General features: G+C 37.8%; 1 protein-coding gene and 1 pseudogene across 1 annotated transcript; one reads left to right on the forward strand and one right to left on the reverse strand.

Annotated features, from left to right (window-relative positions):
- Window positions 1-19,797: 19,797 nt before the first annotated feature.
- On the reverse strand, window positions 19,798-20,857 carry LOC100723978 (E3 ubiquitin-protein ligase RNFT1-like; annotated as a pseudogene).
- Window positions 20,858-47,801: 26,944 nt separating this feature from the next.
- Window positions 47,802-107,808, forward strand: Rfx6 (regulatory factor X6). Its single transcript, XM_063235028.1, has 19 exons — window positions 47,802-47,975; window positions 48,023-48,228; window positions 51,591-51,714; window positions 53,152-53,213; window positions 64,302-64,379; window positions 65,454-65,481; window positions 88,331-88,438; window positions 91,781-91,858; window positions 91,961-92,074; window positions 93,985-94,034; window positions 96,204-96,363; window positions 97,330-97,471; window positions 98,660-98,769; window positions 99,691-99,808; window positions 101,249-101,371; window positions 101,976-102,182; window positions 103,505-104,014; window positions 104,820-105,008; window positions 107,029-107,808. Exons 1-19 carry the CDS (start codon window positions 47,850-47,852, stop codon window positions 107,202-107,204), a joined length of 2,709 nt encoding a protein of 902 aa, XP_063091098.1. The 5' UTR covers window positions 47,802-47,849; the 3' UTR covers window positions 107,205-107,808.
- The last annotated feature ends 36,371 nt before the right edge of the window (window positions 107,809-144,179 follow it).

Genomic DNA, 144,179 nt, shown 5'->3' on the forward strand with positions numbered 1-144,179 from the left:
TTGGAGTGAGGTGTTTCAATTCCCAAAAGAAAACAACTTTCAACCCAGGCAAATAAATTCTATAAGTTATGCTTCAAAATCAATGGAGAAATATGAACATTCTATGACAAAGAATAGTTTAAGAAATTAATGACCACCAAACCAGCACTCTAAAAATACTAAGTGATATCCTAGACAGAGACAATAAAGCCACAAAGGTAAAATGTCATATAGAATGAACACATCAAGCAGACTAATAAGTTAAACAAAAAAGGAGTCAAGAGAAAAATAACACAATGAGAGAATAAGTCAATAACTTTCAATAATAACTTCTAATGTGAATGGCCTCAATTTCCCAATCAAAATACACACATTGGTGAAATGGATCAAGAAGAAAAAAATTCAACAGTATCCAAAAAACACATTTACTCCAAAAAGAACTTTATAGACTAAAAGTCAAAGGATGGGGAAACAATATTCCATACATCAGGATTCCAAAAGCAAACTGAAGTAGCAAGCTTATTCTTCAGAAAAGTGGACATCAAACTAAAACAGATGAGAAGGGGCAAAATTATATATTATTACATATTAGTTACAGGAACATTTCAACAGGAATTGATAACAATTGTAGATACATAGATAATCACATATCCAAGTCCATCATAATCACCATAAAAGATCAAATAAACACTATTGCAATCATAGTAGGGGACTTCAATATCCCACTTGCACAAATTAGATAAATCATGTTAAAATTTGGCAAAGAAATATCAGAGCTTGTTGGGCGTGGTGGTGTATGCCTATAATCTCAGCACTTGGGAGGCTGAGGCAGGAGGATCATCATGAATTTGAGGCTAGCCTGGGCCACATACATGAGTTCAAGGCCAGCCTAAACTCTATAGTGAGATTTTGTCTAAAAAAAAATTAGAGCTGAACTACATGCTTGAACAAATGGATTTAATAGATATCTACAGAGTATTCTACCTTATTACAATAGCATACATATTCTTCTCAGAAGCATATGGAACTTTCATCAAAATAGACCACATATTAGTCAATAAAACTTGTTTAACTAAATATAAACTAATGAAAATTATCATATATATGTTATCATAGTGCACTGAAACAAAAAACTGATTGCAAAACAAACCACAAAAATTTTACAAACACTTGAACATTAAATAACATACTCTAAAAAATACTCAGAGTGTCACAGAAGCAAGGAAGAAATTAAATAATTCTTATAATCAAACAATAAAGCCAATATAACATCCCCAAACCTATGGGATATGATGAAAGCAATGCTAAGAGAAGTTTATAACTGTGAAGGCCTACAATAGGTAAATAGAATGAGTTTAAATAAATAACCTAATTATCCACTTCAAATTCCTAGATAAACAATAACCTAACACAAGGAAGGAAATACTAATGATTACAGGGGGATTTAATGAAATTGAAACTAAAAGAACAATGTGAAGAATCAATGAATGAAAAAAACTTGTTCTTCAAAAGAGTAAGGAAAATAGACAAACCATTGGCCAAACCTATCAAACAGAAGGTAAAGATACTCACCTCAATAGAGTTGGAAGTAAAAAAACAATGAAATCACAATGAACATGATGAAAATCAGAAGATCACTGGAAATTACTATGAAAAATTGTATTTCAACACATTGGAGAATGTAGAAGAAACAGACATTTCCTAGACACATACAAATTACCAAAACTGAACCAAGGGGACATAAAGTCTTAACCAACATAATAATATGCAATGAAATTGAACCAGTAATAAAAAACCTACCAACTAAGAAAAGCTCAGGATTTGAAGATTCATCGCTAAATTCTATGAAAGCTTTATGGAGGATCAATCCCAATACATGCCAAATTCTTTCACAGAATTAAAAGAGAAAGAGTACCTTAAACTCATTCCTGGATGCTTGTCTGTAGGCCACTTCTTTAATGAACATAGATAAATATCCTCAACAAGATATTGATGAACAGAATTAAAATCATCAAAAAGTTCATATATCATCAAAAAAGTTCAGACATAACTAAATAAATCATCATTCATCATGGTTAAGTAGTCTAAATTCCATGAATGCAAGGATGGTTCAGCATATGCAAATCAATAAATGTAGTATTCCACATAGCAAAGAAAAAAGTCACATGATCACCTCAATAAATGCAGAAGCTTTTGACAAAATTCTATAGCCATTTATGACAAAAACACTGAAACAAATAGGTATCCAATGACCTTATTTTCAACCCAATAAAAGCCATTTATGATAAATATACTACATGTTAAATGGAAAAGGGTTGAAAACTTTCTTTCTAAAATCAGGAACAAGACAAAGGTATCCACTATCACTTTTCCCATTCAGTATGGTACTCAAAACATGAGACAGAACAGTTGGGAAAAAGAAAGAAATAAAAGGGATGAATATATGAAAGGAAATGATCACATTATTATTTGCAAATGACATGACTCTTTCCATAGGAGACTAAAAATTTTGCCAAAAAACCAGAACCAAATTCAGTAATGTAGCAGGCTACAAATTTGATACATAAAAATCAGTAATATTACTGTATGCTAAATCAGAAAATATAAAGCTATCTTTTGTGCCTGGAAACACAGGATCAATATTGTCAAAATACCCATGCTAGCAATACTGATACATAGGCTTAACACAACCCCAGTCAAAGTACCAATGACATTCTTCATACAACTAGGAAAAAATAAAACTATTCTAAAATTTACATGGAACCAGAATAGATTAAGCATAACAAAAGCCATCCTGGGTGACAGAAACAAAGCAAGAGGTATCGTAATTCCAGAGGTCAACTTGTACTAAAGATCTACAGTTATGAATCTTGACAAAAATAAAACAAAATGAATGGAAGAAATCAGTGTTAAAAACAGTAGCACTTTACTACAAGATAAAATAGGTAACTTCTTGAAGACAAAGATACAAGAAAGGACTTTCTAAACCTAATACAAATTGCACATGAAATATCATCAAGAATCAACAAATGGGATGACATCAAATTAAAAAGCTATGGCACAGCAAAGAGAACAATCACTGGAATGAAGAGACTACCTCCAGAACGGGGAAAAATTGCTAATTACTTCTCTGAAATAGAACTAATATGTAGAATTTACAAAGAACAACAACAACAAAAACCAGATTCCCCAAAATAAAAGATCCAATCAAAACATGGGCAACTGAAATAAACAGACACTTTCCAGAAGAAGACAGAAATGGAAAATAAATAAATGAAAAAATACTCAATATTTCTGATCATGAGGAAAGTGCAAATTTTAAAAACTGAGATTTCTTTGTACTCCAGGAAAAAAATGATTATTAGCAAACAAACAAAGACACAATAGAAAATGCTGGTGAGCCTACAGGGAGAAAGAAATCCTTCTATAATTTTTGTGGGAATCTAAACTATGGAGATTCCTCAAAAATCTAAAACTAGAAATTGCACTCAATTGGCTGTTCCATAGCTAGGTATCCTCCCAAAGAGTTAGAGGCATCATACCACAGTGATACATGCATACTTATGTTTATAGTAGTGCAATGCATAAAAGCTAAATCTTGGAAACAGTTTATATATATATATTCATTAACAAATAGATGGATAAAGAAAATGCGTTTATACAGAATAGAGCGCTACTCTGTACTAAAGAAAAATAAATTTGAGTCATTTGTAGGAAAATGTATGCAACCTAGAAATATAATGTAAGTGAAATACATCTGACACACAAGCTTAAATATTGCATAATTTCTCTGAGGAACCCAAAGTACAAATAATTTAACAAAAAGAATAAAAGGTAGACAATGGCAAATGGGGAGATCAATCATTTGCAAATAGGAAGTGCATCAAGAGGGGAAGGGAGGAGACTGTGAGGGGAATAGAAATGATTAAGAGGCCCAGCACAGGCCAAGAGAACCAGGAGACCAGCTTCTGCCTGCCAAGCACTACCCTGACAGGCCCCTTCTTCCATGTGCCTAGTGTGGGTTGAGGGAGACAGATCCACCTCTGCCTGCTGTGCATTACCACCAAAATGCCACGTCTTGCAGGTGGTCAGCATGGGCAGAGAGAATCAGCAGATCCACCTCCACCCTCAGGGAGCTGCCACCAGAAGGCTCCTTCCCGTAGGCAGCTAGCAGGAGCAGGACACACAGCCAGGTAAGCCCTGTACATCTGTAGTCCACCACTGGAGGCCCTTGGTTCCCTTAGGCAGCCATCACTCACTAGCAGAATCAGACAAACACACTCTTGTGTGTCTGCCACCACCATGGGAGTCCCAGGGTAGACACACAGGCTGAGAGAAGCAGCCCCACCTCCATGTACCCCTGATCATCAGTAAAGCCACAGTGTAGCTGCATAGGTCTAGAGAAGCCTGCTCCATCCCCTGCTGTCTTGCTATAAATCTGGAATTAGAGGAACGCAAATGCCTGTCTCATCCCCCTACACTGCCTGTTGGTAGCCAACACGGGAAGTGCCTGGGGCCCCACAGCTAGCTTGTTGGGAGGAACGCAGGAGAATGTCAAGGTGACGGAGCAAAAGGCAAACAGAGACCTCCAGCCCTCACAGAATAAGTCTGGGAGATATACAATCATGGAAGAAAATGGAAGTCACAAACCTGAAATCTCTGAGAGGAGAGCAACTGAATTTAGGAGACAACTTTATGATACTGTAAAAGCAGTCAAGTCAGAAATAATGTCTCAGGTAAATGAAGAAATCACAAACATACTGAAAGAATTGTTCCGCAGGTCTAAAGAAGACAGAGACAATAAAGAGGAGCATAGGAAAATGATGGAAACCTTGAATGAATGTAGAAAGGAATTATGATGCAGGAAATTAAAAATTCAATCAAAAGCTGGAAAAAGTGCTTGAAAGACGCTGAAGACAGACTTTCAAACCTTGAAGACAGGATAGCAGCTAGTGATTGTGAAAGAAAAGATCTCTTAAAAATAACATGGAATCAGGAAGTAACAACCCAATGGCTGCAAGATGATGCAAAGAACCATAACTTAAGAGTGATAGGTTAGGTAACAAAGCAGGGGTCAACACAAATGAAATTAAAAGGATAGTCACATAAGTAATAGAAGAAAACTTTCCAAACATGGAAAATGGATCTGGCATGCAGATAAGTGAGGCATATAGGACTCCAACTAGCCATAACCAAAGTAAATATACACCCAGACATACAATAATCAAAATCCTAGAAATTCAGCACAAGAATAGAATATTAAACGCTGTTAGAGAAAAGAGACAGATCACCTATATAAAGGAAAACCAATCAAAATCCCAGCAAACTTATCAACACAAACCATCAAGCCAAGAAGAGTTTGGAGTGAAGTGTTTCAAACTCTGAAAGAAAACAACTTCCAACCTAGATTGATCCACCCTGCAAAACTATCTTTCAAAATTGATGGGAAAATATGATACTTCCATAAAAAAGAACAACCGAAGGAATTTGTGACTACCAAACCAACCCTACAGAGAGTGCTAAAGGATATTCTAGAGAGAGATAAAGCTGACCATGGTTCCAGGAACAGCAACAGAGGAGGATCACCAAATACGACAGGCAATTGAATGAAGGGGAAAAGTGGGGGACCAACAATAGGAGGAGAGCAGGACAGAGACAAACCAATGTATGCCGGTTGTAACCATTTATGTAGATGGCCCCAGGTCAGCAAATAAAAAGAACCACAGGGAGAGTGGATCAAGAAACAAGATCCATCGATACACTGTACACAAGAAACACATTTAATTGGGAAGAAAATTCATAGACTGAGAATCAAAGGAGGACAATTGTTTTGTCCTCATGTGACAGGAGACCAAAAAAAAAAAAAAAAAAGCAAGAGTGACTTGCCCATCAGCCACAGAATGGATAAGAAAGATACGGTATTTTCATGCAGTGGAAAGCTACCCAGCTATAAAGTAGAATAACCTGAAGGCTTTTGTGGGTAAATAGGTAAATGAACACAACTGGAGATCATGTTCATGGCCAAAACAGTTCGAACTCATACATGTGAACCCTGGCATAACAAACAGAAGGAGTTAATGGAATCTAAAAGCAAAATAGTTAATGTAAGAGCAAAGGGGAGGAAACACCTGGGAGGAAAGGTGGAAACTACTGTCAATTTCTTATTGTTTTATATTGAACTCTTGCATTGTTTACACAAATTTGTTAGGTTTGGCTTTGTTCTGTTTTGTTTTGTTATTCTCTGTGATGTCAGATGGTAGGGACAGCTATTTTGAATATAATGGGATAATATTATGGTAATCATGATTTCCTATTATATTGCTTGGAAGTCTTATAATGCTTTCATTCATTTATTTGATTGGTTTTATTCTGTTTTGCTTGATTTTATTATGTGTAATGGTATGAATAACTATTTTGAAGAAAACAAGACATTATGTTAGCCATTGTTGATTTACTATCATCTTGCTTTGAAGTCTTACCATGCTTTTGTTCTTCTATTTTGATTGGTGCTATCCTGTTATGGTTTATTTTATTTTATTATGTGTGATGGTATAGACAATTTTTTGAGGGAAATGAAATATTATAGTAACCATTGTTCATTTTCTGTTATTTGTTTTTGAAGTCCTGTAATGCTTTCATCCCTTTGAATGGTTTTATACTGCATTGTTGTTTTTGATATTAATGTATGTGAGGGTATGCTCAACTATTTTGAAGAAAAGAGACATTATGATAGCTACTATTGATGTCTGGTTGTCTGATTGTGAAGTGCTGTGTTGCTTTCATTGTTCTGATTTGTTTTGTTCTGTTCTCTTTTGTTTTATTCTCAAAAATGAAAAATTAAAAAATTAATTAAGATATGTTTAGCACAAGGTGAAAGTAAACACTATGTACTGCAAATATACATATACTAATAAACTTTTTTTTAAAAAAACAGATGAATGAATAAAGAAAATATGGTATTTATATATAATGGAGTACACATTACTCATGCATAAAGAAGTATACATTTCATTCATTTGCAAAAAAAATGGATAGCTCTTGAGACAATAATCCTCAGTAAAATTAATCAGAAACCAAGGAGGAAACATAACATGACTTCTTTAATATGAAAAACACAAAATAAATTTCCCAGCATAGAAAAAGGATGTGACATACAGATAAGTGAGGTTTATAGTATTACAGCTAGCAATAACCAAAATAAATCTACACCCAGACATATAATAATCAAGATCCCAGAAACTCAACATAAGAACAGAATATTAAAAGTTGTCAGAAAAAAGAAATAGATCACCTACAAAGGAAAACCCATCAGATTCATGACAGACTTCTCAACACAAACCATCAAGTCAAAAAGAGGCTGGAATGAAGTATGCAAGTCCTGAAAGAAAACAACTTCCAGATTGATATACCCTGCAAAATTTTCTCCGAAAGTTAACAGAGAAACAAGATACTTCTATAACAAAGAACAACTGAAGGAATTCATGACCACCAAACCACCACTATAAAGAAACTGAAGGACATTCTAGAGTGAGATGAAAATGGCCATGATTGCAGGAACAGTGGCACAAGGGGATCACCAACTGGGGCTGACAGTTAAATAGAGGAGGAAAGTAGGGAGCCAATGGCAGGAGAACAGTATGGCAGAGATGAGCCAGTGCATGTTGGCCATAACCATTAATGTAGATTGCCTCAATTTACCACTAAAAAGAAACACAGGCAGAGTGAATCAGGAGACAGGATCCATCAATATGCTTTATTCAAGAAACACATTTAACTTGAAAGAAAAATTATAGACTGAAAGTCAAAGGAGAAACAACAATGCTCAGAAAAAAGTAGGAGCAGCTTGTCCATAAGCTTCAGAGCAAGTAAGAAAGACATGGCATTTTTATACAATGGAAAGCTACTCAGCTATAAAGAAAGATAACCTCAAGGCTCTTGTAGGTAAATAGATACAACTTGAGATCATGTTCATGGATGAAATTGTTCAGTCACACGGGTGAACACTGTGTTGTCTCCCTAGTATAAAGCTAAAGGAGTTAGTAGGATCCAAAATGCACAATAGATATTGTGAAAGTGAAAGGGGAAGAAATGTTTGAAAAGGAAAGCAGTGGCCATCATTAATCTATTATTATGTTTTGAAACTCTGTATTGTTTTCATTGTTCTGTTTAGTTTGTTTTTATTAGATTTTGTTGGATTTTATTATATTTGATTGTATGGATAGCTAGTTCAAAGATAAAATATATTATTTTGTTAGCCATTATTGATTTCCTATTATCATGTTTTGAAGCTCTGTATTGACTTTATTGTTTTGTTTTGATTGATTTTATTCTATTTTGTTTTGTTTATATTATGTATGATGGTATAGATAGCTACTTTGAAGATAACAAGAGGCATTGTGGTAGCCATTATTGATTTGCTTTTATCTAGTTCTGAAATCCTGTACCATGTTCATCATTTTGTTTTGATTGCCTCTATTGTTTTATTTTGTTTGGTTTTATTCTCTTCAAAATAAAAGTTAAAAAAGAAAAACCCAAAATATAAACAAAGAGCAAAATAAAAGACATAGGAAAAAGGGTGGTGGACTTTGTGGAGAAGGGAGGGGACCTAGGGATGGTAAGTATAAAAGATGCAGCATTTCGAGAACAAATTTTCTAAATATAATATAATCATCATCACAGTCACTGTCAACATTATCTATTCTGTGATTACTCTGAATCCAAAGTGTAATGCAACGATAAACTTTGCCAATGTAGTTCTTTTTCTGAAACAATAGGCAATTGTCTCTACTTATGTTTGTTAATTATTTCTGTAACACTTTTTTTATAGTACCAATATGTTTTCATCTTTTCCTGCTTTTCTGACTACTTTTATATGCAAGAGTTCTAAAGTTTGATAGCTTTCTATGTCTGTTAATGCCTATGTTTGCTTATTGAGCCAGAGTTGTGAATTTGTTGGTTGATTTTTAGAAAGCTAAAACATTCTTGTTTTCCTGGAATAAACCTCCCATGGCATAATGCATTACTCTTTTAATATGTTATTAGATTCAATTTTAAGATTTTGTTTGTTTGTTTTACTAGGCCATAGCTGCCTGGATGATTAGTAGAGCACTGATCTGGGTGTCTGTGAGGATGGTTGTGGACTTTAGTCAGGACTTGAACTGGTAGGCTCTGTAAAGTGGATTGCCCGTCTGACTAGCTTTATCCAGTCTGTAGAGGTTTATGAAAAATAAAAAGGCTGAGCTGCTGAGAGTAAGAGGGGCTCTTCCTGCCTGTCTGTGGTGAGCTGGGACCTTGGCACCTTCCTTCTGTCTGAATCACATGGAAACATTGCCTCTGTCTGGGCTTTGAACCTCTGGTATTTGGACTGAGCTGCACCAGCAGCTCTCCTGTTCTTGGGGTGCAATTTAAGTTGCATTTACAGCCCTAGCGCTCCTGCGCTGCTGACTTGATAACTGCAGACCTTGAGATTTGTTAACCTTCATAATTGGTTGACTCAGTCTTTCTGTAAATCCTTTTCTCTGTTTCTATACATCCTGTTCTCTAGAGAACACTGACAAAAATAACTTTTTAACCTAGTTTTTGTATCTCATTGTCTCTACTAATTCAATCTGTATATTTTATTCTAGTTTACCTTCCAGTTCCTAATTCTATCTCTGTATTGAATTGGAAATTCAGAACTGTTTACATTCATGAATTTATTACAACTGGCTTCTCTTCTTCTGCTTTTAAAAGTTGTATTTTATTTTCTTCATGTATTTTGTTGTCTTTTTGAAGTGTCATTTATTGCTTAAGAATACTTTCTTTTAGAACTAGTCGAAGTCAGTTCTGTGTGGTGGCTCATACCTCTAATCCTAGCACTTGGAAGGCTGAGGCAAGAGGATCCCCAGAAGTTGTAGGCCTGCCTAAGCTAGGAAATAAATACAAGGCTAGTCTGTAGCAAGACCTTGTCTCAAAAAAAAAAAAAAAAAAAAAAAAACCAAAAGCAAAACAAAAATAACTAGTTGAGGCCTCAATGGGTGTTTCTGCCACTAGAAGAAAAATGAATTTTGTGTCTGGTAGTTGGATAATGATAGCAACAAGTTAATTTATTTCATTCAATTTCATGGACTGAGAGTATTTGAGATTGACTTTATGACTCTTCCATGACCACACTATTATTAGTTTATCATTATTACTTTTTAAGAGACCTTTCACTGTCCCACAGCATTCTTCTTTTTCAGGGAGCCTTTCTGTAGCAGGATTTGAACTGTACTTTGCCTACTAAGTCTTGTGAGATTGTCAGCGCAGTACCCAGGGTCTCAGTCTCCGAGACAGCTCTTACCTAACCCTTGTTCATTACCAGGAGAGAAGCGCCTCTAAGCACTGAGTTCCCTTCAATGACTTGTTTCTTCTCTGAGATCTTCTTCAAATAATTCTATCTGCATGTTATGCTCCCTGGTATCTTTAAAAGATGTTTTGTTTTGTTTTGTTTTTGTCTTTTTCGTTTTTATCGGTACCGGGGATCGAACTCACGACCGCCTGCTTGCAAGGCAGGTGCTTATGCCGCTGAGCTAAATCCCCAGCCCCTAAAAGATGTTTTAAAGTTGTTTTTAAAATAGTTTTTTAACTTTTCTTCCTGTTCTCTATGAGAAGATGTACTTGTATTACCTAGTTTATTATCACTGAAACAAGTCTTCATTCAATTTTTAGTTTCTGGTGTAATTCTGAATTTCTTCCTTTAATCTATTGTAGTCTCTTTCTTTCTCTTTCTTTCTTTCTTTCTTTCTTTCTTTCTTTCTTTCTTTCTTTCTTTCTTTCTTTCTTTCTTTGAGCTTTTACATGAAGAGGATAGTTAGAAAATGTGACACTCAGTGGAAAATCATGGGACAGCCCCCTCCTCAACTGCCTTACTCCCTGGGTCAGAACATTTTCTTCAAATGAACATTATTATACACCAGTTGCTTCTGAGCTCTGTTGTAATTCTTGGGAGTACAGGATCAAATGAACTGTGAATATTAAATAAGCTGAACAGCTTATCTGTTCATTACAGTATGAAGAAAATACTTTGGTTGCAACTGTAAATTCAGTTGCTTTTTTAACCATAACAATATGCAAAATGTAGCTGACTCTTTATGAACTATAATGAATTTTAATGGATCTGAGGGGTTATTATTCTGCAGCAATCTAACAACAAACTAGATCAGACAATCTTGCAGGCCAGATTCATTTTTTCCTGGACTTTCTAGAGAAGTAGAATATGTAAGTTTTTGAAACATTGGACTTCTATTAATTTCTTTATTAAGGAATGAGTGTCTTTTAAAAAGCCTACTTTTCTAAAGTTAAATTTCCTTACCTTATTGAATTTTTACTTGGAACTAAGAAGCTAAGCACTGTGCTAGGTGCTGCACATGATTTATATGACTTATCCAAACTAGGTATCATTATTATGGTTCTCGCTTCATGGAAGGCACAACTGAGGCTTACAGAAGCTAAACACACAACACACTTACACAACTGGCAGATTCTGGACTTAATCCAGAGATGATTGGAAAATATAGTGCATGTTTAAATTTTAAAATATTATTATAGTAAAAGACCATTAAGGCCACGAGTCTCTCTCAAGACCCTCCCTCTTGCTTTGAGTACACTTATGCCGTCATTCTTGACACTTTAGAGTAGTTTTGGAAGTCCTCTTTCTTGAGTGCCTTCAGTGACTCTGTTGTGGCTTCCTGGATGTCCTGAACTGATTCCAGACATTTACCTTTCATGATCATTTTGCCTTTGAAGGCCCAGAAATCACAAGGTGCCAGATCTGATGAATAAACTGTATGAGAGCACAACAGAGTGTTTTTATTAGGCTGTGTCTCTGTTGAATGTCGCTCAGCAGCTGTATTTATTGTTTTTGATCATACCTTGTAAAGACTCTAAAGAAGACTCCAGAACTACTGGCAAGCATGATGAAATAAGTATGTTTGATGCAAGGGAGAGTATTTTGAGTGGGTTTATGGCAATTATGGCAATATATCTTTCACTTCAATAAATGTTTTTATTTAAGCGTTTGCCACATTTTCAATCACCTCATCTCCTTTGATCCTTAACCATTTTTCACCATGTTGCCTTTACTTTAATAGATAAATATTTGCTATTTTTAACTGATAGCTTATTTTTTATCATTTCCTCTAAGGTTTTTGTTAAGTTTAAGGTATTAAAACTATCTTGTTATTAACAACCTGTGTGTCAGTCCGAGTCCCATTAGAAGAACATATGAACACATCTGAGGTATTTTAAAGAGAGGATTAATATAGGAACTAGACTGAGCGAGTTCATACCTGCTGCTCACAGCATGAAGTAGTTAGGACATCATACCTTTATCTGCCCTGAAACAGTGAGTCTTCATAAAATCAAGGAACATCATGAGTTTGCAAAAGTAATTTCATAAGTGCAATTTTTAGATTAAAACTCAGTTTTATTGCCGAAGACATGCATTTGTATTTCCACCACAAGTATCAGCTGTTGTAGCTTAAACCACTTAAGTTCATTTACATCAAAGTGGATGATGAAATAACTGGAATTATAGAATACACCTATTGTTGGCATTGTATAATTGCTTTTTCTCGCCATAGGCTTGTAATTATCAACATACCGGAACAGGGTCAGAATAGAAATCGTGCTTACCATGACACTGACTCTATTAAAGTCTTTATTTTTACCCCAATCACTTCCTGTCTCAACTATTGCAATCCCTCCCTTTTTTAATTATCTTCCTCAGACATCTAATTTTAAACACTAAGTGAAGGTTGAAGATAGCTGGTGATCCACACAGTGTTTAATGAAAACCTGCCAAAGGAGAATTTTCCATTAGCTTAATTTTCCTTATATGATCAAGCAGAAGATTGCATAATGACCTCAATCATTACCTACTGACTCTGGAGGGAGCAACTGACTTTTTTATCTTTCATGTATTCCTTCAAAATTAACTCATAGTTATAAACAGATAATCAACCACATTTTTAATGTGATTTAAGTTACAAATTAGTAGTTATAATAGCTAAATTTAAAGGATGAAGCAGTTATTTATTCACTTAATAAAATTGAAGATTGATTCACATTTACTGCAAGTTCATGAATACACAATATGGATTTTAGTTTTACATCTGCTTTTATGATGTCCATCTTGTCAGGGATTGAAGTTCCCGAAATTCCAGCAAGAGAAATCACAAATAGATCAACCAAAAACGTGTAATCACATGTAACTAATTACTTTCTATGTTAATATAAATGTTATTATAGTTTAATTTTAGTTCCAGGTGTCACTTAATTTTCTAAATGTTGACATACAACTTTCAACTTTATATTTTTGACTTTTGGGCAATATTTGGCATTTAATTGATGCTGAAAGATATGTGGCTAAAATTCAACATAGTTTGAGTTACAGTTTCAGTAGTATAGAATTTAGAAAAATGACCTTTTAATTTGAAATGTTAATAACAGTAGTTTTTAGGGCTTTGCTTTTATAAAAGTTAGTGTCACAAACATCTTTGGACTTCTCCATTCCTGTCTTTACTTCTTTTGAGTTGCATGTTTGCTTGGTTTATTTTTTTAACATACAAATATATCAATGAACAATTGTCATCTATAATAAGTCGACCTTCACCATCACTTTTCTAAATATTTTGCACTTCTATTTCACCTTAGTTTATGTGAAATAAAAATTCTCTTGTAATTTTAAATTGTTTTATATCTTCCTTACCATCACACCTCGCTGAGAAGAAAAATTCAGGTAAATTGTACTTGTACAATAAACATTTCACTAACTTGTAACTAAAATAATGAAAAACACACTACATGTAATGTCATATCCAGTTGGTAGTGCTAATTAATTGTGGAAAAACGCAAACTGTACCGCGTCCTTCCTTGAAACGAGCTGGAGACCGGCCCAGCAGCTGCCTCAGACTAAGCCTCCCGCTCTATGAATGGAGCAAGCAAACCCACCGCGGAGGCCTGGACGGCAGCAGGCGTGGAGGAGGCATTAGCAGACTGTGGCGGATACCCACCACACTCCTGGTGGTCTCGCCTGGTCTCCCCTTTGGCTGTGATACTCATTTCAGTGCGCTGGATCTGACGTTAGCGCTTTCTCCATGCCATGATCTGAAACACTGGGAAAGCACTAGGGGACTCGCGGTCTATGTTCTGAATAAAACCAATGCTGAATTGTAATCTGGTTGAAGGCATCGTTTATTACAACTCTAGGCTTCTAGACTGTGGCTCAGACTGAGACACAGACCTCTCATTTTCTGAAAGCGAATATTCCTTGTCTTGGTATGTATATTACTGTACTGGTAAAACTCATTTCGTGAGTTGATTCACTGACTCCAAGGTAAGAAGCTTGATTTCAGGTAATTCTGCTGCTAACAGTCCAACTTCAGGAAACCAAACGGTCTAATGCTTTGGTTATTCCACTGCCTCTTTTGGAGAAGTTTGACTTTTTACAATATTCTATCCCCATTTATCCTTTCCTGTCACCTAAAGCAATATATTAAAAAAGAATAGCATATACTCAGTTCTTCCATTTGATAAGTTGTTCAACAAAAGTTGTATATTGGGCTTAAAAGATTTCAAGCAGAGTGAGAGATGCCGAGTGAATACACTGCACACACGGAATTAGTAGACAGACCACACATTCTACTCAGGGACACAGTAAGAAGGAGTACTTGAAAGAAAACAAAAACTACATGGAACCTGAAAAGATTTGCTGCTTTCAAAATTATGCTTAAAAACCAATCTATTACAATTAAAACTATTAATAATTATTAGACAAGTCATGATATACCCAACGTGATTGCAACTAGCATATTCAAATATTTTTATAAAATACAAAATGTAGTTGAGAGGTTGAGAAAAAATAAAACAACAACAATTTTAAGTACTTTTGGAAGAAAAATTTGAAGTGAAGGAGCCATTCAGAGTGCACTTAGTATTATGCAGTGCCAGAGTGGTACACTGGAAAAAAAAAAGATTAGAGTTAGATACTTATTACAAAAAATAAAGGCAACTTTGTAATATATCATGTGTAGCATATTTATTTATTTAACCTATGTCTTTTTGAGATTGCCTTGTTATGATAAGAATATCAAGACTGAAAAGCATTCTAATTTGCTCATTTTTCCCACATGAACACATCAGGCACTGAGCAGTTTATTGCCTTCATTTTGTAGGCTACACATTATGTTTTGAAATTAAATGCATGATAAAATGCATATCTTATTATGTAATTCATTACCTGAAATAGGCACTTCAATCCCAGTATCACAGGAAAGCAAACAATAAATAGAGTACCTTAATTAAATATCTTGAAAGCTAAGAGAAGTTTGTTTAGTGATCAAATATGTTTATGTAAGGGATTTAGTGTTCACACTTGGAACTTTTCATTCTGTTTATATCTCATTTATGTACAGAATGTATCAACATGTCTCTGTGTGAACACTTCATTTTGAAGAAGCAACAGTTGAATTCTTTGGCTTTGGGTAGAAGAAGAGCTCAGTCAGCAAAAATTACATTGCATCTGTAGGCAAAAATTTTTAAGCCTGCAAAATTATTACATCTCACCTGTATGCAGAAATTAAGGAGCTGTTTTAAAATATACTACTGTTCCAAATTAGATCTCTTTGTATGCATGTGTATAGCCACTGTGTGAATTGTATAAGAAGTAAAATAGAAGAAAATGTACACTTAATTAACGTAGACATAGAAGATAACAATTACTTTTCATTTCATACTTTTGCTTATGTTATTGCATTAAACTTCATAGAAACCCTTTTAAGTTTTATTTTTCAAATTCTCCCCCATTTTTGAGTTCTTCCTCATCTAAAAATAAAGCAAGCACCCCATCTAAAACCAACACCAAAGCCAAGAAAGCTGTCCCACTCTACCTCTCCAAACTGCTACTTTCTTGTCCGCAGGCCAGCGGACGTCCTGTGAGAGGAAGGCTACCGCTCACTCACTGCTGCCTCATCTTTGAAGTGCAGCGAGCCACCCATCTCTCAGAGCTGAAGCAAGTGCTGCCTAGCACAGCTGGCTCAGCTGTGTACACTGAAGCTTTCTGAGGCTCGTTCTCAGGCTGGAGTGAATGGACTGTTGGCTGGAAGCTGGCTGTCTTAGGTGGCATGGGCAGTTGGTGTTGGCTGGAGATTAATTCTGGATGTTGGGTGGGATGATGTGTCTGATACATCTCCCAAAAGTTATCCTTGGCCAAGTCACTTAGTGGTGTTCCAGAGATTTCTAGCCATGGCAAGAGAAGTAAAACCCAGGGCATATGTGCCTTGCAAGTTTGTCCATCAGTGTTTACTAATAGCCAGGGGCAGGTCAGTTTGGAGTGTATGGTAAAGGCTGAGTGGAGATGCATGGACCATTGAGGACCGTACTGCAGCAGTCCTCCCCTGATCCCCTTATACATCCTCAGCACCCCCTGAGCACCCTTCCCTGTCTTCACTGCCACTGATGGCCCAAACCTTCATTTGCTAATCTTCTTGTTCTTTATGATGTTCCCTCTAAAGTCTCTGGATGATTGTCACACTCAGTTACAATAAAGTTGACAAGTGTAAGCTCTGACCTCAACTCAGATGCTTTCATATCCTCCAAGCTTCTTTTCACCAGCAGTCATCAAATCTGATCTTTCTTGTTCTTCATGCCCTTTTCTGCCTCTGCATATTCAGTTCCCTTCATTTGAATGGGTTATCTATCTTTCCACTCATGAATGTGTGCAGACCCTTGAGGACCTGCTAAAGGTCACATTCTCTGCCTGCTGTGTACCAGCTGCCTTGTGTGAGCCGCTGTCCTTGTCTGTGTGCTTCTAGAACACCTGTACATACTAACGACTATGCTGTATTTGTCATCTGATCAGCCTCTTTTTTATTGTTTTTATTTTAAAGACAATAAGACCAAGAAAAATAAAACAGAATAAAGCCAATCAGAACAAAACAGTGTAAGTGACACAGACTTGAAGACAATAGGAAATCAAAAATGGTTACCATAATGCCTCTTGCTATCTTCAAAATAGCAGCAGATACCTTAAGACATGGTAAAAATCAAACAAAACAACACAGAATAGAAGCAATACAAACAAAACAATGAATGCAGTAAAGGACTTCAAAACAAGAAAACAATAAGTCTAAAATGGCTACCATAATCTATCTTGTTATCTTCAAAATAGCTGCCCATGCCATTAGATATAATAAAATCAAACAAAACAAAACAGAATAAAACCCAACCTAACAAAACAATGAGAATGATAGGGGACTTCAAAACCAGACAATAGGGAATCAACAATGGCTACCACCTTCAGAAAGAAATACCCCAGAAATGCTGCATTGCACAATGTTATCCTCTGAATAGACGATCAGACCACTGACTTAAGACTGCAAAGTCAGTAAAACACTAAAAACTACAAGCATTAAATTGTATCTTACCTCAATAGCTATCATTGCAGCCTGTGTTTCTCCATATCAGCCAGTCGCTTATGGTGGCCAGGGGTGGTGATGGGGCTCGCTATTCTTGTTTCTCACCCTGCACACCAGAAGGGGCTGGCATCTGGCTCTTCTCCCAGTGGCCTGTGCATGGTGCTGATTTGCAGGGAGGGCTTGTTTCTTGGTGAATTCTTGTTCTATTTTCACACAGTCTTCATGCTGACTCACGGGAAAAGAATGATATCTGGCTCTTTCCACAGTGGCTGTGCCTAATCTTCTAATATAGTATGTCCTCCAATGGGCCAAGTACATTGAAGGTGAGTGATCATGTCATACTTGTTTTTTAATCATTGGTCAAGATAAATTGCTACTTTCCATTCACTTTCATAACAAGTATTTAGTAGATACCTATGATTCTTCAGTTGCTGTTTAACATGTATATGTAGGTAGTTTTTATTTTATTTTATTCTATTTTGTTTTATTTTTTTTGGTACCAGGAATCAAACTCAAAGCCTTGTGCTTGCTAGGCAGGTGCTGTGCCACTGAGCCACATTCCTGACCCTTACGTATAGTATTTAATAAATTGATTTGCAATTCAAAAAATTTTCCTATTCATTATATATTCATTACAATGTATGAGAAACAGTACATTATTTATTTTTTTGCCATGAACGAATTGAGATAGATTTTATGCTTGTTGAACATTTTACATTCATATTACACAGAATCATTCTTTTTTTTATTTTAAAGAGGGTAAACAAAACAGATCAGAAGGAAACAATGTAAGTGACACAGATTTCAAAACAAGAGAACAGGAAATCTACAGTGGCTACCATAATGTCTCTTCTTCTAAAGAGTTGTCTATATCTTCACACACAATGAATTCATGCAAAACAAAAAAGTATAAAACTGATCAGAACAGAGTAATGAAGGCATTACATGCCTTCAAAGCCAAACAATACGAAAATCAATAATGACTACTGTAATGTCTATTGTCCTCTTCAAAACAGCTGTCTATACCTTCATGCATGTTGAAATTAAACAACACGAAATAGACTAAAACCGCTCTGAACAAAGATAGAAGCAGTACTGGATTTCACAGCATGACAATACGAATCAGCAATGGTTACTATAATGTCTCTTTTTCTTCAAAGTAGCTGTTCATTTTATCATGCATAATATAATCAATTCTCATAAACTGTTTAGGAAAAGTTCTAATACATGTATAAGCCTCTACATGTACATCTATCCTCTCTGTATTAAAGGGAAAAACAAAACGAAACAAAACAGATTACTAGAAAAACAAGATACAAAAAAGATAAATAAATAACAATAACAACGAGCCCAAAACAATGATGATGTAGGCCTTCAAAACAAGGTAGTAGGAACAGAACTAAGGTTGTTATTTTACATAGTGTTCTTCAGCAGTCCCTCAGATCACCAGACACAAACATACAAAATTGTTGCAATTCTATGAATGTTAATTGTTTTGTTCCAAGAACTTACAGAATTTGTAGCACAATCATCTTAGCTATCCTAAGTGTGTTTATAAAAATTTAGATATTTTTTCTTTTTCCTTTTTCCTGAGATGCTATTCCCCCACCCCTTTAGCAGTACAGAATCGTTCTTAAGTGCCAAAAAGAATTCTGAAGAGTACTAACCCTTTTAAATTTTTAATTTTTAAAATTTTTTTATTAAAAAAAGGAGATTAAGATAAAAGAGAACATAACAACGCAGGTCAGAACAAAACAATTTAAGCAACATAGTGTTTCACCACAAGATAACCCAACGTAACAGTAGTTACCATAGTATCTCTTTCTTGAAATATTTGACTATACCTTCATATACTATAGCATCAAACATAACAAGACAGTGTAAAACCATTCAAGAGGATGAAAATATCATAGGGTATTTAGAACCAGCTAACACAAAACAAACAATGGTTTCTTTTTTTTTTCTTTTCTTCTTCTTTTTTTTTTTTTTTTTTTTTTTTTTTTGTCTTTTTCGGTACCAGGAATCGAACTCACGACCGCACACTTGCAAGGCAGGAGCTTATGCCACTGAGCTAAATCCCCAGCTCCCAAACAATGGTTTCTATATTATCTTCTTGTCTATAAAAATTTTTATTTATACTATCACATATAATAAAATCCAATAAGATACGATGTTATAAAACCGATGGAGACAGAAGAACAAAAGCTTTATGGGACTTCTAAACAAATTCATATTAAATCAGCACTAGCTATTATAATGTCTTGTTTTCTTCAAAATAACTGTTCATACCATCACAGACAATAAAACCAAACACCCCAGAATAAAAAAAATTTTTTAAAAAGAGTACTAACTCTTACATTTTACAAGTGAGAAAGTGCAGAAAGTATGACACATTTGAAAAGACAAGAGGGGCTGAGGTTGTAGCTCTGAGATAGAGTGCTTGCCTAGAATGCCCTAAGGTCGTGGGTTCAGTCCTTAGTACTGGCAGATGAGAAAGTCTGACATGTTGAACAAATTATCATCCACACCCGAAAACTGTCTCATGCTGGCAACTACTCCATAACTTGGTCTTGTAAAAAATAAACATAAAACCTGTCTAAAAGTTCCCAAATGTCCAAAAATATCCAAAAGTTTAAGGATGAGGTAGAGAAATGCCATCAATATCCCAAGACTCTACCTAGTTCCATTATCCAACTCCCTGTAGTTTATATGGTAAGAGAACCAAACCGGCAGGGGAACAAAAGTTTGGCAACACTGACATAATTCTTCTAAAAGCATACACCAGTAACTCTTTGATTTAAAAGGCACGATGAAAGAAGGCATCAATAAAATAAGGCATTTTAAGCCCATGAAGAGGAATTGCAGATTGAAGTCTATAATTCCAACAATTCAAAGTACTTCCCAGAAGCTCAAAGGATCCAGTGTAGGATTCAAGAAAACTAAGCTGTAAATAAAGTGACTCAGAATGAAAGGTACAGTACAAAAGAACAGAAGATTCTGCTAAGAATACCAACAACTAAGCACACTGAATCTTTGAGGATCATTCTCTTGGAAAAATCTGATTTACAATGCTTTCATTTGCTTATATAAAAGTTGTTGGCAGACCAATTCCAAGAGACATTTCTTTTATATGCTGCATTTAAAGTTTGACAGTATCAAAAATCTATGGAAGGCATTTTTGCAAGCACTTGAGAAGACAGCGTAATTCTGAGAAGTCTGTTCCCCAAACACCGTGGCAGTGTCATCGGACAGCCTTGCTTCACTGTGGGGGTGACTCTGTAACGACTATGTACACATCCGTAAGTACAGCTATGGACCCCTAACCTTACATTTCTGGAGCTTGGATTTTCAACATGTTCTTTAGGTAAGGCATTTATCTGGATATGAACATCTGCAAATTGAAGACAAGCCTCTCCGCCAGCCAGTGTGCTACATGCACACATGGGGAGGCTGGTGCACCCTCACCACCTGCAGTTCTCGGCTTGCGTGGCCCCGTAGTATTTTTTCTTTGATTCAGATTTCTTTACTTCAGGGGTCGGTCTCCTAAACACCCTTAAAATCGGAATATTCTGAGGGAGTCACCATGCAGTTGCTAGGTGAATGTGTCAGTCTGCAAATGGCACTGACAGTCTGCCCATTAAAAAGTCTCTCAGGGGCGCACGATGGAGGGGACAGGGTGTCAGAAAGGAGGCCGCGGCCGGAGAAGACTCCCTGCGTGGTACGGCAGGGGTCTCCCCGGAGCCTGCGAGGTCTCCCAGCTTCACACCGAGGCGCACTTACGGGGGCGACCTGGGGTCGGCTTGGTTCGCTGACGGTTTCCGCCGGCGCGCAAGCCAGGCTGCTACGTGTTTAAAGTGTCTGAACAGCGACTTCGGCAGGGCATTTTGTGTCTTTTCCATAAATAAAAACACAGAACCCATCCCCACTCCTCTGAAGATCCGGAGCAGACGGAGGCCTCTGCCCGCAGCGGGGACCGCAGCCTCCCGCCCGCGCCCTGCTGGCAACGCCCTGCCGCCCAGGCCGAGCGCTGCGCACGCGCTCCCCTCCCAGGCACTTTCCTGTGCTGACCAAACCGTTTTCTTTCTTCACTAGTGCAAACAACATGCACTTAATTTTATATTAATTTAAAAAGAGCATTAAACAATCTTTGGAAATGGAAGGAAAGGATAGTAGTTATCGTGAAGGACAAGTTATTTGAGACAGAGGAAATCAAGGTTTAGCAAAATAACTTTCAGTAAAAAACCCTGATTTTATTTTCACTCAAGAAATGAATAAAATATTTCAAATGTACTTTCTCTCTCCATTTTTAAAGTCACATTGTAATAAAAATATATTTCGCAAACTGTGACACTTATTCCGTGTAAATATGTAACCCCGGAATTATGTAAATATCATCTATTTAGAAATAACCGTTGGCCAACTTTTACTAAAGATTACAAAAGCTCTTTCAGTCTTGTATGCATTACTTTAAGAAAAATTTAACCTTAAGGAAAATGAAAAAATTATATAACGAGCACCTATATGCTTTCGGTCTTGTCATTTTTACTTTCATAAATAACATAACAAGTGTGAAATGAAGGTATTGGAGTTAGCTACTCAGTGCGGTGCTTGCTAAGGCACTTTCCGGGGAGGACGCCTTTGGGAAACGTGAGCCCGCAGGCCCTGGCGCGGCTCAGCAGCGCCCTCTACTGAGCCCTGCCTAGGGCCACTTTCAGCGCAAGTCCCTGGCCCTTGAATCATAGAAATACAGGAAAATGACAAAGTGAAAGACCAAAATGCAATCTCAAACCTCCAGCCCATCCCATCAACTCTTAGGAGCTATGTACATAGAAGAAAATATATGCCATACACCTGAAATATGTGAAATAATAGCAACTGAAATAAAGAAGCAACTCTAGGAAGCTTTAAAGGAATTCAAGCTAGAAATAATCTCCCAGGTAAAAGAAGAAATGACAAAAGCAATGAAAGAGATGCTGAACATACCTAAAGAAGACACAGTTAAAAAATTAGAGGAACTAAAGAAAAAGGTAGAATTCCTGGATTAACAATATAAGAAACAGGGGCTGGAGATTTAGCTCAGCAGCATAAGCGTCTGCCTTGCAAGCAGGCAGTCGTGAGTTCAATCCCTGGTACCGATAAAAAAAAAAAAAACAATATAAGAAACAAACAGAATACATAAAGCAAATGCAAAGAGATATACAGGAAATCAAAAATTCCATTGAAAGTTTTAAAAACCGCCTCAATGAAAGTGAACATAGAATTTCAGACCTCGAAGATAGGATTGCAGATAGTGAACAGGAAAGGAAAGATCTTTTAAAAATAACAAGGAATCAGGAAATAATTATTCAACAGCTGCAAGATGATGCAAAGAAAAATAACACACTATTGATAGGGATAAATGAAAAAGAAGGGGGCATCATAAAAGTTGTCAACAGGATATTTAGAGAAGTAATAGCTGAGAATATCCCAAACATGAGAATGGAAACTGACATCAGGATCAGTGAAGCATACAAAACTCCAAATAGTCATAACCAAAATAAAACTACACCCAGACATATAATAATCACCATCCCAAAAATCCAACATAAGAATAGAATATTAAAATCTGTCAGAGTGAAAAGATAGATCACCTATAAAGGAAAACCTATCAGAATTACAGCAGACTTCTCAGAACAAACAATAAACTCAAGAAGAGTATGGAGTGAAGTATTTCAGATCCTAAAGGAAAATGATTTTCAACCTAGAATGATGTATTCTGAAAAACTGTCCTTCAAAATTGATGTTGAAATCACATACTTCTTTGACAAAGAACAGCTGAAGAACTTCATGATAACCAAACCAACCCAGCAAAGAAGACTGAAAGACAGTTTAGATACACTTAGGAAAAAACCACTAAGCAAAGAAGACAATTAAATAAAACAAAAAGATAAAGATTCAACAGCAGAAAGATAACATGTCAATGATAAACCAACATATAACAGTTATAACCATTAATGTAAATGGTCTCAATGCACCAATTAAAAGAAACAGATTGGCAGAATGGATCAAGAAACAAAATCCAACCATATGCTGTCTACAAGAAACCCATCTAACCAAAAAGAATACTCACAGACTGAAAGTCAAAGGATGGAAAACAATACTTCATGCAATAGGAACCCAAAAAAAGCAGGGGTAGCTTTTCTGTTTGCAGACAATGTGAACTTCAAGCCAATAATGATCAGAAGAGATAAAGAAGGTCATTACAATACTGGTTAGGGGAAAACTTCAAGAGAAAGAGATAATAATCTTAAATATACATGCACCAAATTCCAGAGCACTCAGTTATATAAAGCAAGTACTAACAGAAATGAAAAATCAAATTAACAGTAACACAATCATAACAGGAGACCTTAACACACCATTGACACCAAGAGACAAATCAATCAGTTGAAGACCAGCAAAGACATAACAGAACTGAATCACATGTGAACAAATGGACTTGATAGATATATATAGAGTGTTCCACTGAACAACATCAGAATACACATTCTTCTCAGCAGTACATGGGACATTTTCTAAAACAGATCATATATTAGTCCACAGAACATATTTTAAAAAATGCAAAAGAGTTGAAATTACCCAATGTATGTTATCAGATCATAGCACCATGAAATTAGAAATTAATGATAAAAGATATTGCAAAAATCCCACAAACACATGGAAACTAAATAACACAATTTTGAGTAATCAATGGGTCACAGGGAAAATACAAATACAATTTCCGGAATCTGTGGGATGAAATGAAAGATGTCCTCAGAGGGAACTTTATTGCACTGAGTTCCCACATTAGGAAGACAGAACGAATACAAATAAATAACCTGATACCTCACCTCAAACATCTAGAAAAAGAAGAGGAAGTCAAGCCCAAAGCCAAAGAAGGGAGAACATTATAAAAATCAGAGCAGAAATTAATGCAGTAGAGACTAAGAAAACAATCAAATGAATCAATGAATCAAAGAGTTGGTTCTTTGAAAGAATAAATAAAATTGATAAGTCGCTAGCCAACCTTATTTAAGAAGGGACGAAAAAGCTCAAATCATGCAATAAGAAATGAAAAAGGCAAAATCACTACAGACTCTGTAGAAATACAGAAGATAAACACCTATTTTGAAAACCTCTACTCTCATACGTTTGACAACACAGAAGAAATAGATTCCTAGAAACATATGAAGTACCAAAGCTAGGTCAAGAAGATGTAAAACTGCTGAATAATCCAATATCTATTAATGAAATTGATATTGTAATTAAGTCCTTATCTACAAAGAAGAGCCCAGGCCTAGACGGATTCACTGCAGAATTCTACAAGAAATACAAAGAAGACCTAATGCCAACATTCCTCAAACTCTTCAATGAAATTGAAAGGGAACCAATCCTTCCTAAGTCATTCCTGGAAGCAAATATTACTCTAGTACCAAAACCTGGGAAAGAGACAACTAAAAAGGAGAAATACAGGCTAATCGTCTTAATGAACACAGATGCAAAAATCATCCATAAAATATTGGCAAATAGGATGCAGCAAATCATCAAGAAGATTATACACCATGACCAAGTGGGATTCATCCCAGGCATGCAGGAATGGTCCAACATACGTAAATCAATAAATGTAATCCACCATATCAATAAAGCCAAAAGTAAGAATCACATGATCATTGCTATAGATGCAGAAAAAGCTTTTGATAAGGTACAACACTCTTATATGATAAGAACCTTACAGAAAATTGGAGTAGATGGTCTTTACCTCAATTATAATAAAGGCCATCTATGACAAACCAACAGCCAGTATCATACTAAATGGCCAAATATTGAAGGCCTTTATGTTAAAATCAGGCACAAGACAAGGACGTCCCTTATCACCACTCCTATTTAATATAGCACTGGAAATACTAGCCAGAGCAATTAGACAAGAGAGAGAAATAAAAGGGTTAAATACAGGAAAAGAAGAAGTTAAATTATCATTATTAGTGGATGACATGATACTTTACACAGAACACCCCCAAATCTCCATTGAAAGACTCCTATATATAATAAATCAATTCAGCAAAGTAGCTGGATACAATATCAATACTCAAAAATCAATAGCATTTCTATATACTAACAACAAAATCACAGAGAGAGAAATAAGCGAAGCCACATCCTTCACACTAGCAACCAAAAAATGAAATACTTAGGAATTACTCTCATGAAAGAAGTGAAAGACCTGTACAAGGAAAATTATAATGCACTGAAAAAGAATTGGAAGAGGATCTCAAAAAGTGGAAAGACATCCCTTGTTTCTTTTTCTCCTTTTCCTCCTCCTCCTCCATCCTACTCTTCCTCTTTTCTTTTTTCAGTACTGAGGATTGAATCCAGTACATACTGAGCTACAACCTCAACCTTTTCTTATTTTTCATTTAAGACAGTGTCTCACTAAATTGTTAATTTGTTCAGGCTAATCTTGAACTTGAAACCCTAACCTCACTTCTTCCCAGAGTGCTGAGGTTAAAGGGATGATCTACCTGTCCTGGGATAATTTTTTCATTACTGAAATAAAAATTAATCATTTTAACTATTTTAAAGTAAACAACAGATTGATTCCTTGTTTGTTTCTTTGTTTTGTAGTACTAGGGCTTAAATCCAGGGATACTCTACCACTGAGCTGCATTCTTGGCCTTTTGTTTTTTATTTTATTTTTAAAAATTCTAACAGCGTCTTGCTCACTTGTCCAGGCTGGTCTTAAACTTGTGATCCTTCTGCAGCAGCCTCTCCAGTAGTTAAGCTTATAGGCACATGCCACCATGTAGGGAATTGATTGAGTTTTAGTATATTTGCAATGTTGTGCAATCATTAGCAGTATCTACTTTGAACGCACTTTCATCATTAAGAAAAGAAACTCTATTCCCACTAAAGAGATACTCTTCATTTTCTTCTATCTCCATTCCTGGCTATCCCATTAGTTCACCAAATATTTTCTATAAATGGAATTACATAATATGTGGCCTTTTATGACTTAGTTCAATTGATATAATGTCTGTAAGGTCACTGATATTTTAGACATCAGCACCTCACTCTTTTTAATGACTGTATAGTATTTTCCTACAGGGCAGAGTGGTGAACTACGGCACATGTGCCAAGGCCATTTGTGTCACTGAAAGTTCTAAAAGTACACTTATAGGGAATTCCACATGTACTTATTTTCTTTCTTGCCTTACACAGCTTTTGACTGAACTTTAGTTAACATATAGAAAGGTGAACATATCTTAGTATCACTTGAATTTTAATCTCTGTCACTAGTAGTTTAACAAGTACTCAGAATGAAAAACAATACCCTGCCCATACCACAAATCTCTGCACCTTATGTCTTGTCCTTATCATCCACCTGTACCTCTGGGATTTGTATTTCTTTGTTCCACAGTTGTTGGCATTTGAGGTATTTTAGCTTTTTGACTAACTACATATGATGTTGCAGTGGGTGTTTGTATAGTAGTGTGTGTGTGAACATTTTTTTTTCCTGAGGATAGATGTAGGAATATAATTACAGAGCCATATGTTTAATCAGTCATATGCTCAAATGACCAAAGTTTTTTCAAAGGTATTACCCCATTTTACATTTCTACCAGTGATATATTCTCCCAGTATCTCTACAATCTCATCATAGGTTGTCTTTTGCTTTTTATTTTCTTTTAATAGTAGCCATTCTAATGGGCATGAAGTGGCATTTCACCGTGGTTTTGATTTGCCTTTCCCTAATGCAAATGATCTTGAGCCGTGTATACATCTTAGAGAAATACTGATTTTAATCTTTGCCTCATTTTTAAATTGGACTTTGTCGTTTGATTATTGATTTGTAAGGTTTCTTTATATTTTCTAGGCATTGTATTCTATTATACATTTTGCCATTCTGTGCAGTCTTTTCATTTTCTTGACAATCTTTTATGCACATATTTTGGTGGATTTCAATTTATTTATTTTTCTTTCATTGTTTGCATTTTTGTGTCTTAACTAAGGAGTCCATGCCTAATCTAACATTGTGAAGATTTACACCAAAGTTTCTAAGAGCTGTACAATTTTAGCTCCTGTATTTTGATCTTTGGTCTATTCTAATTTTTGTGTATTATATGAATTAGGGTTTCAAATTTATTTTTTGCTTGTGAATATCCACATTAGCAACATTGGTTGACATAATCATTTTTTTTCATTGCGTGTTCTTCACACCCTTGTGAAAAATCAGTGTAGTGGGGAGGGTTGTGCAGAGGAATCAAACTAATAGAATACACAAAATGATGAGGAAGCTGGAAAGTCCCATGGTGGCTGGTTTAGGTTGAAGAGACAGGGAAACCAGCAGTAGCTCAGTCTAAGAAGCTGGAATCCTCAGAACCAAAGGGGTCAATGTTGCAGTCGTCTGGGGCTGAAGGCCTAGAAGATCCTTGATGTCAATCTCCATTCAAAGGCTGAAGAATCAGGAGTCTGCTGTCCATAGGCAACAGAATCATCAAAAAGTGAACATGCTAGACTTCTGAGTGGTAAGCAGCAGAGAGACAGCTTCTCTGGGATTTGGTGTCCAGATGTTGGGATAGCATGTGAAGAAGAAAAGAATGAGGGAAATGGTTTCTTGGGACCCAGGAAGGGTCTGAAGTGAAAATTGAAGTCTATGGGGAGAGAAAGAGAAAGACTTCAATGAAGAAGAAGGTGGCAGGCTACATATTCTTCCTGAGCTTGGACTCACTGCATGGGAGGGGCAGCTTGAGCCTGATGATGCAAAAGCGTTACTGGCAAGCTTGGAGGCTTCCATGGAGAAACACACCAGTCACATGGAGCAGTGTACACAGTGGACTGTGGTGGCTGGTGAGTTACTTGGGTTCAGAAGATCCCAGGAGAGGGAGACTGGCCAGTTGTCATCTTGGAGAGGAACGAAGAGAATTTAGAATTCAGATAGTTGTGGTCTGGTGCCCTCTATGGGCCCCAGTATCAGAATGAGCCTGCGGAGTTCAAATCCATAGGAGGTGAGGGAGCTGAGTTGAAACTGGAGTGTTACAAGCTGGACAAATTGGTTCCAGCCCCACAGCCAGAAACCAGCCTGAACTTCAGTGGGACTAAAGATATAGACTTGCTGAGATTATCAACTGCCCCATCATAAGGCAATGGCTGGCTTTTGGGTTAATCAAATTTGATTAATCTGCCCCATTGTCTACCAGTGACACCACAGACATGCTTGAATGAGCCTTTCTCCTGTTTTTCTTTGCATTTTTAAAATTTTATTTTTGTTTTGTTTTTTTTTTTTTTTGAGATAACATCTTACTATGTATTTCAGACTGGCCTTGAACTCATTATGTAGCCCAAACTGCTCTCAAACTTGCTGCACAGCAATCTTCCTGACTGAGCATCCCAAGTGCTAGGATTACAGGCGTGTGCTACCATGTCCAGCTGTTTTGTATTTTTCTTAATTATTTATATGTGTGTGAACATGGTTTCTAGTCTTTTGTTGTTGCTGTTGTTGTTCTGGTTCTGTTTTTATTTTTCTTTACTCTTGTGCTTTTGTGCTCTTTACAAATTTCCTGAAGTTTGCAATAATCTTCCTTTGTCTTCCAGCCTTGCTTCTAATGTTTTCCTCTTGTTCTAGTTCTCTATTTTTCCCCCTTAATTCCTTTAAAATTTTCTGCCCTAGTGGTAAAATTGCCATATTGAGGACTTATTTCCTGTATACAACTCTCTAGTTCATTTCAGGTTTTGTTATGTAGCCAAGTCTAGTTCATATGGTTTAAGGTGTTAAGTTAGGTAATGCAGTTTGTCATTTTCCGAGAAGTTTGAACCTACTGTTATTGTTGATTGTACTACTTTAACCAAGGTGACATAATTGTTATAATCAGTTGTTATTCAGTATACTAAGACTGAGATTATCTAAGGTTCAGAAACAATACTGTAGGACAATGCCAAAGAACCAGGGACTATGCCAAATAGACAGAAATTTCTCATCTGTAATAAAATGAAGAGATAGGATCCTGCAATAGACTCAAAGCCCACAAGCCAGGTACACCTGGAAGACATCTCTGGTAGTCATTTCCTAATGGTCCTCAATAGTAGCAATAAAGCTCTCTACCATAAGCAATTTATAGGCATCAACTCAAGAATTAAACTAAAAAATATTAATAGTGAGATGACATTTATTTTTTTTAATTTAAAGAGAAAGAAACAAGAAAATACATGGATATAAAAAAGGGTAGAAATAATACTGAATTACAGAAAAATAAACAGTAAGAAATCACCAGTTGACAAGTTACATATTGTCATCTTAGAAATAGCTGTTCAGGTTACAAAATTAAAGTAGGTAAAATGACATTCAAATAGTGACACTGCCAATAGTTCTTCTCAATGATCTAACAAAAACTTAGTAATATGGTTATAAGTCCCACACACTTTTTTTTATCTTAAAGAGGGTAAGATTAAACATATCAAAACAGTTCAAAGAAACAATTTAAAGAAACACAGATTTCAAAGCAAGTCCACTGGAGATCTTCACTGTTTATCTACTTGTTTCTAGTTTCTTCCAATTAGTTGTCCCCATCTTCACACACATTAAATACATACTGCATATTATATAACTAATCAAATAATTACAGGATGATGAAGACTTTTTAGGTCTTCAAGATCTGACATTGGGGAAGACAATAATAACTACCATAGTGTCTCTCTTTCTCTTCGTAGTAGCTGTCCTTATCTTTACATATGCTGAAATTAAACTTAAGAGACTAGAGTAATATCACTCTGATCAGTGAATAATAATATTGCTAGATTTTATATCATAGCATTGGGTTTCTTAGTGTCTCTTCTTCTTCAGAGTATCTGTTCATTATATCTTGCATTATGTAATCTGTTCCCATAAATAGTTTTTTAAAAAATCTTCTCATGTGTGAATTTCTACATGTATATCTATCCTCTCTGTAATATAGGGAGAAACAAATCATAGCAAGACAGCAAAACAAATTCCTAGAAAAATATGCAATGAAAAAGACACATAAGACCACAATATTAGGTGATCTACCATAGTTACTATGCTTTCTCTTGTTATTTTCAATAGACTTGTCCACATCATCGGGCTTAATATAGTTAAGCATAGTATTACATAGCTATTTTTATAAAAACACACTTTGAAAACATTGTAGGGCTTGAGAGATGTTAATAATCAATACCAGTATGGATATCTTTTACATTTTGTCATCTTCAGAGTAGTTGCCTCTACTTTTAGGGTTTATACTATCAAGCATACCAAATTCAAATAAAATCAGCCAAGGCAAAATCGCAGTCTAATGAACTGGATTCAAATAAGATCAGTAATAGTAAGGCAATGTAAGTAATACAGGGTTTCAGATTCAGTTGATAGGAAATTAAGGATAGTTTGTCCACCTTATTCCCTCATTCCACTGTCTGCCCCATTCTTTGAGGCCTCTCTGCCATTGTTGCTGGAATCCTGGTATCCCTTCCTCTCTTTCTCTGGAATGTCCTTCAGCACTCTCTGTAGGGTTGGTTGGTGGCCATGAGCTCCCACAGTTCCTATTTGACTTGAAAGCATTGTATTTCTCCATTAATTTTGAGAGAGAGTTTTGATGGGTATATGAGTCTTGGTTGCAAACTATTTTCTTTCAGAACTTGGAATATTTCTGCCTATTCTCTTCTTGATTTAAGAGTTTGTGTTGATAAGTCTGTTGTTATTTTGATAATTTTCCTATTGTAGGTAATCTGCTTCTTTTCCCTGGCTGCTTTTAATATTTTGTTCTTTTGGTGGATTTCAGGAATCTTGATTATTATATGTCTGGGTGTAGATCTGTTTTGGTTGTAGGTAGCTGGTGTTCTGCATGCCTCTTTTATCTGAATATCATTTCTTTTTTGCTATACATGGGAAATTTTAATATATCTGTGAATATTCTTTGTATTTCATTTTTGGTTGCTCCTGCTTCTTCACTCACATGCTTTATTCTTAAGTTATGTATCCTTTTGTCATCTTCTAACATTTGAATTGTTTCTTTCTGGTTCCTCATTATTTTTAAGAGGTCTTTTCTTTCACGATCATATATCATAAATCTCTCTTCAAGTTTCAAAAGGCTAACTTTAGTTTCTGTCAAGGCATTTTGCCAGTGTTCAATGGAGTTTTTAGTTTCTTGGTAATCTCTTTGGATCTGTTTCATGTATTCTAAGTTATGTTTAAATTCTTCAGAAGTTTCTCTTTCTTTTCTGATTTCCTCCGTTCTTCCATCTGTGTTCTCTTGGATGGGGCTTATCATTTCTTTTATTAATCTCTTCATATCTTGCCTCACTTGGATCAGGAGTACAGCTTTAAATTCATCTCTGAGGTCATGGAGGTATTTTTTTTTTTTTTTTTATTTCGGCTGATGCTGTGTCCAGGATTGGATGGTTACTGTGCTTGTTCTCTTCTGTGTTTACTTCTCCTGTGCTTATTTTCTCATGTTGGGCAGCTGGAGATTTTATTTCTATCTCTTGTCATGTTTCTGGTTTCTTTCTGACTGAAGTGTCCTGGGGGTCTCTGGCCCTCTCCGTATTGCTTAACACCTTTCAGAAGTGTGCTGACTTGAGTTTTTGCTGCCCTCCCCAATTTGCTGTTATCTGGGGTAGGCAGGGATGCAGGGACAGTGCAGGCTAGCCTCCATCCTCTGTGCTAGTCAATCTGCAAGTTAGGCTTACTTTGTGGATGTCACAGAGTTGTGACTATTTTGTGTCTGCTATTGGGTCCTAACCAGTGGGTTCAGCCCCAGCAGATCCTGCCAGATCTCTCTGTGCCAGAAGCAGCTGACTTATGTTACTGTGGCACAGGACTCTGCCCAAATCCCATCTGTCCTCTACCAGACCTCTCTGTGCCAGGAGTGACTATCTAATGTCACCACAGCACTGGGTCTGCCCAATTCCAGGATATCCTTCACTAGTTCTCTCTGTGTTGCTGATTCCATCACGGTGCTGGGCTCTGCCCAATTTCAAGGTGTCCTCCACCAGATCTCTCTATGCCAGGGGTGACTGTCTGATGTCACCAAGCCACGGGCTCTGCCCAACTCCAAGATGTCCTCCACCAGACTCTCTGTGTTACTGATGCTGTGTGGTGGCGGGCTCTGCCCAATTCCAAGATGTCCTCCAGCCAGCCACAGCAGCTGTGGGACCCAGTTCCTAGTACTCACCAGGACTCAGTGTAGGTCTTTCTCTTGGGTCTACTGCACACTGCGCCACTTGCCTTCACTGCGTTCTCGACACAGTGCAGAATGGTCAGAAAATTGCACGGTGTCCAGCTTTTGAGCTCCAGAACTTCTCACAGTCTCCTCTGGCACAGCTGAGCAACCCTGGTTGCTTCGCGCAGTCCCAGGTCTCAGTTTCCAGCAGTCGCCAAAAGCCAATACAGCTTTTCCTCTTGGATCCACTGGTCAGTGTCCCACATTAAAGGTGCGGGATTTGCAGACCCCTGTTATCAGCAGCCACAGTCTCAGCATGACTTTAAATCTTCCAGCCGCACTGTCTTGGTTAATAAGAATCATTATCCATTCACCTGGCCCTCTCCATGTTATCATATTCTAGCATCTAATATGATTTCTCTGCAGAGACTCTCCGCCCAATCCCCTAGCAAGCTGCCATTTTTGAAACTCACCTTTCTTACTCTTAATTTGCTTGTCTTGTTCCTAGGAATTCATTATTTGATTTGGGGACACAAATTCAACCCATCTGACACCTAGCAGGTCGGGGGTTTTCTTAATTTCTGTCTTTCTTTCTTTCTTTCTTTCTTTCTTTCTTTCTTTCTTTCTCTCTTTCTTTCTTTCTTTCTTTCTTTTTCTTTGAGGCAGGGTCTCACTGTGCAGTTCAGGCTGACCTTGAGTTCACTCTAGTGAGATGACTTTTAAACAAGATGCACACCCAGATTTCCAGCTCACCAAAGGCAAACCCAAAAGGCAGTGAGGTGGAACAACTTGAAGGCCACCCATCTGGACTCTCTGAAATGGTAATGGCAGAAGTAACAAAGCAGAAAATAAGGCTCTAGGAAAACATTCAATCAAAAATAATTTTTTAGTTAACTATGGAGTTGGCGACCATAATGAAAGAATTGATTAATGACTCTAGCACAAACATAGATTTAAAAAAAGGAGCTTAGAAAAATGATGAAAACCATGAATGCTCAACATAGGAAAGAAATGGAATCCATGAAACATTTAAACAGATATCCAAGAAATGAAAAATTCAATTGAAATTATACACAGCAGAACCAATGTAATGACAGAATTTAGGTATAAAAGACTGGATTGTCATTGGTTATTGTGAAAAAAAGTTTTCTTAAAATAGCAAGGAACCCCCAAAAAATCTACCCTACAGCTGCTAAACAATGCAAAGAAGAATAATATCAGATTGATGAAAGTCAGTAAGAAAAAGAGATAATGCAAATGACATTTTAAAAAATCTGATCACAGAAGTAATGGCAGAAAACATCCCAAGCATGGAAAAACAATTTGACAACAGATAAGTGAGGCATATGGAACTCAAATTAGCCATGATTAAAAAAAATTTACAATGAAGCATACAATAGTCAAGATTCCAGAAACTTAACATAAGAACAAATATTAAAAGCTGTTGCAGGAAAGTGTAGGGAGCTGTGCGACTACCCCGCTGCTGTCTCCCCACCTCTCCCTCATATGGGCACATAATGCGCCTGCATTAACCATAATCCTCTCCTGTGGGAAGCCGCCTATGAATGGCACCCATTTCCTGCTTCCGGGTTCTTCCCGGCCTGAACAAGCCCGCCAAATTGTCATATCTGCCCAGTTACCCGTGACGCTAGCCTATCAGCTTGTTAGGCGCGCTTCTCTGTGATTGGATACTGCTTCCCCTTATAAGAGGTTGTTCCTGCCCCCAACGGCGGAAGAGGAAGCAACACTGAGGGTGGCGGACCTTGTCAGGTCCGGTTCGCTGTACGTAATAAAGTTTGAGAGCTGATCCTGCTCGAGTTTGGTCTCCTGTCTCCCGTGGCTCCGGTCATCTGGTGGCCCGCACGGGGAAGGTTCAGCGACGCGCGGGCGCGACTGCTGTCACCTGCGGTACGACGGAGAACCCGGCTCAATAACAACGGAAGGCCCCGAGCACCTCTTCTCTTCACCCTGATCAGCTACGTGAGATACAGCGGTTCCCGGGACAGGTGAGTACTGAATCGCCTGGGTTGGGTGGACGCACCTAACAGATTTTGAGCGCCACACGGGTGGACGCCGGTCTTTTTATTTTTTTTTTTCTCTTTCCCCTTGCATTTGTTTCGCTTTCGCTTCGCCATTGTGGGCAACGCTGCTCGCAAACCCCTCGCTGACTCCCTAAGAGTCCTGCTGCGGACCCGAGGCATCTACATAAACCGGGTCACCCTTTCGAGGTTTCTGGATAGTGTTAATGAGATTGCCCCCTGGTTTTGGCCCACGGGCTCTCTAACCCTCCCGTCATGGGAGAAGTTAGGAGGGGATCTTAGATGCGCCCGAGAAGAGGGACGCTTGGATCCCATGGTTTTACCCCTGTGGGAACTGATTAGGGCTTGTCTGACGGATAAACAAACCCCCGGGCTTTGCTCAGCCCGACAGGCTCTTGACAAAGCTCGATCCGAGTGCTCGGAGGAGCCCGAAGTCACACCTGACTTTGGGCCTCCAGAGAAACACAAGGGCTCCGATTCTGATTTGGATTCGGAAGGCTCAGAAGAGGAGGTCGTCTTTGCTAAGCATGACCCTCCTACACCGTTAAAAAAGGAACTTAGGGCTTGGGAAGATAAAAAGGGGAACCAAACACCACCCTGCCCGAGCTACTCTGCTTCGCGGGAGGAACTTAGGCCCTTCCGCTCCTTGGCAAGCTCGCGACCCATGGTCGCCCCCTTTAGGACACCAGGCCCTACTGCACCGCCGTGGCCGGAAGAGGAGTTGCTCCCTGGGCTGCCACCTCCACCCGTGGCCGCTGGAGGGCGCCCACAATCCATGGCACCGCCCTGGTTAGAGGGAGAGCTATTTCCTGGGTTACCTCCTGCGCCCCCTTCTGGGGGAGGAGGAGGACGTTCCTTCCACCAGAGGGTATGGTCGCGGCTTCCCTTTGAGTGTCCCGGTCTCCATGCATTCCCGGTACAAGTAGGAGGCAGGGGAGGAGGAGGATATTATGAGCCCTTAGAAATTAAACAACTTAAAGCTATCAAGGATGCAGTTTCAGCTTATGGGCCCAATGCACCATTTACCATGGCGCTTTTAGAGGCATTGGCTGGCCTGTATTTAACTCCGGGAGATTGGACCCAGCTGGCGCGTGCCTGCCTTTCCCCCGGACAGTATTTAGATTGGAAGTCTTGGAATGAGGAATTCTGCGTAGAGCAGGTGGCGGCTAACCGGGAACATGGCCAAAGAGATTGGAACAGAGACATGTTATTAGGGCGAGGAGCTTTCGAGGAAGATCAGACCCAGTACCCTCGCCAGGTTTATGAACAAATCAGTCGCTGTGGCCTTCAGGCCTGGAGACGGCTGGCTGGAAAGGGAGAGCATACGGGCCACCTCACAAAAATTTTACAACAGCAGGGGGAGCCCTTCTCCGATTTCGTGGCCCGCATGCTTGAGGCCGCTAACAGAATTTTTCCAGACGCCGAGGCGGCTCACCCTCTCATAAAACAACTGATTTTCGAACAGTGCACTAAAGAGTGTCGTGATGTCCTAAGGTCCAACAAAAATAGGTCTTTAGAAGAGTGGACACGCCTGTGCCGTGAACTGGGCGGCCCGGTAACTAATCACGGGCTCGTTGCCGCCATGGTCGCTGCCCTTCAAGGCGCTGCCAACGGAGGCAAGCCTCGGGTAGGGGGCAATAGAAATAAAAATAAAAACAACACTTCTTGCTTTGGCTGTGGCCAACTAGGACACATTAAGCGTAATTGCCCCAACAAACAGATCGGGCAGGGAGGAGCCCCTGGCCCTGGATTATGCCCAAGATGCCAAAAAGGTAATCATTCAGCAGCCGAGTGCCGGTCGATATTCGATAAAGATGGCAATAGGCTTTCAGGACGTCCAGACAATCAGCCAAAAAACGGCCGAAGGGGGCCCCTCCTGCAGGCGGGGCCCCCTCTGGCCCAAACCTTCCTTCAGTTCCAGCCCCAGCAACCACAAACACCCCAGGTCCCTTTAGGCGGGCAACCCCAGGCTCAGCAGGGCTGGACCTCAGTGCCACCTCCGACCTCCTATTAACACCCGAGATGGGAGTACAATTAGTTGAAACCTCCCTGCCAAATCCCCTTCCGCCAGACATGGTCGGACTTCTATTGGGGAGGTCCTCGGTGGCACTCAGGGGCCTTACAATCATCCCAGGTGTAATTGACTCAGATTTCACTGGCACCATCAAAATTATGGTTCAAGCCCTACAAGGCACGATTATCATTAATAAAGGAGATAAAATAGCCCAGCTGTTGGTTCTACCAAGCCTTCATAAAAACTTCCCCGCGAGAAACCTGACCCGAGGCGCTCAGGGCTTCGGCTCTTCCGGGGATACCTTTGAAGGCTTACATTTGACGTTGCAAGAACGTCCTATGCTAACCATTGACATCAATGGCAGACCCATTAAAGGCTTGCTTGACACAGGAGCAGATCGCTCAATCATTTCACAAAAAGATTGGCCTAGCTCTTGGCCCACAGATGTGGCATCCCAGAGCCTACAGGGGCTTGGGTTTGTCCACGCCCCTAAGGTGAGTGCTTCGCTCCTGACATGGCGCGACAAGGAAGGTCATTCTGGTCACTTCCGTCCCTTCGTACTCCAGCTTCCCGTATCTCTATGGGGAAGAGATATTTTGACAGACATGGGCATCACCTTAACTAACATCTACTCCCAAAAAGCTCACTCCATGTTGCTAAAACAAGGGTATATCCCTGGAAAGGGCCTAGGCGTTCACCTACAAGGCCGAACCTCGCCTATTCAAGGCAGCCCCAAACAAGACAAAAAAGGACTGGGTTTTTCCTAGGGGTCACTGAAAGCCTTCTCACACCTGAACCCATAAAAATTACTTGGAAAACTGACACCCCTGTGTGGGTTCAACAGTGGCCCCTACCAAAGGAGAAGGCAGAAGCCGCTCTGGAGCTAATTCAGGACCAACTCCAGGCGGGACATATCAGACCATCAACCTCCCCCTGGAATACCCCTATTTTTGTCATTAAAAAGCGCTCGGGAAAATGGCGGCTCCTCCATGACCTGAGGGCAGTCAATGCTCAGATGCAACCCCTGGGTGCAGTTCAGAGAGGCATGCCTGCACTATCAGCGCTCCCACAAAATTGGCCGGTCTATGTCATCGATCTTAAAGATTGCTTTTTCTCCATCCCTCTTCACCCAGATGATTCACCTCGCTTCGCTTTTACCTTGCCCACTATCAATCAGGAAAAGCCAGACCTTAGATATGAGTGGATAATGTTACCCCAAGGGATGACCAACAGTCCCACTATGTGCCAATTGTTTGTCGACGCTGTCATAGAGCCCATAAGACATAAATTCCCAAAAAATAGATGCCTCCATTATATGGACGACATCCTAATATCAGGAAAGGACCTCCCGAGCTTAGAGCAAATGCTTAGACAGCTGGTCTCTACTCTTAGAGCCGCTAATCTGCACATTGCCCCAGACAAGATCCAGCGGTCAGAGATAGCCCAATATTTAGGGACAAAAATTACTTCCTCTCAGGTATCACCATTAAAATTGGTTATCCGGCGTGATACAATCCTAAGTTTACATGACATGCAAAAATTAGTTGGGGATATCAATTGGATCAGGCCGTACTTGGCCTTACCTAACAGCAAATTAAAACCCCTGTTTGACTTACTTAAGGGAGACCCTGACTTAAATTCATCCCGAGAACTTACGCCGGAGGCAGAAGTGGCACTACAAGCAGTAGAGCGGGCCCTGACCACGGCCGCATTAAGGCGTATTAATCCAGAAAAGACCTTCGCCTTGTGCGTTCTCAAAACAGCTAGACAACCTACGGCTGTCATTTGGCAGCAAGGACCCTTGCTTTGGGTCCACCCAAAAATGTCTCCTGCTAAGGCTATTTACCATTATCCAGACGCGGTCGCTTCCCTTTCTCTAGAGGGCATCTCACGAGCCATACAACACTTTGGGGTGCCTCCTTCCTCCCTACATGTACCATACACAAGAGAACAAATTGAGACCTTAACAACATGTCTAGATTCCTGGGCGATTCTCCGGTGTACATTTCAAGGGACCATAGATAATCAATTCCCAAAAGACCCACTACTTCAGTTTATTACAGTACACCCTGTGATTTTTCCCAAGGTTACATCCGCATACCCCATAACTGGAGCTCCAATAATCTTCACGGATGGCTCCAAATCAGGCATAGGCGCATATGTGGTTATGGGTCAAGAGCCAAAAACTATCCAATTCACTCCAGACCAACCCCAGGTGGTCGAGCTCCAGATAATACAGGAAGTCTTACGTCGCTTCCCAGGCGACGTTAACCTCCTGTCAGACTCCAAGTATGTGGTAAATGCTCTCCAAGTTCTGGAGACGGCGGGTCCCATTAAACCCTCTTCAACGGTAGCCTCCATATTCCTAGGTATTCAACATCAGCTATGGAATAGAACCTCAAAAGTGTTCATCTCACATATCAGAGCCCATACTAATTTACCTGGGCCCTTGGCGGAGGGCAATGCCTTGGCAGACTCGGCCACGCGCCCGATATGGGTCTTCACCTTTCCCAACCCTCTGGAAGCAGCCCAAAAATTCCACTCTCAGTTCCATGTTAATGCCCGCACCCTCATGGCGCGCTTCAACATCACGAGAGCACAAGCACGAGAGATTGTACGGTATTGCCCAGCTTGTGTGATCTCTTCACCCCAACAATCTATTGGCATTAACCCAAGAGGACTTCGCCCAAATCATATTTGGCAAATGGATGTTACACACATCCCAGAATTCGGAAAACTTAAATATGTTCATGTTTCGGTAGATACCGCCTCCCAGGTTATGTTTGCCTCGGCAGAACCCGGAGAAAGGGCCACCCACGTTATTAATCATTGCCTGGCAGCCTGGGCTGCTTGGGGAAAGCCCAATATACTAAAAACAGACAATGGTCCTGCCTATACCAGCAAAATTTTTATGACATTTTGTCAACAAATGGAAGTCACTCTTAAACATGGCATTCCTTACAACCCCCAAGGACAAGGCATCATTGAGCGATCCCATCGGACACTCAAGGATGTCTTACAAAAACAAAAGGAGGGAATAGGCCATGGCCTAACGCCCAAAGGAAGAATATCATTGGCACTCTTTACCATAAATTTTTAAAATCTTAATCACAATAATCATTCCCCTGCCATGGAGCACAATAACCCGTCCCCGGCCGACAAAGGGCTGGTGAGATGGAAAGATGTCCTTACAGGACAATGGATGGGCCCGGATCCAGTGATTAGCTGGACCCGAGGTGCGGTTTGTGTCTTCCCACAGGAACCAGGCTGCGAACCGCTGTGGGTCCCGGAAAGATTGACACGAGCAGTAAACTCCCCACCAGTTCCTGATAAAGCACAGGAGGATAAGCCCGCGGACACAAGTCAACTCGACCCTTCTGGGACCGACGCTCAGCGCCCGAGACCATCTACAAACTAAAATGTCTGGTTTGGAGCTTTTTCTATTCTGTGGGTTCCTATTAATCACCCCTGTTCGCACAAATTTGACCAACACTGTTAAAAATATGACAGCTTGGCTGCAAGACACCTACCTACCTAAGTTTCACAATTTGTCCCTCATAGTCGGTCAGGAACTTGACAATATGGACGGTATCCAACTAGGTCCAGTCAGGTTCGATTTATCAACTTTAGGCAGTGTTATAGCCAGTTTGTGGGAACGCGTCACCTCCTGGTTCTCCTGGCCCAACCTGACTACTTGGATCCTGATTGCCATGGCCTTCCTAGTGGGGCTTGTGGTTATTAAATGCTTGTTAGATCGCCTCATACAAACTCAGCAGCAGGTTAAGATCACAGCTATGGCAGCCATGCAAATGGCAGCAGGTGGCCCATCAGGCCAGCAGGCCGCCGCATATCTCCTTCACATTGCAGAACATCAGCTATAAGAGCTGAGTGGGCAAGCCAATGACGGGTAAGACGGGAAAAGCCCTCCCGGTCGACCTAAGACAGGCTCCACTCAGATATACATGGCCTATAAGGCCAGGGGTCCCTTCTGGAGTCAAATTATTGGCATTGAGATGCGAGACCAAGGGTACTGCAGTGCCATCCGCCTCAAAGGTTGGGGGGAAGGCAGGAATGAATGTCTATATGCATCCAGGTTCGGTTCGCATATGCCTGGCCCTGCGAAAAAATGAACCACTCACCTTGAGCATGGTCCTGGCACAAGGATATGCACAAAACAAGGTGATGCACAGCAGGGTATAGACCTCTACATTCTCTCATGCCTCGGCCTACAAGGTAGGCCCACTCCTAGGTGTCTAACAGCAACAACGTCATAGACACCTTGGAGGGACCCACAGACCATCCTATTTTAATAAATAAAATAGGGGGAGATGTGGGAAGCCGCCTATGAATGGCGCCCATTTCCTGTTTCCGGGTTCTTCCCGGCCTGAACAAGCCCGCCAAATTGTCATATCTGCCCAGTTACCCGTGACGCTAGCCTATCAGCTTGTTAGGCGCGCTTCTCTGTGATTGGATACTGCTTCCCCTTATAAGAGGTTGTTCCTGCCCCCAACGGCGGAAGAGGAAGCAACACTGAGGGTGGCGGACCTTGTCAGGTCCGGTTCGCTGTACGTAATAAAGTTTGAGAGCTGATCCTGCTCGAGTTTGGTCTCCTGTCTCCCGCGGCTCCGGTCACTCTCCTACTCACGTCATGTACACGGACGTGACGATGACCCATCAGAGATCACCCCGAAGCCTCTTCCTGTTCCACAGGTCCATCTTTGCCCTATAAAAGCTGCGAGCACTTCCTCAATAAACGAGACTTGATTGGACTTCCTCGACTTGTCTCTGTCTCTCTGTCTCCTGCCCTGTCTCTGTTAATTTCTGTTCCTTTTCCAGGAAACTGCCCCACGGATCCAAATTGACCCGCAGGCCAGGTCATGGAAGCAAATCATATATGAAGGAAAGCCTATTAGAATTACAGACTACTTCTCAACACAAACCCTCAAGGCCTGGGAGCTTGCAATATTCAAGCTTGAAGTATTTTAAGCCCTAAAAGAAAACAATATGCAACCCAGACTGATGTACCTTGCAAAAGTATCTTTCAAAATTGATGGAGAAATCTATGACAAAGAACACCTAAGGAAATTCATGCCCCCACATAGGCACTCCAAAGTGGCTGAAGGACATTCTAGAAACAGATAACAAGGACTACAACTTCATGAACCCCAACAGAATGAATCCACCAGGCAAGGCAAATAATTAAAAAAAAGCAGGGAAAAAGGGACTCTAACAATAGGAAAATAACATGAGGATAAGTCAATGAATATCAGTTTTAACCGTCAATGTTAATGATCTCAACTCACCAATCAAAAGAAACAGATTGGCAGAATGGATCAAGAAGAAATATCCAACAATATGTTGAATATATTCAATTGAAAAAGAAACTCAGACTGAAAACCAAAAAAATGAAAGACAATATCCATGGGAACCCAGAAAAAAGCAGGGGATAGATATTCTATTTGCAGACAAGTGGATTTTAAGCCAAGACTGATCAAATGAGATGAAGGTCACTACATTTGTGTAAAGGGGACAATCCAAGATGAACAAATACCATTCATAAATATATATGCACACCCAACTATATAAGATAAATATTAATGGACATGAAATATCAAATAAGCACTAATAGGATTATAATGGAGCCTTAATTCCTTACTGTCACAAATAGATCAACTAGAAAAAAATCAATAAAGAAATACTAGAACTGAACAAAATCTGTGAGCAGATGTAATTAGTAGATATCTACAAAGTGTTCCACTCCACAACATTAGAATATGCATTTTTCTCAGCTACACATGAATGTTGGCCAAAATAGATCACATACTGGCACACTGAACACACTAAAGTAAATGCAAAAGAATTGAAATTATCCTTTGCATATTATAAAACCATAGTACAATGAAATCAGAAATCAATGGCAAAAGAAACTACGAGAACTTCATAAATGCATGGAAATTAAATAATGCCTTCCTGAACAACCAATGGGTCACAGATGAAATTAAAACATAAATTAGATAGTTTCTATAATTATATGTACAACATACTGAAACTTATGAGGCATGATGAAAGTAGCCCTATAAAGGAAATGTATAGTGGTGAAGCCCATATCAGGAGAACAGTGAGCACAAATAAACAACATAATGTTGAACTTCAAACATCTAGAAAAAGAAGAGTAAGTCAAGTCCAAAGTTCATATGAGGGAAGAAATTATTAAGATCAGAGCAGAAGGTAATGCAATGGAGAGTAAGGAAACAATGTAAAGAGTCAATGAGTCAAAGATTTGGTTCTTTGAAAGAATAAATAAAACTGGCAGATCCTTTAGCCAACCTTATCATAAAGGGAAAAAGATACTCAAATTCATGCCATTAGGAATGAAAGGGGTGAAATCAAAAGAGATCCTGCAGAAATCTGGAAGATTATTAATACCTACTTCGAGAAATTGTATTCTAATAAGAGAGAAAACACAGAAGAATTAGGCAGATTCCTGGACATATATAAATTACTAAGGCTGAATCAAGAAGATATAAAAGTTTTACATAAGCCACTATTAGTCAATGAAATTGAAGACATAATTAAAACTCTACCAGCAAAGAAAAGTTCAGGTTCAGGAGTCTGCTGAGTTTTACAAGAAATTTGGAGGACAGCTAATAACTGTTACTCTCAAACTCTTTAATGAAACTGAAAGGGAAGCAATATTCCCAAATTAATTCTTGAAAGCAAGCATGACCCTAATACCAAAACCAGACAGGGATCCTACCATAAAAGAGAACCACAGGCCAATCTCTTCACAGTACCATACTGATAAGCAGAGGGCAGCAAATCATCAAAACACTTACACATCATGACCAAGTAGGATTCATCCCAGGGATGGAGGGATAGTTAATGCAAATTAATAAATGTAATACACCATTTCAACAAAGCCAGCAACAAAAACCACATGATAATCTCAATAGACACAGAAAAAGCATTTGACGAAATCCAATACTCATTCATGATAAAAACCCTGCAAAACATTGGAATAGTCTTCATCTCAATCTAATAAAAGCTATCTATAAGAAACAAACAGCCAACATCATATTAAATGCTCAAAATCTGAAAGCTTTAAAATCAGGAACAAGACTAGGATGTCCACTGTCACTAGTGTTATTCAACATAGTTCTGGAAACATTAGCCAGAGCAATTAGACAAGAGAAAGACTAAAAGGAATAAGGATAGGAGAGGAAGATGTTAAGTTATCAATATTTGCAGATGACATGATACTCTACATAGAAGACTCCAAAAACTCCACAAAAGAGTTAATAGAAAATAAACATGCTCAGGAAAGACTGAGTATACACTTGTGAGATTCCTTCTTCTTTTTGTTTCCTCTGAACCCCGACCATACTGAATGATGCTCCCACACTCTGTGGGTCCTCCCCTCCCAGCTCAGATCTCCTACACACACACCAGTAGCAGAGAAACCCTCACAGACTCATGCAGAACTCTTCACCAATTTTCTACAAGTCTCTCAATCTAGTCTAGTTGAAAACTAAGAATAATCAGCACAGTAGCTATGCCATCTATCTGGTGGCTCTTTGTTAGGTTAATGACTTGAACTTACTCATATTTAAAAACACCAAAATCGTGAATTTATTAACAAGAGACAGCACTTGATGTATGTGCTGTATTTACAGTGTAATCTTGGATAACAGAAAGAAAATCAGGAAATATGTGAATGCTCACAGGAGAAAGTTTTACAGTATATGATTGATCTAGATTATCATATGCCCAGAAATAGCTTAAACAATGAAAAAGATAGTTTTCAGAATCCTGCAGTGACAAGGAAAATTTTTCTTTGCCTATGATAACAAAAGCACGTAAAGTTTAGAATAAAAAGATTAGACATTTTTGAGGGCTTATTCTGTTCCAGGGACTATATAACATCCTTCTTTATATTTCATTTAATCTATGGACCAATCCACTAAAGGGGCACTTTAGTGGGTTGATGGTGAAACAGGGTCAAATATTCATCTACAAAAGCGATCTTAAGGAAGTGTTTCTAAAGGAAAAGAGAAAAGGAGCGAAGGTAGGAGAAGAGAGGAGAAAAAAAAAAAAAACAAACAAAAGTAGGATCCAGAGCAGTATATTTGGCTTCAGTCTGACCCCTGACATCTGTGGGTTGTAAATTACACACCAGAATTGCCCACAGGAAACCAAAGCATTGAACTGTTAGTCTCACTATTCAATAGCTACTGATCCAGGATTACCCAGGGAGTAAGCCAACACCCAGGTGCTCTCTGTCCATGGGCAACAGTTGGCTGGCAGCCAAGGGCAATCACTCCAGTGCAGTCTCTGGTGTTTGCAGGTGGTGTCTTGGTTCTAGATTCTTGGAAACAAAAGGAGGCAGAAGCTGAGGAGGGGTTCTGAGAAAGTATAAAGGAAGTAAGGCTATCTGAGCAGAATGCTATTCTACTAGATTGCATTACAAATGGGTTACATTTTTCCAATTTAAAGAGAGGGAGACAGCAGAGGAAGATAAGTTCCCAGAGTCACAGTGAGAATGAGTGCCAATATATCTGATATCAAATTGTCCTTCCTTTCTTCTTTAATGACACTTCCAAGTCATGACAATAACTTCATCTGGGAAAGTCACAGAATCTCCTCTTAGATATCACATGTTTTTCTTAAAACATAATCAGTGTTTTCAAACTTTTTATTTGATATCTACCATACTATATGCAGAATTTTATTTGTCTGTAAGTCATTACACTCAGGGACATCAACACGGAGGGAGTTTATGGTTTAAGTAAGTGTCTGAAAGAAAGTACTAAAAAGCTAAAATCTTAAGAATCACAATTCAAAAGCATGACTCATATTTACCTATTTTGATACCTGGGTCCATATGACTTGCTTGTCACTACTGCTTCTCTAAAACTTGGTCTCATGAGCCCAAATTAATTACAATATACTGGTCTCTGCTTATCCAAGCTTTTACTTTGTAAGAGATACCCAAGGCAAATTATAGTCCAAAAATATTAAATAGAAAAGCCTAAAAATAAATTATTCACAAGTTGCTGCTGGGAGAACTGAAGTGACGTCCCAAGTGTCCTGTCTGGGATATGCTGGTGTGTATTTGCTGCCAGCTTCCTTGTCACTGAGTAGCTATCTGGGTTATCAGATCAGTCACCACAGAGTTGCAGTGCTTGTGTCCAGTTAACCCTTATTGTTCTCAATCATGGCTCCCAAGTGTAACGTAGTGACACAAAGAAGGCACAGGACAAGGGTGCAGGACAGGTTACTCTGTTCTAATGAGGTAAGCAGCAGGGCACATAGGAAGGAAACACTGCTTGAGATTTAGTATTCTCAGGGGTTCAGAAAACCATTGGGAGTCTTAGGCCATATCCCCCACGTACATGGAGGCCATCTGTGATCAAAAGAACAGTTTGGGAGGACGACACTTTTCTCCCCCTGCCCTGGGCACTGCTCTCACCACCTCCCATAGTCTAAGAAGATTGGTGTAAATTCTTTAAACATTTGGTATCATTCACCATTGCAGCCATCGTGCTCTGGGCTTTTTAATGTTGAAGTTCACCGACTGTTGATTCAGTCTCTTTACTTGTTATGTGCCTGCTCAGTTTGCGTATCTCTGAAGAGAAACACAAATAAGTTTCATGATGTATGCTAGGCAGACACTTTACTAAGGCAAAAAGTTCATTTAGGGCCTCCGGTGAGGAGGTTTGTGTTTCCATTCACCAGTTTAGTTGATTCATCGTACATAAGTACATGCCACAGCATATCAAGTGGTCAGAATTTTTACATTTAAAAAAAAGAGATCCAGTGGCACTTCTGATCTCTATCTTGGTTATGCAATGAAGTGTGGAGGGTCTTTTCGTGTGCACAGGGCTGATAGCCAGGGCTTCCAGTACAGAGCAGTTCTGAGCCTTCCCCTGCAGGAGCCGCACTCTCACCTTTAGGGCTGAGCTCTGGGGACTGACCCAGTGCTGAAGCATCCGGAGCCTTGGAGGAGCCTTAGTGTGGCGAGTAGTTCCAGGGAGTGGACTGCCTCACAGCTTTGGGGGTGTGGCCCCTGTCTGACTCCACTGGGAGGTGCCAGGAAAGGGAGAAATCTTTGATAGAGGAACTCTCTGGCAGACAGGGGATGCCAAGAATCGGTGCTAAAAGTGGAAGTTCAAGGACAGCTGTAAATTTAGCAAGGTCACCCTCTGATGATGCCCAGCTCCTCCCCATAGTCACCATTCAGTCACGCACTGGCTTGATCTCATCTTGTTTTTTATGAGTTAAATTTCAATGCTGTTAAATAATAAAGGGTCCTCTCTTTAGGGACCCAAGATAGATCGACAAGCTTGCTATGCTGAGGCAGTGACCCCCAGGAGGACCCTTGCCGTTCCTGGGGACGAAGAAGAACAGAAGAGAGAGGGCGCGTTTGTCAAGAGGAGGAGGATGGAAGGAAGAAGAGACGCGCCCACCAGGCAGCTGGACCTTTCGCTGCACCCTGGACTTGGAGGGCACGAATGAGGGACTCTTACCAGTTGGGGCTGGAAAATTACCTCGGTTTCATTTTCAGTTAAAGAAGTGTTTATCTCTGGTGTGAGACGAGGAGTTAAGTCACGAGATAGCGTAAATGGAAGAAATGCATCTTTGCCTCCAAGCCCAGGGCCACGTCCTGGAGGGCTGTGAGGCCGGCAGTCAGAGGCAGCGGTGTGCAGGCTGCGGCACCGAAGCCCCAGCAACCTCAGGTAGTTCTAGGACGCATTTTGACAGCGCAGTGCAGCTTCGAGGGAGCTTTGGGCGGTCCCTCCTCCTCCGGAGCTCGCAGCGTCAGGCCTCCGGGAAGGTGTCTCTGGTAAGTCCCTGAGAGTAGGGAGGGAAGACGCTGCTCTTCCCTGGAGAAGAGGAAAGAACAGTGGCGCTTTCTGGGACCTTCTGGAAGTTTTAGGAGTGCAAAGTGCTTCTGGGCCCAGCAAAAAGCTAGAGAAAGGAATCAAGACTGGGGTGTGGGAACTCAGGGCGTGACGCGCGAGGCGGTGGACACCGCAGAGGCCGCCAGGAGGGCGGGCGGTGGGAGGAGCAATCTTGCCTCGGCCTCCCTCGCTCGGGTCGGGTTGAACCACACTGTGCGAGGTCCCTGAGCCCCGCCTGGGTCCCCGCTGTCCCCGCCGGCCCCAGGAGCCGGCTGAGCCTGGCAAGTGTCTGGCAAGAGATGGCCCGGGTTCCCGACCTGGAGGACGCCGCCCCGCGTGCGCAGCCCGCGCCCCAGCTGCCCCCGGCGGCTCGCGGGGTGAAGGCAGGTGAGCGCTCGGCCCGCGCAGCTCCATCCCCAAAGGCTGCGCCCGGGGGACGGAGTCGGCGCCCGAGCGGGAGCAGGCGTGGCAGTCTCCTCGCGTGACCGTGGTTTCTTTATCTTCCCTAAACCTGCAATCAGAAATGCGTGTAAGCAACGGCAACTCTTCCTCGGAAGAAGAGGACGCGGAGAACCCGGACGGCAAAGCCCCGGCCGCGGACCAGCGCCTGTCCCCGCGCAAATCCGCGGCGCAGCTGATGCGCGACAAGAAGCGGCAGGCACAGCGCACGCTGCAGTGGTAAAGCGGGGTGCGGCGCGCCGCGGGGTGTAGGCTGGCGGGTCGCGGGCGTGAGCGGGGTGTCCGAGCCGGGCGGGGTCCCGTCCTCGCCGGCCCGAGGCGCCTGCCGAGCCGTCCGTGCGCGTGCAAAACTCACCCGGAGCCGCGCGTCTGCTGCGCTGCCGGAGGAGCGCGAGGCGGTCCGGCGTTGGGGAAGCCTCGCCTGGCACGCGTGGCTCACCTGTAACTGCTGCGAGTGTGAGCAGTAACAATTTTTCACACTTACGCACTGAATACGCGGTCATCCCAGTCCTCACGTGTTACTGGGCAGTTTTAGTTTATAAAATATGATCCTTAAAAACCAGCTTAAGGGGAGTAAGGATCTAACACTGATCCGCAGGAGGGACAATTAAATATATTGTATTGGCTATAAAGCAGATGAAACGGCAGACTTTTAACAGCTAAGAAATCACTATTAATTTAAATAAATTTTCAGCTTTTTTGTAGCACTTATCATATATGATTCACTATAAAAATGTCAGGTATTGCACTTAAAGTCTTAAAAACAAGAATAAGTTTTCTACATATAAAGAACATTTTGTAATATATATCTAAAAGGAAAAGAGCTCTAAGGTAAAAATATAGAGTACAACTCTTCTGTATAATATGAAGAAATGGGAGTATAATTTTCTCCCAAATTTCAAATAGTGAAAGATAAAAGGATCATATATTTAATGACTCACTATGTCGACTATTTATATATAAAATATAATCTAAACGTTGGAAAAAATAGATTAAAATACAATAAAATTTATTTTCATTTACTTAAACATTAAATTATAATTTTTATATACTGAATTTTTGTACTTGCATGCATGACTTCTCTCAAATATATAAAATATAAACCAATATTCCTTTAAAATTGTACTTTATTAAATTTTATGTTGACATTACTAATTAAGAATTCGCTAGATCTGTAAATATGGTAATTGAGTTGATTATCAGTAGTATTTACTAAATTATTAGGATAATTGGGGAAAATGTTTTGATTTCATATGCATTCTGGAGATATTTTGTGTGATTACTTTTTAATTTTCAGTTCAAATGAAGTGAATGGGAACAGCTTCAAGTCTATTCCCAAATTAATACTGTATTTGTATCTACAACTACTCAATTTTTAAATTTTTTAACGTTTATTTATTTTGGTGCGGGGAATTGTACTCTTGACCTCACACTTAGTAGGCAAGTGCTAGAACTACTGAGCTAACTCCCTGGCCCTGTTTATATACAAAAATGTCTACAACAATATTAAGAGAGATGAAAAGTGAATATTATATACATTGTTAAAACATAATTTTAAATAGCTAAATATTTCTCAGAAATTTTCATATTTTTAAAAATATAAAATACTATAATTTTTGTTTAAATTTTCCACTCTTAAAAATGAAGATCATAAATTTTTAAAGATCTGAGTTATTTTTATTTTGTGAATTTTTCTTTAAAGTTATAAATAAAGTTATAGAATTTTTCTTTAAAGTTATAGCCTTCTATGAAGTTATAGAGTATAGGTTAAAAATTAGAACTGAAAATCGAAGTGAAAAATTTGTCTCATTAGCTACAGTTTTCACGTATTTCATTTTATGTATGCAAATTCATTCCTTTTGAAACCATAGTTCTAATTTTAATCTTTCTTTTTCTTCATAGAAAAATGGATGTCTCATACATTACCTTCTCAGGAGACACACTTTTAACCTTTATCTTATGTGTATTGGGAATATGTTAAATCAGAAGTCTTGAAGGATTCCACCCCTAATTTTAATTTTAATTTTGTATTCTATGTTGTTCTTAAATTATAAATAATTATGATTTTACCATTCATAAAGTTGGTATAACTTTTTATCCTAAATAGCCTACTAAACTGTTAGACTAGGAATAGAATCTTGAAGTTTTTATTTCTAGATTACTGTTTAGGTACTTCTAGCACAAATATTTATGGCATTTATATAAATTTCTCTTAATTGCAAATTAAATGTATTATGCTAAAATTTCAAGATGCATATAATTTATAAAATGGAGTTGAAAGGACATGCATTGTGTTTGGAGACAACACTGGGGTTATGTTTTAGGTATACTGGATGTTTTAGATCATCATTGTACATCATTGTACATATAGTACACATTGTACAACATAGCACATCATTGTACACAGTAAAATGATGTAAGGATAGAAATGCGTCATATCAACTTCACACTCAAGTGAAATTGTTTATCGCATGTATTTTGTGAACAAATTCATCCTTCTCTAAGCACTCAAGATTCAGGAGTAGCCTGTGAATGAAAGTAATACTACGTAAGCATTCACCATCCTAAAGCCTGGCAGCCCTTTGGTGTTGAGGATACTCTTTTAGAAACCTGCTATTTTCAGCCTCATAATTGATATTTACGTATCAAGGTGTCAACCACGATGAGCAGTGAGGATCTGTGGAGAAGATCCAATGTTTCAGTGTGGGTCAGGAGGAGAGATTTTATATTAGCTGTGGTATTTTAATTGCACTAGCAGATGTTCACTGGATTTCTTGCTCCTCTAACATTAATCTCTGTGACTTGATTTGTTTTGCCTCAACCTGCAAATGTAGTACACAACAGTTTCTGCGGGTCAGAAGTCTGGAACGAGTTCCTGGCACTAAGTGTGTGGTCTCACCAGGCTGAAATCAATTATCTTTTGATGCTGAAATATCCTCTGAGGCTCTGAGTTTTCTTTTAATCTCACTGGCCATCGAGAGACTTTTTTTTCTCTCCAGCTGTTCGAACTGAAGCCCTCAGTTCTAAGAGGCCACCTGTTACTCTCTGAGAGGTGGACCTCTTCAAAACACAACATCATACTTTTTCAATCTCTTCAGCATGAGTGTGTCTGCCACTGCTTAAATCTTTCAGTCTTCTGTCTCTGACCTTCACACCGACTTTCTAGGGCTCATCAAATTAGATCAAGCCCACCTGGGGCAATTGCCTTCTTTATGTCCCAAAAAAGTTTAAAATTTAAAAAATGTTTTTGATTTATACATAATATTTGTACACATTTATGAAGCACAATATGATATTTTGATTCCTGTGTACATTGAATAGTATAAACTCAAGATAACTAGCATATCTATATCCTTAATTTTTTGTTTCTTTATGAAGTTCCTCTCTTCTATTTTGAGATATATGGTTCGTTATTGTTAATTATATTCACTGTGGTCTAATTTTTGATAATATCCAAAATAAAGCCAGTCTACTCATTATTTTATAGAGTCTGCTTTCAAAATGACCATTAAGTTACTGAGAAAAGGGAAAAATAATAATAAGGAAAAAAGTTTTACCTAATTTTTGGCCTTTTTTCTTAGGCTTGAAGAGAATTACATAGTGTGTGAAGGTGTCTGTTTACCACGCTGCATCCTTTATGCACACTACCTGGATTTCTGCAGAAAAGAGAGACTGGAGCCAGCCTGCGCAGCTACCTTTGGGAAGGTGAGCAACACACATTGGCCACCATCTTGTGGTTACAGGCAGGTGAAGCATATGGTCCACATTACTCTGAGCAAGTTTTCTGAAGAGAGGCTGAAGTGTTTGCTTTGCGGGTACAATTGAAATATCTTAAATTCTGTGTTTGGAACTCCTGCGTGGTTACACCTTCATTTTGAACAGTAGAATCCTGACCACCAGGAGCTCTTTTGTGAATTTAAAGCAGGCTCATTTCTCTGTAAAGAGGATGGTGTGGCTGTGTGGAGAAGCAAAAAATGGAGATGATGGATGATACAATTAGGGTTTATTCATATTATTTCAATTGTCTGAGTCTGTATGTTTTCATTTTTTTATCTCAATAGTTTTCCTAAGTCTCTGTTATACTCTGAGTATGTTAATACTCCAAATTGAAGATTTTATAATGGGATTGGTTAGATTTCTCTCATTTAAAATCATTTCTTTCTACCCATACTGTATGGTTAGGATGGGAATCCATGGGCCGATCCTACTATATTTATGTATGTTGATATTTTGAGGCTCAGGAAAGAATAGTCATCTTTTCAGGAAGCTTTGTTCCCTCAGACCTTTGTCATGGTTCGTTGTCTGAGAATCAAGGCTATGCCAGAGAATTTTTAAAAAGCTTAGAACTCAAAATACTGTATCTCATGTAAATAGAAATCCAAATTCTAACCTGCAGAGGGATTCATTGTCCAGAAAATAATGAATGCTGTGGCCTAGAATCTCAATTTTTAAAAAAAATTTATTTTGAAAACTATGATGGAGACAGTGTAATATGGCAGATGGTAATCAATTGCCCTGGGGTCTAGCCACAACCACAACTAACTTGTGAGACTTTCTGCAAAGTCCTTCATCTCTTTGAATGATGTTCACTCATTCTGTAAACTGAGTAGGTTATATAAGGCTGCTTGCAATGTCCATGTGAACATTATCATTTTGTGAGTGTGTTTTACAGCAGTAATTCTTAACTGGGGATAATGCATGCACCTTAAAAATCTAATGAAAATTATAGTCACAGATTCCAGGAGATTAACACAGGTATAACGTTTGCTGTGGAACCCTCTGAAGTTCATATGTGGATCTTTTAAAATCTAAGTTTCGTCTTAGGGGTGGGGATAGGTATTTAATCATAAGTAAAACTTTGGATGGATGGGATCATTATAAACAAACCCAAATCTTCTTTCTCCACATATTGTCTCAGTAGTGATATCAAGAAAAAGCATCTGTTTGGTTGACACAGGAGTACAACGCACCTATCAAAATACCTCTCGGCTTCTGCCGATACATTTCTTACCCCCAACTATTATAAGACCGCACTTAGAGGTTCCCTGGAATTCAATATTTTTTCCTCAGGTTAATTGATTATGAGTGGCTTGCATTAGTAAAACCAAAGTAATTGTCTTTTTTCTTTTTCTTTTTTTTTAGACAATTCGCCAGAAATTCCCCCTCTTAACAACCCGAAGGCTTGGAACAAGAGGCCATTCAAAGTAAGACTTGTGGATGAGTAGTAGATTCTCTTTCTCCTCAGGATATGCAATAAATATTGTCCCTTTTTTTGGTACCAAGGATTGATCTCATGACCTTGCACTTGCTAGGCAGGCACTTATGCTGCTGAGCTAAATCCCCTGCCTCAGTATTGTCTTTTTTCAGTGTACAAAACTAGGTATTTTCTTGTTAATGAAGCAAACTTTTACCAACTGTAAGAACTAGGGGGAAAAAGGTGATTTCAGAATAATATTTAGAAGGAAAAATTGAAAAACAAACTTCATATTATTCTATCTACTAACGTAAGTGAGTGGTCTTCACGATCTTGAAGCTGTTACTGAAGGCAGGAGCATCATGAAAGGATATATCAGAAAAGCAGCTCCATCCACATCTGCCAGGGCAGGGCTGTGCCAGGAGGGGAGAGTGTGCCTGAGACAGAAAGGACTATGCACACTTCAGCTTCTTCCTCTGGCTTTCTCTTCCCAATAATATTGTCTCCATATTCCCCTTTTTCCCTTTCACAACAAATGATCTGCATGAAAAACATCTTTGCTCAACTTTTAATGTCAGTGTGAACATAGAGTAAGCCAGGACATGCTCCTCTTCGGTATCTTCAACATTTATTTTTGTTGCTAATTCCTCTTTTAGATATTTCTTGAAAAGAAGCTACCAGCCCACTTCCTCTGCCACTTCTCACCTCTCTCCGTCCTGCTCTGCTCCTTTACAGCACAAAAACAAAGGCGCATTTCCACTGGATTTTTGCTGTCACTGCCGCCGCTGCTGCTAGTATGCTATTCAAGGGATGAACACAGAAACTTTGGTATCTGCTGGCAGCAATGTTGTACCACCCAGCTTTTGTTCCTTTGTGGCTTTTCTGGTTTCTCCACTGTCTTCTGCTCTACGCTTATTCCAGTGCTGATCAGCAAAAGCACAATGCAACCTTATTATCCACTTCAAAAATATCTGCTAGGCATCAACTTAAAAAGTAAAAAGGAATAGGTCAAGTTAATTTAATAAACTTTTATGTAACCCAACATGTCTAAAACATTATCATCCCACTGTATAATTAGTATACAATTAGGAAGAGGATATTTGACATTTGTTCTTTCATGCTAAATTTTTGAAGCCCTGTATAGTTTGCAGTGAAGCCCATGTCAGTGCAGTCACATTTTGCATGCTTCGTGCTTGAGTACATCTAGGTGTATTTTGTGGTTGCCCTCTTTTGGTACCTTGGTCTTATGTTTGGCTTCCCTTAAGTTTGTCTCTCTTACTCCCAGTGTCATAGGCAGAACCTGACTCTGTCTCCTGGCCCATTCAGGACAATTTTCCAAACCAGCTTTCTAAACATTCAGATTTGATTGTATTCTTCCATGCCCAGAAACTCACTGACACATAATTCCTACTAATGAGGGTGAATTTTCTACCTTGTCAGCTCCACTGTGATGCCTTTCTGACTTATTTTCCTGTCCTACCATTTACTTTTCACTGATGTGCATATAGTCCATCTTCTCATGGATTTCTACTTGGTATCCTTTTCGTCACTTCTGCTGTCATTTATTGTTCCTGTTCAATCCCCTCTCTCACCCTGAGAAAGCCTCTTCCTTACATAGGTATTGAAATCTTACTGTTTAGAGGAATGTTTTGTGACTGTTCTCTTTTGCATATTTGTTGGTCTGTTGCAGCTCTGTCTCAGAGCTGCTTGTTGGTACTCAGTTCAACGTGGCATCACCCCATCCCCTAAGCAGACAGCAATGATTTTGAAGATAGAGACTTTATTCCATTCGCTTTTATGTCCTTTCTGCTGCCTGTACATAATAGATTATCAATTAATATTTATTTAACTAGTTTCAACTAATGTTAATGGTATTGTGACCTGAGAAAGAAATATAAAGTATATTGGAACAGACAAAATTGATCTCTTCTAACCAGGTCAGTTTTACTTAAAAATTGACTCAGTGTCACTTTATGATTTCTACGAAATTTGATCCCCGCTGAATTGTGTAAGTAGAGAGAGATCAGACAGTGTTTGAAGTGGAAAGATGGGGGGAAAAGGCACAGCAATGCAGAGAAATCCTCTTGACAAGATCCAAGAGGGGTCTGCAGGCTGCAGAGAAAGTCAATTAATCCCAAAGGAGCCTTGGGGATTAGGGATGAATCATTAACCCTGTCCATTGTGACACTGGTCAGGCTTTAGTGCTCAGGCTGATAGAGCAGCATGTGATAACTCCTGGCCATTTATCTGGCTGTCTGAGTGCCATAGGTATGCTAAGGTCAAAGCAGGAACAGTTGTTTTTCCTGACTTACTGATGGTAGGCCATTTGCTTTTTATGACATGATTATTACAGTTTTGATATTTTTATAAAATAAATCTCCTTATCTAAATTGTCTTTTAATAGAGAAAGATGTGGAATTTATGTGTCTTGTAAATGGTCTTGCTTTGAAGTGATTATTCTTAGCTCAGTGATTTTCCTGACTTTATTTCCAAGATATAGGTTCAGGCTTTATTTTGGAAGATAGTATATTAAAAGGCAACATAATCCAGTAGATAGGAAGATGGGGTTTAAAATGGGATAAATTTAACTGTGAATCTCACATTTCCATAGATAGCTGTGTGATGCCACTTTTCATCAGTAAAATGACATATAATGTCTCCTGCAATTGTTGTGAGAATTAAATGAGATAATGTATAACAATGAATGGAAGAAAAAATATTTTCTACTTCACTCTCCTTAATAACAGAAATTAGTTACTGAATATATAAAAATCTTGGTAATGCAATCAGAAGTTACTATTTATTGAACACTGCACAAAAACAATGGACATATGTGCACATTCGTTGTCTCTGATGTTTCCATAAAGGACATAAGATTGGAGTTACTGAGGAAATTGAAGTCTGAGGTATTGACTTGCCCATGACCACAAAGATACTGTCCCATGACAGTGCTGACACTTCTGTGAAGGTTCATCTGACTCTAAAATTTATGCTTACTAATCGAAGAAATGTAAAATAGCCTCCCTCTTTCTGATACCAAAACATAGCTACAAAACAGCTTTTGGGTGGGAGTTGTGATTTATGAAGTATAGGTTTTATTAAGTTTTCTTAGTGACCTAACATTCTTAAATTTTATTATATTAGACTATTCATCAATGCTTTATTAATCATTAATTTTACATAGAGATATTGTGTTTTATTCAGAGGCACATTTTCAACACCAGTGCAGTTTTACTTTTTGCATTTCAACTTTTGTCCTAAGCATTATTTTATAATTTACAATCATTGTACAATGGCTGTTTAATATATCATATGTTTATATTGTGTGAAAGATATTTTTAATGGATATACAGTATAAACAACTGAATGAAGCAGAATTATAGATGAAGTAAATGTATCTGGGAGAATCAGGAAGTCATAATTTCTCCCCATTTTACAAAACTTATTTTGTTGAAATAACATTTAATTTAGTAACCCTAAGGAAACCATTACTAAATATTTTAAAATTTACTTTAAAACATAAATTTTCTATTCATTTATTCCAAATTTTTAGATGGTATATTAAAATATTAATATATGTTATTATAAAATATTTATTATTATAAAATATTAATATATTAATATTATGTAACTGTTCTGGTGATTATTAAAAGCAAGTTTTCAAGTTTTGTCAACTTTTCATAGACTAAAGCAGGTCCAATCATTTCACTTAGGGTTGGGTTTGATTAATTTAAATGGCTTATGTGTATTCAGGGACAAATGAGTCTCACTGTTTCTAAAACTGACTTCAGGTGTCTTACAGCTTATGGAGCAAGGCCATGCTCTAAAGTTCACTAGTGCACGTGTGCAGTCTTGAAATTAAAAAACACTGAGCTGTGTGGTTTGTAGCCTACAGACAGATTGAATTTGTGTGCATCCCCAGACTCCATCTCTCTGGGTTCTGAAAAAACTGCACCTCGCGGTGACTGTCCCCACAACTCTCATTTTGCTGTAGCCCCTACTTCTTTCACTCATTAAAAGTGAGAGATTTTTTAAAAGTTCATTTAAACAAATCAAAAATTTATTCAATCAAAAGGAAGAGCTAAAACATTGAAAACAGGTAGATTCATTAAAGGTTTAAAAAACCCAATGTGTATAATCATTATGTAAGTCCAGACATTATCGTTTGCCAAGATGGTATTAGTTAGACAGTTAGAAACAGGATGGTTTTGTGCCTGGGTGCAAGTGTGATGTTTTGTGTAGGAAACCACTGCTGCCAACGCTTATGGGAAAAACCTCTGCAGGTCAACAGGTGTGACCAGGAAGCCTCACTCCGAGCACACCTGCTTCACTGTCAGGTTTCTTTTTTTTTTTTCTTTAATTTTTAAATTTTTACTGGTGCGCATTTGAAGTACATAGTGATCTGTAATATCTTAAAATCTTGTTTTGAAAAAAAAATGAAACAAAATTTTATTGGTGCAGTGCAGTCACAGAGTAATTCTTGAATACTTTATGGTATGAATATGTTACAAATGGAATAATAAATTCATACTTGTATTAATGTGCAAAACTGGTTATAAAAACTTTTTGAGATTCAAAGAACTTTCAGATAGGGGGAAAATACCTTTCACTACTAATAGCAGTTATGAAGTTAAGACTTTTACGAGTGCCTCAGTGGTACTAGGCCCTGAGCACAGAGGCCTGCAAAGAACCTGGGTTTTCCCCTCACTCATATCAGGTTGGGAAAAAATCAGAAGGAACCTAGTTGAGGCCACAAATAGATTTCACACACATAGGGGACTGTTTGATTTGGTTACATTTTAATTTTTGTAGACTTTGAGCAACCAAATCTTGGTTTTCAGACGTGATGGACAAAAACTATCATCTTATTTATTAGTGGTGATTTAGTGGGTTAATAAACTGATATGGCAGCTGCTCTTATCATAGCAAGTTATTGCAAGTCCCTGACCAGCTTAATCCCATCATTTCCTTATCTGTTATCATTTGTACAGTGTAAACTAACATCAGGGTTCTTCGCTCAGTGGGAACATATGTTTCACAGTTCTATATGCAGACTGAAATGGGAAAGAAGACACATAAGTGCAGGTATAAATTGATTAGCAAATGAAGAAAAGTATTAGACACAATGTAAATATTTTAGTTGTATAAAAGAACTGAAGTAATTGTATTTGTCCTATTAAAATCTCTAATATTTTATAACATGTTCGCTTCTAAATGTGGACACAAGAATTAATTATTTTTATGTATTCATAAATTATAAACGAGATCCATCACTTGATGTAAGATATAGAGCTGGGGAGAGCTGATGGGAATGAATGAACACAATTTTGTTTATAACTGGAAAGAAACATTTTCTTGAAGAATTTAGCTATTAATAGTCAGGATTTAAAAAATTTGTCATATACCTTCTGTAATAAAGGTGGATAATAATCATCCAGTAAGAAAGAACTTTGAAAAGTGTGGAAATGTTTATTCTTACACCAACAGTCAGATAGTGGCATATATTAAAACAGCTAGTTGTCTCATGGTGAGTCAAATTTCACTTTTTATTTAACAAGCACTAGTGTATGTTCTTTTTATGTCAGAATATTCCTGGAAAATATTTCTTAGTAGCATTTATTTTAAAGAAATTAATTAACAGCAAAATGGTGCTGCAAATTGTTGCAAGGAAGTTGAAAAATCCATGTATACTCTGCATGAATTCACTTTTCCCAGTTTTATGAGGTTTGTCTGTAGTGGCTAGGAAGACAGAAAAGTTCATTTATTATCTCTCCTCTGTTCTGAAAGACACTAAATCATCTCTCTGATGATAACGTGTACCTAGGTAGGCTAAACAAAAGATTAAGGGGTAAGATTATTTTATTGGCTACAGAAGAAACTAGAAATAAAATGTGCTAAAACACTAAGTGGTCATTTCAGAATATTGAATTCATGCTTTTAACAATGGTCTTTCTACTTAACTATGCTGATTTAATGTCTTTTTAAAATAGATATGCAGCATCTGCTGAACCTCAGTATATTACTGGTAACATGGAAATCCATGCTAGGTGATATTTGTGAAAAATTACTGGCTTTAAGAAACTGTTTTGTTTGTTTCTAAATTCTTAGACAAATTGACAATTCTTATTGTCAATATTTGAGGATCTTTCTTTGCTATAATTCCTAGTGAGGAATATAATAAAGGTAAAAATAAAATTTTCTTCCTCCAAATCTTAAAGAGTTCAGTAGGGAAAGTAAGCCATGTACATATATACTAATCTTCCAAGGGGTAAGGTTCGCTGAGAAAGATGGTCAAGAGAGGCGTTCAGGGAGCAGGGATCCCAGCTTAACCTTCAAGCTTTGCAGTCGCCCACAAGGTGCAGACATGAGAAGAAGGGCAAGGCCAGTGGAGGTTTAACAAAATAGCGTCACCAAGGAAGAAAGCACAAACTATTTATGAGATCAAGCAATCCAGGTGTTAATAGTCAAGTTTATACAGGGTATAAATGAGGTAGGACCAAAGGATTGGGGAGATTTCCTTAGATCATATTAGGAGAATCTATGATCCTTACCACATTTTAAATTATGCTGGTGATAAATTTATGATAATATGCTCTTAATGGAAAAACTTTTATAGTTTCCTTGGTGGCATATTGCTATTTTCAACTTTCTCATGTTATTCACTCAGTTATTCAACAAATATTATTGGCTTCCTATACATGGAGCTTATACTCCAGAGAGAGGTTTTGTGTATACATGTTATGTCAGGCGTGAGTCATACAGATAAATGGTGTGGACCTCAACGATTTATATCAGTTACCCATTCTTACTGTGTATGACTCATGAGGAACTAGAAGAGAGTATGTGCACAAGTACAAACATATTCAAAAACTAATCTTTACTGAAAAGCTTCTAGGTACACATAATCCTAAGTAACAAAATTAGATACAGTGTATTTTCTGTACCTTATATTGGAAAGGAACATGGTCTGTTGACAAAGTTCCATGGAGCTATGGGTTTAAATTTTGCCTTCAATCTCATGGCTTTTTTTTTAACATTATCTTTTTGAATAAATTAAGTTTTGAACCACAGTTTTGAAAGTGAACTATTAGTCTATTTGCATGCTGAAAATGTACACATAACAATTGTTTGTGTGTAATAGTTGGGTTTTTTTTTTGTCTTTTTTGTTTTTATCAGTACCAGGGATCGAACTCATGACCGCACACTTGCAAGGAAGGTGCTTATGCCGCTGAGCTAAATCCCCAGCCCCAATAGTTGTTTGATTAATGGCAACTTTCTATTATCTACTGTTATTGCTTCAAATCGCAGTATATTAATTCTGGTTTTTTATTAAAGCTATGGAGCTTTATTGTTTCTTCTTTTTTTAGAATTAATTTATTGGCACATTGTAGATATACATAATGGTCATATTCATCATAAGGAATTTATACATGATATATTTTGATTCCTCTTCTTTTCCCAGTCCCCTCTCTTCCCTTCAACCCATCTTCCCCTCCCTGTTTACAAAGATTTATTTCCATTTTATTTTTTGTTTTTCTTTTTCCTTCTTTCCTTTCCCCTTGCCCCACTGTAGTTTCCCTTTTCTTTTGAATATTTTTTTTCCCATTTCACAATATCTATTGTATGTTTTGGGTCTTTATTACTCTTTAAGTTTTTCACACCAAGGAGACTATGCAATGTTCACATACGAGTCTGATTTATTTTACTTAAGCATATGATCTCAAGTTGCATCCATTACATAGAAATGCCTCAAACTTATTTTTTATGGCAGAGTAGTACTCTACTATATAGAAAACCACATCTTTTCTTCATCATTACTTGATTGGTGGGCATTTGGGTTGCTTTCAAGATTTGGCTATTACAAGCTGTGCTGCCATAAACATGTGTATGCATATATCACTATAGTATGATGTTTTTAATTCTTCTGGGAAGATACCCAGAAGGGCAATAACTGGGTTGATTGGGACCTCTACTCCTAGTTTTTAGAGCAATCTCCATACTGATTTCTATAGTGGTTGCACCAGACTACACTTCCACCAACAGTGAAGAGTTCCTTTTTTTCCCCTACATCCTCTCCTGCATTCGTTATTGGTTGATTTCTTGATGATAGCCATTATTTCTGGAGTGAGAAGGAACCCCCATGTTGTTTTAATTTAAATTTACATAATAGTCAATGATGTTGAACATATTTTCATATATTTATTTGCCATTTGTATTCATCTGAAAAGTGTCTATTCAACTCAGATACCCATTTGTGGACTGGATCTTTAAATTTGGGGGATGGCCTGATTTTTTTTCAGTTCTTTATATCTTCTAGATGTAAGTTCTTTGTCTGACGGACAGATGGCTAAACGTTTTTTCCCACTCTGTCAGTTGTCTTCATTCTGTGGATTTCTTTTGTTGTGCAAAGGCTTTTTAATGGGATGAAATCTCAATTAATTGATTCTTTGTATTATTTTCTGGGTAATTGGGATTTTGTCCATGGTCTTTGCTTATATGTTTGTCTTCAAGAATTCTGCCTATTCTGTTTTTCAGCAGATTTATTCTTTCTGCCTTAATATTTAGACCTTTGATTCATTTCAATTTTAGTTTAGTGCACAGTGATAGGCTTGGGTCTGGTTTTAGTCTTTGGCATATGAAAAGCCAGTTTTTCCAGCACCATTTATTAAGAAGGCTATCTTTCTTATGGCTGTCTTCTGTCTTTTTTTGAATTCTCACTGCATACAGTGAGCACTGAACGTGTTGAAGGCAAGAGAGTATGCCTTCCAGTGCCTCCTGGTTCCCTTTTCCGTGGCTCCCACCCAGGCCATATGGACAGGACAGGTTCTGATTCCTCAACCTGCGTCAGTAGGAGGCATTGCTGCAGAAAGAACATGGTGCCCTTCAGCTGTGGGGTCAAATGTTGTCATGGCATCACTTTCCTGGGGTCAGACCCCATTGCATTTGCATTTGAACTACAAATATAATGCACATATTCCTTTAGAAGGACTATTTTTGGTAAATATAAAATCTTGACTCTGCATGCAGATAGAGGCATTAAATACTTCTGTTTGTAAAGAATTTGGCCATGATGTTCACAAATGGGAGCAAACAACACAGTAATTTTGTGAAACTAAGGAGCAAATAAATTGGGTAAGGAAAAGTTCTTTTTTTAAAAGTCAAAAGTAAGAAAAAAAGATAGATCCATATTAGCAGTGTTTATTGGGCTTTAGATGGTGTTATAATAGTGTGATCATCATGTTACTTTAAGAATTGCCTCTGTGCTGGCAGTTGTGGTCCCTGCCCCAAAGTTGGGATCCTCGGCCCAAGCTCCAGTGGCCTTCAAAGCAGAAGATTCCACTGGACATCCAGGTCTGTTTTGTCCACTGTTGTGCTGGCAACTAGCACAGGAGCCAGACAGTGCGTGTTCTATGTTTGTTGAACTCACAGCACCCTTTTGACTTTGGATTTTTAGCCACTTCCTGTACAGGTAACGCCATTTCTTCTTGATTTGCATAGCCAACCACTTAACCATGATGTTATTTGAATATTGGAAAATGAATTAGAAGCAAAATGTAGAAGTTATAATAAAAGAAACTTACCAAATTAAAAGCAATGCTTAACATATATTGCTGTAATAAGTGGCTAAATTGCAACTATTTAAACTTTAAAATCTATAGACAAACAGCAAGTTTTACAAAAGAACAGGAAACTGTGATGTCTTCTCATTGTAATACAGCCTGTTATTCTCAGACATTACAAACAAACAAACAAACCAGCATTACTTGTTTTATATCCTTTTTTGTGTAGACATTTCTTTTGGTCTCTCAGTTCTAAAATCTGACAAAAGTGGAGACACTGCAAACTCTCATAACTCATTAATTCTAATCCTACTACTATATTTGTCTGAATATCATTTAAATCTGGTAATTTTTTCTAGTTTTTAAGTGTGTCACTTGTCTATTTCTGCTAACTTAGCTCTTTTGATAAGGTCTTTTTGATTTAAGCTTCTTTTAGTTTCAAATTAGAGACATAAATCAATTCAGTATCCAGATTTCCCATAAGTTTCATATTTCATTCATTTCTCTGTTTTAATACACCTTGGAAGTTCTTTTCCTTCACACACAAGGGACCCTTTCTCTGTTTTTAAAAAATAAGGCAGTTATGATATAGTTATATGATGTGTATTTTTTAAGATCTATAAATTCTTCTCCAACTTAAATGCCACCAACTCAGTAGAGGCTACTTTGAAACCTGACAAGTGAGACTTAATTTCTGGGTCTTGCTTTTGAGGGCCTGTGCTCAGCTCCTCATATGGGACAAGGAGCCCATAGCCTGCCTAAAGTTGGCCACCAAAGGCCACATCACTCTCAAGGGCCCCTGGGCCCTGCAGCTCCCCATCCAAATAGCCTAGACTTGCTTCTTTGACTCCCATGCAGTGGTTCCCATTGGTCCTCAGAGGACGCACTGTTTTACTGGTGTGCACAGTAGATGGAGAGTGACATGGAAACTGCTGCTTGGGGGCAATGTGGGTGGATCCTGGATGTGCAGTCCCCTCACACTGGGCAAAGGGTAGACAGTGAGTGAGGGCTGGTGTTGGCCTACCACCCTGCTCTCTTGGGGCCCAGTCTGAGCATTCTGCATTCACATTTGCCTGCCAGATTATGATGGAGGCAAACTATTGATGTTAGAGGATGAGTCTACCTTACTTAGCACTTTGTTGACTTTATTTGTACTTTCAAAATGTTTAGATAGTTAGTGTGTCAACTTGATTTCGAAAATGTTTAGAGGTGAAAGCACTTGGCCAATTCCTGCTTTATTTTTGAGGTCAGAAAAGGAGACTTGAAACTCAGGTCTCTCAGTGTTTCATCACTCTGAACTCAGATGGTGATACCAAGAGTGACATTTTTACACAGTGAATTTGGAGTCCACTGGGAATCTGCTTGTTCTCTCTAATCTTGGATGAAAGTTGATAGAAAGAATGGGCAAACAAGGCAAGATAATGGCAAGTTCACCCAGGGCTACAGTTCTCATTGTGTTTACTTTAATTACACCCAACTCTGTTTTTTCTTCAAAAACTCCCTCATTAACACAGAGCTGGTTCCTGTCCTTGCCCTAGGTATCATTACTATGGGATTGGCATCAAAGAAAGCAGTGCATATTACCACTCCGTTTACTCTGGAAAGGGCCTCACAAGGTAGAGTCACACCACATTCAAGTCAAATTCTCTGCATCTCTTCAAATGCATGATATCTATTGCATGAAATGGCTTTCGGATTTTGATTATTAAAATGTTTTCTTTCCTTATACAGCCTTAGTGTCAACTTTGTGTTGACATTTACAGCTTCACAGTGTAGTAGCAGTAGTAGGTAAATTGTGTAATTTGCAATAATGATAAATCAATGGTGAACTAAGTATAACAGGGAGGTGAATAGGAGAAATTGAGGAAACAAAATTTCCTTTAAAGTTTATGTACTCGTAATGCTGAGTTGATTTTCAGGATGGATTCGGTAAAATTGAGGAAGGAAAGATGTGTTTTTCTGAGAGACAATTTTTAAAGATTTATGTGTTTAACTGGTGCCTTACCAAGATGCAGAGTTTATTATAATAATAGTTATGCACATATATTTTGAATGTAATCTTACCTCAATGAGTGAATCTACTGACCTGTTTGGGTCCCGGTGACAGGAAAAACATAAAGAAAAAGAACACATTGCTCCATGCTGTGCTTAACTCTCAGGAGGAAATTATTAATCAGGGACATGAAAACCATTGGGGTCAGTGGTCTGTACCAATATTTTAAAAATGCTGAAATTCTGGATAATTATTACTGCGTCAGGGATTACCTAATGATACGATTTACCAAGAATTAATATTTGTTATTAAAAGAAGAAATTACTTTTAAAAGTAAACTATCTTGTGGAAAAAGAAAGTTTAGTTACCTGAGTCATACTAAAATTAATCCATACTACAAGGAACATAGGAGCATCTTACTAAGCACAACTTACTATAAAAGGGAAATGCAGGCTGGAATATAAAAGTATTAACATTCTGTGTCCTTTGCTTGCTGTAACTCTGGCATTTTTCCCTGAGTATTTTTCATTTCACTTTCCCCTATAAGACTTTTTTTCTTTCAAAAGCTGAAAAAGGTACTGATTTCTTTTAAAAAATTTAATTATGGTACGAAGTTATTCCGTTTTTAAGCCCTCTTCATTTCCTTGAATGAGATAACTGTGATTCTGAACTAATAGAAAGTATACTAATTTTTAAGGTTTTCCGGGAGCAAGCTGAAGAATGAGGTAAGCATTATTTTCTTCTTTATTTTACATCTGCTGTAATTTGTTTGTCTTATATATTCAACAATATGTGTTAATCAGCTCTGTTGACAAACAGAGACATAAATGTTATTTGTTAGGGTTCAGTTAAGTGACTGTGGGTTTCAAATACAGGTAACTTAGATTCAGGACCACGATGAATCTTTCCATGGGCCTACAGAAAAATTTCCAGTTAACTAGAACTGATGAGTTTTCAGCTGTCCTTACCTAATATCAGACGTTTAAGGAGAATGAAAAAAAAAAAAAAGAATACTATTAATTTTAAAAGTTTCCACTGAAATGGAAGCAAAAGCCTAAGTTAAGGATATAGAAAAATTAATTTTTGGAATATACTTATTTGGACAAAAACATTAACAGTTATCAAGGAGCCCCAATGTTCTGTCATGCTATGGTTTGGTTTACTTTTTGTTCTTTCCCTCCCTTCCTCCCTTCCTCTTCTCATTCCTCCCTCTTTCCTCTCTACCCCTGGGCTTTCTCTCCACACCCTCTTTAGGGAACAGATCAGCAAACCGACTTTATCTTAACGAGTTAGACTACCATTAGGGACTGCATGGCTAATTAGGCACCTGATAAGGCTTTCATTATCCTCAACTTAACTAATCATTAAGAGGAGGTGCCAGAGAACACAGCGTACATGGTAGTGTATTGCATGGTAAATCTGGACCTGAATATATATTCTGGAATATATATATATATATATATGCATTTTCTAATGGTAAAGTGTACTCCATTAGTTTGATAAAATGATGCAACGCGTGTTATCTTAAAGAAATAAAAGTCCCCGAGGCCCTCAAATCAATTTTCCAGTTCTTTTAGTAGTTAATGGCTAATTACACAAATCAACTCCATCAGATTGCTTCTTTTATCAATAGAATAATAGCTTTTTATTAGATAAACAATTGCAAAACTGCAAAAATATTGACTTAGAAATACACTTTGGTTCGCTGAGTATTAGGTCGGTAGGGATTTTAAGTAATTGCTCTCAGGTGTGCTCCCCTGTGAGGTGAGGTGGAAGACTCGTGAGCACTTAGCACACATGGTACAGGGGCAGTTCACCTTTTTCCCAGAGCAAAAGGCGATGTTTCCAAGTCTACAAATTTGGCAGGAGATTTAGTTGCTGAAGTTAAAATATTCTAGATAGGTATACGTACTGTGTGTCTCTTACAGACATGTGAAGCAATAAGAAGGCAGTTTTAACATTTTAGAATTTAATACATCTTTAAGATGATAATAGGGGCTGGGAATGTAGCTCATCAGCACGTTGCCTGCCTGGCAAGCACGAGGCCTTGAGTTCAATTCTCAATACAAACAAGTAAAAAAGATAATAAAATATTTGCATAGTATAGTTGAAACTAGAAAGATTATGTGTATTATGACTGCCTGCTTAGGACAGGAGACAGTGCAGATCTATTTATATGTATATGGTATATTCAGGTTATTTAGGCATTAATAACCATGAAGTAAGAGCACAGGTGCTATTTGATAGCTTAGGCAGAGTAAAATAAATCAGAGTAAAGCTCTATCTGTTATAAAACCTACATTCAAGATATTAACTAGCTTACTTAGTATTAAGGATACGTTAATACGTTACCATTAGAAAATGCATATATATACATATATATATTCCATATAATATATATACATATATATATATATTCCAGAATATATATTCAGGTCCAGATTTACCATGCAAAGTAGTGAATGGATACATTTAGTCCTGGGCCATAGAAGCCATGTAGTGTAGCAGGAAACATCCTAACACATAGTTATAAACAAGTATCAAGGTTATCATACTGTCCATTAAGTTTAGGGGGCTAAGGACATTTTCCATAAGGAATGATATTTAAGAAGAGACCTACCGTCAGTGGGATGTGGAGGAGTACAGCAACGTGGAGTGGAGGATGTAGGGTTCAAACGGATGGGACCGCACAAATCAGGGTTTCTTCAATTTGGTGAGGTGGACCTCATTGTTCCAGACAGTTCTGTTTGTGAGAGTGTCCTGGGGGATTGTTAGATATTTAGTGGCATCATAATATCTGTGGCCTGAACACCCTACATTACAGTAGCAGTGTGACAAACAAAAATGTCTCTGACATTGCCAAACACCATCCACTCCTATAAGTGCAAGCAAATAAAAAAGTAAATCATGTTGTAAAGTTTAATAAATAAAAGAAATTCAAGATAGCTCCATGTAGAATGAGATGGAGACCTCACAGTTCAGTACAATATGTAGGGTTGTGTTATGCACAATTTTCAAAATTCAGAATTCTCAGAAAGAAAACTACTGAAAGGGAGAGGTGTCATCAGACTTATGCTTTATTAAAGAAGCTCAATCTGACTATGATATGTAAAATCAATTGTAAGAGGGCAAAAAAGGAAACCAAAGGATTACTGGAAAAAATATATGGGCAGACTGGGAAAGAGATCTAAATTAGGATAGTAGCCCCAGGAAAGGAGACAAGTGGCAGTTTTTGTTAGGAAATACTTGAGGAGACACTGGTAGAAACTGAGTAGAAGGGTAATGTTTCAATTTGGGCCTTGTCATATTTAATGAACTTGTGAAACTGTAAATTTGAAGTGGGCAGCTACAGATATGTAACAGAAAAAGAGGACTGAGAAATTCAGGTTGATGGTAATTGAAGTTAGGTAATGGAAAAGAAGGCTGAGAGAAGAGGTTACCAGAAAAGATGCACAAAAAGTAGGAGAAAGGAAGAGGGTCAGCAAGATGACCAAGGAGAATCCAGAGAGCCAAAAAGCAAAGGAAACTGTGTTGTCACTGAAGCCAGAGAGGGAAAGCTACCAATGGGAGAGCATCAAATGATGCTAAGAAGTCATTAAGGTAGGTACTGGAAATGGCCTGTTTGTGGGCTTTGTTAAGTGGAGATAATCGATGACTTCAAGGAAAGAGTTTTCAGTGGTGGTCTGGGGTTTGATTGGAAGTGTCATCAAATGTGGAAAATTCAGACAAGTTAAGGGCAATAGGTTAGAAGAGGATTCGAGGTTTAGTTTGAAAAAATGATTAGACTAATCCTGTAACGGATCCAGCAAAGTAGACCCTGAGGAGAAGAATGAGGGAAAGTCCAGTGTACAATGTCACCAAGGAAATGAGAGGGCAGATCTTCCCAGGGGAGAGATTTGTTCCTTGACTTTTTTCCAGTAAGGAAGGCACATTCTTCCATTAAAACTGGGAGAGTAAAAAGTAAATTCAGATGCAAAAAATTTGCAGGTTTTGTGGCAGGACATTGAGGTAGCTTCTGTTTGGTGGTATCGGATTTCTCTCAGAGTAGTGGCTTGGATCGTCTTCTGTGAGTGAAAATTCTGGGAGAAAGTAGGAATTTAAAGAGCTTAAAGAAAGTCCCCAAGCTTTCCAAGCTGGACTTGCAGAGAGAACTTGCAAGCCGACCTAATACCCCAAGGCACTCATTGTATGAAGGGCACTAACTCTCTTGCAGGTGGAGGGATACTTGCCAAGTGCTGCATGGGGAGCGGATTCAGAGCTGGGATCTTTAGGTTCTTTTGGTGGGACATAATTTTCTCAGAATCTTCCATTAGGGTAGGTAAGGATAGTCTTTGAGGAAGACAGAAAATGTAAGAACTTATAAAGTTATAATGATGAGAGCCCACAAGAATGCAGAAATACTCAAGTGCAGTCATAATAAGAGAAACATTACTACCTGTTTGAAAAAAATATGAACCAAAGAAAAATTTAAATGAAAGATACACTGTATATCTGACAGTATGATAGATATCATAGATATGTCTATTCTTTCTGAATTAATTTAGACATTTAATATGCTAATAAAAATTAAATTTTTAGAAATCATCATAATGGTTATAAACAATGTAGAAGAATGTCAGAAAGTAATATCTAAGAGATATAAACAAGAAGTGTCAGAAAGTAACTTGCTTGTATGGTAGATATAAAATTGTTATGATACTACAATACTGACTCAACTGTAGGGAGAATAAATCTGTGATTGAAACATAGTTGCCTGGTCCCCATCCCCATCCCGGCTGCACTTGGAGAACTGTGGAGCTTCCAACAAGTAGGTGGGCGCACGCTATCCCCGGAGCCCAGCCTATTTGGGACTCCTGCACCTCACCATCGGTGTGCACAGGAGGGGCTGGGCGGACCTACATCCACCTCCCCATCCACCTCCCCGTGTGTCTGGAGGACTGAGGATATCTCAGCAAGCAGGGGAGCATCGCAGGTTCCAGAGGCCCCGCGGCCTGTGGTAAGTGCTCAGTGCACTCTGCCCAAAGCCCAGACTGTTTGGGACCCTCCAGGCTTCTGGGTGCAGTGAAGTGGATAAGTGGTTTGAGGCATCTACATCTGCCTCCCCATCCCGGCTGCGCTTGGAGAACTGTGGAGCTTCCAACAAGCAGTGGGGCACACAGTGTCCCTGAAGCCCAGCTTATCTGGAACTACAGAGTTCTAAACAGGCAGAAGAGGGCCATTGGTTCTACAGGCGCAGTGGCTTGGGGTAACGGGGTGCCAGAGTCTCAGAAGCTGCGAACATAGAAGGGGATTTCCAACAGACCTTGAGGAAGCTTTCAAATAACACTTGAAACACAGAAATATAGGAAAATGACAAAATGAAAGACCAAATTACAACCTCAAACCTCCAGCCCACCTCAAGAAACCCTAGGAGCAATGTATATAGAAGAAAATATATGCCATTCGCCTCAAATATCGGACACAATAGCTACTGAAATTAACAAGCAACTCCAGGAAGCTTTAAAGAAATTCAAACTAGAAATAATCTCCCAGGTAAAAGAAGAAATGATAAAAGAAATGAAAGAGATTCTGAATATATCTAAAGAAAACACAGTTAGAAAATTGGAGGAACTAAAAAGATAGAATCCCTAGATGAGGATTTTAAGAAACAAACAATACATAATGCAGATGCACAAAAATATATAGGAAATAAAAAACTCCACTGAAAGTTGTAAAAACTGACTCAATGAAAGTGAAGATAGAATTTCAGACCTTGAAGACAGGATTGTAGCTAGTGAACAGGAAAGGAAAGATCTTTTAAAAATAACAAGGAATCAGGAAACAACAATTCAACAACTGCAAGATGATGCAAAGAAAAATAACATAAGAATGATAGGGATTAATGAAAAAGAAGGAGACAACATAAAGGATGTCAAGAGGATATTTAGAGAAGTAATAGCTGAAAATTTCCCAACCATGAGATCGGAAACCGACATCAGGCTCAGTGAAGCATAGAGAACTCCAAATAGTCATAACCAAAATAAAACTACACCCAGACATATAATAATCACCATCTCAGAAATCCAACACAAGAATAGATTATTAAAAGCTGTCAGAGAGAAAAGACAGATCACTTATGAAGGAAAACCTATCAGAATCACAGCAGACTTCTCAGCACAAACAATAAAGTCAAGAAGAGCATGGAGTGAAGTATTCCAGATCCTAAAGCAAAATGATTTCCAACCTAGACTGATGTATCCTGCAAAACTATCATTCAAAATTGATGGTGAAATATGATACTTTCATGACAAAGAACAGCTGAAGAACTTCATGAACACCAAACCGACCCTGCAAAATATATTGAACGACAGTTTAGATATACAAAGGAAAAAACCACTAAGCAAAGCAGATAATTAACAGAACAGAAAGATAAAGATGCAACAGCAGAGAGATAACATGTCAACAATAAACCAGCATTTAACAGTAATAACCATTAATGTAAATGGTCTCAGTGCATCAATCAAAAGAAACAGACTAGCAGAATGGATCAAGAAACAAAATCCAACCATATGCTGTTTACAGGAAACCCACCTAACCCAGACTGAAAGTCAAAGGATGGAAAACAATACTTCATGTAGCAGGAATTAAAAAAAAAAAAAAAACGCAGGAATAGCCATTCTGTTTGCAGACAACGTGAACTTTAAACCAACAATGACCATAAAGGACAAAGAAGGTCACTACATACTTGTTAGGGGAAAACTCCAAGAGGAAGAGATAACTATCTTAAATATATATGCACCAAACTCCAGAGCACGCAGTTATATAAAGCAACTATTAACAGAAATGAAAACTCAAATTATCAGTAACACAATTGTAACAGGAGACTTTAATACGCCATTGACACCAAGGGACAGATCAAACAGACAGAAAATGAGCAAAGAAATAACAGAACTGAATCACACCTGCGAACAAATGGATTTGATAGACATATACAGAATGTTCCACCCAACAACATCAGAATACACATTCTTCTCAGCAGTACATGGACCATTCTCTAAAATAGACCATATATTAGCTCACAGAGCATATTTAAACAAATGCAAAAGAGTTGAAATCATTCCTTGCATGTTATCAGATCATAGCGCTCTGAAATTAGAAATTAATGATAAAAGATACTGCAAAAATCCCGCAAACACATGGAAACCGAATGACACACTCTTGAGTAATCAGTGGGTCACAGAAGAAATTAAAGAAGAAATTAAACAATACCTAAAAGAAAATGAAAATGCAGATACAACTTACCAGAATTTGTGGGATGCAATGAAAGCTGTCCTCAGAGGAAAATTTATTGCACTGAGTTCCCACATCAGGAAATCAGAACGAATACAATAAATAACTTGATGCCACACCTCAAACAGCTAGAAACAGAAGAGCAAGTCAAGCCCAAAGCCAAAAGAAGGGAGGAAATTACAAAAATCAACGCAGAAATCAATGCAATAGAGACTAAGAAAACAATCCAAAGAATCAACGAATCAAAGAGTTGGTTCTTTGAAAGAATAAATAAAATCGATAAGCCCCTAGCCAACCTTATTTAAAAAAGGGAGGAAAAAGCTCAAGTTCATACAATAAGAAATGAAAAAGGTGAAATCACTACAGACCCAATAGAAATGCAGAAGATCATCAACACCTATTTTGAAAACCTCTACTCTCAAAGGTTTGATAACATAGAAGAAATAGACAGATTCTTAGAAACATATGAAGTACCAAAGCTAGATCAAGAGGATGTAAAACTGTTGAATAACCCAATCTCTGTTAATGAAATTGAAAATGTAATTAAGTCCTTACCTACAAAGAAGAGCCCAGGCCCAGATGGATTCACTGCAGAATTTTACAAGAAATACAAAGAAGACCTAATGCCGACACTCCTCAAACTATTCAATGAAATTGAAAGGGAACCAATCCTTCCTAAGTCATTCCTGGAAGCAAATATTACTCTAGTACCAAAACCTGAGAAAGACCCAACTAAAAAAGAGAACTATAGATCGATCTCCCTAACGAACACAGATGCAAAAATCCTCAATAAAATATTGGCAAAGAGGATGCAGCAAATCATCAAGAAGATTATACACCATGATCAAGTGGGATTCATCCCAGGAATGCAAGGATGGTTCAACATATGTAAATCAATAAATGTAATCCACCATATCAATAAAGCCAAAAGTAAGAATCACATGATCATTTCTATAGATGCAGAAAAAGCCTTTGATAAGGTCCAACATTCATTCATGATAAGAACTTTACAGAAAATTGGAATAGATGATCTTTACCTCAATATAATACAGGCCATTTATGACAAACCAACAGCCAGCATCATACTAAATGGCCAAAAATTGAAAGCCTTTACTTTAAAATCAGGCACAAGACAAGGATGTCCTTTATCACCACTCCTATTTAATATAGTACTGGAAGTACTAGCCAGGGCAATTAGGCAAGAGAGAGAAATAAAAGGGGTGAAGATAGGAAAAGAAGAAGTTAAATTATCATTATTTGCAGAGGATATGATACTCTACACAGAAGACCCCCTAAACTCCATTAAAAGACTCTTAGATACAATAAATAAATTCAGTAATGTAGCTGGATACAAAATCAGTACTCAGAAATCAATAGCATTCCTATACACGATCAACAAAATCACAGAGAGGGAAATAAGAGAAACCACACTCTTCACATTAACAAGCAAAAAAATGAAGTATTTAGGAATTACTCTTATGAAAGAAGTGAAAGACCTATACAAGGAAAATTATAATACACTGAAAAAAGAAATTGAAGATGATCTCAGAAAATGGAAAAACATCCCTTGCTCATGGATAGGAAGAAGAAACATGGTGAAAATGGCCATTCTCCCAAAACTGTTATACAGATTTAATGCAATCCCAATAGAAATACCATCAACATACCTTATAGATCTAGAGAAATCACTCCTAAAATTCATCTGGAACCAGAAGAGACATAGAATAGCAAAGGCAATTCTAAGCAGCAAAGGCAAGGCAGGAGGCATCACAATCCCTGACTTGTAACTATACTACCAAGCAACAGTAGTAAAATCAACATGGTATTGGAATCAAAACAGAGCCGATGATCAATGGAATAGATTAGAAGATACAACCACAACTACAAACACACTCAACCACCTTATCTTTGATAAAGGAGCCAAGCTGGTTCACTGGATGAATGACAGTCTCTTTAGTAAATGATGCTGGAAAAACTGGCTCTCCATTTGCCGAAAACTAAAGCTAGACCCATGTCTATCACCATGTACTAAATTAAAATCTAAATGGGTCAAAGATCTGAATATTAAAACAGAAACACTAAATCTATTGGAAGACAAATTGGGTAGAAACCTTGAAGACATAGGAGTAGGTAGAGAATTCATGAACAGGACTCAAACAGCACGGGAAATACTTCCCAGAATCAATAACTGGGACCACTTCTTATTAAAAAGTTTCTGCATGTCAAAAGAAATCTCCAGCATAGTGAAAAGAAAACCCACAAACTGGGAAAAGATTTTAGTCAACTCTTTCTCACACAAGGGACTCTTGTCTAAAACATATAAAGAATTAAAAAAACTCAGACCCCCAAAATTTAAAGATCCAATCCAAAAATGGGCATCTGAGATGAATACTCACTTCTCAGATGAAGAAATACAAATGGCAAATAAATACATGAAAAAATGTTCATCATCATTGGTCATTAGAGAAGTGCAAATTAAAACCACACTGAGATACCATCTGACTCCTGAAAGAATGGCCAGGATCAAGAAAATCAACAACAACAAATGCTGGAGAGGCTGTGGGGAAAAAGGAACTCTCCTGCACTGTTGGTGGGAGTGTAGACTGGTACAACCTTTGTGGAGGTCAGTCTGGAGATATTTCAAAAAAGCTGGGATTGGAAGTCCCATTTATTCCAGCTATTCCACTTCTAGGCATATTCTCAGAAAAACTGAAAGCATCATTCCACAATGATATATGTGCACCTATGTTTATAGCAGCACAATTTGTAATAGCCAGATCTTGGAAACAACCCAAGTGTCCATCCACTGAGGAATGGATAAAAAAGTTGTGGTATTTCTATACAATGGAGTATTACTCAGCTATAAAGAAGGATCACATTGAGATATTTATCAATAAATGGGCACAGCTTGAGACCATACACATAAGTGAAATAAATCAATCTTGCATGTGTGAATACTGAATAGTTTCCCTAATGTAAATAATGATTCAAATATATAAAAATATGTGGTAATCATGTTTCCCCATTATGTGTCCTTGAAGCCTTATAAAGTTTTCACTTATTAATTGGAAAGGCTTTATTCTGGGCTTCTTGATATGGAAATATTTGAAGCTATAGTATATGAAATTTTATTCAAATATTTCAAGGAAAAAGACAGACACTATGGTAACTACTATTAAGTCGGGTTATTTGGTGGTGAAGCACGAGGTTGCTGAAACAGTCATACTTTGACCTGTATTGTTATATTGTTATGTCCTCTTTTATCTCAATTTTTCCCTTATTCATTAAAAAAATTAATTAGTTATTTTTATGGTTTTTTAATTAAGGGGAAATTTTTAAAAATTAGCAGGATATATAATAGTAACTTTTTTTCATTTCCTATTAACTTGTTTTGAAGTCCTGTAATAGTCCCACTCTCATGTTTTGACTGATTAGACTCTGTTCCATTCTGTATGATAGTATCAAGTTTGAGGGTATAGGCACCTACTTTGAAGGCAATAAGATTCTGGTTTGACTATTGTCTCCTTTGAAAGTCCTGCAATGTTTACAATGCTTAAGTTTTATTGGTCTTGTTCTCTACTGTTTTGTTCAACTTTATAATACCTAATGAGATAGACAATTCTTTTTAAGGAAACAAGAGACATTATGGTAACCATTGTTGATAACCTTGTACTCTGTTTTTACATCATATGCTATGTCTATCCTTGGTTTTGACTGACAGCTTTGTTTTGCCATATTTGACTTTATTCTCTTCCCCCAAAAAAGTAATAAGAACTAAGGAGTAATAAAACCCAAAATGTGTAAATTTTGTTGTAAAAAAGAGAAGGAAAAAAAGTGCTCTAAAAGATACAACAGCAAGTGTGTTTAGGGGTGTTAAATAGCTGACCATATTAATGTTTTTGGTTGGATCATTGAACACAACTGTTTGCAGTCTCACTGTTTGAATGTCCTCTTTGTATGCTTTGATACTGTGACTTGAGCAACTATCTCTAAGATGATAATATGTAATCTATTAACTGGTGATTTCTTACTGTTGTTTTGTTTTGTTTTGTTTTGTTTTGTAGTTCTGTGTTACTTGTACCCTTACACTGCTTTGTTTAGTTTTGTTTTTTCTCTTTTTCCTTTTAAATAAAATTTAAAAAAAAAGAAACATAGTTGCCTGAAAGAAGAATCTAGTGTTCAAAAGGATTTAGTGTATGATCATGAGGCATTATAACCAAAGGAAGGGAGGAAATATTTTCCAGTGCTTTGTCTTATGTCCTTTCTGATGGACAGCACAGACATAGAATATTTCCACCAATACAAATTTCTACAACAATGAATTGGTCTAGAATATGTAAAGAGTTCAAGTCAATAATGAAGACACAATCCATTTGAAATATAGCAGAGTATGTAAGCAAGCAAGTCACACACAATGAAAAACAATCCGTAATAAATAGTGCTGGTATCTTGGTTGGGTGGCAGTGAGTGTTTTTTTCAGCTTTATGGTTAATTTCTTTTTTTTAACTTAGATTTTATTGGTATCTTTTAGATTTATGCAATGATTACATCCATCATAGAGAATCTATACCTGTATATGATACAGCTTGGTTCTTTTTTCTCTTCTATTCTCCCTTCAACCCCTCCTCCCTTCCCCATTTGCAAAAGCTTTGTTTCCATTTTTTCCTTCTTTTCTCCTTTTTTAGGCTTTTCCCTTATTTCCTTTTCCCTACCCTCCTTTGGTCTCCTCCTCATTTGAACGTTTTCATCTTATTTCACAATTCTTAGTATACACTTTGGTCCTTATTTACACTTTCAGTTTCTCACACAAGGGAAACAAAGCAGTGTTTATACTTGTGTGTCCAATTTATTTCACTTAAGAGTAAGTAAAGTCTCAAGGTGCATCATTAGCAAGATATGTCTCAAGCCTATCCTTTGTTATGGCAGAGTAGTACTCCATTGTATAAAAACTCCATATTTTTATTCATTCACCTGTTAATGGCCATTTGGGCAGTTTCCAAGATTTGGCTATTACAAACTGCTGCTATAAACACAGGTGTGCACATATTGCTGCTATATGATGCTTTTAATTCTTTTGGAAGTAACCCAGAAGGGGAATACTGGGTCATTGGAACCTTTGGCCAGTTTTTGAAGAATTTCCATACTGATTTCCATAGTGGTTGCATGAGTCTTCACTCCCAAAACAGTGCAAAAGGGTTCCTTTTTCCCCACATTCTCTCCAACATTCTGTATTGGTTTATTTCTTTTTTTATTTAAAGGAATCAAACAAAACAGAAAAGGGGTAGAAATAATACATAATTTCAAAAAAACCCAGTAAGAAATCACTAGTTGATAATTACATATTGTCTCCTTAGAAATAGTTGTTCAAGTTCAAAAGTAAAGCATACAAAGTAAACATTCAAACAGTGAGACTGCAAACAGTTCTATTCAACTATCCGACAAAACTTAGTAATATGGTTATCAATCCTACACACTAAAACATACATGCAGCTATATCCTTTAGAGCACTTTCTTTTCTTCTCTTTTTCACAATATCACTACACATTTTGGGTTTTATTGCTCCTCCATTTCTTATTACTTTTTACACTAGAGACACAATGTGATATTTATAAATATGATTCTTATTTATTTCACTAATGAGGATAGCCTCAAGTTGTCTCCATTTGCCTATGAAGGCCTCAAGATCATCTTTTTATAGCTGAGTAGTATTCCATTGTATAAAAATACCACATCTTTTTCATCCATTCTGTGGTTGATGGGCATCTTGGTTGTTTCCAAGATTTAGCTATCACAAATTGTGCTGCTATGAATATGGGTGCACATATATCACTGTGATATGATCTTTTCAGTTTTTCTGAGAAAATACCCAGGAAGGGAATAGATGGGTTGAATGGAACTTCCAATTCTAATCTTCTGAGAATTCTTCATACTGATTTCCATAGTGGTTGTGATTTCTTGATAATAGTCATTTTTTTCTGGAGTGAGATGGAATCTCGGTGTTTTAATTTGCATCTCTCTAATAACCAGTGATGTTGAACATTTTTTTTTGCATATTTATTTGCCGTTTGTACTTATTTATCTGAGAAGTGTCTATTCATCTCAGATGCCCATTTTTTGATTGGGTTTTTAAATCTTGGGGACATCTGATATTGTTGAATTCACTGCATATTCTCGATACTAATCCTTTTTCTGAGGAACAGAGAGCATACATTTTTTTTCCCACACTGTGAGTTGTCTCTTTGCTCTGCTCCTGGTTTATCTTAGTGTGCAAAAACTTGTTAATAAGATTGGATCCCAATTGTTGATTCTCTGTAATAGTTCCTGTGAAACTGGATTTTTGTTCATAAAATTTTTGCCTATACCAGTGCTTTCAAGAGCTCTAGCTATTCTATCTTCCAGAAGATTTAATGCTTCTGTTAATATTTAGATCTTTGATCCATTTTGATTTTAGCTTAGTGCATGGTAAAAAATATAGGTCTAATTTAATCATCAGCATGTGCAAAGCCAGTTTTTCCAGTGTTGTTTATTAAAGAGGCTATTTTTCTTCCAGTAAATGCATTTTGCACCTTGTCAAAGATAAGGTGGCTAAATATGGCTAGAGTTGTTTCTGTATCTTCTAATCTATTCTACTGATCCTCAGGTCTGTTTTTGCCATTATCATGCTGGTTAGTTTTTTAATCACAGTAGCTTTGTAATATAATTTCAAATGTGGGATTATGATGCCTCTGGTGTTGCCTTTGTAGCCAAGGTTGCCTGGCAATGAATAGTTGTAATACCATCTTTGTGAATAAAATAAATGCTCAACATAAATATTAACCTAGAAAATGCAAATTAAGGTTGTAAATGAGTATGCACAGTTGTTAGATTAGCAACAATTAAAAAGTCTAAGAGGCACTGTTGTTAATAGGCAGGTAGAACAAAGGGACTCCCCTAGCCCTGGACAGGGCAACATCTGGTGAAAGTGAGGGTGCACATGTGGATGAACACACTCCTTGTCAAATCTCCATGAGTACCAGGTGTACAGGAGGGCCAGCACCACACGAGTGCTTGTGGCTGCAGAGCACTGGCAAGTTGAAAGTAATTGTTCAAATATCCATCATGTTAGAGTGGGCAAAGAAATGTGTGTAAGTACAATGGAACTATACTGCTTTAGAAATCAGTGAACTACGTAAGAATAAAACTAGAGTTACCCCAAAACCCAAAATTGAGTAAAAAAAGCCTTTTCAGTGTAGGATACATACTACCTGGTACCAGCTATTATAGTTGGTAGTACAGTAATTAGTACTAGTATTATAGTGCTAGTATATATTCTTTGAGAACATTTTCATTCAAAGCGAATCTTTAAAAATTAGAATAGCAATGATTTACATGAATCCCAAAGATTAACTACTTTTTGTGGAGGAGGGATGGGAAGGCTGTCTCCACTTTGGAAATGTGTTAATCAGGATACTAAGTGTATGGATGCTTATTTATTTTGTATACCTGTTTTTAAAGTTCAAATATAAAAGCAAATAGTTCAAATATAAAAGCAAACAAAAGCCAGCAACAATAACAACTAAAAAACAAGAGCAACCAATAAGGAAAAGAATGATTCATACCATGATGGTATGAATTTTGATTGTCTTAAATTTTTATTTAGAAATGCAATTCTTTAAATTTTAAAAAATGTAAAGAATGGCTCAGAGTCCCTTAATTTCTAGGAATAAAACAAACACCTTGATTCTAATATTTTTTCCTGATGAAAAAAGGCTTTTATTTTTCTGTGAATCTTCCTATGTGGCCCAAATATAATTTTAACTAGCTAATGAAGCCACTATTGGGAGTGAGAGAGTAAATACCTTGATTTCAAACTTTCAAAGCAGGAAAATCCTCCAAAGCTTGTGTTTCCTTTGTAACCTCAGCCATTCATGGTTGGCTAAATACCCTGTCTCAAGATCAATGTCAAATCCTCCCTTCTTGGGATATGCTTTTCAAATATTTGTAGACTGCTATCACGCTCTGCTTGGTCATCACTCAGCCAAGCTGTGCCGCCTGACTCCTTTAGTCTTCCCTCATAAATCAGACCCTCTTACTGTCTGATCATATTTGTCTCTTTCTATAGGTTTTTTGTTGTTTTCCTTAGAAACAGAGTTCTCAATAGTTCACCTAAATGTACCAAAGTCAAGCTGAGAAAGAAAAAACCCAGTCCTCTGTAGCTGGCTTGTGATATGGCACCTTTTAGTCCAATTATAATGACAAGTATATTAGTAGAACTTAAACACAAATATTTCACTTTTGTTGAAGACAGTCAAGATTTCCATTCTTCCTATGCTGCAATGATCTGGAAAGTAAATTATTACTTTGTTTAAGCAACTTATACTATCTTTGTATGCCAGTTGTCAACATCCAAAGAAATTCAATTTTTAAGATTTTTCCTTGGATTCTTTTGCTTCTTGTTTGGTGTTCCAACATAATGTTGGCTGTGATTATAGTAAACTATTACTTAATATTTTTAAAATATCAAATAAAAGATATGTACTTTGCTCCTTAATCTGTGTTTCCTTAGCATGCTAATCCCTCCATACACGTGTATCCACACATGCACACACACACTAAGTTTTGAGTTTTTTAGCTTTTTTTTTTTTTTTTTTTTTTTTTTTTGGTACCGGCATCAAACTCACGACATTGTGCTTGCCAGGCAGGCACTAACACCACTGAGCTAAATCCCCAGCCTCTTGAGTTTTTAAAATAAGGGTGAGATGAAAACTCAAGACTATTCTGTGGCTTAAAAGAGAGAAGCATTTGCACACCTACTGCAGGGCTCGTTGCTCTCTATTTGTCTACGGTTAGTGCACTCCAGAATTTAGCACTACTTGTTTGCATTTTTCTCTGTAGTTTATCACTTGTGAATATACCCTTAAACAGCAATTGTTTATTATTTGACTGGGGTGCCTCTCATTTTTCTATGACTTTCTGTTTTTAATTGATGTTGGGGTTGGTGAATTTTTTTGCTATTATGTGAAGTCCTAGTTTCTTTGTATTGCTGTATAGTACAGTGGTACCTAAATTCACGAATTTGATTCTTTCCATGATTCCGGTCAAAAACCAAATTGGATGACAACTAAATAAAATTCAATAGTTAGGTTCAATGCTGGCCTTATGGGGAAATTTGATTCAGTTCTTATCCAATTTGGTTTGTGACCAGAATCATGAAACGAATTAAGCTTGTGAACTTCACTGTATTCCATTGCATGAAAACATTATAATGCATTTATTCATTCAACTGTTGGTAAAATTTTTAATTTACAAAACAATATTGATATTAGCAATCTCCAGGCTTAACTTTACTAGTCAAGATCAAATTGTTTCCAAGCAGTTTATAAACTGTGATCTTTCAAACTGTGGGTGAATATTCTTTTCATATCACATTCTAATAAATGGCATTGAATGATATTTTGATTTTTGCCAATCCTATGAGTATAAAATGATGCCTGTAGTTTTCATTTGAAATTGCTTTGAAAGACTGATCAGCTTGAAAATCTTTCTTGATTTTTTACTGTCTAATTTTGTTCTGTGAAATGCTTGTTCAGATCACATAATTATTTTATTTTAAAAATTTGATTCTTAGTAGTTTTTAAATATATATCCTGGACATTAGTGTCTTGTAATAAAATATAGTAAATAATTTCTTTCTTTTGGCTGCAGGACTTAACACTGTATGTTGTCTTTTGATAAAGACTTTTTATGTTATGGTTAGTGCTTTTTGTATCTTGTTTTTAAAAATTTGTGTATATTGACATATCACAAAATACTTTTAATTTCTACACATTCCTACCAATACCTGTGTGTGTGTGTATGTACTTATATTAGCCATCGTCTAAATGTGAGATGATACGTCATTGTGGTTTGATTTGTATTTTCCTGGTGATTAGTAACAGTGAACATCTCTTCATACATTGGTTAGCCATTCATGTATTTTATTTGGAGAAATGTACAGCAAGTCCTTTGTCCACTTTTGAATAGTGTTGTTTTGTTGTTAGAGAGAGTTAAGGGTTCTCTATATATTGTGTGTATTAATCCTTTATCCAAACATGATTGCAGGTTTTCCCCCATTTCATAGATTGCCTTTTCACTCTTGTTTATGGTGTGCCTAGGTTCAGCTGCCTGTGTTTTAATATTAAAAAATTGTTGCTAAATCCAATGTTGTAGAGTTTTACTTCTTACATTTAAATTTTTTTATCCAGTTTAATTTTGTATAGAGTGTTAGTTAAGATTCTGATTTCATTTTTTGCATGTGGATATCGTTTTCTAACCCCATTTGTTGAAAAGATGTCTTTTTCCCCTTTTAAAATTCTCAACATTCATCCTTATTAAAATCATTTGATCATATTCATGGAGGCTTGTTTCTATGTCTTCTGTTCTATACCAGCAATCTACAAGTTTATCTTTATGATAAACTATAGCTTTGCAGTAAATTTTGATTGCTGTAACTTTGTAGTAGGTAAGTTTTCCTCTGCTGAGTTGGATATAAATAGCTTGAGTCTTTTGACCTTTTTCTTTTTCAAGATTGTTTGACTAGCTGCAGATTTAGCTCAGTGGCCTAGGCACCTGCCTGGCAAATAAGCACAAGGTCATGAGTTCAATCCCTGGTACAAAAAAATATTGTTTGGCTACTCAGGGTCCCTTGAAATTCTGTATTAATTTTAGAAGAATTTCTATATTTTGATTTTTTAAAAATTTAACTGTTTATTGGTATATTGTAGGTATACATAATGATCATATTTATTATAGGGAATTTGCTCCTATACATGATATAACTTAATTCTTTTTTCCCTTCCATTACTCTCCCTTTAACTCCCCTCTCTCCTTTACAAAATCTTTGTTTCCATTTTACCTTCTTTTCTCATTTTTTCTTTTCCCATTTCCACCTTCCTAGTTCCCCTTCCAAGCTGAATATTTTTTCTCTGTTTCACAATACCTAATATACATTTTGGTCCTTATTTACACTTTCTATTTCTCATACCAGAGAAACAACGCAGTACTTACACACATATGTCTTATTTGTCCAAATGGGAAGTGGGGCAAGGGAGGACAGAGGGGGAAGGAACAGAAGGGAAAGGGGATTTTAAAAAAGAGAAACAAAGGAAAAAGTGGAAACAGCTTTTGTAAATGGAGAGAAGAGCTGAAGGAAAGAGAGGAGACTGGGGAAAACAATTAAGATGTACCATGTACAAATACAAATTCCTCATGATTAATGTGGTCCTTATGCATGGCAAATACATGCTAATTTAAAAAAAAAAGAAAGAAACCAGCAACCCCAGGTCTTGCCACAGGGGAAATCAGGTAACTATTTTTTTGAATTACGTATTTTTAAATTTTTTGATTGAGAATTCTATATGTATATTCAGATTATCTATTTCACCAGTATGCAGTCTTGGCAGTTCTGTGTTTCTAGGAATTTGCCCATTTTAGAGAGATTGTACATTTTTTTGTCATGTAATTGTCCATACTATTTTCCTATAATCCTGTTTATTTCTATAGAATCAACACTAATGTCTTCATTTTGATTTCTGATTTTAGTAATTTGTAAATCAATCTTTGAAATGTTGTACTTTTATTTTCATTTTTCAAAGATTTTCTAACTTTTATTATTTCTTTCTTGATTTATTAATCATTAGAGATTGTGCTGTTATCTTCCACAAATTTGTGAATCATCAGTTTTCCCTTTGTTACTGATTTTTAACTTCAGCCTCTGATGGTCACAGAGGATACTTTGTGTGACATTTATCCTTTAAAAGCCAATGAAGTTCAATCTGTGAGCAGTGCATTATGTAACTTCGGGATGTCTGACATGCACTGAGAAGACTGTATTCCACTGCTGAGTGCTGTTTGGTTTATGTAACCATTATTAAGAACTTCTTTGATTCTGTCAATTTGTTTCATATACTTTAGAAAACTTTTATTAGGTATGTAAATGTTTATAAGTTTTTGCTATATTGAGCTCCCTTTACTTTTTCAACTTAAAATTTATTTTATCTGATATTAGTATAGTTACCCTCGTTTTCATTTGGTTACTTTTTGTATGGAATTCCTAAAATGAGTCTTTAATAGATAGTAAATAGTTTGATTATATTTTTAGGGCTATTCTGCCAATTTCTTATTTTTCTGAAAGTTTAGAACCCATTTACATTTAAGCTAATGAAGAGATTTAAAAAATCTCTGCAGAGACTTCTGATATTACTTTCCTATATGCTTTTAAAAGTTGTCTCTCATTTACTACCTTTTACTTACCTTCTCTTGCATTTATTTGATTTTTTGTAATAAAACATTTAAATTACTTTCTTCATTTCTTTTGTGCATACTCTATAATTAAATGCTTTTTGGTTGCCATGGGTATCACATTAATATTGTAAAGTTATAATACCTCGATTTGAATTCACACCTGTTTAACTTCAATAAGTATTCAAAACTGCTACTTTTCACCTTTGTCCTTACCCATCATTTTTGTCACATAATCATATGCTTATACATTTAATCATATGCTTAAACATACACTCACAGATTTTAAAAAATGAATTGATCTCCCAAATTATATAGAAAACAAAATGTGCAACTACAAACTCAAGTTAAAATATTACTAGCTCTACAGTAATCGTTTTTCGCTTATCATGCCAGTCTCCAACCCTGTAGAAGAGAGAAAGCAGTTTTACCTGCTGTTCCAGCACTCTAGCTTGTGGCTCTGCATCTGCCTCTTTTTCCCTCCACGTGACTCCGAGCACAGACGATTGCTCTTTCATCTTCTTGTTTATTTGTTTGTTTTGTTTTGTTTAAGACAGAGTCTTGTTATATAGTAAGTGCTATATAGTCTTGAATTTGATATGTATCTCAGGCTGGCCTTGAACTCATGGTGATCCTCTTGCCTCAACCTCTTGAGTGCTGGGGTTACAGACGTGCACCACCACGTCCAGCTGTCTTTCATTTCAACATGCAGGACTTGCTTTAATACTTCTTGCACTAATTTCAGTAGTGACTAAGCTTACTCCGCTTCTGTTATCTGACCATATCGTAATTGTTCTGTCACCTCTCAAAAATTCACTGGATTGTGTACATTTAAGGTATACAGCATGATGCTATAAGATGCACCAATTATAGTAAAACAGTTCTTACACTGGAATGAATGAATGTGCTTCTTGCTTCACATGGTCATCCAACTCCCCTGGTGGCAAGAGCAGCTGAAGTCTACTTATTTAGCAAAAAATCCAAATACATTATCTATTGTCTTTATGCTATGAGATCTTGCTTATCCTGCATTTCTCATTGTATAACCTTTGACTTACATGTTCTCATTTCCTCTATCCTAATTACTGGAATCCATTGTGCTTTTAACTCATGTAAAAAAAAGACTCTATATAAGTCAACTCATGTCATTTTATTTCTGTATATAGCTTATTTCATTTAGTATAATATCATCAAATTTCATCTGTGTGAAAATAGTAGAATTATTGCATAATAATATCTGTACTCTCGTATTCACTGAAGAACTACTAGAAATAATCAAGACAGCCCAAGTGCCCACTAATAAATGACTGGACAAAAAAACTCTGTGTGTGTGTGTGTGTGTGTGTGTGTGTGTGTGTGTGTGTGCGTGTGTGTGTGTGTGTGTGTGTGTGATGGAATACCATTCAGTCTTTAAGAAGGAGGGTGTTCTCCTTCAATATAAATTGACAATTTTGCTAGATCAAGAATTATTGCCTAACAGTTCAGTTCTTTTATCGGTATATAATCTCACTGTTATCTAATTCTCAGCAAATGCTTTGTCGGTATCACTTGAGATTGTTATTCTTTCCAAGTGAAATTATTAAAGTGTAATATAGCACCCATTATTTTTGTTAGTGTGATGAATGCAACCCTAATGTGTCTCATCCCCTGCGTGGTTTGGTTAGCTGATACTTTATTCTGTAACATTGCAAGCATAGTGGTAAATTATTAGTTTTTTTCCTTCATTTATAAAAGCCCTACTTAGTTTTAGTATACATATTATCAGATGAACTGGGACATGGTCTCTTTTTTCTGATTAACTGAAAATTTTCTTGTAGTTTGAAATTATCTGTTTCTTAAATGTTTGCTAAAGCCTGTTAAATATTTTAGGTCTCTTTTTTCTTTTTGGGAAGACTTTTGATTGCTAATTATTTCTTTTTGTTTGTTTTTGCTTTTTGCTTTGTGAGAAATGGTTTTGCTATATAACTTAGGCTGGCCTTGAACTCACTGTGTAGTCCAGGCTGACCTCAAATCCATTCCAATCATCCTGCCTCAGTTTCCTCAGTGCTAGGGTTACATCAAGTGTGCACCACAATGCCCAGCTTTGCTAATTATTTCTGCAATGGAAATTTGACTGTTTGCTTATTCCTAACTTAAATTTAATGTAATGCTACATATTGTTTTTTTCATTTGTTTAAATTTTTTTTTCTCTTTTGATCTCATCAAATACATTTTAGGATGAAAACAGACTTTTCATCCAAGAAAAATGTACAAGAAAAACTGTAAACTTTTATAAAATTATAATTTAGGTACATTTTCATTATGCTTGTTTGTCAAATGTTAGTTTTATATATTGCTATACCTTTTTCTTCCTTCAAAATTAAGTTATTTTCTTGACTTCTATGTTCTTCTTCCCTACTGACTGACAGCATCATTTTGTGACTATGCCATGTTTATCATGCTGATATATGATGAACTCAAAGCATCACAAGTTTTTGAACCATCTTTAATTATTAAGCTATATTAGAGTAGATTAGGACCCACTATGATGTCATGTCAGTTTATAACTATGTAATATGTCTTTACTAATTTAAAAATTATTAAATTAGTATAACTCTGTCCTACTTGAAAATAGAAGTTGAGTCTAAGAATTATAACTTAATTTAGAAAAAATTGATTTATACTTTTTAATTTAAAAAGTTTAAAGCTCATATGACATCAGTCAATAAGAAACCAAAATTTCTAAAGTACCAAGTGTCTAAGAATGCTGAAGCCTTCCTACTCCTTTTGCTCTCCCGTGAGAAGTCTGCGAAGTTCTACACAGGATGAGGATGATAAAACAGTGTGGAATGCAGACTATCTCAGTAGCAAATCTTGTGTCCAAAAACATACTCAATAGGACAGAGATAAGCAGCGAAACTCAAAAAGTTCAGAAATAAGTGTGAGGAAAGTGTGAAAAAGAACAAAATTTTATTTTGGTCAGTAACATTGTTCTTCCTTCACCACGGTCTCAGTTGTACCCTTTGTCCAAACTTTTGATGAAGTCCAGTTTGTTGGTTTTATTTGTGGAGCAAAAACAGTCGGTTGTGGCTCTTGATTGAGTCGTGGATTTGCTTTTATTCTTGTGGTGTCAGCCCTACAGCTTTAGAGAATATTTATTCGTAACATTCTAATATTCTGAAATCAGCTAGAGGTGAAATCAGCTAGAGGCTTTTTCTGAGAAATTTGAAAGAACTACAAATTTCCAAACCTAGAGTTGGGGAATATTGACATGTAAAAGTCTAGGTCTTTAGTTTAAAAATTAGAATATTTAGATACTAGTCACACTTTTATCAGTAATTACTTTATTCCTCTAAGACTGAATAATTTATTTCTCATCATCTCATTTACCTATCTGTAAATAAATTGGATCTGGCAATTCTTTTTGTTAGTTTTAAGAATTATTATGTTTATTAGTTCGTGTTTGCAGTATGTAATGTTCACATTCCTCTTGTGGAGCTGGTGCATGCGCATAACACATTTTAAATCTTTCTCATTTTCTTTCTTCTTTCTCTCCCTCTCTCCATTTCTTGGTTCCCTTCCCTTTTACAAAACATTTATCTGCTTTTTTTTTCTGTTATTTGCTTTTGTCAAATGGTTTCTCTTGCATGAAAACCCAAAATATAAATAAAGAGCAAAATAAAAGACAGATAATTGGATTTGACTATTCTTGATCCTCTTATACTACAATGTAAAAAATTTTAGTAATTTCAAAGGTAGATCTTCCAAAAATTCATGTTATTTAAAAATGTGAACTTAGATATCTAAAAGTTGTGAAACTGACAGATGTCCAAAATCAAAGTCCAAAGTGATAGGAAAAAGTGTTCAGAATATGAAACTACTTAAGTTTTAGAAATAATTTGCCAGAAATGTCTACCTTACTTACCAAGTTATCCAAAACTCATGATTTCTCGTGGTTCGCAAGGTGATGAAGAATGGAATCTTACGGGTTTCTATCTTACCACAGTTGTATTTTGAATACAAATGGCTGATAGTGACTTTGTTCTTTTTCTTTTTTCCGAATTATAGGGTGGTTTCACACGTAAATATTCTCTTAGTTCAAAAACGGGAACACTTCTTCCAGAATTCCCTAGCGCTCAGCACCTTGTATACCAGGGATGTGTTTCTAAGGACAAGGTACTATTTGAAGATACTTCTGCATTTTTTGATACGTCGGTTTTATATCTCAACTTCTTGGGAATCTCATGGTACTTACAGAAAGCATCAGAAATTTGCATAATGAAACAAAATTGTATGAGAGAAATAAATGTTTACTAACATTGACTTGCACTTTCCAATTAATTACCATCTTATGATAGTATGTAATCAGAAGATAGTAAAATAAACCATAACAAGCTAAAGATTTTTCAATTTAAAAACCCTGTATTGAGGAAGAAAGTATTATAGTGTATGTGTCACATACAGGTTTTCAACTGTAGGACTCCTGTTTTCTATTAGACCCATTTTTCTTTACTGAGCAGTCATCAAACATTTCCCTCGGGCAGAATTTGCCTCTAGCACTGAGTAGGAGATACTTAGAAAATGCAGGCTACACAGGTAGCAGACACTCCTGTAAATTTGAAAATTCTGTGCTCTCCTATGTTTGTAGTTCTTTTAAAACTGAGGGAAATAATCTTTTCATTGGATTCAGTTTGTAAATGATCTTCAATATGACTTTTCAGTGCTTAGTAATAAAGTCTGCAACTTAGCCCTGTTTTATTTCTGTGCTTCTAGAGTCATTTGTCGGGGGTCCTTCTGCTGTTTAATAACAGTTAATCAGAGCATAATGTTGTCCGTATATTTCTTTCAACCAAAAATCATTTTTATTTGTATTTGAGGCAAACACCTGAGTCATTTCATATTTTTCAGGTGTGAACATAGAGGAATATGATTAATGTCCAGTTGTATTATTTTAGCAATAGGCTTTTTATAGGAAATAAAAAAAGCATATTGATTTTTTCAAAGCTATTGATAAATAAGTAGAGACCCAGTGTAACATACAGGGTTCCTTCAGGGGCAGACACTGCCAACTGAGGGCGGCAAAGCCCTGGAGAAAGAACTCAGATGCTGAGTCTAAGGAGTCCCCAAAGGATGTCTGCTTTCTTCCATTCTCTTTCCTACCACATAAAGTCATCACATTGTTTTTCACTTTGTAGATGTAGCATCTGATAAGATGACTTTGTGACTAAAACCCATCAGTGAATAGCAATGGGGCAACTTTGTGGGACTCAGTTCTTTAAAGGAGAGTGTTGTGGGGCCATCTTTGTGGAAAGGATTGCTCATATGACACACATCAAAAAGATGTTTTACTGTAAGTAGACCTGGGATGGGGAGGACACACACACACACACACACACACACACACACACACACACACAGAAACAGAAAGACAGAAACAGAGGCAGTGATGAGGAACATGCTCTGATAGTTTAATTTTCTCTGCTCGTCTTCAAGGAATTCCCTAGGAATCAACTTGAAAGACTGGTAGATCCTTCCTTATTCAGGGACCAAGGTGCTTATGGAACTCTCTCTTAAGTTCATTCCTGGTGGAATTCGATGTGAACACCAGGTATGACACTGCTCTTGTCCTTTGAAGACCACTGAGCCTAGCATGGAGCCAGGTTCCCCTGGCAACTTGTCAATTCCTAGAAAGAGCACAGGGCTAAAGCCAAGGACCTAGAGCTCTTGTGTCCTTAGGGAAGGAAAGAATTGCTCACAGTGTTGGCCTCTATCAAGACGCTTAACACCATCATCAAGGCAGCTGCCACCCAGCTGTGCTAATGCCTCAGTGCAGCTGAGCTGACCTCTGCTTCTGCCTTCTGCAGTGAGCTCTGTTCTCATACAACTGGACAAATGACATTTATAAACAACACACGCACACTACAATTAACATTTGTTGTCCTAAGACTATGGAAATGTTAAACACAGGAAGTGATAATAAAGAGTGAACATTTTATGATTTGCATACAAAGCAGTACATTTTGACACTGATAATCTTGTGAAGATAAAAGCTTGCTTTCACTTTAGTAGATTTTAGGGCTTATTTTAAGGCTAATTTTGGATGATGCTGTGACTTCCCTTGCATCTTTCCTGTTGTCCTTAATCTTATTTTAAAAAGTGTGTCTTGGTGATCCATCTGACATATTGTAGTATTACCTAAAACAGAGCAAGCCTTGTTTGTATCAATTGGAGTATACCCTGCTAGAGTGGCTTGAGGGTTGCATGCCTCTGTGGAAATGTATTGTAATTTGTGTGTCATCATTATTTAACTGTGAGGAGACACAGAAGTATGTATTGTCTTGGGGATGCAGGAATAAGGGGCAGAGAACAGTGTTAGGATAGGACACCCCCCCCCCACTACCCTAGATGCTGTTGGGTCAAAACAGCTAACATCCATCAGGATCTTATAACACACTGTGGATTGTCCCCAACAACTTTATAGGTGTTCATTCATTTCAAATCAATGTATTTTACTGATACATGAACTTTACAGGTGAGAAAATTAAAGTACTTTATGAGTTAGGTAGTTTGCCCACTGCCATGTGGCCAGTAGACAGAACCTTAGCACTAGGGTTCAAATTCAGGAATCTGAAAGCAATTTCATGGATAAGATCTGAGCTGTGCTTCTTTCCATATATATCACACAGCCAGTAAGTCACTTCTAGCATATAAAATAAAGATTTTAGTTTGAATATTGTTAGATTGCTAGCATATATCTAATTCTAATTGTAAATTTTAGAATATATCCAAAAATTTTTTTAAAAACAATTATTATTTTTTTCTTTTTGGCAATACTGAGCATCAAACCCAGGACCTCAGTCATGCTAGGCAAGTGCTATACCATTGAGCTATACATCTAGCTGTTCAAAACTCTCTAAATTAAGCAATCAAAATGGATATGGTACCTGGAAATAGACACTATTGATAAGAAGCACTTAATGTTTGAAACTTCTTCTATAAATACATCATTTGGTATTATTGTTATTTTTAGATAACATGTAGTAAGCTCCTGTGGCATTCAGGTATGGTTATCCATTGATTTTCTTAAGTTCATGAGAGCAGTGTGCTTTTACCACTTAAAGGAAAATAGTCCCAGGGTCATCTGATCAGGGACAGAAAAGCTGGCACTTGCCGAGCTGACTCCTAACTCTGAGTCCATGGAGCACCACTACCGCAAACCCACTTGGAGCTGGATAGCTGGCGTTATCACCTCTAGGTTTCTTGTTAGGTAGCAAATCAGCCCATTGCTGTGACACTGCTCCTGCAATTGCCTTTCCTGTGGTTCCTATAGATCATGTTGTAACCCTCAGTTCACTCAGTTTTCTGCATTCACAAATCAGCTGCTTGAAATAGGGCCTTGCCCTTCTGATCCTCAACATTGAACATAGTGACTGGCACATAACAGGAGGTTATATGTTGTGCAGATAAGTGAACCAATGTAAAAGATCCTTTAGTTATGCCTTTTATTCCTTGAATTAGGTTGACACCCTCATAATGATGTACAAAACCCACTGCCAGTGTATCCTGGACAATGCAATCAACGGGAACTTTGAGGAGGTAAGGGTGACTGACAGAGGGCAGTTCCCCAACCTTGTAGCATACATGGTCCTGTCCAGGGCAAGTGCGAGTCTTACTGTTTGTACTCTGCCCTGCACCCAGATCCAGAATTTCTTACTACACTTTTGGCAAGGAATGCCTGACCATCTTCTCCCTCTGCTTGACAATCCTGTGATCATCGACATTTTCTGTGTCTGTGACTCCATCCTCTACAAGGTAAACTCTCCAGGGGTCTTCACAATGAGCCATGTTTCTCTAAATAGCATTCGACTTACATTCCTGAAACATATCTATATTAAGCCTGCTATTTTTGGTTGAAGAGTGCACTGTTTTTAGGATGACAAACAATTTAGTGCAAGTCAAGAAAACATATTTTAATACATTTTACTTGTCAAGTAAAACTGAACTTTCACTTACAGCTAAAAGTGATCCTAAAGGGACATGATTGCTAATGTAAAAAACTCAATAAATTTTATTGCCTCTAAGGTGTTTTCAGGTTAAAATGGCAGAAAGGCTGTTTCACAGTATTTGCATTTGAAGAAAAAACAAACATCTTCACAGGATTAATAGCTTCTGAATCCCTGGCTTCAATACACTGGTGTGCCCTTTAGTTCTTAAGCCAAATGAGAGTCCCCTCATGTGCTCATGCAGATCTTGAAGCCATCCTCAATATAGACAAGATGGTAGGCTTTCTATCAAACATTCACTGGCAAGGGACAGAGTCTAGGCCTTGTCTGAGCGGCAACAAGGTCCAAGAGGAAGAACAAAATGATATTTCAGTCTGGGCATTTTAAAGTTTATCCTGGAATCCAAGCTATTCAGGAGGCTGAGGCAGGAGGATTGCAAGTTTAAGGCCATCTGAGGTAAGTTAGTAAGAACTCAAAATAAAAAAATAATTTTTAAAGTGGCCTGAGATGCAGCTCTTGATAGAGGATCACTGAGTTCCATTCCTAGTAGCCCCTCACTAAAGTGAGTTTTCCTCCCTGCCATAAGTCAAAATAAAGCATTCCTTTCAAGGAATAATACAAGTTTTCAGGAAAAATGCAAGCCTGTGAAACAAGTTGTATCAGATCTTTGGCCTCGTGGAAGAGTAAAGCAGAGCCTTGGCTGGCTCCTCCAAGAGCGGCTGTGCAGACCGATGTGGGCACACGACCTGAGTCACAGGGAGGGTGCATGCTTCACGCCCTGTTTGGTTCTCCCTCACCACAAGCGACAGAATGAAGGGATAAGTGCGGGGCATTTGCTCTTTGTAGCTCAGGTTGGAAAAGGAAAAAAGAGAAAAGGGTAGTCTGTTTTTTCTGGAGTGAATATGAATGCCACTATTCAGAAAGGAAAGACTGAATTTTCCCTAACTGATTGCTTTATTCTGAGGAGGCAACTGTGAGTAGGGGCATAGAGCTTGCTCCTGAGACATCATAATACAGCAATGCATGCCTGCCCGTGTTTGTAGCAACACAACTCATAATAGTTAAACCTTGGAAGCAGTCTACATATCCATCAGCAGGTGAGTAGATGAAGAAAACGTGGTATTTATACACAGTGACGTACTACTGACCCTAAAAAAGAATACACTTCAATCATTTGTTGGAAAATGGATGCACCTTAAGACCATCATGTTAAGTGAAATGAATCAGACACACAAACTCAAATATCACACTGTTTCTCTTACGTGAGAATTCCAAGTATAAGTAAATTAAAGAGCAAAATATAGATAATAAAGAACAGGAAGACAGATCTTTTTCAAAAGGGAAGACGACTAAGAGTTTAAGTGTCTTTAAGTGGACATAATTTTTCTTCCTAACAGTTCGGAGAGCACAGAGAACCAGGTACACATAGTGCAAGACCTTCACTCCATTTGTGGAGTGCCCACCAGTGGGTCTGTGAAAGTACTGGTGGTCACCACACTGACACAGTGGAAACTAACAGTTAGCACATGGAGTGCTGTCCGAAGTTTCAGTCATACACTGCTCATACAGGCATACATTTAGAAATAAAACTATAATTCTCAGAAAGTAGATAACATATTGTTCTCCAGGAAACCAAGAAGAAAAAGTAATGAGCAAATAATGTATCATTCTTTGAAATGCTTGGCAAAGATTTATGCTAACTTTTTTGCTGTTATTAAGGTTCTCACAGATGTACTCATCCCTGCAACAATGCAAGAAATGCCTGAAAGGTATGTCCTGAAAATGAGATGATAGTTACATCGTGGAGGGTTTCACTTTGTGCTTTATATTCACTGTTCATTTATCAAGAAGAACATTCCTGCATTTCTCAAGAGCTGGAGATGTGCCCCATTCTTGCACTAAACCTTGCATTGAACCTATTTTGTTAAACGGAAAGGTTAAAAACTTGAAAATTCTTTTAAATTTAACAGCTAATGAAGTTAAAAATCAATATTTATTGAGCTTCAAGGTACTGAAAATGTTTTTCAAGGAAAACTAGCTGGAGGAGGACAAAGATAATTCATAGAAAATGCCACAATAATTAATTAAAGCTATAAGAAAATTTATATTTTTGCTATTAAATTTAATCCTAATTGCAAAATCAGGAAGTTAAGTAATGAAATTACTCTCTTCTTTTAACAAATAACTCAATTTCAAAGAGTTGATTAAAATGATATCTGAGATTTTTCATAAAGCCACTTCCCATATAAGAACAGCGGAAACTTGAAAAAGTCAGTTTCCCTTGAAAGCAAAGTCTAATATAATTAAAAATTTTTTTTAGTATAGGAGGAACATAAATCCATTTAGGATGTGGTTGGTGCTCAATAAATAATGTTGACTGATACACAAATTTTGTTTTGTATTTATCTTTTCTTCCAGATTTTTAATTTTGTGTCTGTATCCTTGCTGTTAATCTGGTCAATAGCATCTTTTGTGTTACACAAGGGATTGAACTCAGGGCCATGGCACTAGACTGTATCACCCATGCCTCCCACTTTTGAGACAGGGTCATGCTGAGTCACTAAATTGCACAGGCTGGACTTGGGCTTATAATCCTCTTGTCTCAGCCTCCCAGATTTCTGGCATTGTAGGCACATGCACTTAGCTTTGCAATATTTCTTTTAATTATTAACATTTAATCTTTACTCTTAGACAAGTACATCTGTCTCATAGGAAAATGTACTGACTTAGTAACGGCACATGACTGTTTAAAATAGTTTGAGTAGCTGATGTGCATTGAACACAACATAGGCTTATAGTCTTAAATTGATTCCCACAAAAAACCCAATATATTCTTTCTAGAGAATAAAAGTCATACATAAGTGCATTTAAAAATGCCTTTCAATCTCCGCACATTCTTAGCATCTTGGATTATAGCATCACAGTTTTTCCTAGGAACATTTGCAAATATACGTGTTTTTAAATGGAGCTGTAGTACAGAAGCTATGAAACTATATTGTAAGAGCATTTCCATGTCAATAAATATAGATCAATAAATATAGATCAATGTTATTTTTTTAAGTGCTGGCATAAATTTGCAACATCCAGAAAACAGTGCCCTTTAATCAATTAGTTTGCATTGAGTAATTGGATTTTAAAAGAGCACAATCTGTCATCTTACCCTAAAGTAGCTATTATGAGCCCAAATCCTCAAATGAGAAAGCCACCTCACCTCCCTGCCACCTCCCCAGACGTGGTGCTTCACAGGAAGCAGAGCTGGAACTGCTCACAGTTCTGTCGCTCTTTTCTTCCTATGCGTGGCTGCTCTGCAGCATGGGTGCCTCCCAGATAGGGTTAGGTTTGCCCTGTGGGGATAAGACATGAAGATTTTAGGCTGCTAAATTGTATAAGTTTTTGTAATACACTCCGAGCCAATATGTGCAACTTTCTAAGTTGAGTCTTAGTGTGCTTTTCATAATATTATATTTGGATTGTGAGAACGTGTTACTAAAACTAATATTAAGTACATGAAATGTTATTACCCTGATGTGATGACTCCCATTGATGTACCATGATGTATCCATTTACATCTTCCTACAAACATATTTTATAGCAAATGATTGCATCATGAGTTAATTTTAATAGTGAAGTATCATTTACCAAGTCCTCTCTGCATGTTTAGACTTTTATCTGGGCATTTTTCAGGAATTATTTCCTAAGCTCCTCATAATAATCCTGTATCCAGATCCTATTCTTATTCTTACTTAAAGGATGAGGAAACAAGAACTTGACGAAATTGAATATTTTGACAAACAGGCTAAGTGTGGGGGCCTGGGCTGAGCTGTCTCACCTCAAATCTGTGCGTTCAGAAGCACAGAGCTGTAGCGTACCTGCATAAGCTGCACTTCTTCAGTGATCTTTTGAACAGCATAACAATTAATATGTAGTTTTATTTGCAGCCTATTAGCAGACATAAGAAATTTTGCTAAAAATTGGGAACAGTGGGTTGTTTCATCCTTGGAAAACTTGCCAGAAGCTCTCACTGACAAGAAAATACCCATTGTGCGGAGATTTGTGTCTTCCCTGAAGCGACAGACATCTTTCTTACACCTTGCTCAGGTATTTGGGCAACTGAGAGCATTTATTACCAAATCAAAACTAAATCTTCTGAGAAGGACCAGACTGGGTCGCTCTCTCAGATGGAAGGAAATCAGCTAGGAAACAGCACAGTGCATGCGTGATCTAGAGTGTGTAGCAGAACTGAGGAAGTATGTTCCTAGGAAAGCTGGTGAAAGTGAATCGCATCTCTGGGTAAGACTGTTGTACAGAGATTAATTTCCTAATTTTACTAATGTACAGTGCTATGTAAAGCAGTAAGAAGCCAGGTGGTGGGTACATGGCAATGTTCTGCACTGTTTTTTTCAACATTTCTCTTATTGAAAATTATCTCAACAAAACCTAAAAAATGATCTTAGTTTTATAAAAATGTAAAATACTTATTTGCTTCATGAATTAATACTGTGAGGGAGGGGCACATGTGGTGTGTCAGCCCACAAGGCTGACACACTTTAAACAGTTGTTAATTGTGCTCTCGTATGGGGGAGAGACAAATACAATCCTTTTTTGTTTTTATCGGTACCAGGGATCGAACTCACGACTGCCTGCTTGCAAGGCAGGCGCTTATGCTGCTGAGCTAAATCCCCAGCCCCCTGACAAATACAATTCTTAAATGAGAAACACCATGGATTGTTAAATGCATTTTCATTGCTCCACATGTTTGCTTGCTTTATAAACATGTTTGGTTCCTAAATTCTAAAAAGACTGCCTATGAATAATTCTAGACAGGAACTATAACATTTTAATCTTTATTTTGTGGCACTAGCCAAAATGGATTAATTTTCATTTTCTAAACCCCTAAATGAATTTCAAACTGTTAACAGAGATTATCATGAATCTTAGTTATCATCTTTTAATTTTAAAATTAGAAAAAAAGTCATTTATGATGCTTTTTCCTAGTGGAAAACTTTCCTCTAGATATGTACACTATAAATGATATAGGATAGCGTGTTTTTTTACTTTGTGCAGATTGCTAGACCAGCTCTCTTTGACCAACATGTTGTGAATTCTATGGTTTCTGATATTGAAAAAGTTGACTTGAATAGTATTGGATCCCAAGCTCTTACCATTTCGGGCAGTGCAGACACTGAATCTGATATCTACAGTGAACGTAAGTCCCTTTCCTTTATTGAGAATAAATGGGTAGCTCTACAGGTGGGGCCTTTGCTAGGGACAGTAGGAGGTCTCATAACTTCCCCTGCCTTCTGCCCACTGTGGCCCAGAGTTGTCACACCAGCGACTAACAGAAAAGTCTCGACATTGTAAAATATCCTTTGGCTGGAAAAACATATCTGTTTGAGCAAGTGTTTGTAGAAACATTTTTAATTTTTTAAAAAAATTGTTCACTATTTAAAAACATATACTTATTGTAGAATCTTTGGAAAAGACAGATAACACTGAAAAAAAATAAATCTATAATCTCATTTTCTGAAAATAACAAAAATATAAGTAACCTACAAACTACTGAAATCGTTCTGAGTTTTATAAGTTTCTTCTTGTTTTGTATCATGCATACACACATTTACATGTGTGTCACACTGGTCATCACGCAGTGTGTGTGTGTGATGCATATCCACATGATGTCTCCACACAGTGCTGTTGACAGCTGAGGCCCTCCTCAGGTTGGGCTGTTGACCAGCTGCCAAGTCATGCCATGATAGCTAGGCTTGGTTTCCAAGGATGACAGTTCACAAATTTCCTCCCTTTCTCTCTGAATACCCCAAAATGTCAGCCTCCCTGTAGGATGTAGTGCACAATGCAATGCTTGTGCTCTGTGGACCACCTGCAACTTCTCTTTTTGTTTCTTAACATAAAATGCTATTACCTTTCAAGATTCAGTAAACTTCAAGCTCTTCAAAAACATTATAATCCCAAACTGGCCTTTTAAATTTTATGGTAGAAGATTATTTAGGTAATGGCCCAAACCAAATGCAGAATTTAATTTGCTAAAGAATCTTTCAGAAAGCAGGAAATGAACATGCCTAGTCTGCTTCATTTATTAGTTTTTGACTGATTAGAATGAATACTAACCTGTATTAATTTACTGTAGTTTATGTAAAATGTATCTATGGCCGATCTTTCAATATATAGTAAAGGTAGATGCACTTATGAGTACAATTTTGAAGAGTAGAATATTAAGCATTTTTGTTACTGTTTTCCTAATGAGAAATTAATTCCTCTCACACTTGAAACTTTACCTATCGCTTCAGTGTATGGTATAATAATTTGTAACTACATTTTTGCTTCGGTTCAAAGTGAATGCAATATTCTGCTTTCTTCCCTCCCCTTTTGGCCATAGAGGATTCCATCACAGTGTTCCAAGAACTGAAGGACCTCCTGAAGAAGAATGCCACAGTAGAGGCTTTCATTGAATGGCTGGATTCCGTGGTGGAACAGAGAGTTATCAAGGTGCTTTTCCATTATAGCTCGAAAGTAAATTTTTGGTTAAGAGTAAATGCAAAGCTGAGTATGATTTCTTGCCTGTTGAAAGGCGCAAGGCCATGTTTAGAAATTCTTTGGAAAGACTTTGTAACCCTGCAAATACGACAGCCCAAATATCAAAACTAAGAATGTGAAGTTGGCAAGCACTAGGCATGGGTTCTATCTTTTCCTCATTTCTTAGCTGCGAGCCACACGGTCCCGTTTCTTTCCATGAAGTTCCTTTCAGTAAAGTGGCATCTGAGTAACATCATTAGGAAAAGATGAACTTAGAAGCCGGAAAGATCTGGCTCTTTCCTGAAAAGCAAGATTTTATAAATGCTCATGGAAAATATAATTTTACTCATTTACAGTTCTGAATTCTGAAAGCTCAGTATTTTATGCTTTTTATGTTTGATTTCTTCAACTCCTTCAGTCATCATCATGAGACAAGGGAGTAAGAACAAACATATCCCTTGCAAGCTGGTGCAAACCATCCCATGTCAGGGAAATTAGTTATATCTGGGAATGGTTTTTGTCTAGAAGGAAAATAGATTATGATTCAGGACCTAGGAAGTCTCTTAATTATTCACAGAAATATGTAACCCTTCCTTTACACTTGACTTTCTATTCTAAGCTCTATCCAAAAAAATTAAAAGATACAAATACTTTGTAAATTATTTCATTTTATTGTTTAATTCTATTAGAAAAAAACTATGTGGAATAAAGACTTATTACCTTTAAAGTGACAATAAAGAGAAACCAAAATTCACATCCTTTGATAGATCATTTTATTTGATCAAATAAATGGTATGTGATCTGTTGTCAGTTCATCCGCCTGTGGTTTAGTATAGGATGCGTGTAGTAATGAAGCAACAGATTTTATAGTTCATTCTGTTCCTTTACTTTTAGACCAGCAAACAAAATGGAAGATCATTAAAAAAGAGAGCTCAAGACTTTCTGCTGAAGTGGAGCTTTTTTGGGGCTCGAGTAATGCATAATCTCACCCTGAACAACGCATCAAGTTTTGGTATCTTATGTATTTTATAAAAGTCTTGTTATGTGAATTTTATCATTCTTCTCCAGTCAATTTTCTATTCATTTTAAAACATAGTACATTTTCAATTTTCCAACTATATCTGAATATTCAGCCAACGGGTAATAGTAGTCATGAGCCTGGAGTTTAGAATCAGACCACATGTAGGGATAAGTCCTAACACTGCTTCTTTCTACCTGTGCTTCTAGCCAAGCCAGTTTGGTGGGAAGAGTATTCTTCTCATAAGGTTGATCAGTCCTTTAATGTGAAGGCTATAAAAACATATTGCCTACCAATCAGTAAGTATTTAATGAATAGCACCCATTGTTCCATTCCATTAGTACTTGAATAAATTTTGTTTGTCAAATAAACAAACAAAATTAAGACAATATTTTCCAAAATTTTTCACCTTTCCCTGGCACCCATATAGCTTCACTCCAGGAACCAATAATCAGCTTTGGAGACTTATTCTGATGTTTCTGAACCCATCTTTCCTGATATGTGTGACTTGTAAAGTAGATTGGCCAAATTAACTTTTTCAAAAATTGAATTTTTATTTTCTTTCTTTCTTCTTTACTACCAGGGATCAAACTCAACCTTGTGCTTGCCAGGCAGGCACTTACAAAACTGAGCTAAATCCCCAGCCCTGTAAATACTCCTTTCTCTAAAATTTCTGTAGTTTGTAGTTACAATTCTAAATTTCTAGGCAGTAACTCTGCACTTAATAGTTACATTTCAAGAAACCTTAATGTTGTAAAATAGACTGCAGTTAACTAAATTGTCTCTAACGGTCAGTGGAATTGAATAAAATCAATAGACTTGCAAACAAAATACAGTGAGCTTATTATTTGAAATAGACTTGCCCATATTTTAAATTTCTCAAAGAAGAATTTTGGTGGGAAATTTGTGGAGTAGTTAAAAGAAGTTTTGGGGTATTTTTAGCACATCATTCATATGAAAATTAGTTTTGTGCTTTTTTATTTTCAACTCAAGGATTATTTGCTTCAACCTAGAAAGACATCTGACAGTACCTTTCATTTGCCCGCTGACTATGTAGTACAAAGCAAACAGAAGTAGAGCAGAGCAGAGCTCCTTCTCTCCTGGCTGGAGCTTATCGTGCTCCGGTGTTCACCCTCTTAAGCATGAAGCATGCCTCACTTTCATCCGTGGTTTCCTTTGATGTAATTAGTGGCCAGAGAGCTGGCAGGACAGTACACAGAGGAGTGGGGCAGGCGGCACACAGAGATTAGAGATCCACGTTAAGCATGTTGGTCTTAGCAGGTCATTTAAAGTCCAGCAAGTATTTGTTTATTTCAGTTGCTCCTTGTAAAGTGTGGCGAGATGGTCACAAAGATAATCTGAATTCTCCCCTTTTGGTCCCCACAATGTTACTCCATTTCAATGTCCTTTCTCCTCTCTCCGTCCATGGACAAGGCTCTTTTCACCTGATCCGAATGCTTCTGGATGAATACATTCTCCTGGCCATGGAGACTCAGTTTAACAATGACAAAGAGCAAGAATTACAGAATTTATTGGACAAGTATATGAAGAATACAGGTATCATAAAATAAGCATTGTGTACTTTATATTTTTGTTGATACTTAAGCTTAAGGATTTGCTAATGCATAGTGTGTTTATAATAATTTCAGATTTTTCCTCCAAATATGAGGCCACTAACACCATACAGTAACACTAACTGAATACTTTTTGCCCGTTGTTTATACATAGAGTAGCTAGAATTTTTTACTGGAAAATCAGAAGTTTAAAAACTGATTTTCTTAGCTTCTGAGAATTTAGATGTAGATAGGTGAGTAAAATGACTGTAAAGAACAAAATATAGTTCAAGATAATACATGCAATATAATGTGTGTGTGGTTGTGTGTGTGTGTGTGTTAGAAATAAGCTGTATAGTCACTTAGAGAAGGAGACCCTTCTATTTGGAATGGGAAAACTTGTACTGTGAAGATTGTTCCAGAGAGGAGTATGCAGTGCCCTTGAGTCATGCACTGATATGTAAACCCAGCACCGTGGTCAGGTCATGGTTCTGCCATCTCCTCTACCACAGGAAGCATTGCTTAGGAGTTTCCAGATTAATTACTCATCCAGTCAACTAGGAATACAAGAATAATCTCTGCTTTATTGCTTCAAAAAATCCTCCCAGATGCCAGTAAAGCCACCTTCACTGCCTCTCCAAGTTCCTGTTTCCTGGCCAACCGTAATAAAGGGAGCTCAATTTCCAGTGAGGTGGTGAAGAATGAAAGCCACGTGGAGACAGCCTATCTTCCTCTACCCTCCAGCCAGGCTGGAGGCCTGGGCCCTGCTCTGCACCCCTTCCCTGTTGGGGGCACGGACAGCATGCATCTTGCAGGTACCTGCTGGATGGAGAGAGTTGCCAGTAGAGTTCAGCACATCCTAAATCTGTTCCTTTGTTTTTCTTAAAATGCCTAGCCACAGGGAAGAATAATGAAGAGTTACATTAACAAATTTATGATATTTTATATGATTTGTAATGTTTCAGTTAAAATTGTATAAGATTTAAATATAACTGAGAATACTTTTGTGATTTTTCAGCAATTACCATTCATTTTTATTGATATCATTATTCATATAAGACTCACACTTTCATGCTTGATAATTTATAATTCTGTTGTTCATTTAGTGGAAGAAAAAAAACTATCTTGGTGTGTGTAGGATCTTTTTAGTTATTGTTATTGCTTGTTTTTCTGAAGCGAGGTTTCACTGTGCTGCTCAAGCTGGCCTCTACCACATGGTCCTCCTGCCATGGGATCCTGAGAGCTGGGATCACAGGTGTACAGCACCACACCTAGCTTTTTGGTGCATATAAAATCTTTAATATGTTTTGAAGGTAAAAAAGGGCTGCTTATTGATTTTGATGAGATTTCTCCTCCTACAAAGTAGATTCAGCCATTCTAGGATTAACTCTTACAATAATTTTACTCTGTGGTCTAGTGCCCTTTTTGTGTCTAAATGAAGTTTAGTGGCATAGATGAGCTGCTATGGAATATTTCAAATCTGTTCATCACCTTGTATCTTTTTTTTGTTTGTTTTTGGTACCAGGAATCAAACTCACTCTTGCCAGGTAGGAGCTGTGCCACTGAGCTATATCCCCAGCCCCAACTTATGTCTTTTGAAGTCCTCCTATGCACGTTAACTCACTGGACACACAGAATTTTAAGCTTGGAAGGGCCTTGTACTTCAGTGGTCCAACTGCACCGATGGAAGACTGACATTCAGGGAGGGGTGCCATTCACAAGTCCCAGCTCATTAGTGCAGTTTGCAGGTTTGAGTTGACTCGTTTGGGCCATGATCATTTTGACATCTTTTATCCTAAAGACCCAGCCATCTCACACTCAGCTTGTTTCTTGGCTGAGGAGGAGGTTGGCACCAGACCCAGGGGTTCCCAGGTGCAATTCTGATCATCTTCCTTCTGGGAACCTGGAGCCTTCTCAGTCTCCTCAGTCACTAATCCACAATACCAATGCTGAGATCTAAACCTGTTGTAGAGGTTTTAAAATCTGGATTTTCAGTGCTCTCCAATTATTTTTGGAGGTTATAAATGAACCAATTATTTTTTAAAAGGTGTGTTAGTAAAGTTTTAAAGACTTTTAAAGGATCTGAGTCCATTCACTTTAATGTGCCAATAAGTAATGCGCTAGGCATTTTTTTCAGGTCAAATGGAGCTTTCACAGAGCAGTGGTCCTTTGATGACTCCACCCATTTCCCCAGCCTTGGCCAGCAGAGGAAGCGTCATCAACCAAGGGCCGATGGTAGAGAGGCCTCCAAGTGTGGATGCTGCGCTCCCAGTCACCTCTCACTGCTCCGTGTGCCCTGAGGCCATTTACCCTGCTCTGCCCCAGGCCACCCATGACTTCTATGGGGCCAGCTCGAGCTATCAGACTGTGTTCAGGGCACAGCCTAATGCCTCCTCAGGACTCTATCCTCGTTCAGAGCACGGCCGGTACATGGTATGGACGGAACAGCAGCTTTCCCGAGACTACTTCAGTGGCAGCTGTTCTGGGTCTCCATACAATCCCCGGCCATCCTCTAGTTACGGGCCACCCCCACATGCTCAGGAGTCGCACAGCATGCAGTTTGTCAACACAGGGAGTTTCAACCTCCTGAGCAGTCCTGGGACTGTCAGCTGCCAAGGAGCAACACTGCCTTCTAATTCTCCCAATGGTATGAAAGTTTAAAGAGTTCTCTTGGCTTTTGCAAAAGCAAAAAGGCAAACTCAGACCCTGAGCTGCACCTCTGCCCAGTAGAGTGTCATCTACACAAGACTTCCAAAGATCACAAGATCTTAGATATTTGGGACTGATTTCTCCAAAATACAAACAGATTTCCTATTCTTATGGCAGAGTTTCACTAAAAAGTGCCACACATGATAAAATCAAACCAAAGACCCATGTCAAGTCACACACTTGAGACCAACCTTAGCAGGTCCAGTAGTGTTCTTTCCTTTAAAAGTATTTTTAGTGGAGTCTGTCCCTGTTCAGAGATCAGCAGATTTTAAAGAGTGGCACGAAAGCAGTGCCAGTAGAAGCTGGGTGTTATGGGAGCCCGAGGGTCTGTGGACTCTGAGAACCACCAGTGCAGGCTCAAGGCTACTGCTCTGAGGCCTTGCCCTGCTATGTTCTGTGGGCTCATCATTCTCCCACAAACAGGACTTGAAAGGTAGCATAACTGATAGGTTAGTGGCCTTTTTTCCTTTTGCCCTGGCAGACTTTATTAACTCAGATAAGGAAAATATGACAGCTGTGTAGTCTGTCAAAATTAATATGACAACTCCTTTTGAAAAAGTATACAAGTCATAGTAACCTACAACCATATATAAGCACAATTCAACTCTATTAATCATAGATATAGATGTAATATTTATGGTTTGATATCTGTAGGCTGTTTGCAATCACCATATAGCTTTCTCCTCCCTGGAATGCTCTTTCTTTTAACTCTCACAGCGTATTCTCCACCCATGCTGTCCTAGGGTACTATGGAAACAACATTAGCTACCCCGAGCCTCACAGGCTGGGACCTTTCGTGAACCAGCACGTCTCTGTCATCAGCAGTGTACGCTCTTTGCCTGCCTACAGTGACATCCATGACCCACTTAACATCTTGGATGATGGCAGCAGGAAACAGGCTGGCTCCTTCTACTCAGATGCATCAACGTCAGGTACATGTCGGACCCCACTACTAGGTTAATTGCTTTAGAGGCTCTGGAAACCATTTGAAAAAGTAGTTGACCTTAAATATGCACCCCTTAAAGAAACCCTGCAGCTTGCAAGAGATGTGCTGCTAGAACCAAGCAAAGTGTCTGCAACACAGTAGGGATTCAATAAATCAGCGAGTGCAAGAAAGAGTAGAAACTAAATCTAAAGCCAGGTACAGAAGTGCATGCCTGTAAATCTGAGCTGAAGCAGAAGGACTGAAAGTTCACAGCCAACCTGGGCTACATAGAGAAACTCTGTCTCAAAAATAAATTATAGATACATGTATCTCAATTGCTTGCCAGACATATGAGAAGCCATGGTTCAATCCCTAACACATATATGTGCACATACACACGCAAACATCTACACTTAGTCTACAAGAATTAGTGTGTTACTAACAACATAGATCTTTAGGCTGAGTCTATGTATAAATTTAGTTTCTAAAATTTTTAATAAGCTATATGTACTTTAAGAATCAAAGCTGAGAATTAATGTTTCTATTAGATGTTTAGAGTCCTACACTGGAACTGATTTAGACCAGTGTAAGTACAGGCATTGACGGTCAGGCCGGAAGAGAGTGAGATAAGTTCCTCCCTGCTCACTCAGTGTACCTTTCCAATAAGCACTCGGAAGTGCTTCTTCCTTTCCTGAGATCGCAGAAGCTCCCTGCACAGCTCCATAGCTCATCTCTCACCATTTGCAGTTATTGCTTCTAGGTTACTCTAATGAAGTGGAAAATTCCACTTCAGGAGGTTTTTCAGCCTGACTATAATGTGCTTCGTTGCTATTGTTACTATTAGTTCTGTTTACTTGACAGATAATGGAAGCTCTGAATCACACGGCTAACAGTGTTGGGGATTCTGAACTTTGTCAAAGCTGGCTTGAGGATGGAAAAGGGATAGATATAGCAGGACCAAGAGAATCAGGGGCCTCCTTCAGAGGCTCTTGCAGAGCCCAGTTTCTAGTAACAGACAGCAAGCAGGCAGCCACCAATCCCATCCCATGGCCAGGGAGTGGCATACCTGTGCCAGACCCCAGTCCAGACAGAGAGGGTGAGGGGCTGATTAGGCCACCATCCTTGCCTGAGGAAGTTTCCCTTGTATAAGGAAGAAGAAAGCAAGGATGCATCACCAAAATGATTTCAGATTTTCTGAGTTGGTTGGTTAGCTTGAACTGGTGGCCAGGGATGGAGATGCTGCTCTGTGCGGGTGGCTGTAGCGGAACCCTGAGTAGATGCAACTGAGTGCAGTAAGTGGGAAGGGGGCACTGCGGTGAGCATCTGCAGTGGGGTTCTGGGCAAAACAGATGCAGTGCGGAGCTTCTGAATGGGAACAAGTCTGGATATTCACTGGGCAGAAAGAAAGCCAGTGTGGCTTGGGCATGGTGAGCAAAGGAGACAATGGAACAAATTGAATCATGGAGCAGAGCTCATTCGTGCAGGACGGTGATGGCAAAACTTTTAGAGCTTTCAATGATAAACAGCTGCTACAGCACACCTGTCCTAGGTTTGGCACCACTGGTGTAGGTTCATAACCAAGGGAAAGAAGCTAGTTTTGTTCCAAGTGTGGGAAGTAATTGCTGCATTTGAGGAGTGTGAAGGTTAGTTCTGCATTTCTACAAGGTCATTCTAGCTGCTTGCTGGAAGGTGAAGAATGAGGCAGTGGTGAGAGTCACCAGGCCAGTTAGGAAGGCGCTGTGTTAGGTGAGAGATGATGGTACAGATGAAAGAAGAGTCAGGTGATGGAATAGAGTTCTAATGGTAGAACTTAAGATGACATTCAGTTATGAAGTATATAAGAAATAACAATTTCTAGCAAGATACCAAATGGGAAAAAAGTGATTGCTCCGATTACATGCATTCAAATTTCAAACAGTGTGTGTACTAAATGCAAGACTAAATACTATAGAAGCTTAAAGTGAGTAGCAGTTACAAAGAAAAGAAAATGTCAGTTGTCAATTGCCAATTCTGGTTTTTCCTTCCAGCTTCCAACTTGCAAACCCCAATTCCTTCCTCTTCATCCCAGTGTATGTATGGAACTTCCAGCCAGTATCCAGTGCAAGAAGCCCTGGACTCCCATGGAGCAAGCAGTTCAGAGATTGTGTCCTCTTTGCCACCCATCAACACTGTGTTTATGGGAACAACAGGCGGAGGTACCTAAACCAATCGCACTGGATGAAGTAGAAATTTCAAACACTCCTGTGAAGGCTGTGATGGAAAAGAAGGAAATACCAGAGGTGGCAGCTGGAAATGGTGGCACCCGTGCTACGGGGAAACTCCATAGTAGATGGCCCTGCTTGTGGTTTGCCTTGTGCACACATAGCTTACAGTGTGATCTCCTTGTTAATCATAGTTTGAAACACTATCAAATGAAAGCAGTGGAGATTTGAAGATATGAACATTTTAACTACCAGGATTTACTATTTTACTCTTTAATTTATTGAAAATGTGTATACTCCTTCTTCTTTGGTTTCTTAAAAAAAGTATATTTAATGCCTTTATAATGCCTTTAATTTATTAGGCTCTGAGAATCATTGTTTACTATCGCTTGTTTGACCAAAAGTCAAAAGTGTATGTTCTACCTCCTATGGAAATGTTTACAATGTCCACTTAATTAAATTCAGCCCAGACCAAAGGGGCTTGCCTCTCAATTCCTGGATACTAGCAGGATGATTCCTGTTACATAGCAGTAGCCTAATTCTGTGTAACTAAACAGAGATGATAGATATTTTCCCTCTATCTAAAAAGATAAGAAATAAATAATGTATGGAAATATTTTTAAAGTCTTGGGCTGGTATTTCTGAAGGAAGCTGAATATTTCCAGGAGCAACACCTTTGGATATTAGTTGAAAAAAACAAGGCTGGTGGATGCGATAATTCAAGAACTCTACGTATAAATCTATATAAACACCCAAGACATGTGAGTTGTAGACTATTTGAATATGCTTGAATTTGCAAAGTGTTTTATTGAGTACTTTGCTTATAAATTGAGAGTAAATGAGAATTCTGCTATCATTTAGAGACCAATGTTAATTCAGAAGTGAAGAATTCATCACAGACAAGTTAATGCAATTTGATAACACTATCTATCTTGTTTTATTTTTCTTTTACATGTCTGGCTTAAAAATCTTTTATCAGATTTGTGGCTTATATAGGAGATTTCTCCTATGATATTGTGACAGACCTCATGTTATTCAGATTAAGAATTAGGTTATCCTATAAATTTCAAGAACATAGTGAAAATATTTCTATGCCCCAGACATAACATACATTACCTTTCTTTCTTTCTTTCTTTCTTTCTTTCTTTCTTTCTTTCTTTCTTTCTTTCTTTCTTCTCTCTCTCTCTCTCTCTCTCTCTCTCTCTCTCTCTCTCTCTCTCTCTCTTTCTTTCTTTCTTTCTTTCTTTCTCTTGTACTGAGGATTGAACTCATGGCCTTGTGCTTGCCAGACAAGTGCTTATGCCACTGAGCTAAATCCCTGGTCCTGTACTACACATCATTATGCATTTTGGTAAAAAACAAGCTGGAATTGTATCCTGTAATAATGCATAGTTAGTTACCTGTAGAAGTCTCAGTGTTGCTACCCTTTACTCTCCTGTAAAATATGTCTTATGCAGGAGAGGTATTTTACAGGACAGTGAAATTAAAGGCTTGGAAGGAAACACTAAAAAAACAGTTTTAAGAAATATTTGGCCCTAAGAACTGCTTTAGTAAGCGAATTTTCAAGGTACAGTAATTACGTGTACATCCAACATGTGCCAGACACTGCTCAAGACAACATGGAGAACACAAAGATATGAAAGACAAGGCCATATCATTATAATATTTTGATGCAAAGAAAAGAGGGTGACATGATAGGAAGTAGAAATTCATTGAAGATTTTTGAGATATAAGCGAAGTGGGGAACTTGTGGCAATAGTTGGAGGGTGCAGGTGGACTGGTTGGGAAAATTGGCCTAGGAAGGGCTGTTGGGAGGGCAATTTTCCCATCAAGAAGTCCGGCAGATAAGCACAGAGACTACTTGAAAGAACATATCAGAGAGAATAAGAAAAGAATCATCTCAAAGAAACCAAGCATGATCAGAAATAATAATTTGAAGGACTGTCCCTAGCCCTGCTTGCATACATGCTCCCCACCTGTATTTAAAACATGACCATGGAAATAGTTGGCCCCAGAGCACAGAGAAACTCAGAAGACAGGTGAGTAGCATCTCTGGTTTTCATGTGCACCTGGATAATGTTACAGTGCCTACTATGAAATCTCCTAGAAAAGGCAGGTGACTTTCTCTCTCCCTTGGTGTGGAGCTGGAACTTGGTCTGTTGAAGGTGAGTAGTGTTTTTCAGTACTAGCATCACTGGTTTTCATGCAGGACACCTTTTTGTTTTGTAGCATCATCCTGCATATCATAGATAATACATACACAGATGTATTACCCTGGGTCCTCAGACACTGAAGGCTAACTGAACACCCTCTCCTAGTTACTGTGGTGATCAGAACATTTCATATGTTTCCAAATACCTGCACAATTGGTGCTACTGCTACATGAGTTAAAGGTGACAGCATCTTTAAATTTTACTTAGGAGAAGCATGAGATAACACAGTATCTCTCTGTCCTTTAGTTACATTAGTCATTTAGGCATTTTCCTTTGAGAAGTTGAAGCCTGGATGTTCAAGGCATTTTATTACACTTGTGTTAACTTTAATATAAAAGTTTTAATAACTTTATAGTATAATATAACTTTATAGTATAGTATTTATAGTATAACTTTAATAACTTTATAGTATAGTAACTTTATAATATAGGATTTGTATTTGAAAGTAAATTAGTTATTATTTAAATGTTTTTGTTTAGAAATTGTGGAATATTAGTAAAAGAAGTAACTTGTTTAACCTGTTGTGTCTATGAAGTGTAAACTTAAGATCAGAAAACAATTTAAGAATGCTAGGGTTAGGGGCTGGGGATTTAGCTCAGCGGCATAAGCACCTGCTTTGCAAGCAGGCAGTCGTGAGTTCGATCCCCGGTACCGATAAAAAGGAAAAAGACAAAAAACAAAAAAGAATGCTAGGGTTGTAACTCAATTCTTAAGGTGCCATTTTCAAAGTTCATATAGTAGCAAGTGTTATAAATAAAAGACAAAATGATGAATGCTCATTTAATTCAGCCAATCCTTAATGCAATTTAGAGACCAAGAACATGCTTTATAATAATTTTAAACCCAGCTGTATTACTAACATTGAATCACAGATTTGAAGGGACCTGGTTTATTTTCCTTTCGCTAGTTAGTATTTAACCAGAAAAATCTGAGCTGTTCTTCATTGTATGTTCCCATGAATACTTTTAGTTCAGGAAGTACACTTCTTAAAATTTACAAAAAAAATTAATCTAAATTCTAATTACACTTGTGATGTAAAAATCTCTTTGGTCCCACTTCAAAAAAGAAGGATTCAACGGCCCTTAAAATTTTTACCTATGTGCATCTATTTTGGAAAAGAAAAGAGTGGTATTTTGCTTGTCACTGTGCCTGAAAGGTTAGACATTTGAATATCTAGCAATGTGTGGGGCAGATTTTCACATTAGAGAACTGTCTCACTTCAAAAGCCAATTACATTTCTGGCGAAAATGCAAGTAGAATAATAAGCTCATGGGTTATTCCCCTGAACTTTGTCCAGGGTGGTGTTCTATATTAGTATCCAACAAACTCAATCAGGTCATCTGAGGGTCTGTGGCCAGAAATTTACCAAATTAGCATGTGAGAGAGAGAGAGAGAGAGAGAGAGAGAGAGAGAGAGAGAGAGAGACACAGACAGACAGACACAGACAGACAGACACAGACAGACACAGACAGAGACAGAGAGACAGAGGCAGAGACAGAGACACAGAGATAGAGAGAGAGACACAGATCTGAGTTGTGAGGCAGCTCCTGCAGTCATCCATGGGTGTGGGACTCTTCCAGTGGGCACTGCTAGGGGCCCATTGCTCAACAACAGAACAACATTATGCTATTCTGACAGTCAGGAGCAAGATACAGCTCTTTTCTACCCTCTTGAATCTGTCTTAGAGCCTCAAAAAGACATGATCTCTGCTTGGTTGTTCAGGACATTGCTGATTCATTGTACTTCCTGGTCCATGGTAGTACACATCTCTTCTGCTGAAAACCTGGATTAGCAATAAATTACAAGTACATTGATTTTATGTTTGTAAATTCAGCATGTAAAAACAGAGCAAAGAATATTGCCACTTACTAAGTTTCTTTTCAACTGATAATATGAAAACATAAAAATTGCACATATTTATGGGGTATCAGATGATATTTCTCTTTTTTTTGGCCTTTTGGGAAAAATTTTCCCCTCTTTTATTTTATCTTTTTAAAATTTTATTTAAAGAAAGACAAAACAAAACAGAAAATGGGCAGAAATAATACATACTTTCAAAGAAAAGAAATAAGCAGTAATAAATCACTAGTTGATGTATACATATTGTCCCCCCACAAATAATTGTTCAAGATACAAAAGTGGAACATACCAATGGGAATTCAACCAGGGATACTGCAAACAGTATCTGTTCTGTTCAACTATTCAACAAAAACTAAGTAATATGGCTATCAATCCTATACACTTAGACATGTACGCATTTATCCATATCTTCATTTATGTTGAGACCAAACAAAACTTAGTAGATTAAAATCATTCTGAACCAAGATTAATAGTATTGCTGGATTTCACATCATGACACTCTGGAATCAGCACTGGGTACTATAGTGCCCTTTCAAAGTATTTGTTCATTTCATCATGTGTCATAAGATCAGTTCTCATAAACTGTTTATAGGTTTTACACAAGCATGAATCTTAACGTATTTCTATCCTTTCTATATGAGAGGGAGAAACAGAACAAAGCAGGACAGAACAAAAAATATTCCTATAGACACATAAAACTAAAAAGTCATATAAAACTACTGTATAAGGAATTGTACCATGGTCATTATGTTGTCTCTTGTTATTATCAACAGAATTGGCTATATCATCAGATAAAATATAATTGAATATACCAGTACATAACAGAATTAATAGAAATACAACTTTGTAGATAGTGTAGAGCTACAAAAACAGGTAGTAATCAAATCAGAATGGATATCATAGTGAATCATTGTCATTTTCAGTATAGTTGTCTATACTCTTCAACTTGATACCATCAACCTAACAGTTTTGAATAAAATCTGTCAGTAATAAGCAGCAATCAAACAAATCAGATTTAACTAAGAACAATCATGATACAACAGTAAAAGTTATACAGGGATCTGGATTAAGTTAATAGGAAATTAAAGATGACCACTGTGCTATATCCTGATATCTTTGGGACATCTGTCTGTGCCCTCAGATCCAGTGCTTGTATACAAACTGGGATGGAACAAGTTCCATCCAAGCAGAGTGGTGCGAGTAATAAGGGTTTTAATTCCTGATACACTATTAGCTATATCTTCTGCTATATTTTTTAAGACTATTCCTTCCCCTTTACTCCCCCAGGATGTACTGTGTACTTTTGGGTTTCCCCAACACTCTTGATTTTATATTGAGGGGCAACTTGCTATTAACCCAAGTGTTTCTGAACTTTCTCACTCCTAGATTTGATCTCTAGTTATATTTCTTCACTTATTAAAGCCTATCTGTTCAACCTATTCATAAATACCAGTCCAGTTACCTCTGTTACTCTCTGGTTCCCTATCACATTGAGTTCTGTTTTCTCATATTTGATTTTGGTCCATATACCGTTCTTCAGGTTAATTACATTTCCTATAAAGAACATCTCGGTTGACCCTATCTCTTGATCCATTCTGCCTGCAATTCTCTCTTCTTTCCCTTAAGTTAGTGTATCTAGGCCATCTATATTAGAAATTATATCCAGTCTTCTCTGCCTCATTTCTGTTGAGCTCTTTTTCCATCATTAGTTGTCTGTCTTCTTCATTTCACTTTTTGCTCCATTCTTGGGGCCTTTCTGCCACTGTTCCTGAAATCCTGGTGCTTTTCTCTCTCTTTACAATGTCCTGTAGTGTTCTCTGTACAATTGGATTGGTGGTGGTGAATTCCCCCAGTTCCTTTTTATCTTGGAAGCATCTTGTTTCTCCATTAATTTCTATGGACAATTATGCAGGATACATCAATCTGGGCTGGAGGTTATTTTCTTTCAAGGCTTGGATTAATTTGACCCACACTCTTCTCAATTTGATGGTTTGTGCCGAGAAGTCTGCTGTAATTCTGATGGGTTTTCCTTGTAAGTTCTACATTTCTTGTCTCTGACAACTTTTAATATCCTGTTCTTATATTGGATTTCTGGGATGTTGATTATTATATGCCTGGGTGTAGTTCTGTTTTGGTTTTAGGTGGCTGGAGTTCTGTATGCCCCATACATCTGAGTATCTTTTCCTTTTCCCATATTTGGGAAGTTTTCCCTCATTATTTCTGTGAATAGCCTTTGCAGTTCCTTTGTTTGTACCCCTGCTTTCATTCACATTCTTTATGCTTAAGTTATAGATCCTTTTGTCATCTTCTAGCCTTTGTATTGTTACTGCTTGTTTCCTTGTTATTTTTAAGAAACTTTTCCTTTCGTGTTCCCACATTGCAAACCTGTCCTCCAGTTCAGATAATCTATCCTTAGTTTCTTTCAAGCAGTTTTGCCGGCTTTCAATGGAGTTTTAATTTCCTGGTAATCTCTTTGAACCTGCTTCATGTATTCTATGTTTTCTCTATTTTATCCATCAAACAATTCTCCCCCTTTTTCTGTTCTTCCATTTGTTTTTTCTTGGGAGGTACTTAGCATTTCTTTAATTATTCTATTTATATCTTGCTCTACTTGGTTAAATACTTCACTTTTGAACTTGTCCATGAGGATTTCGAAGGTACTGCTTTATGTATATTGGTGCCATGTTTGATATTGCATGTTTGCTGTCCTCATTCTCCTTTGCATTTACTTTTCCTGGATCAATGTTCTCAGGACTGGGGACTCAGGACCCTTTCTTGTTGCCTCCTCTTCTCATATTTTTTGTTCCTTTCATACAGGCGAATATAGGAGGCCCAGTTTCTTTCTTTGTTGGTTTCAGTTTGTGTAAGGTGTGCTGACTGGGTGGTCCCTCCCACTGCAGTGTACTAGGAGGTACCGCCCTAGGCAGCCTATGTTGGGCCTGCTTCTCTTAATCAGCCAACCTGCTGCTAGGGTGCACTGCCAGGTATAGAGACTTGGTTTGGGCTAACCTATTGGGCTTCAGTCCGGGCATCACCCAGGTCAAGTGCTCCCCACCAATCCCACTTGGGAAGTGAATAGATGACTGAAATCACTGCAGCCCCTTGTTCTGGCCAGTCTGCCCGGTTCCTGTATGTCATCTGTTGGAGCTCCCCCTTCTCTATGGATGGGATTTTATTCCCCTCACTCACCACAGGTTGATGCAGGGTTCCCCACCAGCTATGCTCTCAATTCCATTCGCTGACTCCTGCCCTCAGTGCGTTCACATCTCCAGTGAGTTGAAACTGGAAGGCTATGCTGGCTGCGCCAATTCAAGCACAGCAGCAGCAGTGAATTCAAGCAGTGAGTTCAAGGGGCAGCACAGAGTCTGTAGCTGTTCCAGTTGTAGCACTGGGACTATATTTTTAATTGGTTTCTCTCATCTTAGTTTGTTCCTTGGTCAGGAGGGTGTATCTCCTTCTGTTTGGGGCTCCCCATGCTGTATTATTTTTGGAATGTAAGTTGAATATTTCAGAGAGTCTCTGTAGCCTGCTGTTATCTCAGGTGATATTTCAATACAAGTACACATTGTATAATGTTTAAATTAAGTCAAACATCTGTTTCCTCAAACATTGGTCATTTCTTTATGGGGAAAACACTCAAACTCATTTTTCCTAGTTTTTAAAAAAATCCATGGTTCTTGAAAGTCAGCCCAGATAGTATATTTCACTTCCTTGCCCTTTTAAAATAACAGAAAAAGAGAAAGAAAAGAAAGGAGCAAAGAAGAAAGAGAAGGAGGAGGAAAAGCAGGAAGGAAATGCCTCTGAGATAAAGTAACTCTGACACTCAAACTTCTAACTTCTCAGAAAAGCTAAGGCAAATGGCAGTGATATGTCTGGACCCCTAGAAAAGGATGTGATAGGAAGTGCTGTCTAAAAGAGACCAAAAATTGATCACTATAACAGTGTCACAAAGGCAACTATGTGCTTGCTCCTATTAGGCTACTGTCCACACTATATTTAAGGGCAGGTTTACAAGGCAAAATGAATAGTAGAAATTTAAACAAAAACCTTCCAGAAAAGCAAACAATAATGATTATGACATACAGCACATTTTGTTCTGTGGAAAAGATAAGAAATATGAATTTATATAAAACATTATTATACCATCTCATTCAATTACTGAACTCTAAATTAAATCCTTGAGTTTTTAAATGGCAGAGAACACAACCTATTTGTTCTAAAAGCACACTAATTAAATGAAAAAAATTTCATTAACAATGGCTGGAAAACATTGGTTGTTTTAAGTGTTTTCTGTTAAGCAGTTACTAACCGTAAAATATTTATTCAGAAAGTCTTAGCTCTATTCTGATTCATAGATTTTTCAAGTACTTTTCTAACATCAAAATCTTATAAATAGGACATAATTTTGACTGATCTTGGCTATATAATATCACAATACAAATGCTTTTATTATAGAAACAATTACTTTTCCAGAATGAGTAAAATAATTTTTTGTAGAATTTAATCTGCCTGGAGAAATCTCTGATTTTTTAATCAAAATTTCTCATGAAAAAGTTCTGCTCATATTCATGCAAAAATTAACAAGGACAGAGTTGGCCACTCTTGAGTTGGACCCACTTACTTGTCATGTCCTAGGAGTCTGTCTCCTCAGTAGTGCAGGAAGCTTTAGGTATGAATATAGAGCACCTTTAGGTTCCCATTTCTATTAAAAACTTCATTTCTGTATTTACAAATATTTTATTTACTCTTGATAATTAAAATTTATCTATTTCTTAAATAATTTCAATAAAATATCATGGTAGTGTTCTTCATTGAGATTTTGTTAAGGAGTTAGTGTGTTGAAGTTTCAAAAGGCTTCTTTTATCTCAATTTTAACAAATATAAACTCTTATTGGTACAAGAGCACCAGTGCCCTCCACTCCAGGGTCCAGTGGATTATGAAGGAGGACAGACACCAGGTGAAAGAAGGAAGGGAAGACATGAAGCTACATACTCTGCATATACAAGAAGTAAAGGGTTCCCTGGGAACTGTGGGAAGAGTGAGGACACAGCATGCTCGTCAGAGAGGGGACAGAGTGACACTGGCCAGGGGAGCTTCCAGGAAGGAGTGACATCCGGCCTGGGCCAAGGGCTGCTAGACTTGCAGTCTACTGGGGAAGTCTTTGGGGCTTAGCACTGGTGAGCAGCACAAGTGCTCAATTCAGAAATCTGGCATGTAACCTAAGATGTAGAAAGACATGGTAGGACACAGAGGGTTTGGAGAGTGGCCCACAGGTGTGGAGAAGAAGTCCTGAGGCTCTCAGAGAATGTGTTTTAACCAGGACCTGGCCATTGGTTGACACAGTGTGGGAAATTTGTGGCATCTGTAAATAATCATAGGAGTCCAAGGAAGACTTGAACTGAAATCTTTGTGAACTCAAAACATTTTTTATAAAGATGGCAGTCTTATTCTCCTATATCCCACAGTGAAAAGTTATTTAATGATATTTCATTCTTATGTGCTCCATGACAACATATAATCAAGGAAGTTAATCCCACATTCCCTGTGTATTTTAAAGCATATTTTAATTGGGATCTTTTTTTAAAAAATGATTTCAGCCAATAAGAACAAATTTTAGTAGAAATCTCTATTCTTTTTCCACAAATCAATCCCCTACTTCCTCTTTCAACAATGCACCTAAATGCAAAATAAAACTGACATATGCCTTTCTGTGATATTTTCCTATATTTCTGATGTCATTTACTTAAGGCCAAAATCAAAAGGAACCAAAGGTGAAGAGGTCAAAATCAAGATGCACCAGTGTGAGATGGTAGTCTTGCCTCTTTCCTTTAAGTAGCAGTGGAGCCTCCAGGGAAGAACTAGGTGAGGAGTGCATTTGCAAGAGTGAAAAATTAACTCCTCAGTATGATACCTGCTCTAAAGCAAAGAGAAACCATTGTTTTTATTAGTTGGGGTGGTTCTCACTAATCAATAGTCAGAATGAGGGTCAGAGATTTATAGCCTTCAAGCATCTTTAAACACAAGGAGACAAATATGAGCTTCATGGGTAGTTTGTTAATCAAGATTATCATTTGGGTTTGTGTACTTTAGCTTATTAATGCTTTACATTGTATACTTTAAAGCATTAGTGGTTATTAATGCTTTACCTTCATGAAAAATAAAACCATTCCGATATTTGATATTAGAAGGTGGTTCTATCCTCCACCTCTGACTTGGAGGGTGGTACAGCTGCACTATCTGCCACTGTCTGACCTCTGCCACACACACACACAGGAGCTTCACTTACTTCCACTGTCTGGACATCTACATGACTAACAATGCCCATTTCCACTCTGCTCCTCAAAGAGCCTTCACCTAGAAAACATGCTCAAGGATGGCATCCAGTGTGTTCTCATAGGAGAATGAGTATCTTTCTGCAGGATTAGAAGCACAGTAAAGAAATCCTATTATTGTTTTTTATTTTAAAAAGAAAAACAAAAAGCAAAAGAGATAACAACAGCAAACAATAACAATATAGGTTTTCAAAATAGAATGAAAGAAATTTAACAATGGTTGTTATATTGCATATTTTTCTTTTTTTCAAAGAAAGGAAAGAAAATTAAAAAATAGAAAAACAGAAAAAGGTAGAACAATATCAAATTTAAAAAATGAACATCATAAAATTGTTAAATGATACATTACTCATTGTCATCTTAAAAATAGTTGCCAAAGTGACAAAATCAAAGCACTAAAAAATGGCTCAACACTCAAACACTGACAGTGCAAACCCTTCTGTTCAATGATCCAACAGAAAATCAGTAATATGGTTATTTGTGCTCATTCCATTTTCTTGATGTGACTATTTATTGCTATATATTTCTCTCTTAGGACTGCTTTTCATTGCATCCCATAGGTTACAGTATGTTGTGTCTGCATTTTCATTGTTTTGTAGGTATTGTTTTATTTCTTCTTTGATTTCATCTGTAACCCACTGGTTGTTCAGAATATTGTTATTTAATTTCCATGTATTTATGCAGGTTTTTCAAGTTTTTTGCCATTGATTTCCAATTTCAGTGCACTGTGGCCAGATATTATGCATGTGATAATTTCACTCCCTTTGCATTTACTTAAGAATGTTTTATGAGTTAATATATGGCCTACTTTGGAGACTGTCTCACGTGCAGCTGAGAAGAATGTATATTCTAATGTGGTTGGGGGGAACACTCTGTAAACATCCACTAAGTCCATTTTTTCACAGGTGTGATTTAGTTCTGTTATTTTCTTGCTGACTTTTTGTCTAGTTGATTTATCTTTTTGTGGCAGTGGGGTGTTAAGGTCTCCTGTTACAATTGTGTTCTTGTGTATTTGGTTTTTTATGTCCATTAGTGTTTGTCTTATATAGTTGAGCGCTCCTGTATTTGTTGCATATATATTTATAATTGTTAGTTCTTCTTCTTGTAGTTTTCTACTTACAAGTATGTAGTGGCCTTCTTTATCTCTTTTAATCATTTTAGGTTTGAAGTTCACTTTTTCTGCAAACAGAATAGCTATTCCTTCCTTTTCTGGGTTCCTGTTTCATGGAATACTGTCTTCCATTCTTTGACTTCTAGTCTATGAGTTTCTTTTTGAGTCAGATGTGGAGAAACCCTATTCAAAGAGAGCCAAACTTGAATGAAAGATAGGATGTTGGCATTCCAGGGGCCTGTCCTATGGAGAATCTAACCAAGACAATAAAAGGAAAGATGGCCAAGAACTGAGTGGTGAATCCTGGAGACCAACAGCAGCAGCAAGCACATCTTTGGCACAAGGGCCAAGTTAAGTGGCCAGGCCTGAGGAAGCTCCTGTCCTGGGTTCAGCGCACTCAGGAGGTGTGGAATGCTTGGGGGACCCAGGTGCGTCTCCACTTCTGCCTGAAAAACACCACACTTGCCTCCAGAACACTGTCCAGGAGGTTACACAAGCCTCTCTGAAGATGTAAATCATGTAGGAGTAAGTCAAAATAGAATTTCAAAGTAAAGGTCAAATATGCAGCAACTGAAAACACAACAAAGTGCAGTCTGGGTTTCTGATCACATTAGTTGTGGGACAAACAGAGAACTTTCTGGAGATTCGTCATTCTCACCTGTAAATCTAACCTTAATACTAGTATTTACCACAGAAGGCTTCTGAGAGATTAATGGAACATTTGACTTAGTTCCTGACATGGTGTACAAATTCAAATAAATGGTAACTGTCACTAATTATCAACATTCTTAGTTTAATCCCATGGAATCAACAGTATTATTAAAATGATGCAAAAGTTCTTTTGTGTCCTCATGTATAACGTAGACTGCTTTACCACTACTCCAGTTATTTAGAGCCTAACCTAGGCTGAGTATAGTGAAATAAGAATTCCATATGTAAAAGGAAAAAGCAAATGTAAATGATTAACTACTTCAAAATTGTTTCACAGAAGCAACACTCCTAGGCTACAATATTGTCTTATTGTTAGATATAGAAACAAGATTACAAGCAATTTTTTAAAGGATTTGTTTTATGCCTATTTTATCAATTTTATCCAAAGATATGAACTGTTCCTCTACTTTACCAGTAATTCTGATGCAGCAACTGTTCATTTCAGTATGATGGTCTTTGTTTTCACTGACCTACAATAAACAGTCTTAAAACCTTTTAATTAAATTAGCATTTAAAAAGATTTTTTCTGTAAAAAATTTTATTAACAGTAAAGCATTTTTCACTGACTAATTTTCCTCCCCTTAAAAAGTCAACACATAACTCAAAAATTAACCTTCTCCCAAAGAAGCCTCGGTCCAAAAAGGGTAACTGAAATGAATGGACATTTTTCAGAAATCCAAGTGGTCAATAAACACCTGAGAAAAAGCTGACAATCTGCAACCATTAGAGAAATGCAAATTAAAATGACACTGAGATTTCATCTCACCCCAGATTTCTATCATCAAGAAATCAAACAATAACAGATGCTGATGAGGGTGTGGGAATAGGAACACAGCCACTCAAAAAACTAAAATTAGAACTTCCATTCAACCCAGCTATTTCCTTTCTTAGTATCTTTCCAAAAGGGTTAAAGACATCATATTACAGAGATACCCACATATCAATGTTTACAGCAGCACAATTTGTAATACCTACATCTTAGAAGCAGCCTATATATATATCAACAGATAAATGGATAAAGATGTATTTATATGTAATGGAGTACTATTATGCCATAAAGAAAGATAAACTTGAGTCATTTGTAGGAAAATAAATGCACCTGAGAGCACAATGTTAAGTGCACACAAGCTTCAATATCACATGGTTTCTCTAATATAAATTAAAGGAACAATAAATGATAATAGGATATAGAGAGATTGATCTTTTGCAAAAGAAAAGGGGCCCAGAGATGGAAGGAGGGAACTGAAGGAGAGAAAGAGGATACAAAGGAAATTGAGGTGTGCTGGGCGCCTGTACCAGCTCCCCTAAAGACTGTAATCAGTACATCCTGCAACACAGATTTATTTTAAAAAATGAAAAATAAAAACAAATAGAAATTCCCTTTATTTTCCTGTTCTGTGATTAATATGATGCCTCCATACAATGCATTGCAGAAAAATGTCAATTAAATTAGCATTTTAAAAAGTACGCTTGATTAGATTGGTCATCAGAAATTGATGTGTTACACATTTCTAATGCTTTGTGATGACAGCAAGTTTATAGCAGTGCTCTCTTCGCTACTGTTAGAAGAAAACCTTCACCTCAGCCAAGAGCAGTCCAAGCCACGAAGCTGAGTATCTTCTCAGCTGTCAAACATCCCACCCACGATGTTCACAGTCCCTGTGGCCCACATGTCCCCTCCAGCATCATTACCATGAATCATCCTGTCCCTAGGGTTGCTTCAGAGCTAAACTCTGATACTCAACTTGACCTCCCTGCCCACCCCTCTTCCTGTCACTCTGTTTGTCCTGATTCTATTCCCAAGTTGTCACCCCCTCTTCTTTCTCAGGTGGGACTCACAGCAAGCTCTCCTGGCTCTTGGGAGTATGGACTTAGTCCCAGTTCCGTCCTCCCCCTCACTAGAGAGATCCTCCTTAAATGCAGGAGCAGCTCCTCCTCGGCCTCTTCCTGACTTCAGTGGAGGCCTGTCTTCTCTCCTCTGTCTTGGGGCTGGTATTAATTAATACAATGTATGTATATGCTTTTAAGGATTTTGTATGCATTTGAATGGTTTACAGGATTTTTAGGTAGCAAAAGTAATCATTCTGTAGATCTTGGGATTTCCTTTATGCTTCGTAGCCAGAGTAGAAAATACAGGCATATAAATGATAAATGGTTCAAATAGATGAAAATGCTTATAAAAATCAATAGCTCTAATAACTCTAAAATATTTAAGGACATTAGCATTTGACACAGACGACATGGAAAGAAATCTTATTTAATGGAAGTTTGGGCACCATTCTCATTCTTTTTAATATGAGACAAAATGATACGAAAGGCTGGGAAAACCTTGATAGACCTCCAAGGCAGAGCGGCATGTGAGGCCTAACAAGCTTAGACAGCCAACGCTATTGCACATGGTCCCACGAGCTGAGCGGGTTTCCTCTTTTCCCGCCTGCATCTCTCGTGTCTGGCTTATTCCTGCTGACTTGCCAGGATGGACGTGGTATCTCAAGAAGTCTCCCCTACCACCTCAAGGTCTCGTGGCCCCCTCTGCATTCTCCTCACTGCACTCCTAAATTCTTCTGTATCCCAAACCAGATTCCACGCTCTTGGGATGGCTGAGACAACACCAGGTATATCATTGTACTCCCACAATTATATATCCATGTTAAACAAAATTTCAGATAAGGAGCATCTTTAAACTCAGAATGAAGACTGGAGACATGGCTTTAGTGGTAAAGATTTTGCTTTGCATGCACAAAGCTGTGGGTTTGATCTCCAGAGCCCCCTCCCCAAAATTAAACTCAGAATGAGGAATCACCTGTGAGTCCACTGCCTAACAGTCTACATGTTGAATGATCCCTGGAGCCCACAGTCAGGCTGGGCTCACTGCCTCTGCGTTTAAGAGGAGCCAAAACTACACAAGTGCAGGTGATCTCTGAGCCTGGGCTTCCACGGTCACCAAGCATACGGAACAAAGACGCACCACTTTTTTTCCTTGTCTTTGGATTTTATTTTGTTTTGGCTCATAGACATGTTGAAACAAAAGGGAATTCTAAGAAATAAAGCCTGGTTATTTATTTCAAAAAGCTAGGGTTTCAGCAAATACTGATTAGTTTACTGACTGACTGATTTTTGGGATGGGCTGGAAGATGCCTTCGTAAGTCTAGGGACTCATGGTTACATCCTAAATAAATGCCTGTGGTTTTACTCCAGGAACCAGATGGGGGATGTTGACTGTGGCAGAAAAACCCCAAACAAACAAAAATGACAGATGGAGTGAACACTAACAAATGATGAACTGAAAAATAACAATTATTCATGTAATAGAACATTATACTTTTGAAAAATTAATAATAAATATGTACATATATTATCTTCAGATAATGATAACTTTTGGAAATGAAGTAGAGGAATGATATATGAGAGTTTGATTTTATGTGAAGCACTTTGTTTTCTTAAAAATTGTGAAGTGAATATATCAAAAGGTTAGATATTTGTTAAAGTAAGATGATCAATACTTTGTAATTATATTGTTACATCCCTTTTGGTAAATCCAAACATTTCATCATAATGAGCACCTGTTGGGTTTTAGAACTAAGGCTTTACCAGTTGATATTTTACAGAGTAGAGTTAAATGTATGCTGTCAAGAATTAGTTATTAAATCCTATTAGCAAATCTCCAGAGAGACCTCTTAGGTAGTAATAAATACTTTATTAGAGAGGAATTTTTCTTTTGAAAAATTTAAGTAAATTTCCTAATTACAGCAACAAAAAAAGATTTAAAATTTTTAAAATGAGGGAAATCCACATATATTTTAACTCTGATAGGTAAAACCTTATAAAGATGATTTTATACACACATATATGCCTGCATATACATACAAATTATCACCATTCTGTGCATATTATTTACACTTATTATATAAATGTGGATATTTTTCTGTGTTACCTAGTTTCCTTTAAGAGATGATTATTAGCTGTGAAGTTTCTTTATATGATTGTATTATAACTCAACCAACTCTCAACTACTGGATTTAGATAGTTTCTACACTTAGAAAAGAAAAAGATAACGATTTCCTTGCTAAGAAATGTTTTAAAATATCTTCCAATCCTAGAACAATTTCCAATGAACACATATATAATTTCTTTATATTATATATGTAATATAAAATATATATATATATATGAAATTTCTTATGTTTAAAGAGTCATTCAAAAGATGAGATAAATTTCCCTGCTATTCTCCAAAGACAAAACTCAGAACATTCTGACCAGCTGACAGCATAACTGGGAGATGGCACCCCAAGATGTGCATAGAGCCCTACAATGGTTTTTACCTACCTATTTCAGGGGTGGGGGAAGGGATACCACACTAAGAATGTCTAAATACAAATTTTAAGGGGTGAGTACTGGTGAATGTATGTGATTTTTTTAATCCTCACAACCCAATGTCATATATTACATTTATGTTTATGATAAATGTTAGGAGAAATTTCTTTGTAATCCCTTTAGAATAAATTAGCTTTGCTGGCCTAAAGGCAAAGGAAAAAAAAAGAAAGAAAAGAAAACAAAAGGACCATCACAGCATGAACATCTATTTGTGCTCAGATGCCCTTGGGCTTGTCTTTGGAGGCAGGAAAGGCTGTAGGGGTGGGACGAGATGGTGAGCACAAAGTACCCTGGAGGACACAGCCAGGACAGTTGCTGAGGGTTAATCCGTGAAATGACCTCACACAGAAACTCACTGCCGTGGAGAGCAGGATTTGATCCACCATCAATGGCAACGTCATAATTCAGTCTTTTGAACTCAGTTAATATTGATGAGGTTATAAACACATGGCTTCCTCCCTTGGAATATTTCTCCATGCAAACACACCTCTTCATAGCCTAGCAACTCATCTGCCTCTGCTTTCAAGGCTGGATGTATCTCGCATTCCCTTAGATAACGGAATGACAGAGAAGCATCTCCCACACGTACCTTACCAACATCTCTGCCAAAGGTCAGTACAAGGAAGTTCAACAATCAAAGGCTTCTCGGTTCTGCTAAGAAGATCAACTCTAACTTGGACTGTTGGTTTCCAGTCAGTAGTCAGTTCTTTGCTTTCATGCTTCCATTGAGACACAAGAATATTGCAGAAGGAAGACTCATGTGTGACATAAAAGTGGCATTTAGTGCCTGGAGTTCCTTGGATTACTTCAACTTTATCATCAGTGACAAATGTCAGTACTCAGGTAAAAGATGGTTGAGGCCTCAATGCTTGTGATGAATTTTATAGATTAAAAAAGAGAATATGGTTTAGGATGGGGAGGGTGGAGGCGGTAAGAGAGTGGGGGAGAGAAAGGGGCTGACCAGGGAGCTGCTGAGTTATGATGCCAAAAACTTACCAACAACTGGAGGAAGAAATTTAGTGCTTCTGTGGGGTTACTTTGATGAAGGGAAAAAGGATAATGCTTTTAAACAAATTAATTTTGAGATGACTTTGGGACATAGCTGGATAGGTGTTTCCAGTCTGAAAATCAGGGGAACTACTATATCATATTTGAAATATGTACATGATAGTCATGAAGATAGATTGCTATTGAAACTATAAGCAGGGATGTTACTGTCCAGAAAGAGGGCCCAGACTGGGCAGAACAGGCATTCAAAGGTAACTAGGTAAGGCCAGATAAGAAGTCTGGCCAAGTATGGTGGCACACAACTGTAATTCCAGCACTTGGGAGGCCAAGGCAGGAGCCTTGCCAGTAATTTGAGGCTAATCTGGGCTAAATGGTGAGTTCAAAGATAGGCTGAACTACAGAACGAGCGAGTGAGCAAGAGCGAGAGCGAGAGAGAGACAGAGACAGAGAGAGAGAGAGAGAGAGAGAGAGAGAGAGAGAGAGAGAGAGAGATTGCCTGACTGCATGAGAGATATCACACCTGGGACATTCTCTATTAACAGACTGTAATCACCTGTTCGTGGACTTTTGTAAGATCTGCAATGTGACTTGTCTGAGCATGAGCTCTAAGGTTTCAGGTCTCCCTTAAAATCCTGATGATTAGAGGAAAAAACAGAATCCACAGCAGAAACATTTCCCTGCTTAGCTGAGCACTTGCTTCTTCACTGGTACATCAGAGATAAAATTGTCTAAGCAGGTTGTATGTCTTCCTCCATGATACAGTTCTTTCATTCAAAGATTAACTTCATTATGTTGGCAGCTACGCAGCCACAAAATCTTCATGATAAGCTGGAGATTATTTCTAAATCACAGGTGGCTGGCACAGTGCATAACACTTTCTGGCTGTAAAACAGGATAGTTTTAAGCTCACAGTACAGTGAACTTATGAAAATAACAACCTTCCTGGTGAAGCAGGAGGGGTGAGGTAGCCATAAGAAGCCTTAGACATGCGTGGGCCAATGTAAGGGAAACGTTCAACTTCAGCTGCCGCGCGTTAGTGAGCCGCACCTTAGTTAGACACCTTACTCTGGGGCTGACCGCAGTGTCCCAGCAGACTCATTTCCCTGCCCTGCGAGGCACGTGGGGGCAGAGGTTGGAATGCGAGGTTGCTGGACTCCTACATTATGATGTACTTTTATGAGATGAAAGCTTAATATTGTGCTTTTTAAAATTTCATAAATGTCTGTAAAATGGCCACGATGTGAAAAAAGCATGTAACAGTCTTCTTGGAGAGATGAGACGTCTGGGACCCTTTTGTCTGGCTCTCTTCAGTTCTCTAGCAGTCACACTCTATGTATTTCCTTTACATTTTTCCCCTCTGAAGTTTATACTTCTGTGATGATTCTCATTTTAGTGTATGTTTGTGATTTGCAGTGGTTACAGTCGTCCTAAGGAACTGGTACATATCAAGTATTTACCACTTCTTGACCATTTTTGATCTTTTTACCCCCTCACCAGGAGCTTTTTCCTTACCTAGTTGCTTTGCCCTTCTCTTGAAAGTCTGTCATGTTTCTTTTATTGTAATCTTTGATTTATATTTTGAGTTTTTCTATAAGATAAATCAGGCAATATTTAACATTCTGCATCTGACTTATTTTGCTTAATCTTATGGTTTCAAGATCCATTAATTTCCCTTTGAATGACATGATTTCATTCTTCTTTATTGTTGGCTAATAACCCATTGTGTATACATACCACATTTTAAAGATCTATTCATCAGGTGTTAGGCATACAGCCCACTTACATTATGTAGCTATTGTGAGTTGGGATGCAGTGTACACAAGTATGCATATAATCACTAGAGTATGATTTTTTTTTTTAGCTCTTTTGGGAATATACTCAAGAAAGGTATAGTTGAACTAAATGGAATTTTAAATTTTAAATGCTTTTTGTTTTGTTTTGTTTCATTTTGGTATTGGAAGTGTAACTCAGGACCTTGTGTTTGCCAAGCCTAGTCTTTTTTTTTTTTTTTTTGCAGAACTTCCATAATGGTTGTAACAGTGTACATTCCCCTAACAACTTAAAGGGTTCCTTTCTCCTCAAAACCTTGCATCAGGTTTCTAACTTAGACCTCTCCCCACCTAGGAGACAAAAAACTCGCCCAAACAGTTCTGTTATTCACACGTGGTGGAGCATGGTGATCAACAGGAAGCTGGCAGCTGTCCCCACACAGCTTGACCTGCAAAGATCTGGTTTCACAAAAAACCACAAGAGACATGCTGTGCCTGCCAGCCTCCCCTGTACCCAATGCTGTATCACCTCGCCTTACACTGTTACTCAGAGACCCAAATTCTGCACCCCCCTCAGCAATACTTCCCTCCCCTACCTAAATTCCTCCATAAAAACACACCCTCACTCCTTGCTCAGGGCCAACAGTCTTTTCACCATTGACCCAACTGCAACCAGTTGGCAACAAAGTTCTCGCACATTGTTTCAATTTTACCTGCCTTGGTGGTCTCAGTTCATCTCGGTTTAGCCAAACACCTAGCTAGCATTTGTTATTTGTTTGCTTATAACAATTTTGACTGGAGTAAAATAGAATCTTAGAGTTATTTTGATTTACATTTCCACAATGGCTAAAGATGCTAAGCTTTTTTAATGTACTTATTTAACATTGTACTTCTTTTGACGAGTGTCTACTCTGTTCATCTACCTACTTTCTGACTGAGTCGTTTGTTTTGGGAGCTAATATTTTCGTTGGTTTTTTTTTTTGAGACAGAGTCTCACTATATAGTTCAGGCTGCCCTCGAATCCACTATGTAGCCCAAGCTAGCCTCCAACTCATGGTGGAAATGATAATTTTTTGAGTTCTTTACATTTTCTAGATTTTCATCCTTTGTTAGAAGTTGGGTTGATCATACTTTTCTCTCACAGCTGAGGCAAAACACCCAACACCCAAAATGAAGGAAAAAAAGGCTTATTTAGCTTACAGTTTGTGAAGATTTCAGTCCATACTCAGCTGGCTCCAAGGCAAGATGGCATGGCACAGAGACAACACTTTCAGCTGCAGAAGACAGAAAAGCAACAACAGTAGAAGTCACAAAACCAAGCCTCTTGTCCTTCCTTGTACTGTAAGCAGAATACCATGCCTTCCACCTCCTCCATCCTGGCCCCAGGGTGGGGGAGCAGTCACAGCATCTTATGCTCAGCTCTTGCAAAGGCTGAGGTTATTTACAAAGTAAGGATCCTGGCTCCCTGCTGAGTCTCTTAGTTGAATTTCTAAACTTCTCGAGTTGACACATAACAGAAGTTTAGCTTGCAATTTTTTTTCCAATGCGGTAAGTTATCTCTTCACTCTGTTGGTAGTTTCCTTTGCCCTGTGCAGAGCTTTGTACTTTTCTATGATCCCATTTGTTGATTCTCAGTGTTGTTTTTTCTGCTATTGCAGTTCTGATCAAGATATCCTTGTGTGTGCCCAGGGCTTCAAGCATTTTCCCATGTTATCTTCCAGCAGTTTTAAAATTTTCTTTTTATATACAAGTCTTTGATCTATTTTGATTTGATTTTTAGTATAGGAAGAGAGATATGGGTCTAGTTCCATTTTTCTGTACATGGATATCTAGTTTTCCCAGCACTGTTTCCTGAAGAAGCCGTCTTTTCTCCAGTATGTTTTAGGCCCTTTTGTCAAAGATTGCCTAAAATTAATGTGGTGGATTAACTAACGGTCAACACCCAGCTGAACTCAGTCAGTGTGGTTCTGGGTATGGAAGGCCCACCAGAGGACTGCTGCCAACAGCATAAAAACAGAAGTGGAAGGGTGGATGGTGTGCTGTTGGAAAAGCTTGTCATGCTTGTTTTCCTAAAATGAATGCAGCTGTTCTCATTGTTGGTCTGGTCCTCAGCGTCACTGAGGAAGGCTGCAGCTCTCTTTGGGGGAAGCTGTTGTCCTTACCTGGAGCATTGCTTCCTGGCTCAAGTGCAAGTCCCTCAGGCTGCAGGCACAGATCCTTCATCTTGCTGGTATGGACTTCCTAACTTCCACCAAACTGACCTTTGGGCCTTCCCAGTGAACATCTTTGATACAGACTAGCATGAGACATTGTTGTGGATTCTAGGTCTTCAGCTGGACTTGTACAGGACACTGCTGTGTGGTTCAGTGCTTTGTCTGGATTCTTTGGGTCTCTAATGTGTGGATAGATCTCCTGTACTCTTTTGCATTTGACTCCTTGTGTGAGTATTATAAAATAATCTTATAAACTATGTGTCTTGTATTGAATCTTTTCCCTTACAAACCCTGCATCCTGTATTAAATCTTTTCCCCTACAAATCCACTGGTCTTTGTATTGATGAGACAATTCTTCATCCATTCCCCCTACCCTATTGCCAACTCTCCCTACCTTCCAATAGCAGTTCTCAAAGCCAGCATATCAATAAGAATTGCTAAGCTTCAGGGACCATTATCTAGAAGGGTGGAAATGTATAATTTCTAGATCCAAAGACACTGGCAAGCATGCCTTATTTCTCCTAGTGCTTGTCTCTACAAAGTACAGCATAAACAATTAAAATCTGAGTTTAGAGCTCTGGAAATAGTGTAAACAGACATAGCGAAGAAAAGTATAACATCAGAACAATGTGAAAGTTCAAGGTGTTTAATAGTTTTTTTATATATTAGTCCTTAGGAGATCTGAAGTATTAACATCATTTGAATGACTTGTCTCTGAAAAAATCATCAGATTCATGAAAACTCCATGATAGCTTATGAATTTTGTCAAAAATCAGAAAAACATGTTAGCATACCAAACACTTAGAAAGCTTGGATGAATTTTCTCCTTTCTTATTGTTCTTTACAGATAAGCATTTATTCTGGAAATTATGATTAGCAAGTATGTAGCTGTAGATGCATAAATGTATTTTGATGTTTCTTGGCATAAACTTGACATATATGCCCTCTGCTTAAACTTAGAGAAGGAAAAGAAAAACAAACAAAAAATAAAAATTATGATGCAGAAAAAGATAATAAAAATGAGCAAAGATGCACTTCCATCCAGGTGGCTCTTCCTGCAGATGCAAGAGGTCATGCTGTAGCTGCCTCTTTGTTTCTGTAGATTTTTTTTCCCTTTGATTGTGGCACAGATGGACTCACAATCACAGAGAACGTAAAAGGATTCTATTAGACAGGTGAGCTAGGAAAGCTTACCTATCTTCCTCTAGGCCTAGTTGATCATTACCTTTGATCAAATAAAAGGCCACATGTTCAGCTGCCCTTATGCCCTGGTTACTGCAATGGGAGAAAAAAGGAAGAGAGGGAAACAGAAAGAAAAGAAGACAAGATAGATGTTATATGAATTTGCATGCCATCTTGAATGTTAGCAGGTTCCATATGTCCAAATTCTCATTTTTAAATACGGAACATTTAAATACTCTATAAATGTGGTGAAAATGACTCACAATAAGTCACTTACTCCTTTTGTAGTGGGAATAATAATTGTTGAATTCAAACTTTGAAAACTAAAAATATTGCGTGATGTGCACATAGACAAAAAGCAAGATGCTGGCTTATATGGGGAAGTAAAGGGTAAAGGGTAAAAGGAAGAAATATGAAATGAAAGCCAGGAAGCAACTATTCTTCATGGCTTCTTATTGCTTCTTTATCACATGCAACATGCAGAGAGCCTTACGACCATTTATGTGTGCAGACCGCACAGTTTTAGTAATGAGAGCATTCATGATTTTCTGCAGTTTTTTGGGAATGCTCTAATGTATCATTGAATAATATTTTGTTTTCAAGTTCAGTTTACCACACTTCACAGATAATTGAATGTATGTTAAGGTATTTCTGCAAGCAAACTTTCTACAAAATAGATTGTGGGTTTTTTGTTGTTGCTCCTTGTTTATTTTTCAAAAATAAGCTTTAAAATTCAGTGTCTTCTGAAATACATTTAAATATGATAGAAATGGGGAAATAGATTTCAAATTAGTATATGTGATAGAGGGTTTACCTTAAAAATTGTATTTTTGCTATCATTAAGAAAATGTTAGAAAGATAATTAGGCCTTGAATTGCTGATGGTAATATTCCAGGTGGAGAAAGACTTTCTGTGATTCCTTGTAATCATCAAATTTGATTGACTGCTAATATAATGAAAATAAAATCTAAAGCATCTCCTAATGTAAGCTGTTTAAGAACTGATATTGTTACAGTGTATACTACAAAGTGTGTGCTAGTGACCAGGGGCTAAATCTATCTTCCTGCAAAGTCTGCTACTCAATAAGCCTTAATTGAATCTGATGAGTCAGATCTGTGGAAAGATTTAATCTAGAATATTTGTTGTGTTTCTAAGGGACATTTTTGCAAATCAAATTTTATTCATTCTAAATCAAGGGGAAATAATAGGCATTGTATTGACCATTGAAAGATATGCAGACAGTAAATTCCAAAGATGTTGTTGCAATCGCCCGAGGTAAGATGTAAACCAAAAATATAACATACCACATGTACTATCCCAAACCTGAATTTAAGCAATAGTTGTTAAAATAAGAAGCAGGTTTTGGAAGTTGTGTCTGGTGGAGGTAAATAGACCAGTGGGATGTGGGAAGCTCTTACATCTGAACAACAAGAATGGTTGGAATGCTGAGAGGGCAAGAGGCATGGGGTGGCTTGAGCCTGAAAGACAAGGATAATCTTTCAATTTTAATATAAAAGGAAGCTGAATAAGAGATTTGGTCTTATTCATTAATTTTGAAAGACTAAACATCTAGACATTCAAGTCTTAGCATAAAAAAGTGATTTTTAAAGCAATGTTATTTATGTGATGTTTAAGATATTAAGATGCTGAGATGGAGACCTGACACCAAGCAATTTGCCAACTTAAGCAAGAGGATCAAACTCAGTCTATTGTCCCAACACCAGAAGGGCTGGTGACTGCTCAGTTCTGAATGTAAGATTTCAAGATGTGAAGAGAAAGACTTCGCATAGCATGTCAAATGAAAGTTACATGTAGCCTGTGTGGATTACTTTAAGCTAGATTGTGAAAATACATTCTTCCTTCCATAACTTGATGAAGACCTGTGTTTGTATCACATCCCTCCTGTCCATGTGACTACATCAACCACTGTTCACTTTCCACAGCTGAATTCTGGCCAGACACGGAACATGTTTGTCTGCTTGAATGTATCACTAATTGTCTTCCACACTCCATGAAAATGAGTCTTTATGATTTTATATCAAATACGATTGTTACTTAGCTCCTACTGTTAAATTTGAGTTCTCTCCGGGATGTATTATAACTTGGATAAATAGGTACTTTCCATTTCACGGTTGCTCATTTCTGGGACTTTTGGAATCAAAAACATCCTGGAATAGACAGCTTTTGGTGCATCCTTGGTCAGAGACAGCATTTCTTCAGCATGGTATTGTCTGTAATCTACTGTCTCCAAGAAGAGCATGTGCAGCTAGGTTTGTCCAGTAGAGTGAAAGCAGATCAAAGCTGGATTTTGTGAGCTTCACCTGGCAAGAGGAGCATAGCCAGGGCCGGACAATGAGCAGCAGAGGCACAGCTGGCAGGTTCTCGTGCTTTCTTTCATGTTTGCTTTCCCTCATTTTACCAGCACAGATATGAGAAGGAAAGTATCTAAACTGGACAAAAGCTAAGGAGAGCATGTTGTTAATGCATTCACATAAAAACCTAAAGAAATAAATAAAAATCCCTAAGTAACATCAAGCTGATCTTTTAGCCATGAAGTCTGTTAGATGTCTGAGTTTCCCTCCATGAAGATTTTGAAGGTTCTCACTCTACCTCTCCCCACGTCTCACACCTCCTCAGTTCAGGACTTGCCTTGGAGCTGCTGCTTCCAGAACTGAACTTTGCAAGAGGTTAGATGGACACTGGCTCAGGAAAGGGCCTAGCTGGGGGATTCTCCATGTGGGCCGACAAGCCAGAGGAAGTTTTAAGGAACATAGAAACTTCAGCTCTTTAGATATTCAGCTCTTTAGAAAGTATTGCTGCCTGAACTGACTATGAATGCAAAAAAGAATTTTATTGTCTAAGCAGGCCCTGAGTTGCCAAATTTCAATTTCTTTGAGACTCTTTCTCTCCTATCAGCTTTAGTTCCTTTCCAAGCTTATCCATCATTACATTTTCAGACACTTTTCCTGTAAAATTTGTCCCAATTAGAATAGTTACATGTTCAAATATACTCCTGAATTTAAAGTTTACATAACATTTTTTTCTGGAGAAAATTTGAAGTTATCATAATACTAATAAACTCATATTGCCAAATTAAAAATAAAATGATACATTCTTCTCTTCTTAAACATAAGCAGAAGAAAACTGTAAGACTTTTGCTCATCTTTCCGCATCACTTTTAATCAGAATCACTATATAAACATTGTCTACCTGGAGAATTTCAAGGTAATACATGTCATTGATATGACTCCAGTGATACACACTTCTTAAATCAGTACAGGCCTACCATATGTTCTGTTGAAAGTAATCTCCTCTTCATCTTCCATCATGGGATGAAAAGGATTATTTACTGACTGAGTTTTCTGGTCCAAAAAAAGGTGTTAAGAATAGTGTCTCATGCATCTGGTCACAGTAACTTCATAAAAAATAATCCCTGAGTTTGGCAGAGGATAAGTAAACTTGCAAGAGAAACAAGATGATCATAAACATTTCTGAATTCTCATGACATAAGTGGCAACTCTTATCTTGAATTTTGATGTAAAATAAGCAAGCACCATAATTAACTGTGCAGTTTTTGTAAGAAATAATAAGTCTACAGAGTGCTTTCCATGTGCCAGGTGTTACTGTGTGTGTAATCTACATTTTCCTAGTAAGGCTTCACATTAAGCCCAGGAGGGAGGTACTGTTGTGTTCTTTCACTTTACAGATGAGAAAGCTGCACTAAAGGCAGGTGAAGTCCTCAAGGTTAAGTACTTCATAAGCAGCAGCAGCAGCAGCAGCAACCAGAGCAGGAGCAACTAGCAGTTGAAGTTAGGCACCTCGATATGACAGTTTGGATTTTAAATTATTATAGGTTTGCCCTTGATTGAGTTTGTAGCTACCTATCCTCCCTTTTTACTCCTTTACACTTCTGCCTGTGCAGTAGTTGGCTTTTGGCTGCCACAAAATCCTCAGAAAGGTGGTCAGAATGTGACCTTTCACTATTCATCAGGAAGGACAGAAAGGAGGAGAGAAAGAAGGAAAGTGGAAGGAAATAAAAAGAAACAAGGAGTGAAGGAAGGAAAGAAAAAGAAAGGGAAAAGGAAGGAATGAAGGACGGGAGGAAGAAAGGAAAGAAAGGCAGAAAAACGAAGGAAGAGGAAATGAAGGAAAAAGAAGAAGGAAGGAACATGAAGGGAAGAAAAAGACAAGAAGGAAGAGGGGAGGAAAAAGAAAGGAGACTAGAAGAAAAGAAGAAGAGGGAAGGGAGGAGGAAGGAGGAGAAAAGGAATAAGAGAAGAAAGAAAGAAGAGAAGGAAGGAGGAAGAAGAAAGGAAGGAAAAAATAAAGAAGGGGAAGAAAAGAAAGAAGAAGACAGGGAGGAAAGAAGGAAGGAAGAAGAGAGGAAAAGAGAAGAGAAATGAAGAGAAGGGAAGGGAGGAGAAAAATACCTTCAACAAATAATGAATTTTGTGACAGCTGGCAATTATTTTCCAGTTTTTTTTTTCCTTTCTCCACATTGATGTATATATTCAACCAAAGAGAATTCAAAAATTGCTTTAAAGTCCACTAATAATTGATAATAAATGATGTACCACACATCTCACAGGTGAGATGCTTAAGTTTTCAGATAAATCCTTCAATTATGATGAAAGTGAATGTTACGCTTTTAACTGTACCAGGCACTCATATATCATCTCTTAAGACACCACAATAACCTTGAGATGAAAATACTTTCATTTTCACTGTTATTGGTGGTAGAATCTAAGCTTTGGCATGTTAAGTAGCCTAAAAAGTGGCCAGGTCATGAGCTGGGCCCTAGTCTTGATACAAAGGAATGAAACTTGTGACCTACTATGTCTGTGAGTTCATGTTCTCTAAAACTGAAGAATGAATTTTAGGAACAAGAGAGGTTAAGAGTAGAATATTTATTGAGAGAAAGAAAGCTTTTGTCCAAGAGAGAGACAGAACAGGTCCCAAGTGGGTTGCCAAGGACTCTGTCTTTTCTAAGGACTTTTATAGAGTAAAGTCATGGGGTGAGACGGGTTGAAAGTGGGAATAACTGAGAACTCACAAGGCACATGGGCATAGGTGGGGCATAAATATAGTCAGCCAATAAGATTGATAGTTCAGGTAAAACTGATTAAATTGGGGACAAATGGGGAAGCGAGTCACATAGAAAGGGGCCATTCTTAGCAGTGACTCTTCCCCTTAGGGGGTTGGAATGGTGACGCCTGAATTCCTCAGAGTGATAGGGAATATTTAGAATATCAGTCCTTAGGATATGGATGCATTTGTTTGGTCTTTTGTCTTGAGGCTTGGCCCACAACTGGAGGTGTCTGTCTCCCCCACAGTTGCAAGGTATCTGAGTTTTTACACTGGCTCCTTTGAGGACCTAGCCCTGACTCATTTCCTGTAACATTTCTAACTAACTTAGCTGCCTGCAACAGTCTGACTCCAAAATTCATATTTCAAACTCTTTTGTCATGCATAGTGATTTCAGCATGCAGGGCCACCTCCATACGCTCTCGGAGGCTTTAACACCGGCAGATTTGGCCATTCTTCTGTCTTCCTTCTGGGAATGGAGTCAAGACCGGCAGATTCTCCATCATGCTGAGCCAGTACATAACCCTTGTTTTTAAAAATACATTTTCACATCCTATACACTCTGCTTAAGTTCCAACAGCCATCTCTCTACCTGCCCTCATCCACCCTGCTGGATTTCTGATGAGATGGTGGCAATTAAGCAAGAAAAGGCTCCAGTATCCTGAAACACGAAAATCTGTCTTTAATCTCAATGCATTCGTTTTCTAATAAACCAGTAATAACTGCACAGATAAAAGGGGAAACAAAGTAGCTTTGGGAAGAACTTCAGGTAATGGGTTGCTTTCATCTGTACTTATTTTGAATTCTATGACAGTCTTCCTACTTGGTGTCTCACAGACAATTCCTTCCTTCTTTTCTTTGAATATTTTACTATATCAGGACCCTAAACTGAGGACTCTCAAGGCAAAAAAAAAAGAAAAAGAAAAAAAAAAGACTATTGTAGATTTTTCTGTGCCTTGAAGGAAACAAGAGTTTACCATCTTGCAACAACAGATGGTTTTAAATGCAGTGATTACAAAATTCTGAAGGTAAAATGGTTTAATTACAAAGTCAATACAGCCTCCAACCCGGGCTGGGTATGAGTGTAAAAACAACAGACGGAGCAGGGCAAATGCTGGGACAATGTTTAACCAGAACTTTGCATAGCTGCTGCTGTAGGGTTTTCCACGGGGCTTCAGTAAACCGCGGAGCACATGATTCCGAGTTCCTATTTGATGAATCACCTTAGAGAGAAGAATTACGAATATGTGTATAAAGTTTACTATACAGTTACACACATATGTACAGTCTGACAAGGTCCACTGAAACCATTAGGGTGAGACAGGGCTGAATTTCAGAAAAAGAAAAAGATAAGTAAATAAATAATAAAAGGACAGTAAGAGTTAAGAGTACACAGAAAAACATTTGCCAGGAGAGTGAATTTGCATTTTATTAAAAGCAGAACATCAGTCTGATATGGATCTTGCCTAGCACGAGCAAGGTCTGTGAACATCACTATTTCTAAAATCTAACTTGGCAGTTTTTCTTTGAAATTTAGAAAAAAATAACATTCTAGGAAATGATTCAATAACTGGAAATTATTTTTTAAAATTCAGTTTTTTAAAAATTCAGACAAGAGAAAAAAGTCTAACTATTCTTTTCTTATGATTGTCTTTTTTCCAAAATAGAAGGAATAGAAAGATGAAAGAAATCATTAAATTCAGGTTTTAATTAAATTTATAGTGAAACATAAAATTAGGGTGCCTGTGAAAATGTTCCTACATGCTTAACAAAATAGTCAAACATCAAATGACTTCGTCGGTGAGCTTTTCTCATTGTATTTATTCCACAGAATTACAGCCATCTGTGGAAACTGGAAGACATGTACTTTCCTTATTTCGTTACCACTGTGTGTTCTTGCCTGCTATCCACTGAACATTAATAGAGGCAACTACCAGACAGGGTCACTGGCTGGAGCAGCTATGGGAGGGTCTCAATGGTTAAGTAAAGCAAACATTTCTGATGGTCTTATCTTCAGCTCTCCTGATGATAATAAATGTCACCAGGATAACCTAAAACAACTCTTCCAGCAGCCCTCTGTGGAGAATTAAAATAAAAAGGCCTTTGCAATTTTTAATCTGTTTGGTTTACCTGAAGGAAAACGCCTCATTCCAGGAAGAAGTGACTGGAAATATATTTAACAAAATTTGGAAAATGTGATGATGATGCTAAAATGTGGAGAAAAGGGGAATAAATACTATTTTCTGGAAATGAAAATGACTTTTAAAGGTACAATTTTAAAACATTAAGGCAAAGTGAGTAAATTTCTGAATCATAATCACTATACATTACATTACTTTTGGAGAATCATTAGAATTTAATTGCTCTATATCCTAGCAACAGACTTCCATGTAATTGCTTACCTAATTTTCTTTTCTACCACAAGTTTTCCAAAAATCCTAAAGTAGAGGGTTAGCTATTTTACCCTTCTAAATTTCAAAGAAAACTAAGATACACTTTTAAGAACCAATTATTTGAAATTCATTCATTCATTATTTTTCATTCTGCACTCTCATGCGACCTTTACTTGGCAAATGTTCAAATGTATTATAGACTGAAACACAGTAAGACACAGGCAATTCCATGTGTCCTATGTGTACAGCTCTGTAATGTTTTACAAATTAAAAACACCTGTGCAACAAACCATCAAAGCAAGAATCAGACATCACCAGCATCCTTCAGACCTTTATTGTTCCCCCTTCTCATCCTGATCAACTCAGAAGAACCAAGTTTCTGCCTTATATAGGAGTGACTGCTTTCAATTCATACTATAAATAGAACCATACTGTTTGTAGCCTAAGTCTGTAGCGTTTTGTTTCAGCATTGTGCTTTTGAGATGCTTGTGCCTTTTTTATGTACAGTTGAAGATTGTTCATTCTTGCTGTATGTGTCTCCTCTTGTGGGTAGGCCACTACTCCTTTCCATGTTACTGTTGACAGGCATTTGGGTAAGTTTGAATTTTGCTCTTACTAATAGGGCTGCCAAGAACCTTCTGGTTCATCTTTTGAGGAGCGCAATCTTCTAAGCATTTGCCTAGGGATGGAACAATCCAGTCACGTGTACGCAATCCATTTACTATTTGTTGATAGCCCAAAGCTATATCACAAAGTGAGTGCTTGCAGCAAGCCTTTTGCTTCTATGTGAATGTACAATGTGGATTGTGGTTTGTATGTACAAAATTTTATTTGTAGTAATGGTTTTATTTACATATTGTAAAGCATTTTCTACTTTTCTCAATTTGGAATATAGATTAAGAGCTATCTGTGCTATGATATGAACATCAAATCCGTTATTTCAAATTTGAAATCATCATCTAATGGAAATACAATTTGAAAAAAATATGTAACAACAGGGGATGACTTCACCCACAAGTGAAATACTATAGTCTTATTTAAAACCAAATTTTTAGAAATTATTTAATTCTATTAGAAAATATTGTGAAAATGAGTATTTTAGAAAAAGGATATAAAACTATTTACAAAGTGGGATTCAAATTTTATTTTTAAGTGAATATATCAGAAAAGAGTATACTAGATGTAAACAGCACTAAGGGTATATTATTTTTCTTTTTTATATTTTTCTATATGTATTTCCAAAAATATTATACCAAGAAAATAAGTAATTGATGAATTACAAAGCAGAGCAGTGTCCCTATGTGAGTTCACATGTCACAGTGGATTCTTACTTGCTAATAGCTTTTGCTTTCTCATTATATTTCTATTATATGTCACACCACCATTGTCATAATCTTTATTTATCCTTTGTACTAAGCATTATTCCTAACTGCAAATCTCAACTTGTTTTAATATCTGTCTTTCCTTCTGACTAGTCAGACCCATTCTTCCACAGACAGTACTCTCTCCTCCACCTTAACGATTAATATTTTTCATGTTTCTGGATGTTTTGTAAAATCTACACTGGAAACTCCATAACAAAATGTCTTTCTTCTTCTCAAATTCATTTTTAATTAACTGAACTATTCTATTTATCTCATACTGAGAATATTTTAAGTTAAAATTGTCATTACTAAATAGAAATGGGATTTCACACTAGAGCTTTTCTATAATGTTAATGTTCATTTAGGAAGTACTCATACCACTCAGATTCTTCTTTAATCTGTGTTTTCCCTTTGGTAGAAATAAGAACAGGCATTTTTTTCAAAAGGAACCAAGGCCAAACCTAGCATCTACCACCTAGCTGGCGCAGCTCCCCACCTTTCATACTTGAATAAAGCCTCACCAGGAACAAACATCCTGATTTCTTTCCTGGAACTCTTTCAATTATCATATATTGCTCCAGTTCAGTCTACTCTTTCTCCAGTTGGTGTTCAACCTTAAAACAAGTATTATTGTAGAAAATCTATGTTCCCTAAGCTTTGATTTAAGAACCTTTCCCTCTCCTTATGTTCATTTCTTTCTTAATGGATTATAGATAATCTACAAAGAAAATGCTTCAAATCCTAGAACAAACAGGTTTGCATTCTGACTTCCATGGGATTGCAGCATTTTCTTTTTAGGGTCCCTTCCTCCATACTAAGAATTATAAAAATTTTAAATCATAAAGAAGGGTAGGCAAAACAAATAAAAAGTGAAATGTCAAAAGTATTAATGGACATGACAAGAACAATCTGGTCAGGCAGCTGGCTTGATAAAGGCTACTCTCTCAGGCTGTCCCTCCCCTCACATCTTGTCATGGTTTATGTCAGTGGCCCCCAAGCCTCATGAATTATGGACTCTACCAAATCTAGCATTTGTGATTGGTTTGTTGTCTAGTACTTGGTATGAATATGGTATGAATGCTACACCCACCTAGGGGTAGAGCCAGCATATGATGTAATGGCAGGAAGAAGTGTGTGCGTCTCTTTCTCTTGCTGGTTCATGCCTTGCTGTTTGCAGCCAGTCATGAATGGTGGCCTGCATTGCCATTTGGAGCCAATTGAGTATGGACTGAAACCTCCAACCTGTAAGAAATAAACCTTTCCTTCCCTAACTTTGGGTGTCAAGTGTTTTGCCTCAGCGACAAGTAAAAAGCAACTAAGACAGAATTTGGTACAGAGTAATGGGCTCGTTACTGTGACTATACCTGACCATGTAGTTCAAGAGCCTTTAGAAATGGCTTGTAGGAAGAATTTGGAAAGGTTTGGAGATGTCACTCTAAAGAGTGACACTGGAGCAGTTTAGGTTGTTCTGTAGGGGAGATTCTGGTCAGAGCTCAGAAGACCAAAAGATTGATAGAAAACCTGCTGGTAAGGACCAGGCTTCTGATGGGAAGAAAGACTGCACTGGTTGTTGGACTCCCTGTGATGTGTGTTATGGATTGGCAAAAAGTTTGTCTGCATTTTGTTCATGTCCAGAGACTTTGCCTTAAGACTGAAATTAAAGGCAATGGACTGATTAATGTGGCAAAGGAAAATTTAAGGTAGTTGAATGTTGAGGCTGTGGTGTGGCTATTATTGGGCACTTTAAGCCACATTTATGTTGCAAATCAAGAGCAAAGAGCCCAGCAGGATATTTAAAATGCTGTGAATTTGGTCAAAAAAAAAAAAAAAAAAAAAAAAAAAAAAAAAAAAAAAAACTCCAGTAAAGCTATGGATTGTAAAGATGGAGCTGAGACTTTGCTGACAAGGAACAAGGAAATAAAAAAGATGACCAGAGGGCATCCCAGGAAGCAGCAGGTATCCATCCTTTGTAGCCTCAAAACTGCAAAAGTGAAAGACTGCTCAGAAAACAAAGCGTCAGTGAACCATGCTCCAGAATGGTGACAGAGGCCACCTGAGGTTCCAAAATGGCAGCAGCCATGTGAAGTTCCAAAATCATGCAGCCACACCAGGTTCCAGAGTGGTGGTGACATACAGAAACTTTTCCTCATGACCAGGTTTATAGAGCCCAGCAATCCAGGCACTTGAGCCCTACAGCCCAGAGAGCAAAAGCCTACCTACTGCTCCAGCTGGCAGCAAACCTTGTTGGCATCCACATGGTGCTGATTTTAGGTGCAAGGAAAATGCACAAATTCTAAGGGTAAGATGGCTTCCATCTCAATTGCAAAAGGCCTGGGAGGCCAAGCAGTGTACCCCTGAGAGGGCAATATGTAAAGATATAAGGGTGAAGCCAAAGGTGCAGTGGAGACCCTGGAAGTTTGGAAAAGCTAGCAATATGGATCATCCAAGGAAAGCTACAAAAATTGAGCAAAGGGCCTCAAGAGAGAAGCTGCAGGAGTTGAAATCCCTGGAAGCACCACAGAGGTGGAATCGTCCAAGCCTTTTGGAGCTTGCAAACAGATTGCTTCAGTTGCTGAGCACGGAATTTTAGGACTTAATGTTCACCCTGCTGGATGTTGGACTTGCTTTGTTTCCTATACTTTGTGTTCCCCTGTTTGTAACTTTTTTTTAAAAAGGAGAATAACACCAAATGAGACAAGACAAAATAGTCAATCAAAACAAAAGGATCAACATAGTACATGACTTAAAAACAAAACATAAGATCAGTAATGGCTACCATATTGCTTCTTGTTCTCTTCAAAAGAATTGTCCATATCATCAGGCATAATAAAATTGAACAAAATAGTACAGAACAAAGCCAATAAAAACAAAACATTGGAGACATTATAGGACTTCAAAAGAAAATAATAGTCCAATCAGAATGGGTATCATAATGTATCTTATTGTCTTCAAAGTAGTTGCCTATACCATCAGACTTCATACTATCAAACAAAACAGAATAGAATAATTATCAGTCAAAACAAAATAGTGAAAGCAATACAGGGCTTCAAATCAAGTTAATAGGAAATAAAAAATGGTTACCATAGTATATCCTGCTATCTTTGGGATAGCTGTCCATGCCATCAAATCTAATACAAACAGATGAACTGAAACAGAATAAAACCAAACTAAACAGAACAATGAAAACAATATGAGTTTCAAATTATGATAATAGATTAACAATGGCCACTGCCTTCCCTTTTTAGACAATTCGTCCCCTTTCACTTTCATGAGACATATTGTACATTTTGGATCCCACTAACTCTTTTAGTTTTTATATTAAGGAGGCAACCCACTATTCACCTAAGTGGTTCTGAACCTTTTTATCCCTGAGAATCATCTTGAGCTGTATCCATTTGTCTATAAGAACCTCAAGGTTTTCTTTCTTCGTAGCTGAGTAGTTCTCCATTGTATAAATATGTCATGGCTTTCTAACTTATCTAGAGCTGATGAGTAGGCTACCCCATTTTGTTTCTGGTTCCCTGTCACATACAGCATTTTTTCCCTCATCTTTGACTTTCAGTCCATAAATTCCCTTTTGGGTTAAATGTATTTCTTCTATAAAGCATATTGGTGGACCCTATCTCCTTATCCACTCTGCCTGTATTTCTTTTTATTGATGAATTGAGGCTACCTATATTAGTGATTATGACCAACTTTATCTGTCTCATCTCTGCCATGCTATTTTTCTGCTGTTGGTTGTCTACTTTTCCCCTTCATTCCACTGTCTGCCGCATTTGGTGAGACCCCTCTGCCCCTATTCCTGAAACCATGGTCTCTCTCTCTCTCTCTCTCTCTCTCTCTCTCTCTCTCTCTCTCTCTCTCTCATGTCCTTCAGTATTTTTTTAGGGTTGGATTGGTGGTCTTGAACGCCCCAGTTCCTCTTTGTCATGGAAGCATTGTGTTTCTCCATTGATTTTGAAAGATAGTTTTGCAAGGTACATCAATCTGGGTTGGAGGTTATTTTCTTTTAAGACTTGAAATACTTCAAAATTTTCTTGATTTGATGGTTTGTGTTGAGAACTCTGCATGATTCTGATGGGTTTTCCTTTATAGGTGATTTTTTTCTTATCTCTAACAGCTTTTAACATGCTGTTCTTGTGCTGAATTTCTGGGATCTTGATAATTATATGCCTGGGTGTAGATCTATTGTGGTTACAGCTGCTGGAGTTCTGTATGCCTCACTTATCTGAATATCATTTCCTTTTCCTATGCTTGGGAAGTTTTCTTTAATTATTTCTGTAAATAGCCTTTGTATTTTATTTGTGTTTACCACTGCTTCTTCACTCACATTTTTGTTCTTAACTTGTAGATCCTTTTGTCATTGTCTAGCATTTGTATTGTTACTTCCTAGTCCCTTGTTATTTTAAAAAGATCTTTGCTTTCACAATCACAAGCTGCAAACCTGTCTTCCAGGTTTGATGGTCTATCAGTTTCTTTCAAGTAGTTTTGCCAGGTTTCAATGGAGTTTTTACTTTCTTGGTAATCTCTTTGAATCTGTTTCATGTACTGTAATAAATGTTTTTATATATTCTTCATTGAAGGTTTCCCTCCTTTTTCTATGCTCCTCTGTTCTTCCATATGTGTCTTCTTTAGAGGTGCTTAGCAATTCTTTTATTAGGTTCCTCATTTCTTCTTTTACCTGTAATAGTATTTCTGTTTTAAGTTCCTTTATAGCCTCATTAAATTGTTTCTTTATTTCAGGTGCTGTTGCTTCAGAAACTTCAGGTTCACAAATCCTGATCTCTTCTGTGTTTACATCTCCTGGACCAGTACTTCTTGGGTTGGAAGCTGTAGACTGCCTTTTGCTTCTTCCTCTTGTCATGTTCCTGGTTTCTTCTGGACACATGGGTAGTGAGGTCCCCAGCACTCCCTGTATTGGTTATAATTACTCTGAAGCATGCTGGCTAGGGATTTCTGCTATTTGCTGCTTTTCCCAGCCCGCTGGTGGCTACCGGAGTGCAAGCAGGCTGGCACCTCCCTTCTGAGCTGATTAACCACAGGGATTCTTCACCACATTAGTATGTGCCAGGCAGGCAGGGTTGGTTTGGGATAGCCAGGGAAACCTCGGCAGTGGCTGTTGGACTCTGCACAGGGGTGGGACTCAGTCCAAGCAATTTCCACCAGTCTGCTCTGAGATAGGAGTGCCTGAATGAAGCCAGCTGCACTTCTGGCTCTAGGCTTATCCTGCCTGACTCCAAAATGGCCCCCAGCCAATCTCCCACTCCTACAGGAGGACTGAGCCCCCAGCTCTCACTACCAGCCAGTGCAGTTCTCTGGTCTGCTGCTCCCCTCTGCCATCACATCTCCATGGAGAGGTCT

This window comes from Cavia porcellus, unplaced genomic scaffold (genome assembly GCF_034190915.1).
Source record: "Cavia porcellus strain 051 isolate PalLab524CR breed Dunkin Hartley unplaced genomic scaffold, mCavPor4.1 scaffold_24, whole genome shotgun sequence".
NCBI classification, from domain to species: Eukaryota; Metazoa; Chordata; class Mammalia; order Rodentia; family Caviidae; genus Cavia; species Cavia porcellus.

Bases quoted from the DNA above. Each gene is read 5' to 3' on its own strand.
- Rfx6 (XM_063235028.1), top strand. From the start codon at position 47,850: ATGGCCCGGGTTCCCGACCTGGAGGACGCCGCCCCGCGTGCGCAGCCC. The intron at 98,770-99,690 runs GTGCTTTTCCAT...CTTTACTTTTAG, and splicing joins TGGAACAGAGAGTTATCAAG to ACCAGCAAACAAAATGGAAG. The intron at 101,372-101,975 runs GTATCATAAAAT...AAATCCTCCCAG, and splicing joins CAAGTATATGAAGAATACAG to ATGCCAGTAAAGCCACCTTC.